The sequence below is a fragment of the Dermochelys coriacea genome, chromosome 18, assembly GCF_009764565.3.
Source record: "Dermochelys coriacea isolate rDerCor1 chromosome 18, rDerCor1.pri.v4, whole genome shotgun sequence".
In the NCBI taxonomy this organism is placed as follows: Eukaryota; Metazoa; Chordata; order Testudines; family Dermochelyidae; genus Dermochelys; species Dermochelys coriacea.
The window spans coordinates 8,540,909-8,651,755 of NC_050085.1; the positions used below are offsets into that span (position 1 = coordinate 8,540,909).

Below are 110,847 nucleotides of genomic sequence, written 5' to 3' on the forward strand. Positions count from 1 at the left end.
GCCAACAGCGGCTCCAGAATGGGCCAGGTTGTAATTGAAATCTGCGTGCCTTAGTGGGAGAGAACTCGGGATTTAAAGTCGGGAGGTTTCCAAGCAGCTTCCCTCGAAATGGCCCCTTGGTCTCATTTACCACCTGGTGTTGAATGACTGTGGCCAGATTTTCCAAAGGACTCAGCACCCAGCAGCTCCCAGGGGTCTCATTTTGGGGGTGGTAATGGGGAATTCTCCCTGGCCCTTCATGACCAGTCTGGACATCTGTGTTGGGATTGCTGAAGGCATCCAGACTATGGGCCTGATTCTGATCCCACTTGCGCAGGTGTAACGCCATTGCTGTCAATGGGAACTCAGAACTTTGGAAAAATCAGGTCACTTATTTGGGAGCTTAAATATGGCCCTAGAAGGCTAAGTTCAGGCTCCTACTTGTGAATCATCTTGGCCTAACCAGGACTGTGCTCCGGTCTCCCCATCGGTGAACTGAGCCTAATGATATTGGCCCTCGAGTCTAAGGTGCTTTAGGATTTCTGGCGGAAAGGCACCAGATACGTGCAAAGTACGGTTATGTCCTCGTTGCCAGGGGTAAATCCCTGCAGATTCAGGAGCGACCTGATGTTCTACCTCTTCTGCTGCTATTGTTCTTAGTGTTTCCTGAACGGTCTTGGGGAGGGTCTCATGTATCCCCTGCTGCCTGGATCCCAGCCCCTGCGCTTTCTTCTTCTGTAGCAAGTGCACAGTGTGGAGATAGCAGTTTGGGTTTCCTCCTGCAGTCACAGCAGTGTCATGCTTAAAGGAGAAATTAGTTAAGGACATTGAAGTCAATGGTAAATGGGACAAAATACAACATGGTTTTAAAAAAGATAGATCGTGCCAAACCAACCTGATCTCCTTTTTTGAGAAAGTAACCGATTTTTTAGATAAAGGAAATGCAGTGGATCTAATTTACCTAGATTTCAGTAAGGATTTTGATACCGTGCCACATGGGGAATTATTAGTTAAATTGGAGAAGATGGGGATCAATATGAACATCAAAAGGTGGATAAGGAATTGGTTAAAGGGGAGACTACAACAGGTCCTACTGAAAGGCAAACTGTCAGGCTGGAGGGAGGTTACCAGTGGAGTTCCTCAGAGATCAGTTTTGGGACCAATCTTATTTAATCTTTTTATTACTGACCTTGGCACAAAAAGTGGGAGTGTGCTAATAAAGTTTGCAGATGATATAAAGCTGGGAGGTATTGCCAATTCAGAGAAGGATCGGGATATTATACAGGAGGATCCGGATGACCTTGTAAACTGGAGTAATAGTAATAGTATGAAATTTAATAGTGAAAAGTGCAAGGTCATGCATTTAGGAATTAATAACAAGAATTTTTATTATAAGCTGGGGACGCATCACTTGGAAGTAACAGAGGAGGAGAAGGACCTCAGAGTATTGGTTGATCACAGGATGACTATGAGCTGTCAATGTGATATGGCTGCGAAAAAAGCTAATGCAGATTTGGGATGCATCAGGAGAGGCATTTCCAGTCGGGATAAGGAGTTTTTAGTACCGTTATACAAGGCACTGGTGAGACCTCACCTGGAATACTGTGTGCAGTTCTGATCTCCCATGTTTAAAAAGGATGAATTCAAACTGGAGCAGGTACAGAGAAGGGCTACTAGGATGATCCGAGGAATGGAAAACTTGTCTTATGAAAGGAGACTTAAGGAGCTTGGCTTGTTTAGCCTAACTAGAAGAAGGTTGAGGGGAGATATGATTGCTCTCTATAAATATATCAGAGGGATAAATACAGGAGAGGGAGAGGAATTATTTAAGCTCAGCACCAATGTGGACACAAGAACAAATGGGTATAAACTGGCCACCAGAAAGTTTAGACCTGAAATTAGATGAAGGTTTCTAACCATCAGAGGAGTGAAGTTTTGGAATAGCCTTCCAAGGGAAGCAGTGGGGGCAAAAGATCTATCTGGCTTTAAGATTCTACTGGATAAGTTTATGGAGGAGATGGTATGATGGGATAATGTGATTTTGGTAATTAATTGATGTTTAAATATTCATGGTAAATAGGCCTAATGGCCTGTGATGGGATATTAGATGGATGGGATCTGAGTTACCTAGGAAAGAATTTTCATAGTATCTGGCTGGTGAATCTTGCCCATATGCTCAGGGTTTAGCTGATCACCATATTTGGGGTCGGGAAGGAATTTTCCTCCAGGGCAGATTGGAAGAGGCCCTGGAGGTTTTTCGCCTTCCTCTGTAGCATGGGGCATGGGTGATATGAGGGAGGCTTCTCTGCTCTTTGAAGTCTTTAAACCATGATTTGAGGACTTCAATAGCTCAGACATAGGTGAGGTTTTTCGTAGGAGTGGGTGGGTGAGATTCTGTGGCCTGCATTGTGCAGAAGGTCGGACTAGATGATCAGAATGGTCCCTTCTGACCTTAGTATCTATGAATCTATGAACCTATAAGAAGAACATTTTCTCTGGGCCTAACAGCAGGTCCTCTTTGCTCCGTGCACCACTTGATTTTTTTGTAACGCTCTGCAAAACAGCATGCAGGGCTGATGTTCAGGGATCAGGGCTGAGCTATAGGGCTGGGGAATGAGGGATTGAGAGAGCATTGGTCAGAGTTTTTGAAGAGGTGGTAAAAAGCGTCTCTGAGAAAAGCCATTCATTTGGATCACTCCTTTTCGTTCATTTCCCGGTTTCCCATTAGTTCTGCCAGCAGCCCGTCAATGATCAGGGACCAGCCTCATCCTGCAGCAATAATTCATCCAAAGGCCACTTGAAGCCGTTCGGGGAAATCTTCGGGGTTTGCTTGTCTCTTTCTCGAGCCTCCGTTGTGAACTGTCTGTGTGGGCTGCTCAACTCTTCTCCTCCCTGAGGCAGAAGCAGGGTTGGAGTCTCAGGAGCACAATAAATGATGGCTGGCTTTCACCCACCCATCTGGAAAAGGGAGACAAACATCTTACTTGGGAAATGTTATATATTTAAAACTTCACTGATCCATCAGAGTTGCGGGCCAAATAGGCCAAATTCTGCTCTCCACTCTACTGGTGCCAATCCAAAGTAACCCTGTTGAAGCCAAATGCATTACTCTAGTCATTGCCAGCGAAACAGCGCAGAATCTGGCCCCACCTCTGCAAATGTGAATCCCAGGAAGATGTTCTTTTGAAGCAGTCCAGTGGCTGGATATTAAACAACAGCAGCAAATTAAATATCTTAGAAGCACCCGGAGGTGGATTGTTCAAGACACAAAGTTGTGTAGTTTCCCTCCCCCCTCCACATTTGTTGGAGCTGCTCTCGATTTTAGGCATTTAATAACAGTTAAAGATTTGAATGGTTTTTTTGAACTAAATAAAAATATGAAGCGCTGAAAAGACTCTAGGGAGGAGGACAAAATAGTCTTATTATTCTTTTTTGTGCTAGGTGCTGTACAAACACAGAAAAAGACAGTCTCTGCCCCAAAGAGCTTCCAAATCCAAGTATAAGACAAGAGACAACAGATGGATGGGTGCGGATAGAAGGAAACAATGAGATCAGTTGTTCTCCATGTTCTCTGAAGACAGGACAAGAAGCAATTGGCTTAATCTGCAGCAATGGTGATTTAGGCTGGATATTAGGAAGCACTTGCTGATTCTAAGTATAGTGAAGCATCTAGTGAAGTTATCTAGGGAGGTTGTGGAATTCCCTCCATTGGAGGTTTTTAAGGACAGGTTGGACATACCCTGTCAGTGATGATCTAGGTGTACTTTGTCCTGCCTTAGCATGGGGGTAGGGGAGGCTGTACTAGATCAGTGGTTCTCAACCTTTCAAGACTGCTGTACCCCTCCAAGAGTCTGCTTTGTCTTGTGTATCCCCACGGTTCACTTCACTTAAAAACGACTTGCGAACAAAATCAGACATCAAAATACAAAAGCGTCGCAACCACACTATTATTTTGCTGACTTTCTCATTTTTACCATATACATATACAATAAATGGACTGGAATACAAATATTGTACCTATCTGTCAGTGTGACACTTGAGCCTGTTTGTCACTTGTGAGCCTGCTGTTTCGCCCGAGCTGCAGGCAGCGGGGCTGAAGCATGTAACTTAGCTTTGCAGGGCCTCCTGTGGGGTGCAACCCCAGGCAATTGCCCTGCTTGCCACCCCCTAATGCTGGCCCTGCACTTGTGACCCCCCACCCCCAAACCTGTCCTGTAACCCTCCTGGGGGCTGCAATCATGTTGAGAAACACTGATCTAGATGAGCTGATGTACCCCCTGGAAGACCACTGAGTACCCCCAGGGCTACACCTACCCCCGATTGAGAACCATTGGACTAGATGACCTCTTGAGGTCTCTTCCTGCCCTACAGTTCTATGATTGTGTGAATACTGGTCAGCGTGCTAGGCTGTGATCTCAGTACACCTGCAGCCTGTTGTCAGGATTTAGTAGGCATGACAGCAAAGGGGAATTTGGTGGAGGGATTTGAAGGTGGCTAACACGGTAGCTTTGTGGCTCCTTAGCTCTGTTTGCAAACCCTCTGGGATCATGGGAATGATGTATGAAAATAGTCCTAAGACAGCCCCAGCCCCAAAGAGTCGAAAAACTCAGGCTCTGACCCTGCAATTGATAATGCTCTGGCATGTCACTGCACCTACAATGGGTCCTGTTGATGTCCCTGGGGCTCCCCGGGCATGCAGCAGAGGCCTTGGCTGGGAACTCTCTGTTGTAGGTTTGGGGCTAGATTAACACCAAGGCACACCAGGTGAGCGTGGTACTGGGCAGGCGGTGGGGGAGTGGGGAACAGGAGCTGGAGACATGGCTGACACACGTGGTTGGTAGCGGGGTTGTGATGAGGCAAAGGAAGTAGAGATTCGGGTGACTCTTCCAGGCCACCTAGCTGTCTTTTGGAGACTAATTTTTGTGTTGCACCCACCTGTAAATGCAGGCTCCCATCATCACCCAGGGCCAGCTCCTCAGCGGGAGTCAACTGGCTTAAGTGGAGCTATACCTGATTTACACTAGCAGAGGCCTTGGGCCGTGCACCAGTCCAATAGCAGAGGACTTAGAGGGGGAGGAAAATAAGAAAGAAATGGTTAAAAAACAAAACAAAGCTGATGTTTCCAAAAGGCCCCAAAGAGCTTTTCTCTCTCTTGTCACCTTGGTTTGTAAATGAGAAGAGTTGGCCCCATCGCCCATGTCCCTTCCCATGCAGACAGGGCACCCAGCAGACAGGTCACCCACCACCTAGTTTTCAAGTGACCCAAGCAACCTGGCTTCTTCCATTTCCCTTGGATTGCTGCTCCGAATGGACCTCCTGCTTATGATGGTTTTCCCGATAGCTGATATTTCTCGTGCTCCGATGCCATGGTGAGGGATGCAGTACCTGGGCCTGAGCCACTGAAGATGCTCATTGATGGCAGTAGGTTTTGGATCATGCCTTTAATGCCTAGGCAGCGAGGGGGATCCTAGAAAAATCCCTCTGCAGGAACAACCTGATCCCTTGCTAGCTGTTTTGCTGAGATCATAATGTGTTTTTGTGTTGCATGCTGCTGGATTAAACCATCCATCAGGCTCAGTGACTGTGATTAAATCCTTGCTGATCAGCACAGCGTGCTGGATCTTCCTCTTTAACCCAAGCAGCTGAGTTTGGGGTAGATAGTGTTTGCTGTCTCTTTAAGGGCAGAAAAGAAAGCTCTCCAATTGCTACTGTATAGGATTTAGACTAGATCCCCGTTTCCTTTAGCAAGAATAAGAGGGAAGGAGGATGCTAAAGGGGAAGGAGGATGCTCATGCACACACCCACCTCTGGCCAAGGGGCGACACCTCTGTGCTACCTTCGCACACATCTGCCCATTGCAGCTTTCTCCCACAACCGAGACTCTATAGGAGCCTCTCGTTTCCCTTGCATCAGGGTTTATTCTGCCTTTTGCCTGCTCTGCCTTCAGCAGCAGCCGTGATCGGACACACAGCAGCTGAAAGGAAAAGGCTCGCAGCCCCCAGAAGAAAGAGCCCTACAGGTAAGGCAAGGAGGAGGGAGAGAGTGAAGCCAAGCTAGGAACTCAGGGGCATCTGCTCCCCGCACCAGCCTCTACCCAGTGGTGGCCAAGCAGGAGTCTAAGTGTTATTTGCAGTCACTAGGAAATGCCTCGGTATGAGCCCTGGGATGGGGTAGGGGGACCTTTCTTCTGCTGATCGGCTCCTGATCATGTCATTCTGCCCTGGTTGCCAGTGAAGAGAGAGGAGGAGAAGAGGGGGAGAGAGAGGGACGGAGGAAGAGAGATCTGGATCACACGTCTTCCCTTTAAAAGCTGGCCCATGGCAATGATCACCTAGTCCTGGTCTCTCTCTGTGCCGAGCCACCCAGGGGAATCGCTAGCTGCCCTCCTCCGCACCTCCACCCCCAGCCCCTCCTCCCCCCAGCTCCTCAATGGCAGAAGATTTTGGGAGCCCTAATGCCAGTGTGATTGGGGAGAGGTCCCTGGCTGGGGGGAGCAGCTGGGTGGCCGCCTTCCTCTGCTTCATCATCCTGCTGACCACCCTGGGGAACTTCCTGCTCATCCTGCTGATCTTCACGCAGCACTCCCTGCGCAACACCTCCAACTACTTCCTGGTGTCCCTCTTCATGTCCGACCTGATGGTGGGCCTGGTGGTCATGCCACCAGCCATGCTGAACCAGCTGTATGGCCGGTGGGTGCTGGAGGTCGAATTTTGCTCCATCTGGTACTCCTTCGATGTCATGTGCTGCAGTGCCTCCATCCTCAACCTCTGCGTCATCAGCCTGAACAGGTACTTGCTCATCATTTCCCCACTCAAGTACAAGCTCAGGATGACCTCCTGCAGGGCCGTGTTGCTTATCTTCACCACCTGGACCTTGGCTGCCTTGGCCTCCTTCCTGCCCATCAAAATGGGGTGGCACAAGCTGGAGTTTGAGATCAGGCCCCTCAATAGCACCTCCCACATGGAAGAGGACCAGTGCAGGCTCCTGGTCAGTCTGCCCTATGCTCTGATAGCCTCCTGCCTGACTTTCTTCCTCCCATCCATGGCTATCTCCTTCACCTACTGCCGGATCCTCCTGGCCGCCAGAAAGGAAGCTGTGCAGGTGGCATCGCTCACCACCAACGTGGCCAGCACCTCCGATGAACCCCTGCAACAGGTAATGAGGTTTGACTGTTGGTGGTGCTTTGCCCTGAGTGCGTGCAGGAGGGGCTGGCTGCTTCATGCCTGCTGATCCCACAGCCAGGTCGGTGGGTTTCACCCTCGCTGCCCTCTCCTTGGAAGGCTAGGGAAAAAAATCATACCCCGCCTATGAAACCAGCTGTGGTGGTGACCACTGGAGCTTGAGCTCTGTGGCTTTTAAACCCATTAAAGGGGTGGAATCTTTCAGGCAGAGAAAGTCATTGGGGATGTTGTAGCCTTGGGTTGAGGTGCAGAAGGGCTGGGGGATGAATGGGGGTGAGAGTCAATCAATTTATGCAGTAGAGGGAGCCTGAGGATTGACCCCCCCGTCCCTTCCTGGTGCTTTCCAATCCGTCCCCAAAAGCCCCCTGCCCTCACAAGGTGGAAGGATTAGAAAGGATCATACCATACAGTTACAGGCAAGATCAGCTGGAGTCTTCCTTCACTCCCCTTCCCCCACCTTGGAAAAGTTCCTTTGTTTGTAGCTTGGAAAGTTAAAGCTGACGTGATGATAATTTACAAGAGGAATGAAAAGAGGTGGTTCAGGGAATGGAGACAAGTTAAAGCTATTTTGAGAAGGGGTTTAACTGGGGAGAGGAGAAGCTGACTGAAATTCCCGCCCCCTTCCCCACAGCTCTTCGGGGGGCTTAATATTCAGTATCCTCCCAAGAGATCTCTGCCCCCATCCTTTCCTCTCCGGTGGTTTCTATGATCGCTTGTTAAATAGGAGCTTGATCCAGCAGTGAGGAAGGCCCCTGCTGACTTCAGTGGCAGCTGGATTGGGGCCTAGGTTGCAGCAAAGTGCCATTGACCTGGGTCAGCAGCCTCCTGGCCTTTGGGTAGCCGCTTCCACACAGCGAGGAGTGCCACCGATTAACGAGGCCTGGGCAGTAAATGGGGAGAGAACGGGAAGGGGTGGTCTGGGCTGGCCTCAGAGAGCCTTGAAGCATGATGCCAAGGGAGGAAGCAGCGAGTGCCAGGGGGGAAAGGTGCTCCCACAGGCCCGGGGGGGGGCTCTCCTTCTGGTCAGTCTTCTAAAGTGTGTTGGGGTTTGCCTGGATTAGGAATGGTGGGTGAGGTTAGCTGAACCCAGCTTGGCCTGGACCATCTTACTCAGCTTGACAAACCTGGCTGGACCGGGAACGTGTGGGGGCCTTTGCTGCACTAGAGCCATGGGAGGACTGAATTGCCAGTTGTTATGGATTTCTATGGGGCAGATTCGGGAGACCTGGGTTCTGTTCCTTGCTCTGCCACTGGGTGTCCTGGGGGCAAATCATTTCCCCTTTCGGCATCTCCAATTTCCCTAGCAGTAGAAGGAGGGTGGTGATACTTACCTGCCTCTCACTGTACGTCTACACTGCCATGAGACACCAGTGCCAGCTGAGCTCCTGGGCTCACGCTAAGGGTGGAGGGTGGGACCCTCCCTCTCAACTTGCAGGGTCCTAGAGCCTGAGCTGCAGCTTGAGCCCGAACATCTACACAGCCCCTGAGCCCGAGTCAGCTGGCACAGGCCAGCCGTGGGTTTTTGATTCCAGGGTAGGCAAACCCCCGGGGACTGTGATTACACGATTCTGATCCTCAGCCAGAGGGGGCTATACTGTGCATGCTCATGCTTAAGGATCACTCACTATTAGCATTCCGGGTTTCAGAGTAGCAGCCGTGTTAGTCTGTAGTCTCAAAAAGAAAAGGAGTACTTGTGGCACCTTAGAGACTAAATAAATTTGTTCGTCTCTAAGGTGCCACAAGTCCTCCTTTTCTTATTATCATTCCAATACCTTGTGCATTGCCTTCTCCTCCATGTTCCTGAGCTTCACCCAAGAGCCCCCCCATTGTTATTGCATCAATAGCCCTTGCAGCAAAGGGCCCCGCAGAACAACAAGCTGGAAGGCCAAGTGACTCATCTTCTCCAGTGTTTCTCGCTCCAGACGGGCAAACTCAGAAGTACTCCCTGGTGGAGTTTAGAATAAGCATTTAAGCTAAAAATGTGCTGAACAGAGCCAGCTCCAGCAAAGTGCTGAGCGCCTTCCATTCCCACTGTCTACAGTGGGCACTGATGGGGCATAATACTGGGCAGAAACAGCTCAGCACCTTGCAGGATTGGTCCCAGGCTGAGGCAATAAGGTGGGCTTGTCCCGTGCACCCACACGAATATCGTCACAACACTCTGAGCATTAGATCTGGCCGGTGCAACCTCCTCCACCACACCTGACGAGGGGCAAAGGGTCAATATGTTGCCAAGGCTCAGGGACGGACCCTGCACAGTGGGACACCTGGCTCACAGGCTCGGTCGGCGTCGGTGGCTCAGGGGGCGAAGGCGTGTCGGAAAGGGAAGCCTCCAAACAGGATGACACTTCTGCAAATCCGAGCAGGTGGAGCAAGGCGGGAGGGGAGAGTCGGGCATCAATGGGAGGGGGCGGAGGAGCTGTGAGAAGTTAGCCCTAATGTCAGAAGGGTGCTGGCACAGCATGGGGCAAGGCTAATGGCCCAGAGGAGGGGATGGAGCAGCACCGTAAAGCTGCGGGCGGGGGGGGAACCAGAGGAAAGGGTCACAAGAGGCAAAGGAGAGATGTCCAAAGCCACCGCAAACAACAGGGGAGAGGCCTGTTTGGCTCCAAACAGGTGGCTGAGGTGGCTTACGAGAGCGTGAGGGGAAGCTGGGGGTGGGCTGCCATGTGTCCCGGGGGCTGTGTCGTGTAAGTCTCTCTGCCCGTGCATTCCTGAAGGAAAGAAACCCAAGCTCCAGCTCCCTCAGGGTGCATGGGGGAGCGGGGTGGGCAGAAGGGGCTGCTGAGCTAGGACAGACGTGCTAACTTGTGTGAATTTATCGCCAGAGACGTGATTTCTAAGGGAAATGACGCCTCCCTCGGGATCTTATGGTAGAACGCTCAAGTCTCAGGATCTTTTTCCCAGCCCCGGGCTGTGGTGAGAGTCCCTGTCGCTTCCCACCTCTCCATCCCCCACCTCTTCCCTCAGCCGTCCATCCCCCACCTCTCCCCATAGCCTTGACGCACACAGCCTAGCGTGTTGGCTTTTGCGGCTATGCATTGCATGGGGAACCTAGGCACCTCACTCAGGCTTTCCTGTGATGTCTACGCACCTAAAAATTAGGGGCCACAATGCTCAGCATTGCGATGTCCAAGCCCCCTTGTAGAGCTGGGCCTTTAGAGACCCCCCCCCAACTGAGCTGGAGGCGCCATTGTGCTAGGTGCTGTACATACCCATAGCGAGAGACAGACCCTGCCTCAAAGAGCTCAAGATCTAAACAGACAAGAAACACAAAGGAATATTTACCACCCGCATTTTACAGAGGGGCAGCTGAGGCCCAGAAAGTAAGTAAGTAAGTGTGTGTGTGTGTGTGTGTGTGTGTTGGTCTTGGCATGCAGGAGAGACCCTCAGCTAGACTAAACAGGTCCAGCTGTACTGACGTCAATGCTCTGTTGACACCAGCTGAGGATTTGACTCATAGACTTTTATTTATACCTCAGCTACTAAAACGCTCCAAAACAGAAAATCCACCCTGAGAATGGTCTGGCACACGCATCTGCTAGATGAAGGAAAATTTCCTGATTTGCACAATGTAACTAAGGCTATCCCATGGGGCAAAAACCTCACAGCTGGGGCCTAGCCTGTTTGGTAAACTCTTAGCAGCGCTGAGTTGGAGACAGCAATGGAGTTACACTATCTGGGCCTGATCCTGTGAGAGGCTGAGTGCACTCGCCATCTGCTGCACTCAGTAGGGGGCCTGCCCCCTCACAGGAGCCAGTTGGCAACTGGCCAGGTTGGGCCCTCTGGGCCTGATTCTGCACTCATGGCAACAGTGCAAATCAGGAGTAAATCAGGTGACAGAACAGAGAGCCAGAGTCCATGGGACTGACTGTCCGGGTTTTACAGCACAGTTACACCTGATTTACTCCAAAGCAGGGGTGAGGAGACCCAGGACCTGCGGGTGTTTGTATTTCTTGGTTATTTCCCCGCGGTGCCCTGTGCACTCTGAGGAGAGCCTAGTATTTAGCTGCATCCACAGTCTCACAGCTCAGACCATTTGTTTAAATTCTTTGTTAGTCCGTGGTATATCCTGGAAGCCCTGCTGGCGATTGAGCTGATGCCAGGCCACTGGCAAAAGTGGATTTTATTTTTTGTTAGTTTAAAAGTTTTTCTCCCCAGGGAACAGAGCAAGGGGCCTGATTTCCCTCTCACATCAGTTTTATACTGGGGAACTCCGCTGGCGTTACTCTGGGTTTGCACCGGTGTGAGTAAGTGGAGAACTCCTTTGTGTCCTGATTGTTTTCGTATCTATGGAAAAAGTCCTTTTCTAAGCAAAGCGTATGTGGGGGAAAGCCCATTCCCACAGGTTCAAGCTCTTAGATGCAATCATAGGATCGTTATGTCTAGAGATCTGAAGAACGCTAAGTTTAATTTCTAAACAATTGAGATGCTAGAAAAGAAAAGGAGGGAAAAAATGACCAGGAGGGTTTAAAAATATATGGTTCTTCTTGACATAAATAACTCCACATATTGGATGAGTTCAGTGTTCAAGCGTTCATGATTTTAGGCCTTTCTTGGTTTAACACTCTTGGCAGTATGTTCTGGTTCTCTCAGATGAGTGTGTTCTTTAATCTATTGCCTTCAAGGGGGTCAAAGTACATGATGGGTGAGAGATGTCTGTCCAGTGACTCCCAGAAATGACAAGATTTCTTACAAGAAGGAGAAAACTTAAGAGGGTAGTTTAATGTAAAGTGTCGAGCTCCTGCCAGTTCCCCCCAAATCTCTCTCCATCCTCTCTCTAGGCACTTGGGACATTTTGCACACCTAGAGCACCCTTCCTTCTAGAATTTCACAGCACTCGATTAATTATGCCTCCCCGCACCCATAGGATGTATGTTAAATATTATTTACCCCCATTTTATAGATGGGGGAAACTGAGGCCCAGAGCAGTTCAGTGACTTGCTCAGAGACGCATGCTGGGTATAGAATCTAGGCACCATCTCCTTAAAATCAGCAGAAGGTATTTCTCTCCTGTAGTGGTCCTGACCCCCTCCCTCTTCTAGTCCCTTGCTCAGCACACGGTACTTTGGTTCTCACAGGTGTCTGGTGATCTAGATCATGATGGGGTTTCACGGTTTGGCCTTTATGAACGCTGGGGAGCCCAGGAGTTTTGCTAGAGAAAAAGAAGCTCACTCTCTCGCTCTCCCTCGCTGTCCCTCCTTCTCGCTCAGTCACTTATGGAGAAGGTACAGCAGTTACCACTTTTGAAAATGAGACTTAAACTCCTAAATCAGTTAGATGTTGCAATGAGCAACACCTAAACCCCTTTAAAATATGGGCCTTACTTCCTATATGATGGGCCAAGATTCTCCTCTGAGTCATTCTTGATTTATACTAATGAAATTCCACCAAAGCCAATGGAATTACTTGTAATTTACACTGGTGTGAGAGGAAAACATGGCCCAGTAATAGAGGATTTCCAATTCTTCTCCAGTGCTATAAATCACTGATCCCTAGCCCTGATGTGTCATGAAACATTGAACTTTAAATCCATCTCTGAGCCAATGCTGAATATTGTCCATCTATCAACTCAGCCCACAGCAATATTTGTGGGGAAAGAAGGAATATCTATATAGTTGTACATATCATCAGGCTCTCCTCACCTCCACCAAAAGGGTAGCTCTTTTAAGCTATTTGGGATGTGGAAAGTTAAAAGCAGTCTGACTAGAAAAATAGATGGATAATGAGCAGGTGCAAATTGTCAGAAGTAGGAAATAAATGCAATTTATGACATGGTTCCACAATTTGTCATATGGCTGTTGCCATCACTAAGGCTACAATTTAGTCCATGACTTCCAGCAACCTCTGTGACCTGTGGTGGTCGCGGGCTGCAGGGTCTCCCACCACCCGTGGGGGGCAGGGAGCTGCAGGTTACCCCTGCTTCCTCTGGTGGCCCCCAGAGCTCCAAGCTGCCACAAGTGGCAGGGAACCCTGCAAGTTCCCCCTGCCGCAGGTGGCGGGGAACCCCAAAGTTCCTGGATGTCATGGGCAGTGGGGAACCCTGCAAATACTGGCCACAGTGGGGGAACCCCTGAGCTACTAGCCATCATGGGCCCCCAGAGCGGGGGTGACAGGGGAACCCCCGAGCTCCCAGTTGCCATGGGTGATGGGGTCCCTGGAGCTGCTGGTGGCAGTGGTGCCCCACAGCTCCCATCTATGGTGGGTGGCAGGAGCATGCCACAGCTCCCAGATGCTGTGGGCAGTGGGGAAATCCCCAAGCTCCTGGCTGCTGAAACCCTTGAAGCTGCAGGTGGCAGGGGTACCCTGTGGCCCCCAGCTGCTGCAGGCAGCCCCTTGCCCCTGCCGCTGCCCCTCTTCAGGCGGTGTGAGGACCCACAGATCCCCATTTTGTCACAGATATTTTTAGTAAAAGTCACAGACAGGTCACGGCTTCCATTAATTTTTCTTTTTTGCCCGTGACCTGTCCGTGACTTTTACTAATAATATCCATGACATAATCTTAGCCTTAGCCATCACACATGTAATATCCAAGCTCATTTATCTCTTTTTCTCATCACAAATCTTTCTAATTATGTGTGTGGGTTTATATATGTAGATGTGCATCAGATGCTGCATACATATGGGAAGAAATTAGTTCTAACTGGTAGAGAATTTGAAATTCTACAACACTACATTATTTTGAATACCCGTCTTCTGATTTTACTATATAGGCTACAATATTAAGCAAGCTACATTATAGACTCCTTTTTCAGAAATCACTGGTTGAGCTGCTAGATGTGTTTTTACACATGGAAGATGTCTGATTTTGCATATAATATATATTTCCGCAGGAGAAAATTATTTGTTACTAAATGTAACGGATTTAATTCTCTAGTAATGGTCTCTATTGACCTAGTATCCTACAGCGAACAGACCAACTTAATTGCTTTTAAATACCTTGATTTAGCTTGCTATTCTTTTTCTTTCACATAAGGAGCTGGGAGTCTCTGACCCAGCCAACTCACTTGTGGATAAGTCATAAAGTATTTTAACAGGTGGAAGGAGAAGCAGAGAATAAATAGACAAAATACAGGAGCAATTTTGAAACACCTTTTCTGAGAGATTAGACTTTGCCACAAAATGTATTTAAACATTCTAGGTCATATCCATATTGCTGAGGATCTGACCCAGAATGTTTCTTTAACTAACATCCGTATTCACACTGATGAACTTCGGTCTGTGAAACCGTGTCCCTCATTGATAAAAAGGAAGGGCTTTCAGCACCCTGGACAGCAGGGACTATACAAGCTGTATTAGGCCTCATTGCAGCCAAGCACTTTTAAAGCACATGCTTAAATCTTTGAAGTCAATGGGACCTAAGCGAGTGCTCAAGGTCAGCATGTGCTCATGTGTGTTGTTGAATCAGGGGCTTACAATGTAAACATCCTGCTCCCAGTTAAGCCAATGGAATGAAAATTAAGCTTTCTTGATCATGCTGTACAAGGAATGGTAGCAGTGGTATGTAAGAAAAAGAGTCTTGTTACATCTCTAGTAGTACAGTTGTCATTTATCTCCACCACTGAATGAATTTAACTGGGATGACAGGTAAAAATAACATGCAAAGCAGAGAGCCATCAGGGTGTTATGTTTTAAATCTCTTCTGTTCTTTGAAGGGTGGGCAGATCAGCAAGCTGCAACTTACTTAATTACGACAGGATAATTTAATTTGAAATTGCAGGATGCATAGATGACAGAGCTGGCTCTGAGGGGTGTAGATTGAGCCCTTTCTTTGAAAAATGTAATTAAGCTGCTGTTATAATCAATAGCTAGATATGCACCCTGAGCCTAGGCTTTATCATCACTCGATCTTCAGTAGTTTGAGGCATTTGGGTTTCTGCAATAATAAAAAATCCCCAAATAATATAGCCATTATGGTTCAGTGAGTAGTAATTTTTCTTTCCCCAGTGGCTTTTTTTTTAACCACAGCATCCCCTGCTGTGAAGGATCATGGTGGTTCTTTTCACACTTGGCACCCAAAGGTTGATTGCACCATAAATCCCCGAGAAATTCAATGCAATACAAGTCAGTTCAGGTAGATTGTGTACCCCCTGCACTATGCAGCTCGTCAGTACTTTCAGTCACAGTTTGAGCTGAGCCTGCGCTAAACCTGACCCGCCCCTGTGTGAGCTTGGGTAATTCACTTAAGCTCTTTGACCCAGAGCCTCAAAGATATTTAGGGACCTAACTCACGTTCATTTCAATGGGCGTTCGGTGGCTAAATATCTTTGAGGCTGTAGGCCTTTGTGTCTTAGTTTCCACAGAAGTAAAATGGGGGTCATAACACCCACCTACCTCCCATGGGTGCTCTGCTTAGTATGTGATGTGCTATTCACACATTATAATACTGCTGCTGATTCCACTGTGTCTGGGACCATCTGTGCTGAGACCCTCAACTCCCAATAGCTGTGGAGATCAATTAGCACCTCAGCATCTTGCAGGATCAGGGCCACAGAAGGGTGCCATTGGATTTGTCCCACAGTTCATTGTGCCCTCATCACACATTGCTCAGTCAAGGGCCAGGACAACATTTTCCTTATGATGCCACCATTTGTGTGGCACACCACACCGGGGAATGTGCTGCTGGCCCATAAAAGGGGATCTGCTCCTTCTCTCGAACAAGCTACTGGTTCCTTCTCACTAGCGCTGCAGGGGGGCAGCTGTGGAACAAGTGAGCTGTTGGGAAAGGCAGCAGACTTGCAAGTACAAGCCATGCTGTGTTTGTGGGACAAATGGCTCCCTGCTGCAAACAGTGGCTGATGGCAGGTTGTCATAATTTTTGCAATCGATAATGCAAAAAAATATGGAGGGCCACATCCCCAGCTGGGAAAAATCAGTAAAGCTACTTAGAAGTATAGCTACTCTGCTGATTTACATCACCGGAGGCTCTTGCCCAGGGAGTGTAGTGCTGGGACATCCATCCTCTGGCTGGGAAAATTACTGAGGATTTCCTTGGCTTCCCACGACTAACTGATCTATGGCTCAAGGAGCACGCGTATCTGGGCACAGACAACCCACTGATGGCAAGCTAAAGTGACTTATGTCTTTGTCAAGGTTCGTTTTCTTTCTAGCCCTTGTCACCTATTGGCATGTCCAGCCACGCTGGTGTTTAAAGGGTGAAGGCCTGAAAAGCTTCCTGTTTAGTGGATTTCCTGACCAGCGTTTGCACTTGTATAATGTTGAAAGAGCTTGAAAGCCCAGCAAGAGAATCTGTATAAAACGGAGCTGTTGCTGCTTGTTTTCTTCACCTAGGCATATTATTCTTGGCTGGCTACTAACGCTGACGTTTACAATCCACTCCAGGAGGCTGCTTTGCTTCTGAGCATCACTTTGTAACAGATCTACAACTTATAGCAGTTTCCCTTCCTCTCTGGGGACTCAGCTGAGCGCAGTGAGCCCTGTCCACTGCTGGGGCTGATGTGGGAAGGTGAGTATAAAGAATCTGTTTGTGCCTCCCCCCACCTCACCCCCAAAGCTGGGGGGAGATTTCACATTTGTCCATGGTGCAGCGCAGTGGAACCTCATGGCTGTTCTAAATGATGCCAGCTGCAAAGGGCCTCTCCAGCCGTCAAGGATCACAGGAGTACAGGTGCCCAGCGGGCAGCCCTGCTTTTTTACTGGCCGTGCCCCCGGGGCTAGGCCTTTTTGCTGGCTCTGTACTACTCCTGCCTTCTTTGTGCAAATGACAAGGCTCAGCTGGCTGCGGTTCCCCTTTGCACTGGTGGTGTGGCTCTAAGGGGCCACAGTGGAGTCCAGGACTTGGGCCCCTGTTTCTGGGGTAAAGTTATTGATTGCAGTAGTGGTTACTCGCTATTTACAGCAGCTCGAGCTTGGCATTGGGTGCAGTGACTCATTTCAAGCCGGCCAAAGCGAGGGGAATAAACAAGGCCCCAGGAAAGCCGGCGGAGTGTGGAAGGAGGAGCGGGGATAACCGCGTCCCTTCTCCCTGCGTGAAGGGAATGTCAGTCACTGGGGACAAATCCCATTTGCTTGGTGCCACGTTGAGCTGCTTGCCTTTCAAACACCCGACAAGGGGAGTGATTGCATTAGAGATTAGCCAGCTTGTCACTAGGCTAGCACAGCTCTCCTTGGGCCCATGGTATTACAGGTAGGCAGAGACACGGAAGAAAGGGGGAGTGGAACGCTTAGTGGAGGGATCAAGGAACTCTTGGGGCTAGGGCAGATGAAGGGCCCCATTCTCTGCTGCCCTGCACTTCATACAGACAGCCATTTGCCCCAGGGCAAGGTGCTGCCCGTCTGAGCAGCTAGCTTGGCACTCACTTTGCCCTGGTGTAAATGACCACACAAGGTGCGGTGCAATGGCGACGCAGGCCCTGTTGCTAGACATTAAGCTGTCTGGAGCACACAGGGAAGGGGAGGCAGAGAGGACTGCTTTGGTTTGCCCAAGTTATAGCTACATGGGGGAGGGAGGAGAAATAACAGTCCAGCAAACACAGGTGCTGACGTTTGTTTTTGCTGGTGGGTGCTTTTGGAGAGATGTCTGGGGGGGGGAACTCTGCCAGTTGGAGGGGGCTATTTTCAGCATATTTATACATTTCCTTCATATTCTAGTTATTGAATATGTGGCCCTCATTGGTATCTTAGCAAGCGGTGGGGCCTTGGGGGATGGAACAGAGAGAAGCGGGTGGGGGCACATCAGGGGAGGGGGTGGCAAGCAGTGAGTGGTGGACAAGGGGCCTTGGGGGGGTGGAGAGGAGCATGTGGGGGCACCTCGGGGAAGAGGCAGAGTGGGGGGCGGAGCCTGAGGGGAAGAGACAGAGCCAGGGTGGAGCACGGGTGGGGCTGGGGAGGCGAGCAGAGGCGGGGCCATGAGGCGGAGCGGGGCCAGGGCCACAGTCTGGGCACCAGTAGCCCCCCCACCACACTTCTAGGGAGCTTCCCGCGCTCCTGCCCAGCCTCCCCAAATACAAGGTCATGTGCTGCCTATGACTGTGGCTTGTGGGTGCTGAGCAGCCCCTATTTTTGGGGGTGGCTGCTTGAGGCCTGGAGCACTCGTGGAGCCAGAAAACCATTTAGAGCCTGATTTCCCCGTCTCATCCCTTCTTATGGCATCATCTACAGCTGGGCGTAGGGGGGGTAAAATGCTACCACATCGGGCCAGTAACAATTGGCTCCACTAGGTGCAGGGACTGGCAGCGTGGGCCCAAGGGAGCAAGTTTGACGCTTGTCTCAGGGGGTGCAAGTGTGCTGAAGGCAGTGGATGAGAGAGCGAGGGGAAGAATTAACATGGGTCATCGGTGCTGTTTACGGGAAGACGCTACCAGGCAGGTAATAAACGCCGTTGGGGCTGAGCGATGGAGATCTAGCCAGCTCCACACCACCCCATGCAGTCACTCCCCCCTGCTCAGAGGAGGCTGACCCCAACGTTGTTAAGTTAGGCCACTGCTGGGGAACCGCACACACGAGCTCTGCCACACAAAGGGAGCTTTAAGTCACCTTTGTGCACAGCCACTCCCTGAGCCATCCCCAGTGTAAATGACAATAGCCCCAGGGCTGCTCTTAGGTGTGCCAGCTGGTAATGGCTCCCCAGGGGCTGGCCTGCTGGCTGGGAATTGCTGGTGCACAGCAGTCTGTGCTATACAGGGTCTTGTACCGTGCTGCTCACTGCAGGACCCGAGACGTGCTCGCAGCTTCCCCCGATATGCTTCCTCAACTGCTCCGGCAAAGCCTGGCTGCCACGGCCCGGGGAACGCTGACACGCTGCTTGGCTCTTTACCCGGCGCTGGAGTTTACTATCATGCTCCTTAGCTTTGTACCAGTGCCCGGGGCACAGGCACAGGGGTCTTTTATGGAGCTGGCAAGGAAAACGCATGCTTTGGGGTCGGGCCCTCACTTTGTTCTAGGTCTGTACAGTGCCTAGCACAATGGGGCCCCAGGGGCTGACCAGGGGTCCCGAGGCGCGCCTGCAGCACAAGTGAATAGGAAGACCAACCTCTGCTGGATCGGCAGGTCCTCGACATGTAAGGCAGAGATGCCTCCCCTCCAGCCTGTGTTCTTTCGTCAGCCCCCTTGTCTCACATGGTTTCTTGTCCTTTTCAGGTCCCCGGAGCTCAGAGCCAAGCTGTGGCCATGAGAGAGAACAGGAAATTTGCCAATAAGCACAGCAAAAAGGCGCTGAAGGCCAGCCTGACCCTGGGAATCCTGCTGGGAATGTTCTTCGTGGCCTGGCTCCCCTTCTTTGTTGCTAATATGGCACAAGTAAGTTCTGGGCAGAAGAGGCCAGAGATGCCCCTGCCCTTGTACGTCAAACCCACTCACAGCCCCGGGAAGGCCCCTGAGAAGGGAGAGTTGGTCACTGGCGCCTGTGATAGCGATTAGCTCAAAGTCTGTGGTTGACTTAGCCAGGGCATCTTCTGCATTTAATGGTAGGGAGCTGGCCCTTCCCCGCCCTGCCAAGATGTACTGTAATCTCTTTGGGGAAAGGTCTGTGGTTTTTAATGGATGTAAAACACCCAGCCTCATCTCAATGACAATAAGTTACAGCCAAGATTTAGGAAGCAAGGAATTTGGAGATCTTATTCATGGCCCTTCCTAAATACCAGTTTACCATGCCCAGCCCCTGATTGGTGCCGGGCCAACCCTCCTCGGAAATTTCTTTCCTGACCATCACCTCTCAGCAGCTCACCTGCCACTATGCCAACACCTTGCTGCAGGATCAGAGCTCCTTGCTGCTCCATGCTGCCTCATACATCAACCAGGCGAGGGCATGCTACAGGCAGCCAACTGCTGAAATATGACCTGTCTGGGGCGCAGACAGCATCACCCTTGCCCCTGTAGCCAAACCCAACTCCCTCTGGAAATGGAGTTTGGACCCCTTGTCTCCCTTCCCTTCCCACAATGGCCTTGTATTCATTCTCTGAGCAGTTTCTATAGTTGCCTGCCCCAACCCTTGAGCCAGACAGGATCTGCCCCAGGACCCTGCAGTGTTTATTGCATGCAGTTTCTTTTCTCTTAACCCCCATGGGGACCTGCCTCCTTGGAGAACAGGGGAAAGGCCGGACTTTGCCTCCAACCTACGTTGTGCAAAGCTGGGTGGGAAGTGAGCCGTAGCAGCAAGGTGTTGCCATGCCATTGCAGATGATGCTGGGAGAGGGCAGGAGGTGCAGCCTGTTCTAATCTGTGCTCTGTCTCCCGCCCAGGCAGTGTGTGACTGCGTCCCTGCCGGCTTCTTTGATGTGCTCACCTGGCTTGGGTACTGCAACAGCACCATGAACCCCATCATCTACCCCCTCTTCATGAGGGACTTCAAAAGAGCCATGGCTAAGTACCTGCCCTGCTGCCGGCGCTCTTGTGAAGGCCGACCTAGCGCCATCTCCCTCTTCATGCAGAACTCCAACAGCGGGCCCAGGCTGGGGATGTCCCTCAAGGACGTGCTCACGCTGCAGGGCGAGACGGACTCAGTTGACTCAGTCATCCAGGTGAATGAGCATATCTTGCTGCCTGCCTGCAAAGATCCCCACCTGGAGTCCATCCCAGCCATGGGTGCCGACTCAGTCAACCTCTTCAACTTAGAACACATGGACCAGGAGCTGCAGATCAACCAGCTGAACACGCCCATGGATTGACCATGCTGCCCCAACGGGGGTTGCGGGAGGTTAGGAGGGACCTGCTCTTGGTTCCCCCCGCAAGCTTAGGCTATGCACAGACACCTTAGCAGTTCCTTCTGGAATATAGTGACACCCTGGATGGGGAAGCCAAGGAGGGCGTCTGTGTACATGTACAAGCCTTCTGAGCCAAAGTTTTAAGCCACAATATACTCCCCCTATACATAGAAACTGATCCCAAAGTTCACTGTCTCCTTAATCGTGGGGAGGAGGGAAAACGTGTCTCTTCTTTGTATGGAAATCACTGATAATTTTTCAGTGGTTACAGGTTGGGATTGTTTAAATACGATGAACCCAAACTTTATTGCCAAGTTTACCTGCCTGGTGTTGCTTTCCTTATTCTCTACTTGGTTTGTCACTGTCCCACTTCCCCCTCCTGCTTTGTAATGTGGAGAGCACCACAGGCACTTTTACCTTCTGCCCCATGCGTGATCTGCCCAGGTTTTAAGTGTTTTATGGTCCCTGAGCTAAGCAAACAGTGGCGACACTTTTTCCTCTGCTCGCTTATAGTTTAAAATTGGATTAAAAAGCAGTACATAGTAAAATTATAGTCAAAGAGAGAGAGAGAGAGAAACAAAACTTACCAGGCACGGAAGGCCAAGGGGTCCAGAACAGCCAAAGGCAGCCACTGATGGCCATCACCACTGTTAGCAGGAGAACAAGTGCTCAGATGCTACAGTGATGCGGGCGTAGCATTATCTGATGAGAGAAGTTGATAAGACATAAGAGCTGCCAGACTGGGTCAGACCAAAGGTCCATCTAGCCCAGTATCCTGTCTTCCGATAGTAACCAATGCCAGGTGCCCCAGAGGGAATGAACAGAACAGGTCATCATCAAGTGATCCATTCCCTGTATCCCATTCCCACCTTCTGCCAAACAGAGGCTAGGGCACCATCCCTGCCAATCCTGGCTAATAGCCATTGATGGACCTATCCTCCATGAACTTATCTAGCTCTTTTTTGAACCCTGTTATAGTCTTGGCCTTCACAACATCCTCTGGCAAAGAGTTCCACAGGTGGACTGTGTGTTGTGTAAAAAAACACTTTTTTTTTTTGTTTTAAACCTGCTGCCTATTAATTTCATTTGGTTATCCCTAGTTGTTCTGTTAAGAGGAGTAAATAACAATTCCTTATTTACGTTCTCCACACCAGTCATGATTTTTATAGATCTCGCCTTCCTTTGTAGTATGGGGCACAGGTCACTTGCTGGAGGTTTCTCTGCACCTTGAAGTCTTTAAACCATGCTTTGAGGACTTCAATAGCTCAGACATAGGTGAGAGGTTTATCGCAGGAGTGGGTAGGTGAGATTCTGGGGCCTGCATTGTGCAAGTCAAACTAGATGATCATAATGGTCCTTTAGACCTTAATGTCTTTGAGTCAGATCCCCCCACCCTTAGTCGTCTCTTTTCAAAACTGAAAAGTCTTATTAATCTCTCCTCATATGGCAGGCGTTCCATACCCTTAATCATTTTTGTTGCCTTAGACCACCATGAGGAGCATCTGTACAGTCAGCTAAGGCTGAGCTGCTCAGACACTGGGCTGCATTACAGTCCTGGAATCAAGGCGCTATGCTCACCCTTGCCACGCTCTTCTCTTCCCTAGCTCCTGACTCCTTTGTTGCACATTCACGTTCCTGAGCTGGATCATGAGCAGCTCCAAGTCTCATGCTCACACAAAGCCAGTCACCAGTGTGGGTTAGAACATGTGCAGTTGACTGGGAGATTGTGGGTAATGAACTATTACAACCAAGGTCTTAGTCCTAACAACTGGGGCTGTTGCCTGGGCAGCACTGGAAGTAAGGCATGTTCCAGCATCTCCCCCTCGCAGGGCTGGTGTGATGCTTTTTAGTTTGAAGGACCACTCCCTGATAGCTGCATGACGATCATCCAGCGTTTGCTGCTCCTAAGCAGGTTCTGAACAGTCCCACGCTGCCCCCCCCGACACACACACACACGCTCTCTCTCTCTAACAGCACTGATGGCGTGACGAATCCCTCGAGTCTTTTCATGCTACTGTTTCCTTGAGAAATCATCAGTGTGGTGGGTGTCAGAGCAGAACATCAGGCTGCTGAAAGACTCATTATATCGTGCATATCGCCACAAAGAGGAAAAAGGGCACTGGTAACTAGCTTCGGAAATAATGATTTTTTTTTTGCTCTTACAATCCTGCCGCAGAGGCTGATGGCACGTGAATGACAGTGGGTGACACTGGCCACCGTGCTTTTAGAAGCTCCGTTAATGAGGCAAGAATTCCCACCACTGGTCAGAGAGCAGCAGGGTTAGGTAGCGCTGGAAAAGTCTGATGGTGCTGCTGTGATCAGAAATCCCAGCTCCCCCACCCCCTCAGCTGTGCAGAACTCACTGTCTGGTACTCAAGGGCTTGATTTGCTCAGTCTGACTAAGGGGGGGACCCCTCCCCCCTTCCAAGTGGAATTACTATGCTTATGCCCTGCTCCCTGCCCCATTTAATTACAATAGCTTTTAAAAGATGGTGCAACAACCCCGTCCCTTTAATACAGGTGAGAACAGTCAGTTCTCCTTGGGCAGGGAAACCCCTGGCTGCTTCTCTTGCATCTTCCTATTTGAAAGCACCAGGGTGGGGTTCATGTCAGGGAGGGTGGGTGGGGGTAGAGTGCTACTCTGTTCCAGCCATGTCCACCTGCCAACATGCCCATGGGGTGGAGCTGCAGGCATGTTAAGAGATGCCGTGAGCACCCATAACTGCCAGTGAAGGCCCGTAGGCATTGCCAGTGCCTTGTACCCCTGAAAATCAGACCATTAACTGTTCTCTGCCTCAGTTTCCCCACTTGCAAGGTGGGGGACAAAATGCTCCCCCCACTCTTGTAAAGTGTTTTGAGAGCCTCAGATTAAATGTGGCTAAGTGACGGTGCTGCGGAGTTGTCGTCATGCTGGATGCTGTTGTAGGGAATGGATTCATTATAATTGGCATTTGTATTAGGGGAAAACTCTTTGAAAGGGGAAAAAGTCAAATCTGCCATGCATTTTGGCACTGCTGCTGCTGCTCTTTGTGACGTTAGCCCCAAGTCACGGTAGAGCACAAAATACTCTAGGGGTCGCAGTAGAGGTGGGGTCCTGGCTGAACTTTAAGATGGGCAATTGCAACTTTCCTACCTACAACTACCATGGCACTTTGGAGACAAAGTTTAGTTTTATTCTGTGTACAAAACCCTCGTGCTGTGCCCTGTGAAATGGCTGCGGTGTTCCAACAGTGGGAGAAGTGATTGGTGCATAAGGTTTGTAAAAAGCATTGGAATAAAAAATGTGTCATAGGATTAGTACTGCCGTGATGGCCTGTCCATGGAGGGAAGTAAGGGAAGACTGTGTATATGTCAACAACAGCTGCACCAGCCTATGCCCCCCACTTCCCACCCCCCGAACAGGCTGAGTTTCCTACTAAGCCTGCATTTGGAGCAAGATTTTACCAATTGTATATTGTTTTAAACATAAAACTTGAAGCTGTAATTAGAATGGGGTGTAAGTCTTTGAATCCTGCTGCACCAGCCAGCCGTGGAGGGGCATGTGTACCACAGCCTGCCAAGGCATGGTTGAGCTGCAGCAGCGTGCACCAAGGAGGACTTCTAGCTGAGAGCCAGAATAATCAGACCAGGGATCACGCTGGAGCACGGCCCCTTTGGAGCTCCTACACAGGGACAGCAAACTCACTGGAATCCTTGCTCCGACCTCTGACCTGCAGCCAAGGGGATGAAGCACTGTCCCTGTGGCCAAAGAGGGCATGAAGGCCGAGAACTTAAGAGTCAGGACAGGCTGAGTTCCCTGGTGACCTCAAAGCTGAGATCACAATGAATGTCCAACACCACCTCAAGAAAATCCAGTGCCTGGGGCTTTCCAGGGAGCAGGCTGTCCTTCATAAGCTAGGCAGTGACCTGCTTTCTCTAGGGAACGCAGACCTCTCCGCTCCAGGCAGCTTTCGATGCCTGTGCATGGTGCAGCCTGAGGTGCATGGTTCCCCCTCACCTATGATTTTGGGGAGTGGAGTGAAAGCCCACAAATGGTCCCCTTGAGCAGGTACAGGAGTGTGTGGCATTTTGGAAACTGCAAATACAGATGCCCTTGTTTATGTGGAAAGGAGCTGCAGGAGGGCCATGCAATGAAAGCGTACTATGGTTACTGCCCTTCAGAGCTTAGGCAGAAACTGCACAGTTCAAGCTGGTGACACAACTCAATGGTAAAATCAGGAGAATCAAACTTTGTTCTTCTTTAGCACCTTTCATCCAGGGAGCACAAAACATTTGGCAAACTGTCTCAATCCCCTCCGGGGATATGCTCAGGATCATTCCTCCCCTTTTACATATGGGGAAACTGAGGCAAGGAGTTTGCAAAATGTCTTGTGCAATGTCTCACAACCAGCCAGTAGCAGAGTTATGATGAATGAACCCCAGTTTCCTCCCTCTATTGCCTCCGTATGAAAGGCTGGTTAACAGATCTGAGGTGCACAGACAGAGGCGAATCAAGCCCAACTGTATATGTAAAACTCCAAACATACCTGGCCACATTTAAAAAAAAAAAATACCCCCCCCCAACAATGCAAAACAAATTAAACCTTTTAATTTCCTAGTGAGAATACCAAAGAAGGGAGTTCCTGGTTTCCAAGATAATCTTTCAAAGCCCATCAAGTCACGTGGTTCCCTAAGACTCATAAGGTACAGCAGCATTTTCCTATGAAGGCGACAGTTGTTCCCCAAAGAATAAAGGTCAGTGCCTCAGCTGGTGTGTATCACTCACTTAATTGAGGGGCGCTATGCTGATTTACAGCAGCTAAGCATCTGCCCCGGGGTCCTTTCCTCTGCACATGGGAGAACCAATCGGCAGTAGCTCTGAAGGCTTTGATCCAATAATGCTCCTATGCTGTATGCCAGTTTCCATGTGGTCCTGAAAGCACCAGGTGAAGTGTTCTGTTCCACGTGCAGGGCTCCAGTGTAGGGCGACAGCACCTTGCTGAAGCATCTCTATGCAGCATCAATGACATGGTCAGTACATTGGTATGTCAGTCTCTGTGTTAGTTTGTGCACAAAAGCACTGAGGGGAAAGAAGGAGTGGGGGGCTCACCACTGACACCACAGTCCCACCAGCCAGCCATAAGCCACTCCTACGGCAGCAGCAGAAGCTCCAGGGAGAAGGGAGAGAGCCCAATGTCGTGTGTCAAACTCCCACGGAGTCATGCATTTTTCATGGGTAGCAGGGGAGGAAACAAAACCAACCCGAGAAGCTGCAGGAATGGCTGTGAGATTTCAGTCCTGCCTGTCACAGCAATCAATATTGCCCTCTGGAAAGCAGATTGCTGCTCCCCTGTTACAGCAAAGCAGCCTGGCTGACCATTTGCCTTTCCATACCAGCTCTAAGCACTAGCTACTGGTGTTTCCCATTATGTAGCATGAAGTGATGGGAAAACAGGAGGAAGCAGTGACCATGGCATCCCACCCCCGTCTGCTGAGAAGCTCATCGGGTTGTACAGTCATGTGAGAGAGGCTTTAATCCTAGCAGAACATCCTCCCACCATAACACACTCAAAAGGATCCCTGATTTGTTTCCCATCAAGACAGACAACTCTGGGTTATTTGATGGGTCTAGTGCCTCTCTAATCCAACACAGCAGCTATGGATGTTATTACCTTTGCTAACAACCGGTTGTCTCCTCCATTTTCTGGAGGGTCCTATAGCCCAAGTCCTGGGATTCCCTGGGATGAATGTTCTGTAGTAACTGCCCCTACAACTGGCCAATGGCACCAGTGCTGTTTTGAGGGGAGGGACTTGGTAGATGCCTTTTTGCACTCGAGTGCTAGACAGAACGTGTGCTGTGACCAAGATGCAGCAACCAATGGAAGAGCCAGTAATTCATTCTGAGGCAGGGACTCAGTCCAGACCTTGGTGTGCTGCCTGTTTTTTGAGGTCATTAGTGTCTGAACAGCCTGGGCAGGGAAGGAAGGTTCCTCCCAGGACGTGAGCAGCAGAATCAGGGCAGGACAGAGGGTTGACTGGTAAAGGTTTTTCCAGCTTGGCTGGGTTCTCCTCTCTGCTGGCATCCAAAGAGCCTGGAAATTCAGAAACCTCTGGGTGTGCAAGATCCGAGTTCTTGTCACTAGGGTGCAGTCCTTCACTGGGTACAGGCTGCCAGGACCAGTGATCATGGCTGATGGAATCATGGTCTCCCAAGGTGCTTTCCTCTTCCTCACTCTCACTGGCTGCTGTCGGCTGCCTTTTCTCACCCTGATTGGAGAAAAGGCTGGGATTCCCTTTCTCTTCCAGATGACACTCCTTGGTTTTAATGCCCACAGCCTTTAGGATAGTGTCCATTTGCTTCATGTAATCCAGGTGGCCATTCACCTGCAAAGAACAACATAATCCTGTGAGTATGAAAAATCCCATTAATGCCCAACTATGCCAGATCAGCAGAGCGCTGCACATTGGGGCCAGCAGCTGCAAGGAGATTCAGCCTCGGCCTTGAAAGACTGGGAGAACTATGTCTGAAAAATTCAGTTCCCCAAGACAATTGGTGATTAACCATTGCCCCAGCCACATGCAGATTCCCACTGGCTGCTCCATTCCTGCATCACTCCACCCTCTTCAACACCTTTGCTCCATGAGCAATATTTATACTGCATGTGTAAAGGCTTGGACGCCTCTAGATTTTAAGAACAAGTCTTGCATTTTGTCAGGCTAAGAGGGGCATGTTCTGTAGTGGTTAGAGTTCAGGGCTGGGAGTCTGGAGGTTTGGGTTCAGTTTCTGGCTCTGCCACTGATTTGCTGTGGGCAAGTCCCCACCTCTCGGTGCCTTAGCTTCTCCACCTGTAAAAGGCAGATAATTGTGTCTACATCAGAGGTGTGTAGTGAGAATTAAGATGTATAAAGAGTTTTAAGGTTGTTGGATGGAACCTGCGATAACATGTTACTGAAACACTGTTCTAGCTTAAGAATGTACTGGGCTAGGCCTGTGTCTGGAGTATAAATCAGGCCGGGCTCTCCCTTACACTGTGATCATATGGAATTACAAGGTAACTACCTTCTGAGAGGCATATTAGATTCCTCCCTAAACCAGTGCAAGAAAGAGAGAGAGAACAAATAGTCAAATTTCCCTCTGTTTAATTATAATAATTATGTTTAAGTATAATCAGTTTAAAAGGAACAAGGGAACATTAAGGATCCTAACCCGCCAGTCTGATGGCAGCCAGCTGCCTTTTCAGTCCAAGGTGCAGCGTCTTCTGGGTGAGGCTTTGAAGCAGTGCAGCTAAGATCCTCAATAGAAAAGACTTGTCTTTAAATATCCTTTTCTATTCTACTCAGCCAATGTGCGGATGCATCTGCCAGCAGAAGAGAAACCGACTGGAATTACCAGTACGTTTCTCCATTGAGATGAAAATGCCATTAGCCTGAGTCATGACTGCGTTCATGGCCCACAGTTCAGCTGGCACTAGAGATTTTAGCAGAGACTAAAGGTGTGTGATTTTGAATCCTAGGGGTCCTTGGTGTCTACAGCCAATCCTCTCTCCAACAGCTGGCTCATAATGCACCGTGACAGAAGTTCCTTCCTTACCCCAGCTGGTAATCAGCAACACCCTGAAGCATGAACACTAACAGCCTTGTTATTTGAATAAATATGTCTAACACTTGATTTTCATTTTTCTAAGATATTTACCCCACTAGAATAATGTCCGACCACCTAAGTCTATACAGAGCTGCAGGGGGTGGCATAAAGCCATTGGGGAATTCCCTTAGGATTGGGAGATCCCCAGCTGCATCCTTAGTACACTTTTAAGTGCTGCAAAGGGGATTTAGTTGGAATCAAAGATCTGGTCCACTTACTGGCAAAGTGAATAGTCTCTGGATACTAAACCAGTCCAGCATTATTTCACGTGAAGTCAAACTCAAACCTAGCCATTTGTATAAAGCAGCTTTTGAGTGGTAACATTTGGATGCACTTAGAACTTGGAGCGAACTGAAGGATTTAATCAGCAAATTAATAATTCAATATGCAACTTTAATCAGCCCAGATGGCTCAACAGGCTTGTATATTTTGAACAGATTAGTACTTTCATTAAAATAACCACCGAAGGCCTAATGGATTGACTTTTCAGATGTGCACACTGTTCTCAGAAAAAGTAGGAATCCTTTATTCATCAGCATGGGGGTTTAGGAGGCAGTGAAATAAAGGACATTAGTGGAGAGGTGGATTAAGTGGAGAGGAACAGGTACTGGATTTACTGCAAAATAAAATATTTAAAGTCTCTTGTTTGGCTCCATTTCCACCCCGAGATGTGCTCCCTTTAAAGACAGCTGTTACATTTCCTCTAGTTGGGCAACACTGCTCAGTGAGACAGCTCTTGAAACCATTCTTACTACAGGGTTGATTCCATATGGTATAGAGCCCAGAGTCCAGGGGCACATGAATTCTTACTGTTCCCCACCTACAGAACTTCCCAAATCCACCTTGAGAATTGGCCCACAGAGACATTCATAGGGGAGACAGAGGTAAACGCTATTGGCTCAGATAACATGGTGATGAGGGGACTCACTCAAACCATTCCAGAAACACTGCCTCAAAAGCATTCAATGAAAACCCCTAAACGGTGACGGGATTGCATGGACATTATTCCAGAAACTCACCCCTTAAAGCAATGCAGAGAGATCTCCAAAAGCCACTCTGATGGGACACCTAGCTAGACAGTAATACAGTTTCCATCACTGTAGCACGTGACTGCCTCACAAACGTCCATGAATGTATCTAGCTTCACAACACTGTGTGATGTAAGGGAAGATTATTGTCTCCCTTCTAGAGGCACAAAAGAGATCCAAACCACTGTGAGAAGATCCTAAAAGAACGCCAAAGAAATGTTGCCTGTCCATTTAAAGTAACCACTCCAAAACCTTCTATGGAGATATTGAAACCCACTCCACCTGATCTACCTGTGCTGATCTGTCCAGCTATGGTATTTCTTTGGTGCCTCTCACTGTGTTAGCCAATCACTAGTTAGTTAGAGAGAATTTGCTCTCTGAAGAGAGCTTAAGATCCAGATTTTCAGATGCTCTCAGCACACAGCAGCTCCCATTGAGAACAAGGGAGAATTCCTCTTCCCCCACTATTGAGAACAATGGGAGAAGCTGGGCACTGAACACTTTTGAATATTTAGCTCCTTCATTCAGGTGCCTAAACAAAAAAAACAATCTAATGCAGATCTCCCAAGTACCATCATAAACAATACTCCCAAGCATCCAACTCCCTTCCCCTCAATCCAATGAGAAAACCTACGCTAACTTAAAAGGACACTCTAGACAACCTCAAAATGAAGCACAAGAGAGATTTCAAAGTCCTTTGAAGATGCACCTGAATCTATTCCAAGGGATGTCCTAGAAAGCTCTGTGGGAGAACACACTGAAAGCACACCCTGAACACCTATCTTAGATGACACAACAAGTGTCTGTGCAGAGACCTAGTTTGCTCTGTCTCCTTTCCCATGCCATTCAGAGACCAGGCTCGGTGAAATACTAAAGACCACCCAAACTGATCAAAAACCTTAAACCACTGCATTAAGATGCCCCCAAAATATTCTAAAGACCACTCTGCAAAGTCATCATCGAACCACATGAGCACACAAATTGAGATGGTCTTTTGATAATTCCAAGGATAAATCTCCAAACCATATTGAGAAGAACCTCCAAAATCATTGAGGAGACACATCAAACAGGTCTCTTGGGGAACTGCCCATTTCCCTGTGAGGAAACATTATCAAAAGGCGTCTATTGGTCACGCTTGCTGAAAATGTCTAGGTCCTTGCTGAAAATGAGTGACTAATGCAGGTGTCTCTAGTCCCAAGACAGGAAGAGTTTGACTGCGAGACCAAAGAGATAATCAGAAGGAAACTGGAGGCATTTCCAGTTTTTTATCACATTTCCTGCCTTGATAATACTGATGATATCAGAGTTCAATCCCCAGTGCAGGGGAATGGATGAGAAATGATCTTGGCAAGTAAAGTCCATAAAAAGTAATTCTATCAACCACTGATGTGCCTCCAAAATGTATTGGATATAAAAGCATTTTTCTCTCTTATCTCTTCAAATCAGCAGGCTATTGCAAATTATTTTGTTTTCGAAATAACGGACTAAATTCATTCCTGGTGTAACTCCACTGAAGCTAAATAGTGTTTACTTCAGGTATTAATTTACTCCAGTATCTTTTTGTGATGCCAACATCAATACTACAAGAAAAGCCAACAGGCTAAAATGAATTATGTCTTGTGCACACTCATTTCTGGGCAAGTCAGAATTTCACTGCTAACGCTTTATTTTAGTAGCGTCCAATTCCCTGCCACCATCACCAGGAGATGAAATGGCCCTGTTAACCCTGTGCAGGTACACTTTTGGAGGGTTGTTGAAATTAACCTGTTCTATTTCAAGGGTGGAGTGCTGGCTCTGCATTTCTCGTCTAGAGCGACAGAGATGGGACCATAACGTTAGTTCTTGGACTAACACTCAACTCATGAGGTCTTGGCTCATTCAGACTCCCACTGACTTCAGTAAAGCTTGAGGAGAAGCAGCGAATGATCACGGACAGCCAGATTGTGCCGTTAATGAACCTCCTACAGCTTCCTATGCCACTGTGAGGAGACCACAGCACACACAACAACACTGTGGCCAACAAGCTATGCCTGCACCCTGCTTCGTTAGAACGAGAGGGTGCAGAGACTGTATCTGTCCTCAGCCATGCCTGATGCAGAGACACAATCTGGCCCTGGGTAAAGTCTTGTGGATTAGGCGCTACGTGAGAAACATGGATTGAAAGAAAAAGTGTGCAAGGAGATAAACCTGACATAGTACGAGAGTCCATGAGACAGGGAACAAGGGCCCATTCAACAGCCCAGTGAAGTCAATGAATGGACTTGCATTGACTTCAGTGGGATGTGAATTGGGGCCTTAAGGAAAAGAGGTAGTCCCAAGGAGGACATGCCCCCCATGAAGCCTTATATGTCTGGTACTTCACTCGCTCTGGGTCTTCGGCGGCACTTTGGTGCCGGGTCTTTCACTCACTCCGGTCTTCGGCGGCGGGGGATCCTTCTGTGCTTCCGAAGACTGGAGAGAGTGAAAGACCCAACACCGAAGACCTGGAGCGCCGCCGGGTGAATACAAGCAGGTGGCGCCTTTTATAATCTCTGCTCCCCGTGTTTTTTCCACCTGGCTACGCCACTGTATGGAACTGGAGATGATTGCCCCGGAGTCTGCAAAGCCAGATAAATACAAGTGATGTACAGAGCTTAATGGTAGGCAGGACTCTTCTCCAAAAGTGCACTACATACAGTAGAGCTGAGCAAAGAATCACCCGCAAAGACTGTTAGCAAAATGGAAGAAACCAGGGTTTCAGGGAAATTCCTATGCCATCAGGACTAGAAAGTGCAACTGTTGTACGTCCTTGACAGCCCGTTTTTGAAATGCAATCCCTCATTCTGAAATCTTGGCGGCTGGAACTCAGCCGTTGCACAAGGAGAGCCTTAAAAACAGGAAAGGAGGGGGAATCTAAAAGGGAGCTTTTCAAAAAGTGTTATAAGGCTTTAATGGAAGACTAGAGAGTGTAAAATGAAAACACCTGTTTGATTATTCTCCGTGGCCAGCTGCAGTAAGAACTGTAAAAAGAAATGCAATTAAAGAAGTGCTTTTCTAGCCAAAGTTATTACTTTATAGCATGTGGCAGGAAAATAAAAATCATGGGCCAGATTCACAGCTACGCACTGGTGGCCTTACCCCGTTAAAGTGGGTTTTACAGTCGCTTGCATCACCAGAGTGGCATAACACTGCTGGACTGGACCATTAATTCTGCCCTAGCAGCACAGAACAAGAGTGTAGAAAGCTGCAGGTGTAGCTACCGACTTCTCCCCTGAAATACAGTACAATTTAAAGGAGTCACCATCACAAACATTTTGGAAATGTTTTAAAATTCAGACCCACCCAAGAGTGCCAGAAATGTCCTTGTACATTCTCAGCTGTGCCTAATAAATTCAGGCTGAATTATTTCTGCTCAGTGTAATAAGTGCCTGGTGTTATGGTGTCATAAAAACGCAGTTCAATTTGCAGGAGCTTTTAAAATAAAACAAAACGTTGTCCTATGCTTGAAACCAAACCACTGAAGGTCTCTGCCTGGAGACAAGTGATGGGCCTTCTGCCCTGGATGCTGTTGACTGGATTAATGACAGCAATTCCAGGTGGAGAGGAGAGGGGGATACACAACAGTGTCTGAAAAGTGATGACAATGGAATCAATTTGTAGTTATCACATGGCCTTCTGTTACTCATAAGCTGTTGCTGGTTCTACAGCTCTGCTCAATTGACTGGGCTGTTTGAGAAGCTCTGAGAAGGAACAGATAAAGCAACAGTAGATGTATAAGACAGGATCCTTGCCCAAGGATTAGCCTCTGAGAACAGGGAAGGGATAATTACAATTTTAAGCATTTTTGGCTATATGACTGCAAAACGTGACCTTCAACTGCGTACAACCCGGAGGCAACACTTGAGAGGGTGTATGGCGCGGTGGACAGGGAGTGACCTAAGAGGCTGGCGACCTCAGCTCTAATTTTGGCTTTGTCGTTGTCATTGACTCATTATGGGTATGAACCAGATTCCAATACCCTTAGTCAGGCTGCATCTCATTAATTAGCAGTAGCAGCTGGAGACCCTGTCTGTGTCCCTGTTGTGCTAGTCGCTGTACATTGTAACACAAAGCAAGAGAAAGTCAAAAAGAAAAGGAGGACTTGTGGCACCTTAAAGACTAACAAATTTATTTGAGCATAAGCTTTCGTGAGCTACAGTTCACTTCATTGGATGCATTTAGTGGAAAATACAGTGGGAAGATTTATATACACAGATACACAGAGAACATGAAACAATGGGTGTTACCATACACATTGTAAGGAGAGTGATCACTTAAGATGAGCCATCACCAGCGGGGGGATGGGGGAGGGAAGAAAACCTTTTGTAGCGATAATTAAGGTGGGCCATTTCTAGCAGTTGACAAGAACGTCTGATGAACGGGGGGGGGGGGGCGGAGGGTGGAATAGTTTTAGAAATAGAGAAAGTCAGTATCTGGAAGAGTTTGCAGTCCTAACAGACAAGACAGAAGATGAGAGAGGAACAGGAGATGGGAAGTGAATCACTCAGCAGACCAGTATCAGAGCCAGGAACCAAACTGTTGTATTAATTCAGATGGAAGAGATGGGCCCAGAAACTCAAAGTGTTAACATAACCCAATTGCTGTCCATCATTAAACTCTGTTAAACAAAGGTTGGAGTTTCGTACCTAGAGACCTCAGCATGCTTAGTACCATGGCAATACGCCATTCAACGTCCTTTTAACTTTTCCGTAAAGATACAGAAAAAGAAGGAAAAACAGTGAAAGCCTTTAAAATGTAAAGTATCAAGTACAATTTTCATTTTAACAACATTTTTTGTTCCCTTTCCCTTCAGCTGGAGAGCGTTTTTAGAAGGAACCCCCCGACCCCCACCATCTGACCATCTTTTAGATGGTAATAACTGTTCTTTTTGGAGAAATGAGAAACGTTAGTTGTGATGGGCTGGAGATTTTGAAGTCCAACCTCGTTTCCTAAAAGACAAAACCAAACACAGAAGAAGGGCAAGAAAAGAACAGAAAAGACTGAACATACAACTTCTGTCTCTGGTGCCAACTCTCATTTGCAACCTCACTGCTGGAGAAACACAAGCATGGCACTTGGTCTTCTTAGCCACTCCAAGACTTGGCTAATGCATACCAGCATTGGGCTATTCAGGGCATTGCTTTCCATTGCCTCCATGGTCACAGGCTTACAGCAGTGCTGGCATTTGGGGTTTAGCTATAGCTGGTGGAGGTGGTGAGGCCATCTGGGCTCCCTTTCTTTGGGCCAGTCTGATCAGAATAACTCTCACGATTAGTATGACAACTGCCCCGTGGTATCAAAGTGGATCCCCAGGACATGGTGGGGGTGGCTTCTTCCTGTTCTCCCACCTCCCAGTTGCTGTCAGACAGCTTCTTTGTTAATCCCTCCAAGCCTTGTCTTTTTGAGAACCCCAAAGACAGTGAAGGGGGGCATAGCCCATCCTCTCATTATTTTGTTCACCAATTAGGTCTAATTTCTGACATACCAATTCACTGATTTTTCGCCCCACGCTTCTCTTGTTTACCCAGCCTGATCGTAACACAGTTCTTGAGTTACATCAGGAGGCCTTTTTGTTTGGACTAATCCAGTCTGTCTCTCTTTTGCCCCTTTTCCCATTGACATTTGATATTCTAGGTTATTGTGACATTTTATAAACGTTCACTCACTTTTTACAGTCGAGCTCACAGCTAGGGTAAATTTGTAGGCCCAATTATCACAACAGAACCCATGGCTACCGAGTTCCATTCCTGTGCTGTATTTACGAGACCTTACTCACCAAGAAATCCCTCTGCAATCACTGTGATTTCTCATGAAATAAGGTGCTATTAAATGCGAACAAGGGCACCAGAACCAGCCCCTAGGGGAACTTGTGCCCTTTGATCCCACTGGACCTCAGCTTCTCCATCTGCCCAACAGGGATAATGCTGCCGACCCACCTCTATAAGTGCCTTTTAGATCTAGGCATGAAAAGTGCTATACAAGCGGCATTATTGTTTGAAAGGAAAGGGCAACGATTTCTTATCACCATATAATGCAGCAAATCTCCTCTCTGGTGCACAGCCTACAGATAAAAAGACCTTTCATTGTGTTGATCGTTGACACCTTTGACATTGTTAATCAAACTGAAGCTAACCTGCTCTATGCACAATGACCTGTATTATACCATGGTGGGTGAGACCAGGACACATGCATCTGTCTATACAAGAAAACATTCTACAAATACATTAGAAGCAAGAGGAAGACCAAGAACAGGGTAGGCCATTACTCAATGAGGAGGGAAAGACAAAAGAAAATGTGAAAATGGCAGATGTGCTAAATGACTTTTTTGTTTCAGTTTTCACCAAAAAGGTTAGTAGTGACAGGATGTCTAACATAGTGAATGCCAGAGAAAATGAGGTAGGATCTGAAGCTAAAATAGGGAAGTTAAAATAGGGAACAAGTTAAAAATTATTTAGACAAGTTAGATGTCTTCATATCGGCAGGGCCTGGTGAAATATGTGGTCTGAGGGCCAGACAGATGTAAACTGGAAAGTGCAGCTCTGCGCTTTAGAGGTTTATTCCGACCCCAATACACCCATTTTACACTGGTGCTTTCCCAGTGACTTCAGCAGAGTTACTTCTGAGTCACACTGGTAAAATCAGAATGAGACAAGATTTTTATCCATTTTCTCATTCTTAACGTCATGAACAGAGTGGCTTTTTTGTCAGAAAGTGGGGTTTTGTAAAGAACGATTTTCCCCCTCAAAATTTCCATTTAGCCATATTAAATGTTGGAAGTGTTACTTTCACCTTCAAAGCGTTAATTTCTCTCTGAGTGTGTTACTTCCAGAGAGCATACTAGGGTCTGGTCTATACTGAGGGGGGGGGAATCCCATTTTTTTCTGGCCAGTTCTAAGTGTGAAATTATGTCACTGTAGCTTCTTTAACCCCCTCCCTGCAGACAAACACATCTATCACAATGTGTGGACACTGAGGCTGGGTCCCTCCATGGCTTGGTAGAAATACTGATGGGCAAATCTCAAACCCATGGGAGCTTGGGTGGCCTCCAGTGAGTATTACAAGCAGAAAGAATCTGAAGAAATGGAATTCTCAGTCATTCTAGCAACCTGCATTCCTAGGTTGGGCTGGACCCGGTCTTGATTCTGGGTCATCCCTTGGGAAGAACCAGCACCCAACCAATCTGGGAGAGAAACTGATTCAGTACTCTTAGGCCATGATGCAACACCTACTGAATTCAATGGAAATCTTTCAAGCGACTTCAGTGGGCTATGGATCTAGCCCTTAGATACCATGGTGAGAGAGAGAGAGAGAAAGGTATATTGATTAGTGCTTCTCACAGAAATGGCAGTAAGGAGGGATATGAAGTGACTTTTCAACTGTAAAGAGGCAGCAGAGTGACCCAATGGAAAAGTTACCAGGACTTGTGGCTTTAGACCAGAGGAACAGGCCACTAAATGGAAAGAGGGAGTGGGTCTGTCAGGACTGAAGTGTATGTTAGGACATGAAGTGACTTTCTGGAAAAGTTGCAAGTGAATCTCTTCAGTAGTTCAGCAGCTGGAGTGAATCTTAGATGACCATTTAAAAAAATGTAGATCTGGTATCTCCATTTTTCCAGATCCCTCTCACTTAAAAATGACTAGTTTTAACAGTTCAAACATTCAGGAGAAGAGAATTTATTCAAAAGCTCATGTACAGGGAAGTTATAGGGTTAAAGTTGAAGTTATTAACATTATCCCTTGCTACTGTTTCTCTCCCTGACACAAAAGCTGATAGAGTGAAAAACAGGGTCAAATTAATCTGTAGTGTGACTCATCTGAAGTCAAGAGAGCTACATCAAAGATAGACCCACTGGGCACAAGTTATCTTCTTTTCTGAATTGTGCTCTCCCAGGGATATATTTCTTATGCATTAAATAAACCACTCAATCCCTATTTTTTTTTTCCATTTCAAAGTTGGTTGAATTGTAGGTAAAAGTGGCCCTTTAATTACCGTGACATTTCTGGAGTAGGTAGAAATGGAGGGGCACATAATCATTATGTGCAATCATCTTTCTGACCCAAGCCTTACTGAGAAAGTCGTTCTTAGTAAGAGATGCTAACTGATGAATATTGTCCCCAGATGCAGGTCAGGTCAATTTCACATGGATGCAACTGAAGCACTTCTCCATAGAAACAAATAGAAAGGGCAACGGGTAACCCCGCTCCCATGCCTCAGAGGTTTGTACTTCTCATTTCAGTGTCCTCTCTGGCTGCTAATTAGGGGTTGATTTTGCAGACGGGCTGAGGCCAGCCCATGCTTTTTGGCAAGTGTTGTTTGCACCTGCAATTTTATGCCTGTGAAATTAATGGTGGGTGTGACTATTCAGATATGCACATGCAGTTCATTCTGTGGCCCACATTGCCGCCGCAGAAGGCAGACTGGACATTTAAAAATACGGCTGCTGTTGCCACAAAACAATATTCATACACAGCAAAATTATTTGTCCCAGCTTCCTGCTAATTCTTTCATGCAAGTTGTGGGCCTCAGTTTCTTTCACTTGCACCAGTTGTATATGGTTGTAACTCAGTTGACTTAATGGATTTCAATTAGTGTAAGTGAGAGGCTGATCCAGCCCAGAGATTGCTAGCTTTAATTCTAGCCACTCACCTGACATGGAACAGTGGAAACCACACGGAAATCTCGCTTTAAACTGTTTGAGTGGGAATGCCCAAGAAAGGAGTTGGGTAACATTTGTGGCTGAATGTTTATGCTCAAGAAAGAGCAAAAGAGTGATATACATGCTGCCCTTCATTCTGGGATCTTCCCAGACCCTAACTTGAGAGAACAGTCTTGGCTGTGAAATGAGAGATAGGGAAGAATTTTTCTGCCACATAGAGTTTTCTCACAGCAGGCATCGTGGCAAAGGGCTAGTACAAGAAACATGGACTATCTAAACGTATGCATCCATACAGTGGGCTAAATTTAACCCCAGTGTAAATGGGTGTAATTCCCCTGAAATCAAGAGCATCATACCTGCTTACATCACATCTGAGCTTGGCTCAGCAATAGGTTCTCTGAATGCACAACGATTCAGTTGTGACAATTTTCAGACCTAAAAATTAACAGCAAGAAACTCCTTGGTTTGCTTTGATTAATTTTTTTCAACACCAGATCAAATTCACTCTCATTCCAGGAGGAGTCAAATCTTAAAGGCAAGTTGAGTGTTAATCAAATGCTACAATGATTCGCTCAGATGACTTGCCACCCTGGCTGTTCGGAAATGCCACATCACTTTGACAGCACAAGACTGCCAAATGCCAGACATGGATCTGAATGTGCCAGTTATCAGCCACTCCAACCAGAGCATCTGAGACATCTCAAAAGGGACCTTCTTACTAGACTTGGTTGGAATCTGGAACTTTCATTCCTTGGGAAATTCTGACATTTCAGGGGGGAGGCGGGGAAAACGACTCATGACTTCTGAATTGAAACACAAAGCCAGACATTTCTCATAAATGAATATTCAAAAAAATGTAACTGGCAGCGTTGTCTAGATACATGTCATTTCAAATATCAAATATAACATATTGTATACATAGTATTAAATATAAATATATCAACACTCATATTTTAATAGAATGTAAAAGTTGAAACTAAATGAATCAAAATGATGATGTTGAAATGAAACGTTTCAACTTTTTCCTGTCAAAAGTGTCAAAATCAACATTCTGATGTCAACAAAACTTCATTTTTTTGATGGCAAATTGTTCTGTTGAAAAATTTTGAGCTCTACTTCTAATCTTACATATATTGAATCTAAAGTGGCAGTACAATGGAGAGGAGAAGAGACGAAAAAAGACTGGAGACAGAATATGACAAAGAAAAAAATTAGAGGGATTAAGGGTGGGAAGAAAGATGACAGAGAAGAGAAGATGCATTGATAAAGTACAGAGGTGACTGGGGTAGAGCTCATACACAGGAATGGCAGAATTGGATTTTTTTATACAATTTCAACAGATAACATCCATGTTTTAATTTCTTAAAATTTTTACTGATTTACATTTTCACAGCTGTGGAAAATTATGGAGGGCTGCCAATGGGCTGTTGTTGTAGCTGTCTGTGTCAGTTCCAGGATATTAGAGAGACAAGGTGAGTAAGGTGGTAATTTTATTCGACCAACTTCTGTTGGTGAGAGAGAGAAGCTTTCAAGCGAGACAGAGCTCTTCTTCAGGTCTAAGGAGAGCTTTGTTTAGTTCGAAAGCTTGTCTCTCCCATCAACAGAAGTTGGTCCATTAAAAGATATTCTCTCAGTCAATGGGGGTGGGGGGAGGAAGGGACCAGACAATAATTACTGAATAACATCGGATGTTGATATTCAAAAGTTAAAGCTTTATCACCCTTAAAATACATCCTTAAATCAAACTCTAAGAAGTTCTCAGTCAGCGTTTTTCTTACTTTGCCCACCTGCACATTCTGATGACTATTGATGAAATACTTTTTTGGTTTGTGCGTGTAGTGAAATAGACTTTTATCCACCTTTACCGTTAAAAATCTAAACCTCTCAAACCTACTCAGACATTCTGGAAGCTATGGGGAGGGACAAAGAAAAAAGGAAGGAACGCCACGCATGAAAATTAATCAGAGGGCTCCAGAGAGTCTTTTGAGGGGGAAGATGTTTTCCCTGATGCCCTTCATGCAGTGAGTGCACTCCATGCACCAGGCAATCAGGCTGAAGTGAAGAGCTGCTTGTACAGATTTTTCAAGTATATGCAGAGCTGTTGTTGGCTTTTTTTGCTGAGACTCTTAGCTGGTACCAAGAGCTGAATCAGGCTTTTTTCTTTAGCTTTTAAACGGTATCATAGCACTCCAAGTTTTTACAGCTAAACCCAGGTCACATTAGGTGCCATTTATTTCTAAGATTGCTATAATCAAATACTTGGCTCTGAATGCCAACCCAAACCTGTGTTCTTTAAATTAGATGGTGCAAAGAGTGTTTAAAAGACTCAGAAAAGGAGCATACATGATACTAGAGCATGCCCCACGGGGGTGCTGATGGACGAACCACCCCGAGTGTGAGCTTGGAGGGTCGGATTGGAGTATCTGGCCAGAGTTCTCTGGGAAATAATTTGGGAGAGCAGAATTACTGGCATCAAAGACGACAGTGACCCACAAGTGACCCAAAACATCAGGTCTTTGCAAAGCCCTTCTATTGGGTTGACTTGGGTCTGTGACAAAGCTTCTAACTGGATCCCCTCTTTTCAAAAGAGAGAGATTGAAAAAGAGTTAAACCCAGATTTTCAAAAAGTGCGCAGCACCCACCAATTCCCACTGAGACAGAGATAGAGACTCCGAGGTCAACTTTGCAAAAGAGCTCAGCACACAATCTTTTTCAAATCTGGTTCCTATTTAGGTGGCTGGATGGGAACTGAGCTCTTCTGAAAACCTAGCCCTGACTGTGTGTGCTGAGCACCTGAACATATGTCCCAGAGTTCTTTTGAAAGCCTGTCCCATGTGATTGTAAGACAGGATTTCTCTGCAGCACACTTTCTGAGAGCCTTCTGTAACCCTTGAGCATCACTGTGTGCTCCCGAGGGCATCCTGCACCATCGAATTAAAAATTCTGCACCAAAAAATTAAAAATTCTGTACACAATATTTTAAAATTCTGCAAAAATCTGCAAATTTTATTTGTCAAAGAAATGTGGAGGCTCCAGCATGGTAGAGGGGAGCACAGGCCACTGGCTGCACAGAAGTGGGAGATCACTGCATGGCTCCCACCCAGGATATGGACTCAGCAGTGAGGCTGCACCTAACCCTGACATTGCGCAAAGACTGGGCCTGCCCCAGAAAAATCCCAGGGCCCTGTCCCTTCTTGCCAGGTGCACCAGGTGTGTGCAGGCAGGCTCAGCAAGGCAAAATCCAAGTGTGGAGTGGCTTAGTGTGGGAAGATCCACATGTGTGTTGAGAGGGTTCTGTGTGGGGCAATCTGGGTGTGGGTGGCTCAGTGTGGGATCTGGGTGTCAGGGGGTGGATGCACAGGGGCTTGTTGGAGGGTTCTGGGTGCAATGGTAATGGGACTCTGAAGGGGGGCCCAGGTGAAGGTGTTTGGGGCTCAGTGGGGTGTGTGTGTGTCTGGGGGGGATTGTGCTCGGAAGGGGGATCTGAGTGTGAGGGGCTCAGTGTGGAGGTCCAGATGCTGGAGGAGTGGGGCTCAGTGGGGTGGGAATCCAGGTGCTGGTGGCTCTTTGGGGTAGTCCAGGTGCAGGGGGAGTGGGGCTCGTCGGTGAGGGGTTTTGGGTGTGGGGCGATGAGGCTTGGCGGGTGGGTCTGGGTGCATGGGAGTTGGGCAGATGGGGGAGCAGTTTCCTGTACAGTGATCCCTCCCCCTGCAGTTGAGGCATGATGGGTGCAAAAAGTGTGTGTGTGAGCTTGAGGAGCATCCTACAGCTGGGGGAGAAATCTGGGGATGGGTCTGACTCAGCCCCAAATGCCATACAGGGGAAGAGGAAGTTCCATCCTCCCCAGCCCAACCAGGACTAGCAGCTGAGCCTGACGCAGGGAAGGAGCCACCAGCCAGGTCTTCTCCAGTCTTGCATCCTGCCCCACAATGATTTATCTCTCTGCCAGCTGAACTGGATACCTGAAACATACTGCTGGGGAGGGTTGCATGACCGCTCTTGTGACTTTCCTTTGCTTCCCCATCAGAAAGTCATTTTTCTGCAGGGAAGCAAAGACATATGTGGGGGACATAAATTCTGCGCATGCGCAGTGCCGCAGAATTCCCCGAGGAGTAACTCCAACACATTTAACAACAGATCAGTGGCAACAATCTGACCCAGCAACTCTGTCATCTGAAAGGAGCTACCTCAGAGAAAGGTTTCAGAGTAGCAGCCGTGTTAGTCTGTATTCGCAAAAAGAAAAGGAGTACTTGTGGCACCTTAGAGACTAACAAATTTATTAGAGCATAAGCTTTCGTGAGCTACAGCGATGAAGTGAGCTGTAGCTCACGAAAGCTTATGCTCTAATAAATTTGTTAGTCTCTAAGGTGCCACAAGTACTCCTTTTCTTTTTACCTCAGAGAAAGCCTCCTTGGTCATCATGGAGGGGACTGATCACCCCTCTCATCCCATTCTTGATCAAGGAACACATATGCTCCTTCTTTCATTCTGTTCCTTATTCAGGAGAGTACAGGATTTGGCATCTGAATATCATTGGCTTAGGGCTCTCTGAGTCAGATCTTCAACTGGTATAAATCAGAATTGTCCTACTAACTTCCACTGAAGCCATGCCAATTTACAACAGCTGAGGATCTGGCCCCAATGGTGGAGAGAGTACCGTGAGCTTTCTCAGATTGTGATGCCAACCCATCCTTCCCCCACAATCTCCTAGAAATGTCTGTCTCTAGCACAGGCACCAGTTAATGATCTGTTGACGCTGAGATCCTGCTAACTTTCCATAATCAAATCATGACTCAAATTCAAAGATGCCAGGAAAGAAGAGGAAATTGGTAACTTCAGCAGGTCTATTTGAAGCTGCCTTCTTCAATCTCTTCATCTGCAGCTGGACCATAATAACCAGCTTCACAGCCACTGCCACTCCACCAGCATCTGAAATTCCGCTCAAGAGGAGATTCATCAATTCTACTGTCACATCTGCTTGTCCTGAACACCTTTTCATGGGCTCTGGATTGCATTTCCCTTGACTCTCAATGTGTCAAAGAAAATTCTAAGACAGAAATGATTGCAGATAGTGATAAGCGGAAAGCAGATGGTGGTTGCCAGTCTGCCAGTGGCTCTCAGAAAAAGTTATTGGAGTTCCAGAAGATATACTTTCTCCTGGCAGGGTCACACATAAAAACTCCCTTCAGAACCATCAGACATTTAGAATCCAAACGGCCCCGTTTCCACTCCCTTCTTTACAGTAAGAAGCACTTCCAGGAGGAAGCTGCGTTATTTCAGCAGAATTTCATGACACCAGATTTAGAATGCATTTGCTGTTTCTATGACCCTCTCCATTTACAGGGGTTTCTAACTCATCTGCTTTAAACTTGCACCACGCTAAAATTTGGAAAGCAGAGGGTCAGCCTGGATTCCACATAGTTTTTCTATAAGTAGCTCAAACAGTCAAGATCTGTAACAGTCAAAGAATGAATAGCTAGCGGGTTTAAAAAAAAATCACTATGCATTAAAAACAGCTTCATTTCACTTCTGAAATGTTGCTATTTTGTCCTTTGTGTGAATTGCTGCTTTTTGCTATGGCTGGTAACTGTAATGATCAGATAATGAGCTTGCCTTTCTCTAGTGCCTGTCATACAAATGAATCCCTTCATGTGTTACAAATTTCGTACTGTGCGTACACGTTGCCCTCCACTGATATGCAGCCGCCTCTGGGGTGAAAGGCAGCATAGCTAAATCTGCACACACCACTTGTGATTACAGCTACATGGAATCATAGAGTTTAAGGCTGGAAGGGATCACTAGATCATCGACTCTGACCTCCTGGATATCACAGGCCACCAACACCACCCAGCACCCGCACACTAAACCCAACAACCAAAATTAGACCAAAGTATTAGAGCCCACCAGTGACTAGACTGTTATGGGCCACAGGAGAGAGAACAGGAAGGATTAACATGCACTAGTGCGGGAGTCCTCACAATGGAAGGGACAGAATTAAGTGAGATGAACCCACATAATCCTGGCAAGTAACCTGTACCCACATGCTGTGGACGAAGATGAAACCTGCCTGAGTGTCACTGCCTATCTGACCTGGGAGAAAATTCCTTCTCTACCCACATGTGGTGGATCAGTTAGACCCTGACCATGAGAGCAGGATCAGCCAGCCAAGGACCTGAATGAGAGAATTGCTTGGCGCCACCTCAGAGCCCTTGGCCACCCCACCTGATGTCCGGTTGCTAGCCATGGCCACCCGACTCTTCAGAGGAAGACCATAAAAGAAACAAATCAGAATACATGGTGGGTGGTGGTAGTGGGGTAGTGAATACCTTCCTGATCCCAGCTGGTGGCTGGCTGAAACCCTGAAGCCTGAGTTTTCAGGAACATAAAACAGAAACCAGAACTGAGCTCCAAGGCGGCTGAACCCTGCCCTCTACCATCATAAACAACCCTGTCATACAATCCCACTCATAAATTTATCCAGCTCCCTCTTGATACTAATTAAGTTGTTTACCCCCACAACTCCCACGAGGAAGCTGTTCCAAAATCTCACCCCCCCATGGTTAGAAACAGTCTTCTAATTTCCAGCCTGAATTTATCCATGGCCAGTTTATATCCATTTGTTCATGTGTCTACAGATCAGTCCTTCTACCTACTTGTTTGCTTCATCCATAGAGCCCTGTGCAGATACAAAATTTGTATCTGCATCCACACCGCAAAAAAGGTCCACGGATATCCACAGCCGTGGATTCGGCTATCTGTGGATATAAAGTGGATGGATACCTGTGGATTTCCAGGGATCTATTCATCTCCCTGTTTTAGATGGTAAGCTCTCAGGGGTAGAGACGGTCACTTACTAGAGGTCTGTGCAATGGCTAGCATGATGAGGCTCAATACAGTGGAGTCCTCTAAGCCCTACCACAATATAAACTATAAATACAACAACTCTACACAATGGTTTAGGAGAAGAACTGAGGAATTCCATACACAGTTGAAATTCCTGGGGGAACTGTAAGCGAACAGAATATAATTATCCAAGCTGGAATTTGACCAGGAGACCGTAAGCATCAGGCCCTCAGTTTTACATCTCACTTCCAGCAACCCAGCACCCATAGGATTACTCTGGGGACATCAACAGTGACTCAGAGAGAGGAGTACCACTGCTGTTAGTCATCAACGCCATTACTGACTGCACAAGGATTTCCCTCAGCTTTTATCCTACTGGGCTTGATTCTGCTTGGCTTGTAAACTCTGATGAGATTACCATTTGAGGTAACAGGAATTCAGAGGTTAATAAGAAGTGCTAACTTTTCCACGGTACTTTATCTACATTATGAGCATCAATAACACGTTACAGTACAACTGTAAAACCTCAAACATGGCTGGAAACTATGTGATGGGTGAAATAGTAGAAAACACGGTGTGTTTTCTACTTCATTAACCACTTTTAATTGGCTTTAAAATCTGAATTTTCTTTTCATACGTTGACATAAGAAAATACAGTAGAAAGGAAATGAAACCCAAATGGAAATACTTTGTTGCAATACAGTTAATGTAAACACAAGACAAAAATATCCAGGCAACATACAACGTGCTCTGTCCTTAAAAGCACCTTGCTGTGACTCTGATGGGGCCTGATGCTGCTGTCCTTATTCAGGGAAGACTCCCATTGATTTCGCTGGGAGTTTTGCCCAGATGGACTCATAGACTTTCCGGTCAGAAGGGACCATCATGATCACAGACTTCATGATCTGGACAATTGTTTGTAACATTAATAACTGTGTGACGATCTCAGTGATTCCTATATACTGCGAGCCCAGTCAGGGACAGAGTCTGAGCCTTCGGGATCTACTAGGAGGGTTTGTCTCAAATGCAATGTTCTCTAACATTTAAAACATCTCCAATGGGTGACCAAGATGATGCAAACTGTTTTGCTGTAGGGAAGAGAACCCATGCTCCTGTAGCACATCGATACCGTTCCTGGTTACTTAGCTGAGAATCTCAGTTGGGAAACTGCATACTTTGGATTGTGTTGGTTATTTAAAATAGGACACTCCCCTGCCCCCGCTTTCTCTCTTTCAAAATAATTTCCGCAGCATTTTGTGGCTGGTGCTAAGCTGACAGCCCTGGGACAGACTGTGGGGAAACAGCAGCGTAAGCTTCCCTTAAATTCCAAGCCACGTCCTGCCCCTAACCAATGTGCCTCGTTCATGACCTGCGTGGATCACCTCTAAGGGGAAAAAGGGCAATTAAGTCCACATTCTCATTAAACCTTTGGCATATCCACTGAGGATGCCAGCAAATTTGATGGGTTTTTTTTGCTATACAAAATCTTATCCTTGAGGAGCAGGACAAACCAATTCACTCACATAGTTCACTGAACAGCTGTAGTTAAGGCTAGTCTGTTGTCAGTGCACAATTTGAGCTCTGTATGTCTATTAGTTATTTTAATTTCTTGACAAATCTATGGAAGGGAACAAGGATGCTTAAGCTGTTGGATTCTCCTTTGACATGTGGCTGTGGATCTCTCTCTAGTCCAACAAGTTCTGATGAAAAACCGCTCCCCTTTCCAGATGGCGTTGAACAGATTCAGAAGATGCTTGGAAGTCTACAAATGGACCAACAATTATCTAATAAGGCCTCTGTAACTCAGATAACTCAGGCTTAGTGCATTACAGTATTGGCAGCAAGATACTGATAATTAACATGCCACAGCACTTTCTACAAGAGCAAGGGCGTTAATACCAGCGTCCTACAAATGCCGAGTCCAGTATTTACTTTACACTTCCCTAAATTGTCCTGACATTTTCAAACGGATGCAGTAGTATCTTTCACTTTCTGTCCTACACTGCTGTGAAATGCTTGTTAAACAGCTTCTACCTCTCATCCAGAGGTGGCTGCAGGCTAGTGGCAGGGGAAGTGCTTGAGGATCCTGTAGGTTCAGGGCTCCTAGTTATTAGCTTGGCTGCTGTTGTACTAAAGAGCCTCTAAGGAAATGTGGCCATACAGTATTTCTCTATTCTGAAGCTTGTCGAAGGGATGAAAGAATAAGTGGTGTGACGACTGTTGGTAAAGAAGCTTTGTTATTTCCAAGAGCTTAATCAGATGGAAAATTAGCTAGAGTGAGTTGCTCAACAGATAAAGCTCAGACATGCCAACTCCCTGCAAGCTTGAATCGAAGCTGTGACACTAACAACCTTTGTTTACAAGTTAGTGGAGAGGCTGGCTCATTTTGCTCCTTCAGGTCTGGTTATCTGATGGCTTCAGCAGCTGGCCTCCGCCCCGGTAGCCCTGGGGCCTGCCCTGAAGCAGTCAGTTCCAAGTGGTGGGACTGAACAGGGAAGAGTGACGAGAGAGGGTGGTTTTCTATACAAAATAGTCTGAAGAGGCACATCTGCAGCTGGTATGCGAGAGCCTGTGTCTCTTGTCTTGAAGCTCCAGATTTTGACCATCTAGCAAGCACAGCTCACAATGAGGAATTTCAGGGCGGAAAATTGGTAGCTGTGTGGGAGGAAAGGGCCACCTGGGGGAGGAGAAGACAAAAGAGGCAGTTTGCCCTGAGCCCCGGTTTGAGAGGGCCCTGAAACAGAGTGGCATTGTGACCTGAAATGCAGGGTGTCAGCACCACGCAGGTTGAGCTCAGATGACCCTCCGTGGGCCAAACCTGAGCAATGCTGAAAGCCTGCATGCCAGGTTGCAACACCAAGAACAGGGAGCCAGGCACAGGCCCACGGGACAAGAGCTGTTACTGCCAGGTGACTGAGGGTGGGCTTGCTCTCCAACCCCTCTACCAGGGGCCTCCCTTCCTTTTTGGAAGGGGGGGCTGCTCAGTTTCAGATTGTGCTGCAGGCACCCAAAAAACTCCGTGCAGCCCTGAGAGTGAGTGACTGGGGGGGGGGGAGATAGGGCTGTTTAGACCTATTCCTGTGAAATGTAACCACAAGTCTATTCTCTTTTGAGAACCCGTGAGAGCTGGCACTCCCCTGAAACAGAACTGAAGCTGGACTCAAAGTTGACATTACAGGGACTTCATTAAATTTTCCTGGTGATATTTTTTGCCCTGGTCCCTTCCCCTCCCACATCACCACCAAAAAAGTGGTGGTTTTAGCTGCTTTTACTTACTGCAGTGTGATAGAATCTCTGCAAGTTCCTATCCAGGGAAATGTTTAGCTTCTGATTGAATCAAGTTCCCTTTCTTGCTTTTCTTCTTTGATTGTACTCATTCCTGTCATACCTGCCTAAGGCAGCATGGCTCATCTGAAACAAGTCATTCCACCTGGGAGCAACAAGACCAGGCAACCCACTTCCATGCTCAGTCCCCAGGGTCCTTAATAAACTTAAATTTCAGCACCAGAATTCATTCTTTGCTGCAAGTTTTGGGCCCACGATAAGAACACCGTTTAATGCATCTTTGAGGAAAAGCCTGAATCACACAAGTGCCAAATCAATAGATTGTTAGAACACTGTCTTTTTTGTCTGTTTACTGCATCCAAAGAGCCCACACAGGTGGTGAACCAGGCTGCCCTGGAATCACTCGAGACGCCAGTAACAAGGCATCACTTCTAAGAAAGGTTTTGGAGGGCAAGAACGGGAATTCCATTTTAATCATGACTCTCACAGATCTGGCATTTCACTGCTCAGTTTCAGCAGCAGAGAAAAGAGCAAGTTAAAAAAGGTCTGTAACTATCTCAAGGGGAAAAGCCACAGCTATGGTGATATCTGGTGCAGCATATTCCAAACAGAGCTCTTTTATTCAGCCTTTTCTTACTTCTCCAATTTTATGGGAACATCGGAGTGTAAAACAGGTCACAAAATCTCATCACTACATCTTATTGCAAAGAAGAGTAAATCAGTGCTTTTAAAATGGTCTTAAATAACAGAGTAATAATAATTAGCTGGTCTGACATGCTTTCAGTCTTCAAAGCACATTAATTGGGGGGAGGGATAGCTCAGTGGTTTGAGCAATGGCTTGCTAAACCCAGGGTTGTGAGTTCAATCCTTGAGGGGGCCATCTAGGGATCTGGGGCAAAAATTGGGGATTGGTCCTGCTTTGAGCAGGGGGTTGGACTAGATGATCTCCTGAGGTCCCTTCCAACCCTGATATTCTATGATTCTATGATTCTAATCATTGATGAATCTTTATGACCTTCCTTTGATGGCAGTATTATATCATCCATTTTACAGATGGGGAAACTAAGGCACACAAAGGGGAAGTGACTTGCTCCAGGCTGCAGTGGGAATTAGTCCCAGTACTGGGATTAGAACTCAGGACTAGCTGGCTCCCAGCGTGGTGCTCAGACAACACCTCTTTCTATTTTGCTATTACAATGGTAATTAAGGCTACGATTCCATCATGGAGTCATGTATTACATGATTTTAAGAGATATCTGTGAGTTCCCCTTTCATCCCCGGGCAGTGGGCTTGAGTTTCGGCTTCAGGCCCGGGAGGCAGGGCTCGGGCCTTGACGTCAGCCCTGGGCGGCAGGGCTCGGAGAGGGAGTGCCTCCTCTATTCCCCGACTCACTTCAGTGGGTTACCCAGCTTGTGGGTCAGTGTCAACGCCTCTGTGATACACAATACATTGCCGAGACCATACCCTGATTTTGTACATTTTTACCATGACCGTTCCGTGAATTTTGCCTAATTTTACTGTGAAAAAATTATATCCATAATGATATTTAACAAACAGCAGTAGAGTCCATTGAGTAGCATACTGGACTGGGACTCAGGAGACTAGGGTTTTATTACTGGTTCTGCCACTGACCTGCTATATAACCATAGGCAAGTCACATCACCGCTCCGTGCCTCAGTTTCCCCTCACACCCTTAGTCTTGTCTTGTCTATTAACCCTTTAAAACTCTTCAGGGTAGAGACAGTCTCTTTTCCTGTGTATGTACAGTGGTTAGCACAATGGGGTCCTGATCTCAATTGGGCATTCTATGTGCTACCTTAAGAGAAATTAATAATAATCATCAATATCATCTAGGAAGGTGACATCTGAATGATAAAGAGTAGGGCTAAGAGAATTCAGCTGCCATTTGAATGCATGGGAAAGTAGGGAATTTCAAGATCAATGCAAGTCCTAATCGTGGCTAAAGGTCTTTAAACTGTATATAACAGATATTTTACAACTGGCCCAAAGTGGAAATTGGGGTTTGCTTATATGGGTATGTAAAGCAGAAATTAAACTCTGTAGCCCTGGTTAATCTGTGATTCCTTTATTGGGGTGGTATATGAAGAGAGTTATGCATAGCCCTTCTCCCACTTTTGACAATACGGCAGACCTAACTTCCTGAACCTTTCATGAAGTTCATCACTAGACCTACAGATCTACTTTCATGCCTGTAAATTCATCTCAGATTTTGGTTACATTAAAATTGCCTAAAGAAACCTAAGCGAATGCCTGTAACTTCCAAGCCCACACGAAAAGCATTTTACTTACGTTCAGACTCTTAACAACATTTCTTCGATATTCAGATACTAATGTAAAATGTAATCTCCAGCATCCCACTTGAACAAACAGCAATCAGCCTAATATGTTACAACTCAATTACTTCCTCAGTTTCAGTTACTGTCAAATAAATCTGCTGAACCAATCAGTCTCATTGTAAGCGCTCAGGAAGCTTTATAACTTCGTTTGCTGAGTGGGAGGACATTTTGCTAGTTTCCTCACTGACAGATTTAGAGAAATGAGGCCTTAAAAGTTTGGAGGAGAATGAAAGGAGAGGGCCCTGGCATGACAAATGGAAACTGTAAAGCAGACCATACTAATCAAAACAGACACAGGCTAAATACCTTGGGCCCTGATTCTCATGTACACGAAGGCCCTTTATATATCCCTTATATACCGTGCACTTTGAGACTCCTTTACATTGCCACAAACACAAGAATCAGGCCCCTTGGACTCCCACTCCCCCTCCAGATTGAAAAGACAACTCTAATTATTGTGCACAGTTTCGAAGTCTGAAAGGACCCGCAGGGAGAAATGGCCCTCACCATAGATAAACTGTGAGATGGCTTGAACATGAAGGGTGGTAGAACGAATTTTGCATGAAGCACCTTCCTGAAGTCCATACTTTGCTCCTTGATAACCTCCCTTCCTTCCCTGTCCCATGGCCTTGTGTCACCATAACTAGAAATCTGAAACCCATCCAATGCTGGAACCTGCAGAAGTTGCTGCTGGCGCGACACAGGGGACTCCTGCCCTCACCAGACGGAGAGCTCGCCACTGCAAAGCACTCCCAGCCTCCTCCAGAATTCTGTCATTTATATTTTCACGTAGTTTCTTTACAGGATCCCGAGGCGCTTTGAAAGAGGGCGGGACAGAAATGTGAAATGACCAACGGCCTGAAGGGCTCGGTTCAGAGCCTGCTTCACGTGCTAAGAAAGCAGGTAACGAGGGAACCCATCGTTATTCTACTCTAAAGCAGCGAGAGCTTAATATAAAAGCACAACCAGCTTCTATGATGATTAATATATGATGATGATGAGGATCAATTGTACTTTCTTATGCTCTCAAGACCCATCACAGTGGGCTCTGCAATCACCTCAGTGGGCCAAGTCCCTGCAAACTTAGGCAAATGCTCTGATTTGCTGTGCTGCATTAATGTAGGTGTTTTATTATTTCACGGTTTCTCTCAAACCGGTCTATTTATTTTCAAGTACCTAGAGCTAAAATTGACTACCAGGGCAACTGTGGGGAGATAATGCCACAGCAAGTTGCAATAAGCAACCTGTTCCACTGAAACAGGCACCCACGTTGTTTTAAGAAACATCTAATACCTTGATTTTAAGCTGCGTTGTCTGCATAAAAGGAATTGAAATTGCAGCTCAGTCTTTCCTGCTAGGTTAGACTGAATGTCCAGCATTAGATCACTTGCATTGTACTGGGCTAGCATTATGTGACCTGCTGCTATTCCCATACCCCTGGAACTTTATGAGAATGAGATGTGGAGATACCAGTCAGCCACATTTCAAACAAAGCAACCGTCTAACCTACAGTGACACTGAACTTTTTTCATGGATCCGAGTCAGGAAATCTTTAAGGAATTCAGCTAGTCCAAGATACTAGTTCACTAGTAGAATCATAGATTCTACTACTAATGAGTAGACTCTAGTACTAATAATAGATTCTAGTACTAATGAGGCTCTTTAATACTTGTTCAAACATCCACACTTGCAGAAAGGGTGTTTTGATTTTGTATCTTATAAGAAAGAGCTGAATTTATTGCACTCGATTAAGTAGTAAAGTGCCTTGTTAGCACTACACTTCTAGCATTCTGTTGAGAACATCTCTATATACCTTTATGCTACTCTATTTCATTGCATTTGCAGTGCAAACAATCTTTGCTTTCATGCCATTTGTTAAAGCACTGGTTTCTGAAGCTTTTCTTAACAGGCCCCATATAACATACTGTTTTCCTGTCTCCTAGAGCTCTGTTTTTTTTCAGGACTGCTCCTCTTTTCCATGCTTTTCAGTAAGGTTAGGCAAAGCTGGTCTATCATGGAAGCGGCAGGCCTCTCGGAGATGACAACAGTGTTGGGATTCTCTATTGGATACACGCAGTGTGTACACAGGTGCGTAATGGTGGAAGAGTGGTGAACCGGCGCTTGGGCCACTCATTTAGCCTAAATGTGCACACGGCTTCTTCAGCAAAAGCAGGTAGGCTACTGGGAGTCAGTCCCAGCGGTGTCTGCCGCACTCCATATGCTTTGGAAGTTTAGTAAGTATAAAACGAACAGACAAGGGCTCTTCAGGGAAAAGCAAGAGACAGGAGGACATTAAGGGTATGGCTACTCTAGAAACGGTACAATGGCACAGCTGCAGCATTGTGGTGCTGTAGTGTGGACACTTACTACAGCGACAGAAGGGGTGCTTCCATCATTGCAATAAATCCGCCTCTCTGAGAGGGGGGTTGCTAAGTTGATAGAAAAATTCTTTTGCCGACCTAGTGGGGTCTACACCAGGGCTTATATCACCTTAACTATGTCACACAGGGGTTTATATGCTTCTAAGAGCCTCTGTTAACCCAGTCCCTTCTAGGCTGTCCACACTTTGTTCTGGGACATCTCTACTTTATCTACACCTCATCAGTCCTGCATTTTTCCAGCAATGGGATCAGCAATGTTCAGTCAGTATGAATTAAATGAGTGGGTAACAGCTGAATAGTTGCAGGCTTGATGTGTTTGCGCATCATAAAATGTGAAACTGATCACATGCTTAAGACACTTTCTGGTTCCAGAGCAATGCTACGAGAGTAATCTGTGCCAGTTTGCAGGTGGTGCTCAGAAGAGGTCACAGTTTGAGAAGTGACAGAGGAAGCAGTCTGGATTACACAGTGTCTGTTATTAGATTTGTTTTCACAGGTCTGTCAAGCATCCCGAAAGGCCGGGGGAGAAAAACAGCTCAGTTATAGTAGATTGTGATCCCAAGATTGCTGTGAATGTGTGTGAGGAAGCTGTGTTCTTCCTGATTATCTGAAGCATGTTGATAAACTGGAGAAGGGTCAAAGAAGAGCCATGAGAATGATTAAAGGGTTGAAAACATGCCTTACAGTGATAGACTCAAGGAGCCTAAATCTATTTAGCTTAACAAAGGGAAGGTTAAGGGGTGACTTGATCACAATCTATACGTACCTACCGTGGGGAATACACATTTGATAATGGGCTCATAAATCTAACAGAAAAAAGTTTAACAAAATCCAGTGACTGGAAATTGAAGCTAGACAAATTCAGACTGGAAATAAGGTGTACATTTTTAACAGTGAGGGTAATTAACCATTGGAACAATTTACCCAGGGTGGTGGTGGACACTCCATCACTGGCTATTTTTTAAGTCAAGACTGCATGTTTTTCTAAAAGATCTGCTCTTGTTTAACAGGAATTAATTTAGGGAAGTCCTATGGCCTGTGTTATACAGGAGGTCAGACTAGATGATCGCTGTGATCCTTTCTGACCTTATTATCTATGAATCCGCAGAGGAGGTCACATGGAGGAAAGGGAAGGCATCTATGTCATTAGATTGCTTAGGGCAACCGAGCTGAATAGTGTTGAAGATATTACACCCCTAACAGCAGCTTAGCATTAACAACACTAAACAGCTTTGGGAAATCTAATTTATGCCTAATCTACAGGACAGAACTCAGAAACCTGCTCTGTTCCCTGGAAACTCAGAATCCAACTACTAAGCCACAACTGTGACCTAGCCCTAGAAATTCAAGGCCATCAAACCAGCCACAAATATTGCTGAGCTCTGTAACTCCAAACTCAAATCCAGCCGTACTATTGCAACCGTGAACCTGACAAGCCAGCTGGATGAACTGAGGCACAAGGCCAAATGACTTGCTCAAGACCATCAAAAGCTCCAGCTAGATGAGACTGCAGGTTCTTCTTGGTCCTATTCATAGCGGTGCTTGAATTATGAGACACAAAGTAGGGGGGCTCTGCAACTTTGCAGATGTTCCCTTCTTGGGCTAGGCTGCTGTGCATGGACCCCAAGAGTACTAGTAGTTTGCAAGCAGTCTCTGACCATATTGGAAACTAAATGGCAAAAACATAGTTAATGTAGAGTTAAGGATGCCCGGTGATAGTTTGCATCCTTCCACAATGTCAGGTTCAGCAAAACTCAAACTTCTGTGAACCAGGAAATACAAAGTTAAGATAACTTGCTGTTGGCAATAGCTCCTGGGAATTATCTGCAGGCACTCCAACTACGTCCACTGTCTTAGCGTAGCTGTACTGAATAGTGGACGAATAAGCTGGAGCAGCTTGGAAGAGCTGTGATTATGAGATGAAGAGATCTGGAGATCAGTTTGAGGAGCCTCATAGAGCTGTGATTGTGATATGAGGAGATCAGGATCTGAATCCCCTGTGTGTGTCATCAAAGCAAAGAGGTGCTTTATATGCTGAGTCTGCATCATTTCATTACAGATTTGTGTAGGTTGTGTAAGTAACAGGGTACTAGCGTCTTCATGCCATGGGGAATGTGAGTAGTGAGGTGGGATATGAAAGCAGTTTATGGGTTTAATGGTGGGTAGGTGAAAGCAGATATTTTGGTGGTAACCTGTGTGCAAGTACAAAGGGGCTGTATGAGAATATGAAGCGGTTGTTCAATTTTACAAGTGTGGTATTCTGTTGGGGAGTAGGCTCAGGCCATGTTTATACTACCAATTGACGCTGACGCACCATACCGTAGCCACTTCCTACATTGACAGAAGGGGTTTTTCCATTGATATCGTTAATCGGGCTCTCTGAGAGGTGGTAGATAGGTTCAGGGAAGAATTCTTTCATTGACATAGCCATGTCTACATTTGGGTTACGTCAACCTAACTATGGCACTCAGTTTTTAAGCGTAGATCAAGTTTCAGCAGGGGCGCTGGAACAACTTTTATAGTGGGGGTGCTGATGATGGAAACTGTGTATTTGATGTTTGTTATTAGTACTTCAAGCCAGAGGTTGCGGCAGCACTCCCGGCATCTTTAGTTCCGGCACCTCTAGTTCCAGCACCACTGGGCCTCAGTGTTTGAGTTTAGGACAAGTGCAGATAGAACACCAGGCCACACTGTCTTTCTTAAAGTGAGGCCATTCCTGTAGGATCTGATGGGATAAAAATCCTATTTTCTCCAATGCAGGATGTTACAGAATTTTTTTAAAAAGCAACAATAGAAACAAAATAGTCCCTACAACATTAAATAACATTCAGGTTCTAGCTTCCATTAGGCGTCGGTCCAGACCTAAGGCTTACCTGACATGGAGTTTATGGTAAAGTCATGGGGTCGCAAGGTTTGTGCACTTATGGAGGGAAGAATAGAGACTACACAAAGTTATTCACTCTTCTTAGGCTTGATCTATACTTAAAAATTATATTGACCTAATTACATCACCCAGGGTTGTGAAAAATATTGTGCTTTAAGTGTCCCTGGTGTAGACGCGGCGAGGTGGACGGAAGATGAGCACAAGGCTATGACCAGTAAGGACGGAGTGAAATACTAAGGAAATGAAGAGGGCTACTCACTACAGATGAAAGATCCATATTAACCATCCTTCTGTCATCCAGGCTGACTGGCTGAAGGCCTGCAACCTTGAGCTGAGCAGAGGAAGTCCGGTAGACAAAACTCAGCAGCCAGTCTCCCCTAGGAGGAAAATGAAACAGAAGTATTAATAAGCCTTCCTGGAAGACTGATAAAATGCATGAAGACATTCAGGGAACATAGGAAAAGATAGAGATGACAGGACCAGGCAGATATCCAGACCAGACTGAAATATCATGCTGGATAAAACAATTGGGGTATAACTGTAAAAATTTTAGGAGTAATCCTGACTCACATGAGTAGCCTCACTGAGTTCACCAGGACTACTCCTATGAGTAGAGGCTTCCGGATCAAGTCCTTTAAAATTATTTCAGATTCACAGGGAGACAGTGTTGCACCCAGCTATTGGACAATCTTCTTGCAATATGTTAGCACGTAGAAGTTTGCCGCTTGTAGCTTCTGTAAACGTGTACAGCACAGGCACTGTGGCTGCTGACATATATGCAATTTATAAAGAAATTTAGGATCATTCTGGATTAAAGGTGCTGTAAAAATGTAAGGTTTTAATAGCAGAAGTAGCAAGATCATGCTTCCATTATTGGGTGGTGGGGCAGAGATGGCATGGTTAGTCTCAAGATTACATAAAATGACTACACACTGTACCCTTTGGCACTTGGAAAAGGTGAAATTCTCCCCAGTGCAGAGAACTGGCACAAAGCCTGTACATCACTTACATCCAGTTGAGCTCAATGATGAAGGCTTAAGTGGGACTGCAGTGGTGTACAAAACCTTGTGCTGACCTTCTGCACAGGTGAATTTTACTCTAAGAGCTACCACTTCCAGCTGTTCCTGTTCACTCACCACTGTCCTTGACTATCAGATGTCAATAAAGCCCACATGGAGCTATGTAAAATATGTGCAACACTCCCGAGGCCACATGAAATTCACTTGGTTTTGTATTTGTTGCTAATTCGTTACTCAGATCAGGTTGTCTGAAAGGTCTAGCCATGCAAACTTGGCTTGATTTATGGTATTACAGGGAGATTGCAGGACATTGGTAGTTCGGCTGATACGAAATCCAGTGTAGCAATTTCAACTGACTTTCACTTTGAGATGTTGGGGTCATTCAAACGTCAGTGTTGAGAGGTGTGAACTGCCGTGAACTGAAACTCAAGTAAATGGGCCTGATTCTGATCTCATACCCGTTTTACACCAATGTAAGTTCACAAACTTCTGTGAAGTTACTCCTGATCCACCACCCTCTGGCTCAATATTTATGCAAACACCAAGGCAGGAAACCACCACATCTCCAGACCCATGTGAATGTCTTAGAGGAAATAACATATTTCCCTGATTCATGTTTCAGATTCTCTCACCGAAATCCTCCCTATAGCTCTCCAATTAGCATCTCACATCACCCTTCATGTGGACCTGGTGCTCCTCACCTACAGCATCCCATGGGATTTTAGAGATTAAATGTACTAGGATATTTATCTGAAATCTCATCGCCTGCTCACTCCTGTTTGTGTGCAACTGAGCTGTAATTTATTAACCACTGTTTGTTGAACAGTCGAAATATGGGCTGCCAAAGTAAAGAGACTAACTTGAATTATACACATGTAGCCTGTTTTATTTCAGTAGCTCAGTCAAGCTCTGAAATGATAACAAGATTCTCTCTCTTATATTACAGGAAATGAATATACTAGGCTTTCTGCACTGAAATAAGTAGAGATTGTCTTGCAGTTCTGGGATGATCTATAGTCAGTTCAGTAAATTCAGTTATACGTGTAAATTGCTAATCATTAATGGCTTCCTGGAGGAAAACAGAAACATGCCCTAGAAACTACTCTACAGGAGACAGCAGTTGCTTTTTCTACTGTGTTACAAGAAGAAATGCAGTAATTTGCATAAACAGCCTGCATCTCTGAAACCTCAGCGATACAAAATTAACAAAAGCAGCATCTCTCACCTTAGCCATATGGATGGGAGTAATGAAGATTTCTTGTTTTAATCTCAAGTGCTTGTGATTTTAATTTCTCTCTTCTGATTGTTTTAAGGTATGTAAAATAATAGAATATATTTGATATTAACACACACCTCTCTCTGCATATACTTATTTGTAGATAAATGTGCATCATCGTTAAGGTTTTGACAATTAGGTGCTTTAACATATGTTAAAAACAAGTAATTCCACGAATTAACTCTCAGGCCTGGTTGACCCTAAACATTAGATCAACCCAAGCTATATTGCTCAAGGCCGTTGATCCAACCACCACTGTGGATGCAGCTAGGCTGATGGAAAAATTCTTCTGTTGACCTAGCTACTGCCTCTCAAGAGGGTGGATTACGTACAATCGATGGAAAAACCCCTTGTCGACATAGGAAGCGTCTACCTTGCAGTGCTACAGCAGCGCAACTGCAGTCCTGTAGCAGTGCTGCTGTAGTGTAGACATACCTCCTGTGAATTTAAGAGCTGGATTCTCATTTACACCTTGGCACCACTCTGACAGTCTTAAGGGGCCTTAGAGTGGATGTAAATTACATTTACACCTTGTGTGAGGCCCCTTTACACTGCCAGAGTGTTGTAAAGCAGCCTTAAATATAAATGAAATACAGTTCCCAAATACTAAGTCCTTTATATGCATAGGCTTCCAGTCTAAGGTTCACCATAAATAGTAAATACCTAATCAAAGCCCAAGACAGAACAGCCTTATGTTGCCTCCTGAAGACTTTCAAATCCAAGTAATGGACGCAATGACTTCTAAAGAAAATGGTTCTTTACTGAGAGCTCCTTAATACTTCAGTCTTTGGGTCTGTCAAAATGTTCAAAAGCAATAAATAAAAGATCCACTAACAGTGACCCAGACATAATGAGATGCCGGGTTGTGCATGTACAGACCTGCAATAGCCATTTATGATCCTGCCCGACACCACCTTTGTGAAAGCTTTCCAGTACTTGGCTTCTCCTTCCACTGGAGCTCCAAGCAGGACCACATCCTCGATGATCCCCTCACAGTCTATAAAGATGGGAACAGCCCCCCACAAGACAAAGGGTGTTACTTGGATTTGGAAGGCAGCTCAGAAAATGCATCTATGTACGATACAGACAAATGAGAATTGCCCTCCGAGCAGGTATAGCACAAGATTCCTCCCACACTGCCAATCAGTAGAGTTGGTATGAGATTGGTATTGCTTCACATTATATGGAATGAGGGGCCAAGTGAGACCACTGAAACAAATGTATAATTAAGTTCAATAAACCTGAAAGTTGCTAATGCATCTGTCCATTGAATGCACGGCAACAGAGCCAACACCATGGCAACAGAATTCCTAGTGGTAATTCTCAATCAACAGTTCTGAAGCAGTTTAGCTCTTCATACTCTCTGGGTACAATCTGCTCAAAAGGTGTGTTGAGTCTGATCAAAATTAACGCTCCTCTTTTATTCTTAGTGGACAAACTGCACCTAAGGAATTCCAGTAGGAGCTAGCGATGGAATGAGAAAGATTGGGCAGCACTTCTGTGCTTTTCAATAAAAATGTTTTTAAAAAAATAGGTGCTACAATACATTCACTATTACCAGGACAGAGCTCCACAAGGCAGTTTCAGTCTGGGGATGGGACACAAAGATTCTGGTTTTTAGTTCACCTTCCAGAGCACCCCAGGTTAGAGAAAGTTGAAATCAATTCCTAATAAGCAAACTAAAATCCAAACGTGTGCATGCGCGCATATTAGGTCTATGGAAACAACAGATATAAATGTTTGATTACATAGTATACATCAAAATAGAAGATGCCATTTTAACAATTGACTCTCTGTTTATGTAGAGTTGTGACAAAGGGACAGTAAAGTGCCTTCCAATATACTAATTGTTGATATGACTGGGAATTCCATCTTTCGACTGGAGTCCCATATATATTATTATTATTAATTTGTATTGTAGTAGCACTTAGGAGCCCCAATCATGGACCAGAACCCTATCGTGCTAGGTACTGTACAAACACAGAACAAAAAGACAGTCCCTGCGCTGAAGAGCTTATTCTGCCAAAACCAGAATCTTGACCTTTGGAAAGCGCAGCTCAGCATACGTGGGTTTTGGTCATTTTCAGGAGAGTGTACCTGGTTTGTAGAATAGGGGGTTGGGATTATGAGGTAATAAATGTGAAAGCAATTACAAACCACGTCAAGTCATGGCTAAGGAGACGCTGCCTGGATAGATTTTTAATCAATGCCATTGATTTCCTTTCTCTAACAGCAGTAAAACCCGGCGCTCCCTGCAGAGAAGCATTATTCTACACTGTTTAACTATGATGTAAATTCCAACCCCCGATGACAATCTGAAATGTGTTCTGTTGGTTTTATTTCTTACTTATAAAGCAAATTTCACACAAATAATAATAAAAAAAGAACAGTGATTCGATTTTGTTAGCTTAACTCGATAGGCAATGAGACTACTGCTTTCACAGTAAACGGGTAATGAAAAAAACAGAGCCATGTGGACAGGGCAATAATTCTAGCCAGGATAATAAAGTCCATGTCTCTAGCGTAAGGTCAATTGAAAGAGCAAGAATAAGCAGCTCATATATCAGGCTCCTGAAGATTGGAGCTAACCACTGGAAGGTTTGGTTTCTTTCCTTCCCTTGCACTATTCAGTTCCTGTTTGAAATGAAGATGCTCAATCCTGGCTGTGTATTCATTTCTTTTGAATGACTGTGGAGGAAGAGGGACGCTTAAGATCACTGATCTGCATGGTTACTACCATGCTAGTTAATTATACCTATCCCATGGGCTACAAATTGTTTATATGGATAAGGAATAATAAAGCTCACGTGCACAGGGAAAAGAAAAATTAATGATTCTAGATAATACGAGAAAAGAAAAGATTCTACCGCAGTCAACCCCCCTTGGGAATAATACATTTCACAGCCTCCTTCTGCCTCTGACTCATGAACATCATTAATTCTGGCAGGATGTGTAAAAAGAAAAAAAAGGCTTTTATTCCACTTGGCCAACTTCTTAGTAGATAAGACACAATTCTGTATTGGGATTCGATAGGAGAGTAATGGGGCAAGGATTGGCAATTCCCATTGCCTGTTTGCTACTAAAAAGGGTTTTTGCGATGAAAGCAGCTGTATTTGCTTGTTGTGAGGCAATAACTGCCAACTGACAGGCAAATAATCTTGGAAAAGGCCCATGCGATGCACTCTGAGCCTGGGGCTAGGACCAGTCTCTGGGAGCAGGGAGAGATATTGCCATGTTCCCAGGTCTGGAAGTGTTACACACACAGGGAACTAGTGTACCGTTCTGGTGAAATCCACCCCTCTGTAGAGGGGAAAGTACAAGACATATGCATCACTTAGGTGCTACTTAAAACTTCAAAACAGTGGACATGAGCTCAGGCTCTGAAGCCCACCCCCTCCCTAGGCTTCAGAGCTTGAGCTCCAGCCTGAATCACAACTTCAAAGCGCTGGCTACACAGCTATTTTTAGAGCACCACCATGAGCCCAGCTAGTCTGAGTCTCTTGACTGGGGCTGGGAGGCTCACCCCTGTGGGCTGTGTAGACGTACCCATTGACTTAGGTGGGATTTAAGCTCTCCAGTGGGATTTAAGACAAGCACATAAATAAGTGCTGTCCTGAACTGAGGTCTAGATGAGCCAAACAGCGTCAGCAGTGGATGTCTGTCAGGTGATTTGCTTTCTGATGACATCTTAGAAGCCAAGGTCGTGTCTGCTCTCTGGTGCCTTAACAATCCTATGCCCTTAAAGGTTTTGCCTTGACAGGGGTTCGTCCAGGTATCTTTGGGCAGTATTTCCCCTCTTCACCACTGTTGGGCACTGTTTGGAATGCTGGTTCTCTGCACTGCAGTGTTGCTGTAACTTATAGTTTGTGAAGCTCATTGGGCTCCTCAGAATGATATACATGCGAGGAATTATTTACAAGTATTACTACTATTTGTAAAAACTACCCATTTAATGCGAACTGGCAAATCTGCCTAGCAAAGTAACATAACTAGTAAGCTGAAACAAAACGTTTGAAATGGCTACTCAAAAATATCATTTATTTTAACTTGAGTCCCCAGAGAATGCACAGGTACCATTTTCCATCCCGGAGCACCACAGGCTTGCCATACCGGACCAGATCAGCAGTTCACACAGGTAGCTTACCCCATCTCTGATAGTAGCTAGCATCAGAGCTTTCAGAGAAAGGCACAAAAGCCCCATGATGGACAATTATGCAATAACCTGCCCAATGAATGAAGTTCCTCCTAAACCCAAGCCATCTTGGCTTATGTTCTGAAGTACTAGGGCTGAGATACATCATCAATTTTTACCCTCCCTAGTTTAACTGTGGATATACTTATTAATCATCTAGGAACATAGGAACCGCCATACAAGATTAGAACCGTGGTCTTTTTAGTCAAGTATCCTGTCACTGATAGCGGCCAGTACCAGATGTATGTGCATAATTCTTCTTTTACTCCCATGAAGCTTCTGACTTCAAATATCAACCTGGGCAGTTCCACAAGTTAATGAAGCATTCTGCAGCTAAGTATTTCCTTTATCAGTTTTTAATTGTTTGTCTTTTTGTTTCATTGGACAGCTCTTGATCTTGTTTTAAGAGAAAGGGTTATTAGGACCTCTGGACTGACCTCCTCTCTATGCCATTTTAATATACTTCCACCATGCCGCATCTCATTTACCCCCATTGTATGGTTGTCACAATCTTTTTAATGTCTCCTGATATGGACGTCTTTTGCGTCTATGAATTTTCATCACTGTCCTCTGAAGCTCTTTACAACCCTTCACACACATTCTATTTCTATACTGTCAGGAAACTGCCACTAAGATTGTATACAAAAAGGCCCGCAAGATTGGGCCTTGTACTTATTATGTATGCGTCTTTAGAGTCCAGACCCAGATATCCCAGGTGGCTGCTCCATTCCTTCTGTGGCTTGCTTCTGGAATGTGCACTGGAAGGATGCATTGGCAATCTGCACTAAACACATTGCTTTTAGTCCCACAAACAGCTCAGCTTTCATAATTCAGTTAAAGGACTGAAAAATCAACGTGCTGTGGGGGGCTGCTACAAGATGTATTTATGATGCTCAGATTTCTTTAGAATGGCAAATAACCAGAGAGCTACTCTGAAACCTAATGATTCCCTTTCACTTGTTACTTAGCTATAGTGCTGTGCAGTCTCATTGAGAGAGACTGCAGGGCTATTAATGGCTAATGAAAGCCTCAAAACATTACGGCCCTGACATTTTCAGGCACTGAGGAGAAAAGAGTAAATCTGGGGCCAGATACAGAACTCAGTTCTACCAGGGTAAATTCAGAGTGATTCTAATCAAGTCACTAGGATACAGTCTGGTTCTAGTTTGCAAATTAATTCCAATTCAGCAGTCTCTCGTTGGAGTCTGTTTTTGAAGCTTTTTTGTTGAAGTATAGCCACTCTTAGGTCTGTGATCGAGTGACCAGAGAGATTGAAGTGTTCTCCAACTGGTTTTTGAATGTTATAATTCTTGACGTCTGATTTGTGTCCATTCATTCTTTTACGTAGAGACTGTCCAGTTTGGCCAATGTACATGGCAGAGGGGCATTGCTGGCACATGATGGCATATATCACATTGGTAGATGCGCAGGTGAAGGAGCCTCTGATAGTGTGGCTGATGTGATTAGGCCCTATGATGGTATCCCCTGAATAGATATGTGGACAGAGTTGGCAACGGGCTTTGTTGCAAGGATAGGTTCCTGGGTTAGTGGTTCTGTTGTGTGGTGTGTGGTTGCTGGTGAGTATTTGCTTCAGATTGGGGGGCTGTCTGTAAGCAAGGACTGGTCTATCTCCCAAGATCCGAGAGAGCGATGGCTCGTCCTTCAGGATAGGTTGTAGATCCTTGATGATGCGTTGGAGGGGTTTTAGTTGGGGGCTGAAGGTGATGGCTAGTGGCGTTCTGTTGTTTTCTTTGTTGGGCCTGTCCTGTAGTAGGTGACTTCTGGGTACTCTTCTGGCTCTGTCAATCTGTTTCTTCACTTCAGCAGGTGGGTACTGTAGTTGTAGGAATGCATGATAGAGATCTTGTAGGTGTCTGTCTCTGTCTGAGGGGTTGGAGCAAATGCGGTTATATCGTAGCGCTTGGCTGTAGACAATGGATCGAGTGGTATGATCTGGATGAAAGCTAGAGGCATGTAGGTAGGAATAGCGGTCAGTAGGTTTCCGATATAGGGTGGTGTTTATGTGACCATCGCTTATTAGCACCGTAGTGTCCAGGAAGTGGATCTCTTGTGTGGACTGGTCCAGGCTGAGGTTGATGGTGGGATGGAAATTGTTGAAATCATGGTGGAATTCCTCAAGAGCTTCTTTTCCATGGGTCCAGATGATGAAGATGTCATCAATGTAGCGCAAGTAGAGTAGGGGCATTAGGGAACGAGAGCTGAGGAAGCGTTGTTCTAAGTCAGCCATAAAAATGTTGGCATACTGTGGGGCCATGCGGGTACCCATCGCAGTGCCGCTGATTTGAAGGTATACATTGTCACCAAATGTGAAATAGTTATGGGTCAGGACAAAGTCACAAAGTTCTGCCACCAGGTTAGCCGTGACAGTATCGGGGATACTGTTCCTGACGGCTTGTAGTCCATCTTTGTGTGGAATATTGGTGTAGAGGGCTTCTACATCCATAGTGGCTAGGATGGTGTTTTTAGGAAGATCACCAATGGACTGTAGTTTCCTCAGGAAATCGGTGGTGTCTCGAAGATAGCTGGGAGTGCTGGTAACGAAGGGCCTGAGGAGGGAGTCTACATAGCCAGACAATCCTGCTGTCAGGGTGCCAATGCCTGAGATGATGGGGTGTCCAGGATTTCCAGGTTTATGGATCTTGGGTAGCAGATAGAATACCCCAGGTCCTGGCTCCAGGGGTGTGTCTGTGCGGATTTGTTCTTGTGCTTTTTCAGGGAGTTTTTTGAGCAAATGCTGTAGTTTCTTTTGGTAACTCTCACTGGGATCAGAGGGTAATGGCTTGTAGAAAGTGGTGTTGGAGAGCTGCCTAGTAGCCTCTTGTTCATACTCTGACCTATTCATGATGACGACAGCACCTCCTTTGTCAGCCTTTTTGATTATGATGTCAGAGTTGTTTCTGAGGCTGTGGATGGCACTGTGTTCTGCATGGCTGAGGTTATGGGGTAAGCGATGCTGCTTTTCCACAATTTCAGCTCGTGCACGTCGGCGGAAGCAGTCTATGTAGAAATCCAGGCTGCTGTTTCGACCTTCAGGAGGAGTCCACCTAGAATCCTTCTTTTTGTAGTGTTGGCAGGAAGGTCTCACCCCCACGAACATGATACAGTTCTGTGGTGACCTAGAATCCTATTTTCGACGTCTCAGACTCAAGGAATATTTCCAACACACCTCTGACCAACATATTAACCCACAGAGACCTTCCTGCCAACACTACAAAAAGAAGGATTCTAGGTGGACTCCTCCTGAAGGTCGAAACAGCAGCCTGGATTTCTACATAGACTGCTTCCGCCGACGTGCACGAGCTGAAATTGTGGAAAAGCAGCATCGCTTACCCCATAACCTCAGCCATGCAGAACACAGTGCCATCCACAGCCTCAGAAACAACTCTGACATCATAATCAAAAAGGCTGACAAAGGAGGTGCTGTCGTCATCATGAATAGGTCAGAGTATGAACAAGAGGCTACTAGGCAGCTCTCCAACACCACTTTCTACAAGCCATTACCCTCTGATCCCAGTGAGAGTTACCAAAAGAAACTACAGCATTTGCTCAAAAACTCCCTGAAAAAGCACAAGAACAAATCCGCACAGACACACCCCTGGAGCCAGGACCTGGGGTATTCTATCTGCTACCCAAGATCCATAAACCTGGAAATCCTGGACGCCCCATCATCTCAGGCATTGGCACCCTGACAGCAGGATTGTCTGGCTATGTAGACTCCCTCCTCAGGCCCTTCGTTACCAGCACTCCCAGCTATCTTCGAGACACCACCGATTTCCTGAGGAAACTACAGTCCATTGGTGATCTTCCTAAAAACACCATCCTAGCCACTATGGATGTAGAAGCCCTCTACACCAATATTCCACACAAAGATGGACTACAAGCCGTCAGGAACAGTATCCCCGATACTGTCACGGCTAACCTGGTGGCAGAACTTTGTGACTTTGTCCTGACCCATAACTATTTCACATTTGGTGACAATGTATACCTTCAAATCAGCGGCACTGCGATGGGTACCCGCATGGCCCCACAGTATGCCAACATTTTTATGGCTGACTTAGAACAACGCTTCCTCAGCTCTCGTTCCCTAATGCCCCTACTCTACTTGCGCTACATTGATGACATCTTCATCATCTGGACCCATGGAAAAGAAGCTCTTGAGGAATTCCACCATGATTTCAACAATTTCCATCCCACCATCAACCTCAGCCTGGACCAGTCCACACAAGAGATCCACTTCCTGGACACTACGGTGCTAATAAGCGATGGTCACATAAACACCACCCTATATCGGAAACCTACTGACCGCTATTCCTACCTACATGCCTCTAGCTTTCATCCAGATCATACCACTCGATCCATTGTCTACAGCCAAGCGCTACGATATAACCGCATTTGCTCCAACCCCTCAGACAGAGACAGACACCTACAAGATCTCTATCATGCATTCCTACAACTACAGTACCCACCTGCTGAAGTGAAGAAACAGATTGACAGAGCCAGAAGAGTACCCAGAAGTCACCTACTACAGGACAGGCCCAACAAAGAAAACAACAGAACGCCACTAGCCATCACCTTCAGCCCCCAACTAAAACCCCTCCAACGCATCATCAAGGATCTACAACCTATCCTGAAGGACGAGCCATCGCTCTCTCGGATCTTGGGAGATAGACCAGTCCTTGCTTACAGACAGCCCCCCAATCTGAAGCAAATACTCACCAGCAACCACACACCACACAACAGAACCACTAACCCAGGAACCTATCCTTGCAACAAAGCCCGTTGCCAACTCTGTCCACATATCTATTCAGGGGATACCATCATAGGGCCTAATCACATCAGCCACACTATCAGAGGCTCCTTCACCTGCGCATCTACCAATGTGATATATGCCATCATGTGCCAGCAATGCCCCTCTGCCATGTACATTGGCCAAACTGGACAGTCTCTACGTAAAAGAATGAATGGACACAAATCAGACGTCAAGAATTATAACATTCAAAACCAGTTGGAGAACACTTCAATCTCTCTGGTCACTCGATCACAGACCTAAGAGTGGCTATACTTCAACAAAAAAGCTTCAAAAACAGACTCCAACGAGAGACTGCTGAATTGGAATTAATTTGCAAACTGGATACAATTAACTTAGGCTTGAATAGAGACTGGGAATGGATGAGTCATTACACAAAGTAAAACTATTTCCCCATGGTATTTCTCCCTCCCACCCCACCCCACCCCCCACTGTTCCTCTGATATTCTTGTTAACTGCTGGAATTAGCCTACCTGCTTGTCACCATGAAAGGTTTTCCTCCTTCCCCCCCCTGCTGTTGGTGATGGCTTATCTTAAGTGATCACTCTCCTTACAGTGTGTATGATAAACCCATTGTTTCATGTTCTCTGTGTGTGTGTATATAAATCTCTACTCTGTTTTTTCCACCAAATGCATCCGATGAAGTGAGCTGTAGCTCACGAAAGCTTATGCTCTAATAAATTTGTTAGTCTCTAAGGTGCCACAAGTACTCCTTTTCTTTTTGAGAATACAGACTAACACGGCTGCTACTCTGAAGTCTGGTTCTACAAAGACTAGAATTTGGCCTCTTGCATTTCAGGGGTACCTCACTCTATGTGGCTGAGCACCTTAAACCAGAAATACAGTCCTGGCATGCAGCTGTAAAAGGAAAGGAAGCTGACCTCCGCCTCTCATGCTGGTTTAATCTGCTCCACCTGCCAACACCTACTAATGAATGTTTGCCAGTGTAAAGCTCCTTACTTATTAGCTACATTCTGTGAGGGCAAATGTTAATTAATAAAATTGGCTAGGTAGGGGGAGAGATAAGCAGCGCACACACTACTGACTCAACTCCAACATGCAATTTACATCATCTGATCAGAATGACTTGATTCCTTTTCTAAATTAAGAATAGAATCTATTAATAAACAAACCCACAACTGGTAACAAATTGACAGATGGTTTTATGCTTGACTTTAGGGAAAAATTACCATTTAAATAGCTGACGACAGTGGCATTTCAATGACTTAAATGGGAGGGACGACTCATGGGATCAGATACAGTAGCTTCAGAGAGCTTCCAATAAAGGTGAAGCATCTTCTGTCAAGTTCACAGCAAAGCGTGGGCCGCTCACAGACCGATTCACCAGACAAATGTCACAGAACGTTAAGAGTGCTGTTTGCAGATGGAGGCCCAAATTCTGCTCTCAATTACATTGGTGTAAATATGAAGTAACTACTGAAGTCAGTGGAGTTATTCCAAGTTTACACTGGAGACAGCAGAATTAAATTCTGAACATATTTCAAAACTGTTTTGTAGGTTTCTATTTAGGCTGCACCTCAGGAAGTAAATATCCTCAGCCATATACTGGCTTAGAATGCACATAATTCAAGTGCTGTGGCCAGGTGGGGATCTATGGGGTAGAAACTATCCATGCTGACTCATGCTTCCCTCCAAACTCACAGAGATGCTGCTCTACAGGCTCTCTGCAGCCAGAGCTGGGGAGGAGTATCCCAGGGCAGGGTGTAAGGCCTGGAGATCCATACATTTCAGCATGTCTACACCCTTCCATCGGTCCACAGACCCCTCACAGGTTATTTCTGCAACGGACAGGAGTAGTCTGTATTGTGAAGCCAAGGAAGGGAACAATATGCTGCCTTTTAGCATTAACATGTACCCATCTGAATGCCATGTATTGTGAGCTTTGTGCCTGTTGCCCTAATGAGGCCTGTGCATTGGGGTGGCCCAGTTAGGGTGTCCTGTTAAGTGTGCGCACTGAGGTAGCTCAGTTAGCGTTCCATTTATGCATTAGGATGGCCCACTGGATAACTTGTATCAGCAGAAAAGACTAACCTATATCTCCTCCATCTTAACCCAATCAGAGCCTCTTGGCCTTTCTTAAGGAGCTGTGTACACAGCTTCATGACCACCACTAATTAGCATCTTTGTTGACTGTCTCAACAAGGAGTCCAATGACTGAATGAGCCCAGGAGACTAAACAGCTCACTTGAATCTAGAGGTTGTCCATCAGGGTCAGGCTGTGAAGCCAAAGGCAATGCCACGTGGCTGTGCTGTCCTTCTGTGGCTATTCTAGAGGACTTTGATCTCCAGAGCTGTTGGCACGATAATTTCTACCAGCACTAAATTCATAAAAAAAGGTGATGGAAAAATAAATAAGAGAGTTAAACGTTTGAACTCTACCTTTTTCTTGAGCCATCTCCTTCAGGCAGAAGTAAATGACCCTTGCACCCAGACTGAAGCCAATCAAAGTGACAGGTCGTTTGCCCTAGGGAACAAAGAGGCACAGGCACAAATGAGGATAGTACAGCTGTCAAACATTCTGCTAGACCTGGAAAGAAAGGGCTGGCCACTAGAGGTGCCTAGGCTCTGATCCAGCAAATCATGTAAGCATGTGCTGAATTTTAAGTATGTGAGCTGTCCCATTGACTTCAGTGATATTACTGATGTTCTTAAAGTTAAACACAGTTACATTTAACTTAAAATTAAGTCCTTTGCTGGATAAGGATCCAAATTCTCTCTTCCTGCTTTATTAATATCAAGTTTCTCACACATTGTATAAGGAAGCTCCTTTTCATTGAATGGCCCATTTGCTATTCATTGCATCTTATCCCCATTATTTTAATTTTAAAGAAGGCAAAGCCCCATATAACAACATGGAAATGAGTGACATTTTCAAGGCAGGAAATCGAGTCCAACCCCAAGCAATTAATTTCAGGGCTGTAAAATACCATTAGAGCAACTGCTGCCATGTTCCTAGCAAGGAGAGAAACTTGTTTCCACCTTATAAAAGCATTCTCTCGGGGCTCCCAACCACCAAGAAATTAAATGTAATGACATCTTTGGCAGAGATGAAGATGAAAAGGCAGTGCCATGCCTTTCCGGTGCTGCAGGGTTAATAAACCTGGCAGGTGAAATAGGCTCCCATGGCTTGTAACACTGCCAGCCAGTCAATTTTCCATGAAAAGGCAAACAGTGGGGTGTATGCATATATAGCCACCATTAACAGATGTTTTAGCAGCACTAGCCAAGAGGAGATATGGATGCGAGCAAGTTGGTTTAAACTTAATCCAGATAAACCAGAGCTAATACTGGTTTGATGGGGAACTGTTTAGAGGATTCAACTCCTGCTGAACATGTGTTGGACATTTCTTAATGAGGTTCCCAACTTTGGTCTTGGGGATTTGTGGTAGTCTGTGTGACACATATGGCAATTTCCTGCAATATCATTGGGAGACCTTATTTAATTAAATTTAAGTGTCTCTGGGGGTCCATTGTATGAAATGAATGGTATATTATTGTGGGCCAGGATTCTACATAACCTCTTGACGGGGGAGATGTGACAGATATGAGTCCTGGGGGTTCAAAGGACTATTGTGAACAATGTGCCAGGCAAGAATGGTCTTTTGGAACAGAAAATGTTACGGGAGTTTTCCTGGGAAATATCTATCTCAGGAGAGCTGAATACAAATTCCCCACCTCCGGTTACGCAAAACCCCAGCCTTTTGAAGCTATGCCTTGGGGAATGAGTCACTGTCTGCTGTTCATGCGTTACATGAGGCCAAGATCAAAGGCCCAAGATGCATAAAGGAAAGACTGAACTGGTGGTTCTGGTTCTGAATCTGAGACCGTTATGAACTTGCAGTCATGGAAAAAAAACATTTCTGGGTTTTGAAGAACTGACAGGAACCAGAGCCGAGGTTGGAGTTGGGATAAACTTTGGTAAGCTTTTTAACATGCATGTATGCATATATTGTTTTCATATGTTTTCTCTGCAATGCTTTCTCCTTAAGAATAAATCTGGTTGATTATAAGGAACTGTGTGGTAACTTATAACTGTGGGCCATTATGCTATTCATAGCTTCTGGAGAGAAAGCAAAGTGCAGAAGCTGGCTTGTTTAGGCACTCTGGCTTGCAGGCAACTGTGTATAGGCAGGCAACTATGCAGTGAAAAACCTGGTCAGGAAAGAGACTCAACTGGGTCTCTACCAAGAGATAACAGCTGGGAGCCTGTTTTCACTTTCAGGTGACATTGTAAATAAGAAGCAGGCAGCATTATTTCCCGTAAATGTAAACGAACTTGTTTGTCTTAGTGATTGGCTGAACAAGAAGTAGGACTGAGTAGACTTGTAGGTGCTAAAGTTTTACATTGTTTTGTTTTTGAGTGAAGTTATATAAAAAAAAATTCTACATTTTTCACGATACAGAGATTGCACTATAGTACTTGTATGAGGTGAATTGAAAAACACTTTCTTTTATCTTTTTTACAGTGCAAATATTTGCACTAATAAAATATTACTATAAAGTGAGCACTGAACACTTTGCATCTGCGTTGTAACTGAAAACAATACATTTGAAAATATAGAAAAATATCCCAAAATATTTATAATAAATTTAAATTGTTATTCTATTATTGTTTAACAGTGTGATTAAAACTGCGATTAAACTATTTTTTTATCTCGTGATTAATTGCAATTATTTTTTTAATTATTTGACAACCCTAATTTAAATTTTAAAAACCAAACTGTTTTCGAAAGTCACAAAATGAAATAAAAATTTCAAATGGAAGCTGAACGAAAATTTTTCATTTTGGTTTGCTCTGAAATTTCCCATTGGAAAATTGTGTCAAAAGCAACATCTTCCTGCAAAATAATTGATGAAGCCCTATTTTTTGGCAGAAATTTTTTTGTGTCAGATATTATTTCAAGCAGCATTAGCTGGAAGGGTGGATGGCTGCTACTTATGGAGTTATCATGAAAATGTGATGTGGGCATCCTACTTCAATGAGCAAGATTTTATCTTAAATACATTTAATAGGATTTTCTATTAAATCAAGCAGGGAGGGAGATTAACAATCAGAAGTGCCTTCTCCTTGTGCGAAATGCACACCAGATATAATAGGGTTCAGAAATATCTTGTTAACTAGTTTTAGGTTGTCCAGCACAGCACGATTTTGTGCTTTAACCATAACTAAAGCTAAAAGACAATGTCACATGCCCTCGGGCAAATCTTTACTTCAGACCAGGCCTTTATTATCACCTTTTGGGCACTGTGCTTCTATTAGAAATCAACTTTGATGGCTCACACTCCTGTTTCACCGAGTTATTTATGACATTCTGATGTCTGGCTATGTCTCCCATTACTTTTCGGCCCTGAATAGCTCATCTACAATAGATACTGGACTAGTGTAGCTGTAAGATGAACACAGAGATCAGCCTGCACTCATAGCAAATAATAGTAGGACCTGGGCAGAAATTTAATTTCAAGTTTGTCAGCTGGGGATGAAGACAATGACTTGGCAGGAAGGCTGGTTATACTGAGCTGTTTCTTTCAGTGCCAGTCCATCCCATGTGTCTATTTGGCTCCCTTTTCCTTTCCTTTTTGTTTATTCTGGGCTTAGGCATTTCTGTTTCTTTTCCTCTCCGTCCCCCATTTTATTTCCCTCTTTTCCCTTGACTTTTATTCCAGCGGGGGGGTCCAGCAGGAGCAAAAAATCACTCAACATAATTGTGCCTTGGCTCCTACAAAGCACTTTCCTAGAGGAGACAACATCCTTCTGAATCTGACTAATACCCTGCCACCCCCAGCCAGTTCTATGCCACTGCCTCAGTGCCATGAGGAAGCAGGGATCATTGTGCGAGAACTTTTTGCTTGGGTGCCCAATAGAAATGGGGGCTAGTGGAGGAGAATTCAGGCTAATGGGACCTTTGCCCAATTTAATTCCTCTTGGCAGAAGGTGGCTGCCTCTAGAATAAGCCAGTTCTTTACTTCCTCTCTCCCCTCCATGGTTGGCTTTACAAATAATTATTTTAGAATGAAGCCTGGTGAATTTCCAGGCTTGTGACAGTTTGGGATTAGTAAGGAAGTAAGACTCAGCGTCTTCACTGGAATGACTCCAGATTTATATCAACATAGCTCAGAGCAGAATTTGGTCCTTAGTGCAGGTAAGGGCTATGCAATCTTCCCTCGCCCCACCTTGCCGATGCCTCTTACCTCTTGATGGGTATTTCAGCTGTCTGCCTTTTCTCTTTCTTTCTCCCCCTCCTCATCCTCTGCTTTCACTCCCCCCACTGTCAAGATCGGGCCAAGCGGTATGGTAATTTTGTGAAGTGGACAAATCACACCAATTTGCACTTTCGACTTGGGTTAGACCTGAATCCAGGTCTCTAGCAGTGAAAAGTAGATTTGTTATTACCCCAGTGTGTCACTAAATGGGTGCTTGACAAAATGTAGATGCCATAGTATGTCTCATGTTAAACTTCCCCAGCAATGATTTTGTTTATTGCCCTTCAGTCCTGGACTCTGCCTGTAAGACCTGTTTGCAAGTGTAATCCACACACCTCCTAGGTGTGGTGCTCTGTCCCATCTACTGGCACCGACACCATTTAAGAAAACAATTAATGAGCCTGCTCTACAGCCTTAGCTAATTAGCAGTTGGCTTTTAGCTCATGCGGTAGAGGGTCGTGCACTAAGCTCCAGAAGTCCCCAGTTCGATCCCACCCGACGACGACCGGAATCTGTCAGCATTACACAAGGAATGGGGTAGAAGCATTTCAAATGACTGCTCCAATCTCTTTTGCTATCAGAGCTCTCTATTAGACTGATTGCTGCCTGACCTCTTCTGCAGTTAGCAAAGGTTTGGGTTAAATTAAACCAACATTTGCAGGCAGCCTCTCATCAACCCATGTTCTCCTCCATTCCCTGCATGCTGGTCTCCCTCATGCCTCAATTTTGCATTCTTCAGCTTGTAATTCATTTTCTTCCCCATGGACAAATACCACCTGTTGTTCCACTAGCATGCTGTAAAACATCAGACCCCTGGAGCTTCCCCAAGATATCAGTCCCTTCCAGTTGTAATAACTGGAGCCATTTTTTGCACCCTCAGCCCTTACCTGCTGTCGACTGAGCAATATCTGTGCCAGATGTTTGCCCACTTCAGCCGATCGATTCAGGCACACTCCCCAAGGGTTGTCAATGACATTGGCAACAGTAAGAAGTGAAGTTGGCCATGTCAGGGCTGTCACTATGCCTGAGAGGTACAAAGCAAACAGGAAAGTCAAAGTTACAAATCTGGGCAGGTCTGGGACAATTTCAAAAGTCAGAAGGTTTGCTGGAGTAAAAAACACTGCATCTTTTTCACTGTCACCTTGTCTTTCCCAAGACTGATTTAAGGTGTGTTTTGCAAAATTAAAAAGATGACAGAATCTGTTCAGTGTCATGTGCATAGGAAGACACACTGCATTCAGGTGTAATGCATGGGTGTACTGTGCTCAAGCAAAACAGGAGAAACCTAATGCACTCAGCTGTAAATTGGCCATGTACAACATGGGGAATACAGTGCATGAGGTTATAAAGCATTGATGTCATCTGCATAGGAATGCTGGATATGATGTGTCCAGGTATAGTGCATGGATGGTGCGTGGACATGCAGAACACAGAGAATACAGTGCATTCAAGTATAATGCAAAGATACAATGTGCACAAGCAGAGCATGTGCACTTAATGCTTTGTAATGTAAGGACAGATGTAACGGAAGTAGGCAGGCATCCCGTATGGATGTAGTTTGCACACGTGGAAGCTGTGGATGAAGCATGCAATGCAATGTAATATGGATACTTTTTTGTGCCAGTTGTATCCCAAAACTCCTTACAGAGTAAAACTGAGTAGATAAGAATTACAATAATAAATAGCAGAGGGAAAGAAATGCTGAGGCACACAGGTAAGGGAGGAAAGACTTTTTCAGCTGAGATTTGAAATGTCATGACAAACTGATGAGGTGGAATGATCCAGGAAGTCTGTTCCACATGTCAGGAGCTGCTAAAGAGCAGGCTCTCACACTAACGATGGTGAGATTGTTTGAAAGAAAGGCGGGTTGCTCTGGAATACTATGCCTTCAATCTTGTTTATGGATGGGCTTCAATTCGCCCACGGGGAGTATTTCCTTTGAAGTCAACAGGACAACTCCAGACATAAAATGAAGCAGGTGCATAAACCTTTGCAGGACTAGGGTCAACACATGTAAGGTTTGCAAGTGACACTGCTTCTTGGATAATCAACAAATGAATATGAAAGATTCATATTCGGGGGAAGGCCTCTTTGAACAAACACAAATGCTGAAACCAGCAGATTCAGCACCCAATCAGCCTGGGTATAACTCAGAGTCTTACCTGACAATACAGTGAACTTCAGGGCTTCCTGAGCCATCATGTTCACAAACCCATTGAGCAATGAATCCAGAGCGTTGCCCAACTCCATCAGGTACTTAGATTCCCAGGCCAGACAGTACTGCTCATGGGACTGCAACATGCTGCTCCATGGAGCTGTGAAACTGCCTAAGAAAGGATGGGAACACAAAAGATTCAGTTTCACAGGAAGAAAAGCATCTGTTGACTGGTCACAGGAGTCACACAAGGAGCGAATGATAATATCAACCTGCAGAATACTTTAATCCGCTTAATTATTCAGGGATCATATTTTGAAATGCGATTAATGATGGACACATCTTCATAAGTCCTTCATTTCAACTGGATTTCTTGTTGTTAAAGGATGGATTGACAGCACTGGAGACTGAGAGCTTTTGTTTATCAAAAGAACAGATCCAGCTACCTCCAGTATGGAGGGACCACCTCCAGGTTCAGTTTCCATGGCCCATCCTCACCTTGATTGCTGCGGAATCTGCCAAGAAGGGATCAATTAGTACTAATTATGATGGGAGTTAAGAACCTTCCTTCCATCACCAAAGATAAGACTAAATCCTATAGTTCATACTGTGTCCTCATTTAGGCCAAATTTGGATTGACCTCACAGGGCATGCAGCCCAAAATAGTTGAAGGAACATGGCAGGATTTTGTTCATAGTGTTTTCAAATGCATTTGTTAGTCATTTCTGATGAGAAGGTGATGAGTGGAGACAGTTTCCCTGAGATTCCGATGACCGGAAGAGAAAAAGAAACTGCATTCTATTAATTGCTGGTGGATAAAAGTGAGGCACAAAAAAAGCTCCAATAATTGGCTAAAGCACTTTGTGCCAGGTACTAGGCAACATCCCCGCAAGTCATATCATCTCTAGCAAACGTGCAAGCAGGATCTATTAATAGAAACACTTCCCCTTTTTCTATAACTATCTCTGCTAGCAGTTTGCTGTGCTTTACCCTCTCTCTTTTCTGGATGAGGCTACAATCTGCGTTTTAAAGGGGGGCGGGAACCCTCAGACTGCTTAAATCTCACCTCTGCCAGTAAGAGCACATGAGAACAGCTGGAAAGACACCGTAGCCCAGATAAACTACATGCACTCTGGTTTACAACTGTAAGGCTGATGGTCCTAGGAACAGAGCTGAGGTAATGCCCCTCCCCTACATTAAACACTGCTCCCCTTTCAGAATATTCAATACTTGATGAAGAAAACCTTTTAACTGGTAACTAAACTCTGTTCTACTGAAGTTGAGGGAAGGAGAGCAGGGGAAGCTCTATCTGATAGTGCACACCAGCTATGAACTATCATTCATAGAAGGCACCAATCTGGGTTAAACCAGAACACTTGCAATAAAGCCCAACCCAGAGAGGGAGACTTGTATTTAACCTTAAATCTCTAGCTAACTCTTCTCTTCTGTCATTCTGTTCTGCTTCAGGTTCCAAAGAACGTCAGCTGCTATGGCAGTTTTTGTGATGTCAACACAGCTCCAGAGAAACTGGACTGAGGCCTTCACGGTCACTGGACATTGTGCCGAACACATAACTTACATCAGGCTACCCAAGAGCTATTACGACTTTCAGTTACTACCAACATTGGACAGACTTGACGTGATGACCAGAGATGAGACTCCACAAATTCTACTCCAAACCTCCAGCGCCATCCAACGTTCCTTTTTACATTTTGAACCTATTCACACTAGCCTAAGCAGACGGGGATTTAAAGTTCCAACACATCAGCTTTGTCCTGCTATATTTCACGATTCATATATAAACACTGCTTCCCATCTTTGACAATACAAATGTGGCTTTCCAAAATTGTGTCTAGGATTTCTAGTCTTGCTCTTACCGTATTTGCCAGTACACAACCAGCCAGTGATGGCTATGGTGACATGAAGTTGTTTCCCTTCGGTTAAAGAGAGGAATTCGAACTCTTCGATGGCTCCCACTCGTTTCTTCATCTTGTAGCCTGCATGTATAGAAATCACAGAGTAATGGTAGGGACTGCCAACAGCAGAAATTAATAACAAATTCTTAGCGCTTTGCTTGGGTGATCAGATGGGATGGCAGCAGGAGGCATTATCTGCTATAATTAATAACTGTCCTCTATTACACCATAGTTCTTAATGCTAAAACTGAGAAGGTTTCCATTTACTGTAGTTAGCTACAATCCCAAAGGTAACTTGTCTGCATGAGAGTGTCTGTCTGCATTGTCTAACCCAGTTGCCATTTACCCAGGGAAATCTACTGCATTGTCATCAGGGTGCGCTACAACATCTAACTCAGGCTCAAGAAGAGGGCCAGCCCAGGGCTATGAAGATCAGCAGCCACTGGAGAACCAGAGGTTGAGTTCTGCTGCTGTACAAGTAGATTATTTAATCCACAATTCTCTTTGCGGACCTCACACTCTAGAGCTCAGCCATTAGTACCTGACTTTGCATACATTATTGTGTGGCTTGGTAGTTCAGAATCTAAATCTGTTATCTTACCAGTAAGGCCAGCTCCCGCTGCCCCAAAGAGTGATGCCATGACAGCAATTCCCGCCGTTGACCCTAAAGCTGCTGCCCCAGCACTTCCAATGATAGTTGCAGCTCCAGCAGCAACGAAAGGGGCAGCAAGACCTCCCGTCAAACCTAAAGGTGCAGCAAGTGAGAATTTCAGTGCACGATCATGATGGAAGACAAACAGATTTTCATGTCTTTGTGCTGTGTCAGCAGAGGGGATAACTTCCTATTGCGAGAACAGCTAACACGCACCAGGGAGTGAGCTAACCCACCACATCCCATGGAAGAACCTGAATCAGAAGCTGGAAGGGATCACCCTCCTCTCAGAAATCCAGTATAGTCTTCCCCACACTGCTCCATCAACAAACCCAACCCTGATTTTCAGAGACCCTCCCCACTCGCCAAGTCTCCAACCTGGATTGTTTTCTCACTATCACCAGTATAAATGAGGATTAACTCCACGGAAGTCAAAGGAGAAACATCAGTGTAAGTGAAAGTAAATTCCAGCCATTTTTTATTAAAAAAATCCTGGGCCAATCCCACATTACCCTGATTTTGGAGAGCCTAGAGAAGATGATGCATCTGACTCTCTCTCATATACCAGGGTAAATGAGGAGAAATAAGTTTAAAGAGCAAGATCCTCAGCAGGTAGGAATCTGTGTAGCTCCATTAAACCCAAGGGAGCTACACTGATTTACATCAGCTGAGGAACTGGCCATATGGTTTGTATACATCTGAATCACCAAACAATTCTGCCTAATAGACCAGCTGAGAGATTGAGCTCAAGTTTGTCCTGGAAAAATCACCTTCTGAAGGCTGAAAGTACATTTACTCCCATCTTCTGCATCTGGTAAATCAACAGTAACTCCCCAGAAGTCATTGGAGTCACATTACCTTACTACTAGCCTGAGAAGAAAAATGAGGCTTGACTGCCCCTAACCCCATAGGTTTTGTTTTTGCAAAGCCCATAAAAATCTTCCTGGCTTTTGGAGTTTTCCTTGTTTCTGATTTGAACTATTACCTGGAACGTGACAACATTGCAAGCAATGAACGTGTTAAAATTAGAACTAGGATGAAGATGGAAGCACAGCTGTTGTTGCTCAATGAATCATTCAGAACTCCCACTCTGTGCTTGCCACCATCTGTGTAACCCAGTCAGGTCCCCGAAACTGCAGGGCAGCCTCACCTATCACTGTTCCGCCCCCTATTGTTGCCAAGCCAATCATCAAGTATCTCCTCAATTTCCTCTTTCTTTCTTTCTTCTTGATGCTTCTGCAGTTCTGGGTGGGAATAAAAATCATGAGAGCTGACATGAAAGCCTGACAGATAACACCACAACTCCCAGATCTGTTTGTGCTCTCCTGATTCACAGCATAGAATTTCACCAATGGGAACAGTAAACACTGTCATGCAGGTGTGCATTACGGCAACACACTTAGATTTATGACTACAGAAATAAAGCCACAGATTTAAACTGAAACAAGGTAACTGATGACAAACCCCAACGCAGGTGACTTACCAGGAAAATCCATCCTAACACAGGACCGCAGCTTGTACAATGAAAAAAGCAAGCATTTTAACATCCATATATCATGTATATACATGTAACAGTGATCAAACAAGATCTCTTGAAGTTTGCAGAATATGCAGCACCTTTTTTATAGTACCGTGCAGATCACGCCATTCAAAAATGTCACACTGAGCAGGATGGGGCCCTACAGATGAAACATGAGGGTGGATGGCTTAGGGATTGCTATTATGGGCTAGAGAGCCTTTCACTTCTAGGTCACAGGTTTGAATCCAGCCCAGTTTGGATCAATTTTCATTTGTCAGCTGTTGAGCAGCCTCTATGAAATAAGTAGGGTGGTGTAGCTCCAGTTCTCAGTAGACAAGCGCCCACACCAAAGATTGTACTACTTGGCACACTTGTTGGTGGTCTCTGCAGGGACACCAAGGACTGAACTGTTCTCATCCCTAGAGAGGACCTCTCCAGTTCAGGACCCGAAGGACATTTCCACGTTGGGGTGATGCACATTCTGTGCATAAACAGTCTCAAGGGCTGTGAATCCTTCACTATTCAGAAGCACTCATTGCACTCCTAAGGGTATGTCTACATGGTAAAAAAATCAAACAAAGCCCGTGTCAGTGAGTCTCAGATCCCAGATCTACTGACGTGGGCTTGCGCCAAGGTGCTAAAAGCAGTGGTATAGATGGTCAGGCTCAGTCTGGAGCTCAGGCTCTGAAGCACAGGAAGTGTGGAGGGTTTCACAGCCCAAGCTCTGAGCCCAAATGTCTACACCACTATTTTTAGTGCTATCATACGAGCCCTGCAAGCCCAAGTCTGTAAACCCCGGCTGTGTGATTCACTGACATAGGGTTGAGTTTGCCTCAAGTGTACAGTATGGGCCTGATGCTGATCCCACTGCAGTCAATAGTAAATCTCCCCTTAATGTTAATGGTATTGACTCAGACTATTACTTTTGGACCAGGCCTGTTAGATGCCGAGCAGAAAATAATTAGGATTCCAGCAAATGTTGTGGCTCAGTGAATAAAGTTTTAAAGGTTATGTCTGGTGGTGAGGCTGGAATTGGACTTAACACCCCTCGTCCCCCCCCAATAAAAAAACCAAGCAGGCTCCACATTTGTAATCTCATTTCCCTCTCTTCCTAGATACTGGCTGCAAGTCAATCCTGTTTAACAGCTGTTTTTATGAAAGCTACACTTAAAAGAAAAAAGTGCTACTTGCCTGCTAGACCCTTCGAGCAACAAATCAAATCAAAGCAGAAAACTAGAGTCACTGTGGGAAGTAAGATGGAGCATTGCCTTCCTGATGTTGTTTTGTGGAGGCTGGAGATTCCCCACTGGCTAACGGATACTGAGCTGCCAAGTGCCCATTGGGGCCAATTGTAATATGAGGGATAGAAAACGATACTGAAGAACCAATGATTGTGGAAAACAAATCATTTCCTTTCTCTGTGCTGCGGAAAAGTTGTTAGTAGAGGGCTTAGCTTTCTATTTTTAGATCTGTTAAACAATCAAAATTCAGGCAGAGAGTGACCCCACCATACCTTACTGGAGAGAGCGGTTCCAAAGTGTTTCAGGCAACTGTACCAGCGTAGCTAAGTAAGACTAGGCTGAGTCAGCCAGTGCCCACTGGCTCCTGTTTAATTGGGCCCACTCTAACCAGCAATGGATCACAGGCTGCTCTGAAGTCTGGTCTTGCCAGTTACAGGTTGGTTGGTATGCAGTTTCTTAGCTGGTGTAAATCAATGTAGGTCCTTGGTTTTAATGGAGTTACACCGATTTAAACTGCTGAGGATCTGGTGTTAGAGAAGATCAGTAAGAAGGCAGGCAGTGGCAGCACATGGGTGCCCAGCTCAGAGGCTCAGCTTTAACAAAGGAAGGGGAACCTAAAGTTCTAGTACTGGGATCAGTGTTTGGGAATCACAGTGCTACAGCACCATCCTAGACACCGCCCCTTCCAAATAACTTCGGACACCAGTTAGGTCTCAGATTTTATGGCCAGAGGAAAGGTATTTGCTCTGTTTATTCATGAATTGCTACAAAAATGTTACCTTGTTGATCGAACTTGAGTTGCAGATCCTTCTCATGCCTTAGCCCACAACATGCCCTAATTGCCCGTGTGGCTTCACAAACAACTCTCTCCTTCCAGCTGGAGCCCTGCCATCTGATCCTGAAGCAAAACACTTAGATGCTCAAATTCATCAAATCAGTTTTATTTAAACTGGGCTCTTTAGCAAAATGCTCAGGATCAGTTCTGAACTTAACTGTCTCAGAGCAAATCCACTGACATTTACGGTATTACTCTGGATTTGCATCCATGTAAACTGAGATCTGAACATGTGCCAGAGAGCTTAAGGTACATGTAGCCAGACTGCAAAATGAAGACTCCTGCTAGAGAATGAAGAATCACTTTGTGATTCTACTGGTAAATGCATACGCTGCTCTTGCCGTTGCCTTGTGGGAAGTTCATACAGTAGCAATTCACGGCTATGCGATATTACCGGAACAAATAGCTCAATAAAGATTCTAAAAAGATGAAACACACCTGAATGAGTACAGCGTTGACAATAACATTAGTTAAGAGGAAAACTGCCAGGGTTTTCAGTCCTCATGTGATAGGGCACAGCCAGCAGCTATACTGCCTTGGGCTGTGAGCTCATTAGAGCTCATCGTAATAGGCACTTATAATACAGCCTTTCATCTGACGATCTCAGCATGCTTTGCAAACATTAGTTAAGCAAGTGAGAGTTGGGGTATATTTTATTATACCCATTTTACAGGGGAGGAAACTGAAGCACAGACTAGCCTCAAAGTCAGAGGGAGTAGGATTGGACACATTGTGATCTGGTTCTGTCATATTTTTTTTTGTGTGGTTTATTTCTGGTCCAACTGTGCTATCTGTAAACTGGATCGCAGTTGACATTACACCACATTCCAAGTCCTACTCCTTTTGAAAAGCTCCAACAAACATGAAGCAGCCACAGAAGGTGCACAGAGATGCTTTATTTTACAAGATTAATGATCACTGAAGTTGCTGGAATCCCCCAAAGATTTCTGGTCTGGTCTGCAAGAAGCAGGAAATATCACTACTTGAAGAGTGACAAATTCTTCATTACGGAGGTGAAAGCAGTTCTGCAGGCCACCTGGAAATGCTCTGCAAACTACCAGTGGGCCACAGCACTGAGATCCACTACACTTACTCCAAACACACCTGGGCCAGATTCTTCTCTCATTTACACTAGTTCAAAATCAACAGTAATGCCACTGAAGACAATAGAATTATGCTGGAATTACATAAGAGGTAATGGAGATTAGAATTTGATTCTAGATTCCAAAAACTCCTTAGAAAACATACAGGAATCTTTTGCTATGATCATTCAGTTAAAACTTGGTGTATATTTGGGGGGAAAATATTGGGTGAGATTCTCACCTAATGTAAACTGGCACTGAATTCAATGGAGCCACATCAATTGATATCAACTGAAGATTTGGCCTATTTCTTTTAAATGATACCTGGTGTGACTTTCAAATAAAATAAATCAAGTTTCTGAAAGCGTAAAGACTCAACTTTGTCAAACTTTACTGATGAAAAAGCATGACCATTCCTTGGAGGAAGAAGGAAATAAAATAAGCTAACACAGGGGAATATGGAAGAAAATCAAATCAGCAAGTTGAGATGTTGTTTTGAACAGAACAGGGGTAAGTACCGCAATCGAAGTCAAACTTCACTAAAGAAGGGGAAGGGCTTATCTACACAGTGCTTTAGACCAGAGGGCTATAAATTTCAGTGAGCACTAGCATGTTGCACAATAACTTGCCAGTGTGGACCTAAAAGCTTCTTAGTGGCCGTCAGGGTAATAGTAGTACTGGACAGTACTAGATTAATGTGCACTAGGGAACTTTTAATGCGTGTCAGTAGGATTCACGTGGGCCAGTTAGTGCGTGACATGCTAGTGTAGACTAAAATTTATACCCCTCTGGTGCCAGCTAAAGCACCGCATAGACAAGCCCAAATGTCAAACTATATTTCCCAACAATAGTGTAAATTCAGTAACTTCTGAATTACAGATCACTTGATAAGAATGCTGTGACAGATATAGCAATTTCCTGAAATATCCATAAAAACCTTCTTGAATTAAGTTCAGTATCTTTGGAGTCCATTGTATTAAGTGCAAAGATTATGTATTATTGTGGGCCTGGATGATAAAAGAACTATACTGAACAATGTGGCGGACCCGAATGGGGAGATGAATGTAAATCCCTTCCCTTGGTCACACAAAAAATAGCCGTTTGAAGCTACGCCCTGAGGAGGGAACCATTGTCTGATGATTATCTGTTCCCAAAGGTTGGTGATCTAAGGCCCAAGAAACAGGGTGATCTACGGCCCAAGAAACAGGGTGATCTACGCAGTTCTGAGCTGATCTATTATGAACTTGTAACCAGAGAAAAACCCCTTGGTGGGGTTTGAAGGACTGACTCCTGCCAGACCTCTGCTGGAGTTGGCTTTGTGTGTGTGTGGGTGATTTCTGGTAAGCTTATTAGCATTGTTTTAAAGATGATTTCTCTGTAATCTTATCACCTTAAGAATAAATGTGCTTTCTGTGACAGGGTCAGACCAGATGGCTACAGGAGAGTGATTGAAGGTAGATACATTAGCTCCAGATTAAGCAGATCCCTTTTCCCTGAGTAAGATAATGGGCTGTTCCAGAACAATCAGGAAGTTGCTGGAACCAATTAAGGCGGCTAATTAGGACACCTGGAGCCAATTAAGAAGCTACCAGATTCAATTAGGACAGGCAGGCTAATCAGGGCACCTAGTTTTAAAAAGGACCTCACTTCAGTTAGTGAGGTGTGTGTGAGGAGCTGGGAGCAAGAGGCGCGCAAGAAGCTGAGAGTGAGTAGGTGTACTGCTGGAGGACTGAGAAGTACAAGCATTATCAGACATCCGGAGAAAGGTCCGGTGGTGAGGACAAAGAAGGTGTTGGGAGGAGGCCATGGGGAAGTAGTCCAGGGAGTTGTAGCTGTCACGCAGCTGTTACAGGAGACATTATAGACAGCTGCAATCCACAGGGCCCTGGGATGGAAGCCGGAGTAGAGGGTGGGCCCGGGTTCCCCCCATCCCCCCAACTCCCTATTTGATATAAGAGGAGTTGATCTGGACTGTGGGTCCCACTAGAGGGGAAGGTCTCTGGCCTTTCCCCCAACCCATTAGGTGAGCCAGCAGAGACTGTGGGGATCGTTCGCCTCCTTTGCCCCATGCTGGCCAGTGATGAGGTTAGCTGAGTGAATGGCAGGTTTGTGCCACTAACAAAAGGAGCCAAACTGAGGACTGCTGTAAACCTCTGAGGCAAGCAAATCCACCAGAAATTGCGGGACCCACTAATACAGGTTTGGAACTTTGTCACATTGCTTAGAAAGAGCTGTGTGGTAACTTATTATGCTGTTCGTAGCCTTCGTAGAGTACGCAAAGCATAGACGCTGGCCAGGTTAGGCACTCTGACTTGCTTGGAATAATACAGTGTAGGCAAGGAACTGTGCAGCCAGGAAAAATCCCAGTCAGGAGGGAGGGAGATTCAGGGATGTGACAACTGAGGAGTCAGGAGACTGGAAGTATGTGCCCTTGGTGGACCACAAGAGGGAAATACAGATGCAGTTGCCTTGAACTGTGACATCCGTTATTATGAAAATACAGTCATTATTGCCCTTTATTGTATGCATTTAAGCTGCAATACAGTAAGGTGATCATAAAGCAGTCATGAAATATAAGGAATCAATATCAGTTTTGTTAGTCAGTGTCAAATCGGTTCACACCACAGCCCTTGTTTGTCAGTCTTTGAAGAAATACTGAATGTTAAATAGGAGCATAGGAACCGCCAAACTGGTCCACTCAGAACTTTGGAGCGGAGCCCAGAGCTGGAGCGCAGAGCAGCTCCGGAGCAGTGGAGCTGCAGGGTTTTGCCTGGAGCTGGAGCACAGCTCCAAAGCCCTGGGTCCACTGACCTATTTCTGACAGTGGCTAATACCAGCTTTTTCAGATGAAGTTATATGTACAGAGGACAATTATGGTATGGCCTGAAGATGAGGAAGTTTCTTCCGAACCCTCTCATTGTTTGGCTTAAGCCCTGAAGCATGAGAATTTATATTCCTTCCAAACTTGGAATTTTTTAAAAATCCCAGTTAACGTAACTGTGGATACTTTCATTATCCATACAATTATCTAATCCTTTTGGAATCCTGCTAAGCATGCTGTATGTTTGATAAAGAAAACTTTAGAGCAAGACCCAAACTCTTGTACTGCACAGTTTTGCTACACATGACAGGCAGAGAATGAAACAGTGGGTGAAAACATGGCACCACTGAAGTCAACAGCAAAAAATATTACGCAACAGAAAACCTCTAGAAGCTGAGAACATCTGTGCTGCCACTAAGGGCTACATCTTTAACATCTTAAGATTTCCCAATGTCTGCGTGAAAAAGCATGTGGCATGATTCCATAGGCAAATGGATCTTTTGACACTTTGTCTATTACATGTGCAGTTATTCAATTATCCAATTAACCCTCCCCACTTGCAGGGCCCTAGAGCTCGGGCTCCAGCCCGAGCCCTGAACGTCAACATAACAATTAAACAGCCCTTAGGGTGAACCCCATGAGTCCGAGTCATCTGGCATAGGCCAGCTGCGGGTTTTTAATTGCAGTGTAGACAAACCCACAATGGTTAATGTTGTAGTTCCAAATATGAGCCCCAGGCATGGGCCAGGAACCACTCTAAAAAACCCAGAATAAAAAGACAGTCCTTGCCCCCAAGAGTTTACAAGTTACAGAAGTGTCTTAAGAGGGTAGCATTAGCACAGAATGATAAAACTCCTTCTTTGCACTTTGACAGTGCTGGTCGCCTGAGGATCTCTACGCACTTTACAAAAGGCAAGTAGATTTTTACCCCTATTTTATAGATGGGGAAGTGACTTGTGTAAAGGCACACAGTAGGTCAGAGTCAGGAGAGGAGCGCAGATCGCCCCCTCCACCCCGGCCAGGTCATGGCCCTGAACACAGGACATTTAATTTACCATTATTTCCTGAGAATATTCCTGTCTCCTATTCAAAGGTAACATTTGCTTATATTCTCCCGCAGTAGTGTACCTTCTCCTACAGGACTGGAACCTTCGCTGCCTAATGGTACTCCTTCAGTCTTAGTGGTTCTAGATGGTATTTGCTCCTGTGTGGATGAATGAACATGCTAAGATTTTACTGGGGACAGACTGGGAAGCTGCTCAAGAGTTATAGCTGCCTTTTTTAATGCAGGACCTTAAATGGTCCATCACCACGGTTGTTTGTATGATCTTCTGCTTGCAAGGCTTTTGTTGTTGTCTGAAACTATCCATGCCACGCTTTATCATGAGAGGATGGAAAAGAGTAGAATTGTTGGTGGTACCAGCAGATCTTCTACAAAGCAGAGAGGCACATCTCCCTCTTGTTTTCCTAACCATAAATTGAAGGACATCAAGAGAACAGGAATACAGCTGGCTGGCTCTCAAGCTCGGTAATGAGGGTTTGAGGTATCTGGGTTCAGGGATAGTTGGCGGCTAAATCCTGTCTATAAATACAATATCATAAAACTAATATCAGCAGAACTTTAACCTTCATTGAAGCCTGGTTACAGCAGGCATCCACTGCCTTTGAAAGCTCCTACATTTCTGGTATTTCACACTGCCTTTCCAGTGGCTTGTACTTTATGGTTCATAGTTGGGTTATAAGGCTGTTGTTTCCACATGGGTAATTACCTGCCTATGTTTATACCCTCAGTGACTTCAGATTTGCAACTACTTCTCCAGAACCATAAACTGTTTCAGACAGATTTTATACGTAGAATATAGCTCATTCTCCAGGGATTTGAAAGAAAGTAAGTAGATTTATTACGCAATTGATATACAACTTGTCTCACTTTTCAGTTTCTCGAAAGACAATATTTAGTGCTCCATGCCACAACACAGAAGTTCACATCTGTCACGTCAGACACGATAACAGTGATTAAATATCTGAAACACTGCTATGTAGATGCTGTGACAGAATCTACCCCTTTATCCATTCCCTACACACTACTGAAATAATGTTTGTACAAGATATGTCTTGTAAAGTATCATTTGAAGACTCAATTTGCTAGTCAATATTGTCCTGATAAAATGTGTATGGCAACACTGTATGCGAAGTTATAAGATTTCCCTGTATGCTGTTATTAACATATGCTCCAAACTGAAGTTGAATAGCAGGTCAGTCAAAAGAACGTGTGCTCTGCTTAATGTGCATTTAAGCAATAAACAGAGTCATCAAGCAGGAAGGGAGACAAAGGGAGTTCAAACAGGTAGGAAAACCAGCAAGGAACAGCCTTACCTATAGATACTCTGTCTCCTGAATCTCAGCTAGAAATGTTTTCCAAGAGGGGTACTGACACCATAAAAAGGAGGAATAAATGTCCCAAGGCATCCGCTCCTCTCTTTCTGTCCATCATTTCATGGCATGAGAAGGGACAAAGGACCATTAAACAGGAGAAGAGGTTCTTTCCTAAGAAGTTTGGCCAGTAAGACTGGTGAGAGCATGTGGTGAGAAAAACTCTGCTTTGAATTTAACATGGTTTGTTAAGTTAGGCATTAGCTCAGTTTTATCTTTATTTTTCTTGTAGCCATTTCTGACTTTTATGCCTCATTACTTGTATTCACTTAAAATCTCTCTTTGTAGTTAATAAACTTGTTTTTTCTGTTTATCTAATCCAGATTGTTTAAATTGAAGTGTCTGAGAATACTTGAATTAATAAACGGTCATATTATCACCTTCAAGAAACAATGGACTTAACATACTAGTATTGTCCAGGAGAAGGCTGGGCAGTAGAGGACATACATATCCGGGGGGAAATCTAAGACTGGGAGCTTTCTGAGGTCACCCTGAAGTTTAATCTAGGCTGGTAAGAGCCAAGGTGTGGCTGGCTGCAGCACGCACACAGACATAGCTGGGAGTGACCTGCTGGAGAATATTGGTGAACAGTCCAGACCGGAGACTACAGCAGCAAAGCAGCGTAGAGCGCACCCCAGGTAAGAGGGCAGGGTGACACAGCTACTCATTACTCTAAACTGTGCTCTGGGTATGTCACAGATGCCCATATATCGAAAATCTAATTGCGCATGCACTGGGCCACAGGCAAAAGTTTCTGCATCAGAAGATACAGGAGCAAATCTTTTGTGTTACAAGTATAGGGTAAAAATGCATATGGAGAGGCTGCCAACGTCTTGACTGGCAAGGGCTGTCCTAGGGAACCCCTTTAAAAGGCAGGAGCAGTGCAACCTCATGCTGGACTCCTTTTCCTAGTAAACTCTGTGAGGCTAGAGTGGGGGATGATTTTGTATTTTCTACCCCTCACGTAAGCCCTACTCACCACCAACATAGGGCCGCCTACTCCCTGCTAAGTTCCAATGTTGCAAAGAGCCCTCTGTGGGCACTGACGTAGTGGTAGCTGAACTCATGTATAGGGAGTGGGTGGGAAGAGACATCCATGCTTGGATCTCTGGAGGCAATCTGACTCTGACAGGATCAGTGAATGGCAGTGTAAGAGCACAACAGAAATAACCATCATCATCATCCTCACAACAAGACCAGGGCGCAGTGCTTAAAATACCATCAAAACAACTAGGCAGATAGCGGGTCAAAGGCCAAAGTGACTGCACCAGGACAGAGAGGAGGAAACCTGACCTGGGGGAAAAAAAGACAGGGGCGAAGGAAAGACTATAAATATGGGGCTGACTGTGGAGATACCAAAGCACACCTTGGGGAGAAGAAGCCTTTAGCTGTTGAAAAGTATGAGGAATGGGCTAAGACTGACACCAGTCAGAAGTAAGTTCCATATTGTAAGGCCAAATGCAGCCAAGGCATGTCCTCCTGCTAACTCAGGCTAGAAGGAATCCTTGAAAGACTGGCGGTATCTGAGCTGAGGTTGACCAAAAAGGATCCCTCAGAATATATCCAAGTGAAGAGATGCACTGAACAGCTTCTCATTTCGATACAGAGCAAAGCGATGTACTCCTCTTCCTGAGTGTTAGCAAATATATTTTCTATTTATCGAAAGTCCAGGTAGGACACACTAAAGGCCATTTTCCTCACCCTGTCCCTTGCCAATATTCCTCAGCCCAGACCTGGAGGGACCATCGTTAGGAATGAATGTTGTGCTCAGTTTCCAAATTCATTTAGTCTCTGGGGCCTCTCTGTTGAGACTGCCAACAAGGGGACCAATTGTGGTCATAGTTTTTGTTATATGGACACCAGATTGTTTCACATAGACTGCTAGCCAAAAAGCTTCAAATAGTAACAATGTCTGATTCTGACTGACCATAGCTGGATTTGAACCAATGATTAAGAGGTGAATTCGAGAGACTCCATATCCCAATTTCCAATCTCTTAAGCTATCCGCTCCCCACAAATAATGCTTAAGGCTCCTCTTCCTTATGATCTGGTTGTTAGCGCCTAAAGGAAAGTTTTTAAATGTGATGGGGCAAGGCCAGATGGCGATAGAAAAGTAGTGGGAGATAGATATATTAGCTCCAGGCTAAACAAATCCCTGGTACCAGGTTAAGTGAAATGGAAGCTGCTCCAGGTCAATTAAGAGCTTTCCAGAAGGCAGGGAGAAGGCTATGTTGATTGGGACACCTGAAACCAATCAGGGGCTGGCTGAAACTAGTTAAAAACCTCCCAGTCAGTCAGGTGGGTGTGCATATCAGGAGCTGTGGGAAGAAGTTGTGCGGCTGGAGAGACTGAGCAGTACACACCATATCAGGCACAAGGAAGGAGGCCCTGAGGTAAGGGTGAAGTGGAGCTTGAGGAAGTGAGGGCTGCTGTGGGGGAAGTAGCCCAGGGAATCGTACATGTCATGTTTCTAAAAGGTCAGCTACTATAGCTGATACTATTAGGGTCCCTGGGCTGGAGCCCGGAGTAGAGGGTTGGCCTGGCCTCCCCCCACCACCTTTTCCCCGTTTAATCACTGAGACTGGGAGACAACAGAGACTGTGCAAGAAAGGATAACTTCTCCTCACCTCCCTCGCTGGCTTATGATGAAAATGGCTCAGACTGTGACCCTTGTCTCTAGAGAAAGAAGGGTTATGTGGAGGGTCACAGTGAGCCTCTGAGGCTAGCGAAGTCCACCAGGAAACATGGGACCCACAGAGGCAAGGACAGAGCTTTGTCACACAAAGCAAAGCTTCTAACGTATATAATGAAATTCTGCACTCAACACTGGCCTAAGAAGTCATGCACACGTGCAACGTCCATGGGTTAGGTTGTGGTTCCTCTAAGGATCAGACCCCAGGAACGGAGCTCCAGTCTGAACAAAATATAATGACCCATTGTTGTAATACCATCTCGAAGGGTGAAGAACTTTGCAAACTAATCAAAAAATGTCACCCTCACTATGTGCATTCTCCCACACTTGTGCCTGAGACTGAGTCCATTTCTACCAGCCGCAGTACAAAAAAAAATCCATCAATAGTGACCCTTGCTCCTGGATTCCAGTAAAACCCCGTCCTGCTCAGCCATTCACAACCTTTGAGATAATTTGGACTATTCATTTTTACAATAAAGTCATTAACGAGAAGTTCATGAGACAAGCTGTTCAGAAAACCCACAGCGACATCTGAACAACACGGGGTCACCGAGACTGATTAATGCGTTTATTAGCACTTGATTAGATTAAGCTAATAAACTTGATGTGTTTACGCAGATCTGCAAGTGAATCAAAACACACTTACCATTCACTACATTGCTGAGCCTCCACCGGTTCCCTCTGCATGACAACTAAAGTACTGTCCACTCTGTCCCCAAGCCAGCACAATCCAAGGGTGCTATTGCTTTGGCAGTTTTATAATGAAGATTCTTATTATGAGGGTGAAATGAATTATCTTAAATATTAAGAACAAAGGGCCAGACTTACAAAGGTATTTGGGCACCTAAAGATGCAGATAGGTGTCTAGCAAGATTTACAGAAGTGCCTAAACTGATCAGCGCCTAACTCCCATTGAAGTCAAATCCCACCAGGCACCTATTTGCATTTTTAGGCACCTAAACACCTTTCTAAACCCAGTCCCAGATCCTTAGCTGGTGTAAACCAGGGTGGCTCCATTGAAGTCACCAGCTGAGGAACTGAAGCTAAAAGTTTGTAGTAACATCATAGTGGCAGAGGCATTACTGTAGAGATGGGGATTAGACTGGGATTGAACAATGATAATAATACATAGCACTTACTTTGGGGCCTCACTCTTCCACCTTTACTTATACTCATTAGGACCTTACTAGTGAGTATTTCAGTTGAAATAACCAAAACTGTCTGTAGACCAGGGTGTTACACACTTTAAGTAAGGAAGGCAGAGAGGTAAGGACCCAATCCTGGGATATGCTGGGCGGCCTTCAGCATCTTGCTGGGTTTGTCCTCAGTGCCCATATTTTCAGAGCGCTGAGCATTCACAGCTCCAACTCATGTCAGCCGGACCTGTGAACACCTCTGAAAAAAATCAATGCATAATTGACTAGCTTAGGGTCACAGGAGGGAGCGTCAGAGAACAGAGTAAAATGCAGGCAATTCACGGTGAGCTTACATGCTGGGAGAAGAGCCTGTTTTAAACCCATAGCCAATGCAAAGCTCTATTACAAACACTCTTACTCTGACGCTTCCTCCTTCTGCTCCTTCAGGCTCTCAAGTAGGGACTCCTCCAAGACTTCCAGCTCCTCTAAAGGGATTCTCAGCAGCCAAGTGACATGGCAGATCAGCACCCTCGCTCGGGCATCGTAATAGCCTTAAATAGATGGAAACACAGGGAATCGATCAATTTTAATCAGATCAGATCAAATAGCAAATGTTGCACTCTGCTCTGGGTGGTGACTGTTTATACAGTACTAAGATAGCATTGTCTATCCTTTCAGTTCATGCCAGCATATCCACGGATTTAGGAGAAATGAGGTTTCACCAGTTAGAACATGGTATAGCCCAGGACTGTGAATTCATTAACTTCATTGAAGTCAATGGACCTGGCCTGATTTACAACAGCTGAGGATCAGGACCTACGTGCCCACCTAAGTCATGAAGTATTCCTTGCCCACAAAACTCCTCACTGTCAGGAGAGATTCACTATAACAGGCGAGTGCCTACATGGCAAAGAATCTCCACCCCTTTCACTGCAGGAGTTGAGCAGAACCTCTCGTCACCCTCTCACAGTAAGGAATCACTGGCAATTGTGGAAAGGTGGGTCATAATTTCATTCCCAGGAGGGAGAGGCTGCTGCAAGACCAGTGCCAAAAACAATGTGAAATAGACTTGTGGGAAAAATGAGGCAGTTCCCAACATCTAAGTGACAACGCAAGATTTATTACCTTGTCTAAATGCACCTCCAGATATAAGCTTTAAATTCGGTGCTTTTCATTTGTTATAACAGGGAGACTGGAGTTTAATAATAAAAACAGATCCAGCTACAAGCTAGCTTTGGTTTATGTATATTGCTGACAGCTGTTTGCACTTATTCTTCACTTCATAAGATGAAGGAATGCACAATGCAATCTGACAGCATTCAATGGTAAAAAGAGTTACTCTGGGGCTGGGAAGCAGGAGCACTAAAGAAAAAAAGATATTTTAAGCAGATTAGATTTTAAACATTTTGTGCCAGATCTGCTCCTTGTCCTGTGCACATCTCCACATCATTGTTCTCTTGTTTTCATAACATATTCTGGGTGCACTCTGGCATGAAAGATGGCATTGCATTTAAGGGTGTGCGTGTAAAGATACCAGCTTGAAACATCTAGCAAGTCTGTGAGAGACTAGATATGGAGATAGCACTTCACAGATAGGTTAACCACTATCTGTTTAGATTAGGTATTTATCTAACCCCAATCACTACAGGATCTGAGCATGTCACTGTCTTTAATGTATTTATTCTCACAATATCCTTGTAAGGCAAGGAAGAATTAGTAGCCCCATTTCACAGATGGGAACCCAAGGCACAGAAAGACTAAAGGCTGGATAATGTTATGAATAGGGCCCTACCAAATTCAATGTCCATTCTGATCAATTTCCATGGTCATAAGATTTTAAAAATAGTAAATTTAATGATTTCAGCTATTTAAATCTGAAATTTCACAGCACTGTAATTGTAGGGGTCCTGACCCAAAAAGGAGTTGGGCTGCGGGTTGCAAGGTTATTTTAGGGGGGTTGTGGTACTGTTACCATTACTTCTGCACTGCTGCTTGCAGGGCGCTGCCTTCAGAGCTGGGCACCTGGCCAACAGCCTTCACTCTCGAGCTGCCCAGCTCTGCAGGCAGCGCAGAACTAAAAGTGACAATACCACAATCCCCCCTACAATAACCCTGTGACTCCCTGCAACTCCCTTTTGGGTCAGGACCCACAATTTGAGAAACTTTGGTCTCCCCCGTGAAATTGGTATAATATAGGGTAAAAGCACACAAAAGACCAGATTTCACATGAGGAGACCAGATTTCACAGTCTGTGACGTGTTTTTCATGGTTGTGAATTTGGTAGTGCCCGAGTTATGAACAATGACCGCATCTGTAGTTACACAGGCTCAGTTGCCTGGGATTCACTGGGATGAGATACCTAAACATTTTTGAGGATCTGTGCCTAAGTGACTTGCTGAGGTTACACAAGAAGTCTGTAGCAGAGCAGGGAATTGAACCCAAGTCTCAGGCTAGTGCCAGAATCATGGTGCCATCCTGCCTTTCTGCTAACTCACAGCTTAGTATCTGCTTTTCCAGCATAAGGATAAATAAACTTGCGAGGCAAAGCCATGAAAATACTACTTTGTATTATTTCAGAGGGATGTAGAAACCTTTATTGTAATAGCTGCCTAATGTTCCAGTTTTCCATTAAAAATAAACTGAGAAAGCCAATGAAAAAAAGCCACTTTCTCCTGAGGTGGATGAGGTTTAACAACAATAAATTAACTTCAGTCCTGTGCAAAGGTGAATTGAAAACACAGTTGCAAAGTGCAGCCATTGATCTGAAATGAAGACTTTGCTACAGTTAGGCATTCTTTATATCATTCCAGTAATTTAATCCACCTCCTGGATTAAAACAAAACATTCGCTTATTAAAGAAAACAAAAATATTATCATTTGTTCAAAATAGGCTTCACAGGAGATCAAGAATTTACTCCCTGGAAAGGTCACCAGGGAAGTAACTTGAAGTAACTTGCAGAACAAATAGTTTAGCCTGAGATTTTCAAAATGGCCTGACTGACTTTCAGTGGGAGTTGGGTACCTAAATTCCATAAGCCTCTTTGGAAAAAAAACCCCATTTAAATTATTTAGCATCAGAACTTTTCTGACATAGGACACATTTGCATGTTAAACCATGATGGAAAGAGGTTTGTAGGTTAGAGTGAGATAAGGAGATCACCAAGCAGTACAGATTCATTAACTGTAGGTTACTATTAAACATTTATATTACAGAACAAAAATTGGTTTTCTTGAAGTTAAAGCAAGGAAACAGTGTGCTGCTGACATTAAAAGAATGGAAACAACATTATAATAGTTGGGATGGTATATTCACCTTTGGAATAAGATTTTGTTTTACAGTATGTGATGTCAATAAGTCTATATTATAAAAGATTATTAAAAACAAATTAGAACACTCACCATCCTTAAGAGAGAAGGACAGAAGATCCTAAAACAAAATATGAAACAAGTAAGTTAAATTTTGATGGCATTTTACCCAAAAATCTTAAATAAAATAATGAATTAGACATACACTATAACTGAGTGATCGCAGCATGTCTGTATATGAATATGACAAGCCATGGTGGATCATTTCAGTAAAACAATATATATCAAAGCCAGATGCTTTAAACACAAAGGTATCCATACCCTGCTATATGTAATTGGGCAGAAACAGTCACCCATAAAGTGGTAGAACAATTCACTTATGTATAAAGAAACAGTGTGTAAATTTATCACAGATGATCATATCACCATCAGATTGCACCAACCAATTATACAGGGCTTGTGAATCTGGAGATGTGGGTTCTGTCTCTGCCACAGACATGCTGTGTGACTTTGGTCAACTCACTTAGGACCAGATTTTCAACAGAGGTCTCCAAGTTTTGGGTGCCTAAATTGGAACGCATTAGGCCTGGTTTTCAGAAGACCTGAGCTTCCATAGGTCTAGCTGAAGTCAATGGTAGCTAAGGGTGCTCAGCTTCTCTGAAAAACCAGGTCTCTCAGGGTAGGTTTACACAGCAGTTAAAAACGCATGGTTGTTTAATTGTGGTGTAGATTTTTGGGCTTGGGCTCCAGAGCTCTGGCTCCAGCCTGAGCCCGAACATCTACAACACAATCAAACAGTCCCTTAGCCTGAACCCTGTAATCCTGAGTCAGTTGACACGGTCCAGTGGTGGGTGTTTAATTGCAGTGTAGACATACCCTCAGGCTGAGCACCAGAATTAATGGCCACTTTTAAAGATGTTTGAATTTAATTTATCTGGGCCTCAGTTTCCCCATCTGAAAAACGGACAGAGTAATACAGGCCTTTCACATATAGGCTGTGAGGATTAATTATGAGCTTAGATGGAGGGTGCTAACGAAGGACAAAGTGCTGTTGTTATTACTATGTTCTCCTTTTGTTTCATCACTCACAACGTTTAAGGTTGTGTGCACACAGCATATAGCACTGATTCAGTTGACATGCCTCTCTCTCACGTACCAGGAAGACATTGTGAAGAAAAGCCAGACGTGCATTTTTATAGGGAAAATCCTGGAATCTCTTTGGAAATGAAGAGCACAGCTGAAGAACCAGGATGCTGCCAGGGAGTTTAATCCCACTGTGCCTAAGCATAATTTGCGTCTTAGAAACTCTTCCAACCCTCTTTCCACCCCTGAGTATGGGAAATCTGAAATGGTGAGTGAGCTGCTCTTAGCCAATTGCTAATACAAGAGGAGGAAAATATAGATACTCCCAAACCCAATGTAACTCCCTGGACTCTAATATTATTCCCAGATGGAGAAGGTTCATAGATTCATAGATACTAAGGTCAGAAGGGACCACTCTGATCATCTAGTCCGACCTCCTGCACAGCGCAGGCCACAGAATGTCACCCACCACTCCTATGAAAAACCTCACCCATGTCTGAGCTATTGAAGTCCTCAAATCATGGTTCAAAACTTCAAGGAGCAGAGAAGCCTCCCTCCAGTCAACCATGCCCCATGCTACAGAGGAAGGCGAAAAACCTCCAGGGCCTCTCCAATCTGCCCTGGAGGAAAATTCCTTCCCGACCCCAAATATGGCAATCAGCTAAACCCTGAGCATATGGGCAAGATTCACCAGCCAGATACCCAGGAAAGAATTTTCTATAGTAACTCAGATCCCATCCATCTAATATCCCATCTCAGGGGATTTGGCCTATTTACCCTGAATATTTAAAGATCAGTTACTTACCAAAATCCCATTATCCCATCATACCATCTCCTCCATAAACTTATCAAGTAGAATCTTAAAACCAGATAGATCTTTTGCCCCCACTGCTTCCCTTGGAAGGTTATTCCAAAACTTCACTCCTCTGATGGTTAAAAACCTTCGTCTGATTTCAAGTCTAAACTTCCTGGTGGCCAGTTTATACCCATTTGTTCTTGTGTCCACATTGGTGCTGAGCTTAAATAATTCCTCTCCCTCTCCTATATTTATCCCTCTGATATTTATAGAGAGCAATCATATCTCCCCTCAACCTTCTTTTAGTTAGGCTAAACAAGCCAAGCTCCTTAAGTCTCCTTTCATAAGACAAGTTTTCCATTCCTCGGATCATCCTAGTAGCCCTTCTCTGTACCTGCTCCAGTTTGAATTCATCCTTTTTAAACATGGGAGACCAGAACTGCACACAGTATTCTAGGTGAGGTCTCACCAGTGCCTTGTATAACGGTACTAAAACCTCCTTATCCCTACTGGAAATGCCTCTCCTGATGCATCCCAAAACCGCATTAGCTTTTTTCACAGCCATATCACATTGGCAGCTCATAGTCATCCTATGATCAACCAATACTCCAAGGTCCTTCTCCTCTTCTGTTACTTCTAATTGATGCGTCCCCAGCTTATAACTAAAATTCTTGTTATTAATCCCTAAATGCATAACCTTACACTTCTCACTATTAAATTTCATCCTATTACTATTACTCCAGTTTACAAGGTCATCCAGATCCTCCTGTATAATATCCCGATCCTTCTCCGAATTGGCAATACCTCCCAGCTTTGTATCATCTGCAAACTTTATTAGCACACTCCCACTTTTTGTGCCAAGGTCAGTAACAAAAAGATTAAATAAGATTGGTCCCAAAACCGATCCCTGAGGAACTCCACTGGTAACCTCCCTCCAACCTGACAGTTCGCCTTTCAGTAGGACCCGTTGCAGTCTCCCCTTTAACCAATTCCTTATCCACCTTTTGATGTTCATATTGATCCCCATCTTCTCCAATTTAACTATAATTCCCCATGTGGCACGGTATCAAATGCCTTACTGAAATCTAGGTAAATTAGATCCACTGCATTTCCTTTATCTAAAAAATCTGTTACTTTTTCAAAAAAGGAGATTAGGTTGGTTTGGCACGATCTACCTTTTGTAAAACCATGTTGTATTTTGTCCCATTTACCATTGACTTCAATGTCCTTAACTAATTCTCCTTCAAAATTTTTTCCAGGACCTTGCATACTACAGATGTCAAACTAACTGGCCTGTAGTTACCCGGATCACTTTTTTTCCTTTCTTAAAAATAGGAACTATATTAGCAATTCTCCAATCATTCGGTACTATTCCTGAGTTTACAGATTCATTAAAAATTCTTGCTAATGGGCTTGCAATTTCAGGTGCCAATTCCTTTAATATTCTTGGATGAAGATTATCTGGGCTCCCCGATTTAGTCCCATTAAGCTGTTTCAGTTTCGCTTCTACCTCTGATATGGTAATATCTACCTCTATATCCTCCTTCCCATTTGTCATGCTACCATTATCCCCAAGATCCTCTTTAGCCTTATTAAAGACTGAGGCAAAGTATTTGTTTAGATATTGGGCCATGCCTAGATTATCTTTAACCTCCACTCCATCCTCAGTGTTAAGCGGCCCCACTTCTTCCTTTTTAGTTTTCTTCTTATTTATATGGCTATAGAACCTTTTACTATTGGTTTTAATTCCCTTTGCAAGGTCCAACTCTACTCGACTTTTAGCCTCTCTGACTTTATCCCTACATCTTCTGACCTCAATTAGGTAGGTTTCCTTGCTGATCCCTCCCATCTTCCACTCCCTGTATGCTTTCTGCTTCTTCATAATCACCTCTCTAAGATGCTTGCTCATCCAGCTTGGTCTACAACTCCTTCCTATGAATTTTTTCCCCTTTCTTGGGATACAGGCTTCCGATAGCTTCTGCAGTTTTGATTTAAGTAATCCCAGGCCTCAACTGCCTTTAGATCCATAAGTTCTTCAGTCCAATCCACTTCCCTAACTAATTGCCTTAATTTTTGAAAGTCAGCCCTTTTGAAATCAAAAACCCTAGTTGCAGATTTATTTTTGTTAATCCTTCCATTTAGTTTGAACTGAATTAGCTCATGATCACTTGAGCCAAGATTGTCCCCTACAACCATTTCTTCTATGAGGTCCTCGCTACTCACCAAAATTAAATCTAAAATGGCATCCCCTCTAGTCGGTTCAGCAACTACTCGTTGAAGGAATCCATCAGCTATCGCATCTAGGAAAATCTGAGCCTATTATTATTACTAGCACTGGTCCTCCAGTCTATATCTGGGAAGTTAAAGTCTCCCATGATCACGCAGTTTCCATTAGTATTTACTTTATTAAAGACATCAAAAAGGGCTCTATCCTCTATACAGGTTCTGCTGTATAATTCAGCTGTGCAAATCAGTTACATGAATACAGATGGGGGAAAGAGCTTCTTGCAAATAGGGAGGGCTGAGGGATAAGAAGGGAGTGATGGGAGGTACTGAGACTTGGTGGATGGGAAGGGTAGCTGGCTCTAGGCTGGGAAGGAGGATCCCCAGTGTTCATACCTGTTTTTGAGATGTACCAGACCCACAAGGTCCCGTTCCCTGCTCCCCGACCTAATCCTGGACCCAAAGTGGGGTCTCTAACCCCTCTGGGTCATGCTCTCGCCTCCCCCCTACCCCAGACACGCATGAGTTTATGCAGGAGTGGAGCCATCCCACAGTGTTTCCCTGTTCTGCCACCCCTGCGGGAATAAACAGACCGGGGAAAAGTCTTTCACGGAAGAACAAGCAAACAGGTGTCAATTTACTTTAAATCTTTACACATAATTTAAGTGAAAGATCAACATTGTTCCCAGCCATCATTTCTAAGTGGATGTTACCCACTGACCCAGAAAAGAGAAGGACTTGGGCAGCAAACCTTTGGGGTGATTGCTGCGAGAGAACAATTCTTGATAGGTTTGACCTAGATGGGAAGCACATTCAATTGGCAAAAGTGGCTTCAATGGGAGTTGTGGGAGGCTCAGCCTTTTTTAAACTAAGGCCACTTATTTAGGTGGCTAAATATAGAGCTTAACTCCCAGCATTCATTTTTGAAACGGTCAGCCTGTGAGTTTAGCGGATTGAAGCAGGTCTCAAAAGCTGAAAGGTGGGTGCAGATATTCCGACTGAGTGACAAACTGGGGCTAATGCTTATATCAGATGCTATAGGTGTGCCCACCTGTTTCTATTTGTCTCAGACTTTGAACTACACTTGTGTGTGCTGTCAACTGGAACAAAACAAGTATTGATTAGTTTAGCTCAAAAATAATAGTCTGTTCTTTCTCTCCCCATCTCAGCAGCAGTTGTGTTAAGATGATCTACAAAAGAAAAATGAAATTGGCTTTGTGCCCTTGTTTGCTTCTTTATGATGTATGAAGTTGGCATAAGGGGCTCTTTTAAACAGTCTTCTAACTGCTTGTTTTTTACATTTGAAATTCATGTCCTGCTTCTCCTGTAAAACTCTATTGACCACTAGAGCAGTGGTTCTCAACCTTTCCAGACTACTGTACCCATTGCAGGAGTCTGATTTGTCTTGCGTGCCCGCAAATTTCATCTCACTTAAAAACTACTTGCTTACAATATCAGACATAAAAGTACAAAAGTGTCATAGCACACTATTATTGAAAAATTGCTTACTTCCTTATTTTTACCATATATTTATTAAATAAATCAATTGGAATATAAATATTGTACTTACATTTCAGTGTACATATATAGAGCAGTATAAACAAGTCATTGGCTGTATGAAATCTTAGTTTATACGGAGTTCGCTAGTGCCTTTTATGTAGCTTGTTGTAAAACTAGGCAAATACCTAGATGAGTTGATGTACCTCCTTGGAAGATCTCTGCATACCCCAGGGGTACATGTACCCCTGCTTGAAAGCCACTAAACTAGAGAACTAGTAGTTTTGTGACACCACAGATACCAAACTCGTGAAACCCGATGGAGAAAGGGAAGTGATTTTTATTCAGACTCTTTGGATTTTGTATATTTTTGTTAATACTTATTTAACCCAAAAACCCAACTAACAGCTGGAAGAGAATTTGTTTTATTAAAGAGTCAACACTCTTTCCCCAACAACAGAGAGCTTCTAATCCACATTTCAGGGTCACCCAAGGAAGGTCTCTTGAAGAAAAACGGTAAACCAGACATTTTAGATATTTCTAAGCCAAAAGTCAAGCAGGAGTAACAAGCTTTCAGCTCTTCTTTACATACCAAAAAGAAATAAAAAAAGGGCACAAGCTCAATTTTGCCCTTTCTTCAGGTCACCTTTAATAACTCTCTCTCTAAAAAATTTACTAGCAACTTTAAGTTCCTTACTTACAACAACAAGATTGTTTGAACACATTCCAGGAGAGAGTTTACTAGTTTTCATTGAAGGTTTATTTTTACCGAGATGCTTTATGTGTGCAAAGTAATCTCCATTCATAATATCTCTGCTGTCTTTCTTGCCAGAGCTAACTGTTCTTAAAAGATTCAGCATACCAACACTCAACTGCATTAGTCACCCGAAATGAACATAAATAATACCCATAATCCTCAAGATTTCACTCTTCGACAGATTCTGTTTAAAATACGTGGTGAAGATGGGGAAGAGTGCTAACGACTTTGATAAGAATCAGCCTCTCTCCTCTCAGATTCAAGGAATGGGGACAGACATCAGAGGGTTGGGAATTTAAAAGCAGAAGTGTAAGAAAATTACAACAGGGAGAAAAATACAGCATTCAGAACCTACAGCGGAAGATGGCCTTTAATCTGTAATATCCACAAGAACGTGTCTTTACAAACATCAAGATATGACTTATATTCAGTCCTCCCTGCCACTTCACAACAAAGAAAAGAAAATCTCAGCCCTGGGCAGACTGTGCCCAATGTGCAACAGAAGGTAAAAAGAAGTACTTCTGTACATCCCCATAGACTACTCAACCACCTGCCTTCATGCATCATCCCTTTGGCATCACTGCACAACAATTATCAAGCAACAATCCTAAAAAAGCACGCTCCATAGCACTAACAGAAACTTGTCACTGAATTCCAGAAGTCTATGGTTATCAGAACTCCATCAAATAAATCACAAAAGTGAAGTGAAAAGAAAAGGAGTACTTGCGGCACCTTAGTCTCTAAGGTGCCACAAGTACTCCTTTTCTTTTTGTGGATACAGACTAACATGGTTGCTACTCTGAAAAGTGAAGTGAGTAAGTGCAGGATACAGAGACAACAGGCAAGCACAGAATGGCTGGATAAAAGCAGTCAAAGGTCTGTCTCTTATGTTTACCTTCGAGTGACAAGGAAACGCTGATCTCAGTTTGAATATATGGCGGTTCCCACCCACCAAAGTGTTTTGCCAGTTACGCCAGAAAAAGTCTCGGGTACATCAACATATAGTGACCTTTTCCCTATATAATTCCTCATCTGAGCTATTTCAAGAAGTTCAGTTGTTCTTCCAGTGAGAAATACAACTACTCTAAACATTGTCTCAGAATCACCGAGAGAATCAGTAGCTAAGACTCCTATATTCTACTGTTCTCTTTGAACCAAAGATACAAAGTCCCTGGACATTCAAGAAGAGTCTCTGTTGTACACCCCCGAGTGATAGAAGTTATGCCGACACAGGCTGTAGTATAGACATAGCCTTAAAGTAGGTATGTGTGCTTACTTTAAGACCCTTTACACTGCCTGAGCTGAGTAAAGGGGACCCACTGTAAATGAAAATCAGGCCCATCGTGTCTCAGGCCAGGTCTACACTACAAACTTGCATCGGTGTAACTATGTTGCAGAGGCGGATTAACTATGCCAATGGAAGAAGCTCTCCTGGCGGCGAAGTTGCGTCTTCACTAAAGTGCAAGCACAGCTGCAGCTTTTTAAGTGTAGACCTGCCTTAAGTGTTCCACTGATTTCAGTCAGATGCAGATGGGGAGGAGGAGAACAGAGCAGCAGTAGAATGGGAGCAGTGAAAGGGTTAATAGTTCTCCCATTAGAAGGAAGGGCTTTATGCACTGGGTGGTGTACAGCACATTTTGAAGCAGAGAAGGCATCAAAGACTTTAGGCATCACTTATTCAGTGGAATCTAGCCAGGTCAGATGTTTAGGACTCGCACACTATAGGGATGGATGGATGAATGAATAGAGGAGTGGAAAGTCAGTCACTCTATCTCCCCGCCGCCCCCCTTTTTTTTTTAAACAGAAGGTAAGCTGATGTTTTAAATACATATAGAATTAGGATTTACTATGCCCAATACTACAGAAAGAGAATTTCAACAACAGACAGGCAGCTCTGACAAGGCCTTTATCCACAAGCCAAATGGAAGAGGGGAAGGGATGAACTTACTTGTGTAATGACGACTGGATTATTTGCCAAGACAGGATCCTTCAGTAAAATCTGAGCAAAGGTTTCTGTGCCCTCGCCACCCAAACCGCTGGTGAATGCAGTCATGGCAGGCAAGACAGCGTCTGACAACTCCAGCCATTTCACCAAGCCTTCAATGAACTCCATCCTAAAGGAGCTGCATGACAACACAAGCAATACGAGTCAAACATTCATCATTTCCTCTTTCCTAAGTCACCTTCATTTTAGATGCTAGGTAGGAGTTCAAACACCGATTAAATGGCATTCAAGGAACAGCCTTAGCCTTCAGCTTCTCCACTTCAGTTTATTAAAGAAAGATGGTGAAAACAAAGAAAAAAAATTTTTAGGAGTATAAAAAAAGTCCTGAGCTGTCAAGCGAGTGTTTTACGTTGGTGTTTAAAGGTGAAAGTGTGGTCTGTATATTACAGTGCAGGACTACAAGTTAGCACTGCTGCATTGTAATCCTGGCTCTTTCATGTCACCTAGGACAAGTCACTTAACCTGTCTGTGCCCCTCTCTGTTTCAGGGGATCATAACACTTGGATTCTTCACAAAGGTGGTGCAAGATATAATATAATGCATGTAAAGCATTTTAGAGATCTTGATTGGTTTTTCTTGGCCTTTCACCAGGCCTTACTTTCAACTTCTAAAGATCTCTAGTTGTCCACACAAAAATCAAACCACCAATGAAAAGTCAGCAGAATATCTGAACACGATCAGCCTGTTGTGTAGGCAAGGAGGCAGTCTGGAGTGGACAGTACCATTACCCTTTGTAGGCGTGGGGCTTGGCATGAGCAGCATTAAGAGACTCACTCTGCAGTGAAGCACAAGGAAATTTTAGATGTAAAGGAAAGTAAATATGGTCGAGAAAATAACCAAGAATACCCCTAATATCAGTCTTAGGCCGTATATCTTTCCTTACTGTTCCAATGCACTACGGAAGCACAAACTTATACAAATAATACAGTTACATTTCAGAGGCTCTGACTGTAGGAATTACAGAGAAAATGCATTTAAAACAGCTGAAAACATAAATCAAGACCCTAATTTTCTTCCCTGCCAGAAATGAACATTGTCTAGGCATCAAATGTAGAGAAATGCTTAAGACTTGTGTAAGTTCTATATTGACGTTCTGGGAGATAAGGGGTGTGCGTATGTGCACGCACGCGCCGCAAATGGGAGTAAGTGGCATGCTCACAGGGAAGAAAGAATAGGTAACCTCTGTCTCTGTACCAGCAGAACGCAATGCCCGCTGTCCTGACCCAGAATCTGAAGACACAACCGAGGCAGCCTGATAGTCCAGGAGATTAAGGGAAAATTTGTTTCCGTGTTTTATTCGCAGTTGTACGGTGTATTTGACACTGTAAGGAGAAAAGGTTAAATTCTCAAAAGTGCCAACGTGACTTGTGCCATTGTCCTATTTTCAAAAGAGACTTAGGAGCCCAAGTCTCATTAAATGCCTTAGCGCTTGTCTATGTGGGGAAATGTACAGGTATAACTATAGTGCTGTAGTTCTACAGGCATACCACCCCATGCGCACATGCTTATAATAAAAGAGTGTCCACACTAGGAGTTACACCTATAATTATAGCAGTATAACCATAATAGCACAGTTATGACAGTACTTTTCCCAGTGCAGATAAGCCTTGAGATTTAAGAGCCCAAGTCACTTGGGCACTTCCAAAAATTCTACCCTAAATCTCTTTCATGGATGCCCAGCTGATGCACATTTTCTTCATTTTGAGAAGATCTATAGGCCTTTTGCAAGGTCCAGGTAAATGAAACCTCTTTGATCAGAAAAAATACAGGCCCCTGTTATCTTGGACATGACAAACTCCTACACGCTTTCTTGTGAGCTTTCCCAAATGAAAGCTTTTTTCTGTAAGCTCAGGCTCTTCCTGAATCAGGGATGTACCTTCAGAAACAAAGGATCTGATCTTGGGTGGAACCTCAATTCCCATAAACTTCAACACCTCAAAGGATCTGTTCTAAACCCTCTGATTAAACCAGCCTGCCTCTATGGCATGCTTAAGAGTCCTCTTCCTTGACCTTTGGAAGGACAGCCTCATGCAGCCACTAGTGCCATTTTGGCGCTCTTTTTCTATATAATCTAATCTATCCCACGCACATGATTGGCTTGTTATTAGAATCTGCCTCAGCTACCTCACAAAATCTGCTTTGTGCACCATCCTACCTTTGCTCCTTTTCAGGAAACAAGTAAGCCAGAGATATCCCACAGAGAGCTGCGTATGCAAACCTTCCTGGTTCACCCAGCTGTTTGCCCACAAGCTCACATGGCTCCTTTGCATCCGTCTGTTCAGCCATCCTGAGTCGTCTCCAAGCCCACCTGCTCCACTTCTGTTCCTCAGCCATTCTTACCTGCCATTTCAAAATAACGAAAAAACAACAGTATTTGAAAGTAGTGAGGAAAGTGACTGATAGATTTTCCTCTCCAGTGATTGTACTTCCTGGCTCTGTCTTTCATTGAGTTTGCCAAGGGCAGCCTTGTGTGTTTACCCAATGGTATGATATTGTACAAAACACACTCCTGGTGGCTTCAGGCTTCACCTTGTCTTCACCTTCAACAATTATCAAGTTTCAGAGTAGCAGCCGTGTTAGTCTGTATTCGCAAAAAGAAAAGGAGTACTTGTGGCACCTTAGAGACTAACAAATTTATTAGAGCAGAAGCTTTTGTGAGCTACAGCTCACGAAAGCTTATGCTCTAATAAATTTGTTAGTCTCTAAGGTGCCACAAGTACTCCTTTTCTTTTAACAATTATCAAGTGTTTCCACAATACAGTTAATTATTTACACTTACACAACAGATTAGAAATCCACTTCAAGCTGCAAAGGATTTGGGCTCATTGAATACTAATGAAGCATATGCCTCACACATGCAAACCAGTAAATTATCATTAGTATAAAAGCACTGCCACTTATCACGATGACTAATTTATTGCAGTCTGGGAATTTATACACGCACGCCACCCCAAAACCAAATCACCCCTCTGTTCATTATGCTGGAAGCATTTTATTCAGGAAAGAAAGTTCAGCTCAGAAGCAGCCTGATTAAAGGGAAAACTTTTCCTTTCTAACGGACTTTCCTGTTGCGATTATTGGATTTTCTACATCCCATCCTGCTTCCTATACTATACTCCAGGCTCGCTCTTCACTCCTCGCTTTGCATCCTTTGTCCACGGCCAACTCAAGTCTGCTTGGCTCAACTTCCCAGTACATGTTTCCTCAAAATAGGACCTAAGTGCTGCATAGTCTTGCGCTGGCCCTCTGCACAGGGATAAATTTCCTCCTATATTCTCCTTGCTCCTCTATCAAATCCCCCATCTATTACCCCCCAATTCTCCCACCCACCTGTTCCACAATGCCTATGTTTGTTGATTATACAACCCCCATTGTGTGCTATATACGTTAATCATAACATATCTATTTTTGCTTTTAAGATCCAATCCCGCACCCAATTAAGTTGATGGGGGTTCTGCTACCAATTTCATCAGCGGTGATTTCAGGATCAGAGTTTGTAAGATTTGTGGTAGCAGGAACTTTTGTTCTGTTTTGATATATGTAACTTTGCTACCGTAATGCTTTAGGCACATCTATGCTGCTAGAGAAAAGAGGCTAATAATTTTTGCAGCAACCAGAACAAAGGAAATCAGAGTGGTGTAGATTTTCAAACATTTAGGGTATTTCACAATCGTAAAAGGGTGGGTTTATACAGGCAAATAGGCTTTTAAATCACCAAACAAGGCACTAGGGCCCTGATTTGGCAAGAAAGTTGTATTCCTGCCTGGGACTCCTCACATGGTTAAAGATAGGCATGCGCTTAAATTTCTAGCTGGGTGCTACCTTCAGCTAGGTGTGCCAATCAAAGTATGAAAAATGTTACCTCCAGGTGTGCATCACATTGTGTGTGCTGGGCAAGGCATGAAAGGCCTGATTCGATGCTCATTGGAGTCAACGGAGAGACTCCCATTGACTTTAGCAGGCATTGGGTGAGGATCTAAGTGGGCCAGGGCAAGCTTTAAGGCAGGCTGCTGTGGCTGGCATTAATCAGACTAGGAACTTCAGAGGGGGCAGATGTGCACAGACAGCATCCATGTGACAATTTCTCATAAAGGAGTGCAGAACAGGACCGATCACAATGGGTGGGGTTGGGAAGAAATTTCCCCCCAGGGCAGTGACCTTGGGGGTCACTTGCTAGGATCATATTGGTACATCTCACCTGATCAATTCTCTGCCACCGCAGGGGCCTCAGGTAATGGTGCACCTTGGTTCGTCCTATTCTCTGCCTGTGGCACACAACAGCTTAGTCTCTTGAGGGCTGTAGTACTTTGGTCTAATTCCAGATGTTAGGTTTAGAGTGTGGGTGGCTGGGTAGTATTAGAGGCCTGTGATAGACTGATCTGACTAGATGATCTGATGGTCCCTTCGGACCTTAAATTCTCTGTTTAAAAATAATCATTCATCAATCAGTATCCCAAGGCAGCCTGGGTTTGTCTGCAAAGGGGGAAGAGGGCTCCTCCTGATTCAGAATTGCCTTGAAGTTATTTTAGAAATATGCAAGTTCAAGTCCTATCCTATGTAATTGCTACTGTTTAAATTCCATGAAAATCCATCGCTCTCTTCAAGAGCTGGTGTTCGCCATGACTCGTGCACCTGTCTTTCTGGGAACAGAGGCCCCTCCCATATGCATCTTCTGATTCCGTGACTTGACCATGCAGGTCTGAGGTATCTCAGTGCATTCCCATGGAAACAACACAACACAACATGGGAACCCAAAGTCCATGAAAGAACAAAATAATAAAACTGCCCTAATTCGCTGTGTGGACTGAGAAGGGGAGGCGCTGAAACATGCTTCCCAAGGGATTGAGCGGACTACTCAGCTCCATTGCTGGCCTTGGGTGAGGTTCCATCTTAGGCATGTGACGTTTGGGTTGGCAACGAGTCAGCACTTGCTAGGTTAAGCTGTAACTCTGAAGAAGGGAGCTAGACCTTCCCAGCTCGCTAACAGTTTTCTATGAAATCTCAAATGATAAAAGAGTCCCTATTTGTCTCACTGACTCACGTCCTTTTCCTCGTATGCTGCTGATGTATCAGTTCAGGCAGCTTGTCGTCTGTACAACAGGCCATGTGTTTGGCCATGTCTTTCAAATGTGAACATGTGACCTGCAGATCTCCACCGCACTCCCACCATTTAGTGCAAGGCTTAGCAAAACCTGCACACTTCATATCATGTGGCTAATCACAAAGCTCTACTTTTGGGCAAAGAAATCTATTTTACAGCATTAGCTAGAGTCTAATCCCCCTAAAGTGTCATCCTGACTTCACCCTATTAAATAAATTGTTCCCATGAAATATCTTTGTATTTCAAGTGCCAGCAGTTCTTACAAACCATAGCTTGGCACTTCTGTTATCAGCCTTACAGACTTGCAGATGTGAGCATATTATTATAACAGACACATGACTGAAAAAATCCACTTGCTCCCAGCAAGAGAGAAGATTTCCTTGGCCAGCAAAAGGGCCCAAACTAGCAACTTCTGGAGAATTTAATACAGATCTAACTTTCCCGAGCGGCTCTTAGATACTATGATGCTTGGTATTGCAGGAAATCCTAAGAATGACAGATTCTAGGGGGAGGAGATAGCATCCAGGTGTCTCCAAAGAGACAAAACGCTTCTTCTCCCTGCCAGCCACTAGAAGGGTGTGGGGAGTAACATTTATAGGGTACCTACCATCCATAGGCTGACACCAAAAATGGAGCAGCTGAGCAGGGTCTAGAGCAGAGATGGGCAAACTATGGCCCATGGGCCACATCCGGCCCACGGGACCCTCCTGTCCCGGAAGGCTAGCCCCCGGCCCCTCCCTTGCTGTCCCCCTCCCCCACAGCTTCAGCTCACTGCTGTCAGGGGGAGAGAAGCAGTGGGAGTCGGCTAGGGGGCGGGGGCCGGGCCACGCCTGGTTGTTTGTGGAGGCACAGCCTCCCCTAACCGGCCCTCCATATAATTTCGGAATCCCGATGTGGGCCTCAGGCCCGCCCCTGGTCTAGAGACAGTATCCTGGGAGAAATGCCATCTTCAGAAACTGGGATTGAACAGTAGGTGTTTTCACCTTTACATTTAATTCCAGACATACTGTGTCTGCTAATTTTTTGACTGAATATACATTCCAGGGACATGTTCAGTGTACCCTCAATTACTATAAGTCATTCTCCCCTCCTTCACATGGGGAGCCCCTGTTAGCTCAGGAAGATTCTGCACATTGTTTTCAATCTTTTTATGACCTACCTCATTCTTGACTCTAGTGTGTAGTACAGTCACCTGCACAATCTAATCTTTATTTCCTGCTAGTGTAACCAATACAACCAACTGTAGAAATGACACAATAGCTTCTTTGTATGTAACCTTATTCCATAAAACTCAACAAACAGATCCTTAAAAAAAAAAAAAAAAGTTGGGAGTTTCACACCAGTGATGTTGAATTTCCTGAAAAGTTATTAAGGTTCTAAGAAGCCCTATTTTCTGTGTTCTCCCATCCACAAATCAGAGCTTTGAGGTGATATTATGGCCAATAATTTTTGAACCTGGGTCCCTACAGTTAGGTATCTAAGTATGTACAGCCTAAGTATGTACAGGTACCTAGAAACAGCTGGATTTTCTGAAGTGCAGTGTCAGGAATAACAACATCTGGTTTAGTCAAATTCAACATATTGACCTACCTGATAAAGAGTCACATCCTGTTGCTATTGAAATCAATGGGTAGAGCCTTGCAAATCTGTAGATATCCATGGACTATGTTTGCAGATCACAGATCGGATGTGGATACAAATTTTGTATCCACGCAGGGCTCTATCAATGGGAACTGCAGGAGCACAACACCTCTGAAAATCAGGCCACTTAGTTTGGTGCTAAGTTTGAAAATTTTGGCCTGGGTACTATGCCACTGACTCCAATAAGAGTAAATTGTTCCCATAGCCAGGCTCAGATCCTGAGCATTATATTTGGCTTGTTTCACTAAAGTAGGTGTCCCTGTTTCAAGCAAGGTAATCCAGCAGTCCAAAGCATTTCCCTAATCTGAGCTGTCACTTGAAAGAAATTTTTACCACCAACTTTTCACATAAAGTGCCATTTGTTGTCTTGAACGGTGCTGTATTTTATATAATGACTTCAGCAATCTTATTTAAAAAGTAAAATAATAATCCTACATTAAAGATCCACAGCTGTAAAATACTTGAGTGTTCCCTACCGGTGGAAAAGCAAACATAGGCATACTAGCTTCACATTCGCGCCTATGC

General features: G+C 45.0%; 2 protein-coding genes across 2 annotated transcripts; one reads left to right on the forward strand and one right to left on the reverse strand.

Moving 5' to 3' along the window:
- The first annotated feature begins 5,705 nt into the window (after positions 1-5,705).
- On the forward strand, positions 5,706-24,120 carry HTR6 (5-hydroxytryptamine receptor 6). Its single transcript, XM_038377092.2, has 3 exons — positions 5,706-7,134; positions 19,260-19,418; positions 20,360-24,120. The coding sequence occupies exons 1-3, from the start codon at positions 6,409-6,411 to the stop codon at positions 20,783-20,785; spliced, it is 1,311 nt and encodes a 436-aa protein (XP_038233020.1). The 5' UTR covers positions 5,706-6,408; the 3' UTR covers positions 20,786-24,120.
- A 1,267-nt stretch (positions 24,121-25,387) lies between these two features.
- Positions 25,388-105,920, reverse strand: TMCO4 (transmembrane and coiled-coil domains 4). Its single transcript, XM_038376387.2, has 14 exons — positions 105,736-105,920; positions 103,524-103,698; positions 95,313-95,340; positions 92,332-92,464; positions 88,916-88,937; positions 79,305-79,380; positions 78,104-78,247; positions 77,464-77,583; positions 75,594-75,758; positions 74,319-74,455; positions 69,610-69,694; positions 59,069-59,186; positions 56,154-56,271; positions 25,388-27,184 (listed from the first exon to the last, which is right to left on the reverse strand). Exons 1-14 carry the CDS (start codon positions 105,912-105,914, stop codon positions 26,714-26,716), a joined length of 1,971 nt encoding a protein of 656 aa, XP_038232315.2. The 5' UTR covers positions 105,915-105,920; the 3' UTR covers positions 25,388-26,713.
- Positions 105,921-110,847: the final 4,927 nt, after the last annotated feature.

What these genes read in the sequence shown, in the direction of transcription:
- HTR6 (XM_038377092.2), top strand. Translation starts at nt 6,409, where the DNA reads ATGGCAGAAGATTTTGGGAGCCCTAATGCCAGTGTGATTGGGGAGAGG. An exon ending in CCGATGAACCCCTGCAACAG is followed by an intron (nt 7,135 to 19,259) that starts GTAATGAGGTTT and finishes TGTCCTTTTCAG; the next exon opens with GTCCCCGGAGCTCAGAGCCA. An exon ending in TTGTTGCTAATATGGCACAA is followed by an intron (nt 19,419 to 20,359) that starts GTAAGTTCTGGG and finishes TCTCCCGCCCAG; the next exon opens with GCAGTGTGTGACTGCGTCCC.
- TMCO4 (XM_038376387.2), bottom strand. Translation starts at nt 105,914, where the DNA reads ATGGCTGAGGAACAGAAGTGGAGCAGGTGGGCTTGGAGACGACTCAGG. An exon ending in ATCCAGTCGTCATTACACAA is followed by an intron (nt 95,341 to 103,523) that starts GTAAGTTCATCC and finishes ATTTTGTTTTAG; the next exon opens with GATCTTCTGTCCTTCTCTCT. An exon ending in GTTGTGTACTGGCAAATACG is followed by an intron (nt 75,759 to 77,463) that starts GTAAGAGCAAGA and finishes ATCCTTTCTTAG; the next exon opens with GCAGTTTCACAGCTCCATGG.